The 128281-nt window shown below is 40.5% G+C and overlaps 5 protein-coding genes across 6 annotated transcripts; 3 read left to right on the forward strand and 2 right to left on the reverse strand.

The window, feature by feature from the left end:
• Positions 1-2309: 2309 nt before the first annotated feature.
• Positions 2310-51398, forward strand: fancl (FA complementation group L). Its single transcript, XM_033980190.2, has 14 exons — positions 2310-2572; positions 2906-2964; positions 3683-3743; positions 5362-5418; positions 8187-8284; positions 31456-31552; positions 34591-34659; positions 42649-42799; positions 43000-43083; positions 44915-44960; positions 45094-45175; positions 46997-47113; positions 48425-48496; positions 51315-51398. The coding sequence occupies exons 1-14, from the start codon at positions 2486-2488 to the stop codon at positions 51345-51347; spliced, it is 1113 nt and encodes a 370-aa protein (XP_033836081.1). The 5' UTR covers positions 2310-2485; the 3' UTR covers positions 51348-51398.
• Positions 49023-76114, reverse strand: vrk2 (VRK serine/threonine kinase 2). Of its 2 annotated transcripts, none has more exons than XM_055227342.1 (15): positions 75951-76114; positions 72247-72388; positions 71030-71085; positions 69549-69618; positions 68861-68948; positions 66630-66738; positions 66457-66549; positions 64856-64988; positions 58846-58966; positions 58001-58059; positions 55752-55927; positions 54955-55083; positions 54247-54363; positions 53505-53669; positions 49023-51589 (listed from the first exon to the last, which is right to left on the reverse strand). In XM_055227342.1, exons 2-15 carry the CDS (start codon positions 72374-72376, stop codon positions 51311-51313), a joined length of 1725 nt encoding a protein of 574 aa, XP_055083317.1. In that variant the 5' UTR covers positions 72377-72388; positions 75951-76114; the 3' UTR covers positions 49023-51310. The 2 variants fall into 2 exon arrangements, with proteins under 2 accessions (XP_055083317.1, XP_033836082.2); XM_033980191.2 differs by having other exon boundaries at positions 51530-51585; positions 75951-76091.
• A 367-nt stretch (positions 76115-76481) lies between these two features.
• On the reverse strand, positions 76482-79838 carry LOC129456850 (zinc finger protein OZF-like). The gene is made up of 3 exons (XM_055227339.1): positions 79591-79838; positions 78268-78489; positions 76482-78161 (listed from the first exon to the last, which is right to left on the reverse strand). The coding sequence occupies exons 2-3, from the start codon at positions 78474-78476 to the stop codon at positions 76904-76906; spliced, it is 1467 nt and encodes a 488-aa protein (XP_055083314.1). The 5' UTR covers positions 78477-78489; positions 79591-79838; the 3' UTR covers positions 76482-76903.
• On the forward strand, positions 79821-85714 carry LOC129456849 (uncharacterized). Its single transcript, XM_055227338.1, has 4 exons — positions 79821-80215; positions 80783-82480; positions 83601-83703; positions 84405-85714. The coding sequence occupies exons 1-4, from the start codon at positions 79908-79910 to the stop codon at positions 84930-84932; spliced, it is 2637 nt and encodes an 878-aa protein (XP_055083313.1). The 5' UTR covers positions 79821-79907; the 3' UTR covers positions 84933-85714.
• A 5807-nt stretch (positions 85715-91521) lies between these two features.
• LOC117382290 (zinc finger protein OZF-like) lies at positions 91522-93004 on the forward strand. The gene is made up of 2 exons (XM_033979393.2): positions 91522-91682; positions 91769-93004. Exons 1-2 carry the CDS (start codon positions 91522-91524, stop codon positions 92871-92873), a joined length of 1266 nt encoding a protein of 421 aa, XP_033835284.2. The 3' UTR covers positions 92874-93004.
• Positions 93005-128281: the final 35277 nt, after the last annotated feature.

Genomic DNA, 128281 nt, shown 5'->3' on the forward strand with positions numbered 1-128281 from the left:
TTTACCTCCTCCCTCCCCTCTTACTCCTTCTCAACCATTTTCTTTCATCCCCCCCTCTTCCCTATCTCTGCTTTCCCTTTATCCCCCCTCTCTCTTTCTCCCTGTCTTTCTCTCTAATCCTTCTCCCCGTTTGTCCCTCCCCATGTTTCCACCTCTCCCTCTTTTCTCCCTCTTCCTCTTTCTACCTGCCCCTTCTCTCTCTACATCCCTCTCCCATCCTCTCACCCTCTCTCTCTCTCTACTTTTCCTCTATGCACCCTTCTCTTTCTCCTTCCACCCTTCCTCCTCTCCCCCCATCTCTACTTTCCAGCTACCCCCCCTCCTCTCTCTGCATAGAGTAGACAGTAGACAGTAATCACACGTTAGTTGTTGGTTCACAATAGAAAGGGGAAACCCAAGGACGCATGAGTGTTTGTGAGGCGTTTGTACAAAGAGAATAGAGACTAAAATAAAAACTGTAAACAGGAGCAGATCAACGGCACATTCAATGGACTGAGAGAGAGAGAGAGACGTGTACAACTGCTAACATGTAACAGAATCACTTAAATATGCCTGTACTAATAGTAATAATAACACTATAGTAAATTACGATGTTTTATTAAAGTTTTAACATGTGAAAAACTGAAATTTCATTGTAAACGGGTTACAGAGGTCCAAGGTTATTGCTCACTTACCTTATGTATTCAAAGCAAGGAATGAATTTATAAGCACTTTTCACAACATTCAGAGACCAGAGCGTAGTTTTTTCGTCAACTTGCAGGCTGACATGCACTTCCTGATTCTCTGACAATAAAATGCTTTATAATTAGATGCAGACAGTAAACAGGTGACTTATTTTGACCTCAAGAGCTGCTTATACAATATATCTGTACTGAACTAGGGCAAGACACATTGTGCTCAAATACATGGAAAACAATCAGGTACAAAGCTTTACAAGTGCACTATGTAACTTTCCTGATATTATTATGTTTTGCCAGTTATATTCCATAATATGGCATCCAACTCATCTTTCTTGAATTTGTTTGATGGGATTTAAAAGCTAAAGTTCTTGACTGTTTGGCGTTTCCTTCCCATCTCCAAAGACATAGATCAATTTAATGCCATACCGTGTAATATTCTAGGCAAAGTAATAAAATCCCCATGTGACAAGGAGGTAGTGGATTGTCAACCAGGAAAGTTACATAGTGCAACTTTAATTTACATTTTTTATCGCATTCTGAGTGTGTGTGCAGTGCAGTGATTAGAAGTATTACCTCAGAAAGTCCTGGGTTCAGTTGAAGGTTGTTAGGTGGTCTGGATCCTGGATCAGGTCCTCTCTGGTCCTTACATTTCGCCCTTGATCAGATGCAGAAATCCAACTCTGTCAGGAACCTATAAAAAGACAATAAGAAGACTAAGCAAATATTATTTTAAAAGTAATACTAAAAAAGGAAAAAGTGAAGTCCACTTCAAGTACACTGTAACTATTCTGGAATATAGAATTGTCTATATTCTGCTTGTCTCCACTGAAGTGTGGGTCAGATCTGTGGAGAAGTGAGCCCACACATATCAGAGTGCATATAGCAAATAAGCAATAACACCCATAACTGAATACAGTACATGCGATCAACGATCAGACAGGATCTCATTCTGAAACCTGCACTTGAATTCCACATTACAAAATTACCCCACTACTAAGCATTAGTTAAAACATTTTACTGATTTATAGCCTACATTTTGTCAGTGTAGTTACCTTGTCCATTCTCCCTTCCATTCTCCCAAGAGGGACACTAGTCTACTTTGAATCAACATTGATGATTTAAATTTACATTTTTAAAGTAATATAAATTACTATGAATGGACAGAGACTACAGTGACTATATAAGGTTAAATAAAAGCATGATAAAATATAGTGTTGGTACAGTGTATGTCTGCTAATTTTTATTTTAACAAAAATTATATAGATCATTCCAAATACTGCTGTTATGATCTAGTCTAGGCTAGGAAAAAAGAAAGAAAAAAAAATCACAAATACAACTTCCTCCCCTTTTATACTCCAATGATAACCTCGTGTAGGAAAGATGGAGATTTGTAATTGTTTTTAGCAACCTCACTGCACTTTTATTTATCCCACCTTCTTAATTTTGACATGTTCATTCAAAAAAAATTAATCCATGCACGTATTTTATAGATCCGCACATTTTAGTGCATTTAAGCAGAGAAAACAAACTTTATAGAGTCTGTGCTTTTTACCTAATGTAGCGCTAAAATCTACGTCATTACGTTGGCTATGACGTAGCACGTTTTTTTGTTTTCGTGGCGCGACCAGGAAGCGATGTAAACACGCGAAAACTTCGCGAAAAAAGTCTCCAAAACTAGCTAAGCGCGATTATTTCTACTGCACAGCGCGTATTTTGCACATGGAGTAATATACAGCACCCGTGTGTGTGTAGATGTCATGTATTAAGACATTCTCGTCCACTTTTCCACACCTTATCTCAAAGTCATGGACAGTTTATTGGTGAAGGACAATCCGCTGCTTCTGCCTATGAACAAGGAGAGGACTGTGTACGATGGGTTTATCACTGTTCAGGTAAGGTAGCATAGACCTGGTTGGTAGCTACCAGTCGATTTCAAAGCACAGAGAAACAATTTCCGCATACTAAATCTATACATTTTACGATCAAGCCCCCCTCACTGATGTGCACCAAATTCATCTTGGAGCAGATTTGTAGTTGTGTAGAGTAATGTACTTGTAGCAGTGTATGTCTATGCTGCATCATTGGTGGTTATAAATATAGTTGTCTACTGACTAATGGCATTATGGCCACTTTACCCTTGATAATAAGTCTGCTTTTAACTGCTGCTTTGATTGACTGAGTGCTTAAGATTCAATTGTGTGTGGTTGTGTGTGTTTGTTTTTCAGGATCAGGACTTCAGATTGAGGATACTGCTGCCTCCAAACCGAGACATAAAACAGGCCAAGTACAACACTATGTATTTTAGGCTACTTATATCGGATAGGTTTGCCGATATATTGGGCCTATATTTGCACTTTTTAGTGTATGTCTTGGCCTTAAATTTGCAGCAAACACCAATTTTGGTCAACCTGCTGCCTGAAAGTTCACACAAAGCTTTATTTTAACACTTAACACTTTAATGCAAAGAAATTATTGCACTAAAGGTTTGTGGCAAGAAAGGGCTGTGGACGAGTTTGTAGTACATTTAAATTTCATAATCTGGGCCCTACTAGGGATGCACTGATCCGATACTGATATAGGATATTGGGGATTTGCTAGATCGGATATCAGCTTCGAAAAATATCAGTTCAGCCGATATCCTGGTTGGATGTATTCATTAATGTAATAAGACTATTTACTGGTAGTAGTTGGCCCAGAAAGTCTCATAATGTTTGAATATTTATTTATACAAATTTGTTCAGTTCTGTATTATTTAATTTTTATTTTAAGGAAATAAATGCTGTTAGTCTCTTTTTTATGGATTCTAAGTGGTTGGCGTTGGCAACAGTCATGAAAAAAACATATCAGTTGATCTACTTCTTTTAACTATATGCATTTGTTAGATACTTTAAAATATATGAAGTTGTACACCTAATTTATTTAATTGTAGTAGTAATTATATGCAATTTGTGGCTAGTGGTGAAACAGTAAAGTTAAATCTGTACTGTTAATCTCTTTTTCAGACTCCACTGCTGTTGGCAGCTGAAACACCTGTTACGAGGATATGAGGCCATTCTCAAACAGGTGAAGGCTATTTCTAACAACAAATTTGAGCAAAGAGCATAGGGTCTTTTGAGATGGGTTGTTCTTTGTAATAAACATAAGTAAATAATCACTTAACAATCAGAAGTATATTCCAGTATGATGAATATCAGCAGTTAAACTCAAGGATTTTTCAGCATTAGGTCAAAAATATGAACAGTTTTTAGTAAATTTAATTGCATGATTGTATGAGTTTTAATTAGTGTTTAAAACGGGATCTCATCCCCATGCACTATCAGGAGGAGGGTTGGACCAAAAATTCTAAATAAATCACTGATAATCCTGGTTAAGTCCCAGTTTAGTTCTGCCTTAGTTACATGTTTATTCTTAGTTTAGTCTCTGGTTTGGGCTTTGTTTAGTCCTGGTTTAGTCCTAGCTTAGTTCAAGGTTTAGTCTTGGTCTGGACCTGGTTTTGTTCAGATTTTTTCCCCTGCTTTTGTCTTGGCTTGGTTTATGAATCACTCCCGACAAACTAGTTAGTTGGATCTTCATGTCAGAAAGCCATATGTACAAATTTACTACAAATTTGAACAGAGATGCCATATATTAACCGAAGCCTCTGTAGCTTTCAGCTTTCTTATTTTTGCTTCATCACTCCTTTCTCATCTCTCTCCCTCCCTCCATTCTTCCCTCATCCCTTTTCCCCCTCTCTTTCTCTCTCTCTCTTTGACACTAATATTTGTCCCTGTTTAATTAACGCGCCGTGGTAAATGTGCGTATTTGTTGTACGGGTGCCCGGAGGGTGATTTGGTGGAGATTGATACTGCTCCTCAGGCTCCAAAGTTCATTATTTTCACAGCCTTTAAGCGATCGTTAATTATTTAGGCCAGTGGCAGCCTCCATTAATCAAAAGCATGTGTTTGATTTGAATGGCTGCGTGCACTTCATAATGGACTGTGACGAAGAGGAGAGATTCTCAAATGGTGGGACGCAGGCTTAATATGGGTTGTGTTTTGTTTAATTTGTTATCATTTAGTTATTTGGTCATATTTTTAAGCTCTAATGGGGTTAAGACTAGTGTTGTTACAATACTAAAATTTCACACTCATTTTCGATAGTAAGGAGTAGACTCGATACTCAATACTGATTCCGATACCACACTGATAATAAAAAAAACACCATTTAGATAATAGATGTGATTTTCAACATTAAATCTTAGTACTTTCTTTTATTTTACCATGCAGTCTTATATTTCTGTAATCTCTCCACCTTGGTCCGCCTTGGTCCACCTTTAATCTTCTGCATTTGAATAGTATATTTGAGTAGCTGGAAGATTAGCCTATTGTGTGTTTTTGGTTGATGAAAACTTAACATTATATTATTAAAGCATGTACTATGCATTTGCTAATGTTTTCATTTACTTTCCTTGACACAGAAAACCTTAAAGATTCTGACTATAATAGTGTCAAGTTCTCACACCTTAAGTTAAAATGCAGTTTTGTTATGTCTGTCAGTATAAATGTGTGAAGATGCATTGGTTTAATGCTGTAATGGCCAGGGGATCCTGTAAAGCTTGATATATTGTGTAATTCTCCTATTGAAGTAGAATCTGTCACCTCGATGAGTTAAATCACAGAGTTTTTTGTCTCTTGTGTTCCAGAGGCTGCAGCAGTCGTCAGATCTGGGCTCCTTCCTCCTAGAGCTGAAAACTGTTCTGGTGAGAATCAACAGGTCACAATGACACTGGGGCTGCATTCACACTGTTATACGAACCAGGACTGAACCAGGACTGAACCAGGACTGAACCAGGACTGAACCAGGACTGAACCAGGACTGAACCCAGACTAAACTGGCAGTAAACTGGCAGTAAACTGGACCTAAACTGGGACTGAACCGGGACTGAACCGGGGATAAGCCAGTACTAAGCCAGTACTAAGCCAGTACTAAGCCAGTACTAAGCCCGTACTAAGCTAGTACCATAACGGGTCTGCACCAGGACCAAGCCAGGACCAAGCCAGGACCAAACTAGAAGCGTGAATACAGACTAACACCTGACTGTGTAGCAGTGTAGCTAACACCAAATCTAACACTGTCAGTCTAACAGGGCAGAGGCAGAATACATCATTGTCCACTGTCACTAACAGCCTCTGTACTTCCACTGTGTTATCACAAATACACATCACTTGATTACACAGAGGGGACGAGAGTAGGCAAAGATTGTACTCAAGTAAGAGGACTATTTCTTAAAAATATTACTTAATTAGCAGTGCAAAGTAGTGGTAGTAGAGTAGTAGTGTTGTTAAACTACTACTCAAGTAAAAGTAAGTAAGTGACATTTGATTTATAATTTGAAGTTAATGTAACTGGCAGAACAAAATATTAAACAAGTCAAAATCTGGTGTTTTCAAAGGATAGATGGAAAAATTAGACAAACTAAATCATATCTGATGGAGCGGTGCATGAAACACACATGTTCAAATAATTTCATATTGCCTATCCTGTAAATCCTGATATATTGTGCAATTATCTTGTAATAGTTGATTCTCTTATTTTGATAAGTTCAATTACACTGTCAATTGTGCAGTGCCTGGGGACCCATCTCCAGATCTTGACCTATGACCTTATCTTATTTTGCTTTATTGTTAGTTTTTGCATGATTTTCAAGAGACTTACAATGATATTTAGGACAGCTTTATTGTGTCTCCAAGGGAATTGGCCTACACAGGCTGCCAAATAAAAAAATAACACAGAGCCCTCTTCATCCCTCACCCTCAGTCCTTCTCTGCACTTTCTTTTTTCACAGTTTTCACGTTTTTTTTAACACTATGTTCCAAATTATTATGCAAATGTCAGAATAGCCTCTCAAAGCTGCCGTTTGGATGTGAACTGCCTCCCGCCCTCATAGATCTTTCACTTGAGGATGCTCCAAAGGTTCTCAGTAGGGTTGAGATCAGGGGAGGATGGGGGCCACAACATGAGTTTCTTTTCTTTTATGCCCATAGCAGCCAATGAAGCCTTCCTTGCAGCATGAGATGGTGCATTGTCATGCATGAAGACAATTTTGGTACGAAAAGCACGGTTCTTCTTTTTGTACCATGGAAGAACGTGGTCAGTCAGAAAATCCGCAGAGGTCATTTTCGCACCTTCAGAGACCCTAAAGGGGCCGTTGAGCTCTCTCCCCATGATCCCGGCCCAAAACATGACTCTGCCACCTCCTTGCTGACAACGCAGCCTTGTTGGGACGTGATGGCCATCCACCAACCAACCATCACTCCATCAATCTGGACCATTCAGGGTTGCATGGCACTCATCAGTGAAATTGAAAATTATAAAAAAAAAACTGCATAACTGCAATCCTCTGGAGGATCATACACCTTGATGTTCGCGGGACTCCAGAGGCATTTCAGCTTCAAATACCTGTTTGCTGCTTTGTAATGGTATTTTAGCAGCTACTCTATTATTAATCTGATGTATTTGTCTGGCAGAAATCTTCCTCATTGTGCCGTTCTGTGCTCTAAATCAGCTACAAATCTCTTAATAGTACAATAATCACGCTTAAATTTTCTTGAAATAGCTAAGATTTTCATACCTTGTCCAAGGTATTCAACTATTTTACGCTTTTCGGCACTAGAGAGATCTTTTTTCTTTCCCGTATTGCTTGAAAACGGTGATCTGCTTAATAATGTGGAACGTCCTTTTTAAGGAGTTTATCCTTTAATTGGACTTGCCCGGCAAACTAATTGGCACAGGTGTCTGAGATTGATTTCACTGACCCAAAGAGCCCTGAGACACAATACTATCCCTGAGTTTCACTGTAAAACAAAAAAAAACAAAAAACCTTTATAACACTAAAACACAATTTGTATAATAATTTGGAACGCAGTGTATAGCCTGATGTCATATTTGGTCTTGTAGTGATCGCATACATCTCCTCTTAAACACATATTGTAGGAGGTTTGTGCCCTCACCGCTATCTATCCATTGCCCTCAGTTCTCCTCTGCATTATCTTTCCTCTCTGTTTTAGATTTAGTTCAGTTTTCACCTGATTCTGTATATAGTCTCATGTTAACCCCCCCCCTCTTGTTTTACAGGAGTTGCGTGTACAGAGTTGTCCACAGCACCTCCCCAGCCCCCTCCCTCAGTCCTCCTCTCCACTAATATATCTCTCAGTTTTAGTTTTGTTTTAGCCTTCTGTTGTAGTTTGCCTCATGTTGTTGTTTTACACTCCTCTGTAATGTTATGTTGTAGGAGTTCTTCTCTGCACCATCTCACTTCTCTATTTTAGTGAAGCCTGGTGTTGTATTTAGTCTCATGTTAAATTACCTCTTCTTGTGTCATAGGAGGTGTGTGTACAGAGCCGTCCCTAATCCCTTTTTGTCCCTCGCCCTCAGTCCTTCCCTACTCAGTCTCTCCCTTTCTCACAGTTATTTTTAGGCTGATGTTGTATTTGGTCTCATGTTAACCTCCCTCCTCTTGTGTTTCAGGAGGTATGTGTACAGAGCCGTCCTTCAGCCCTCTCCATCCCTCACCCTCAGTCGTACTCAGACCTCCTGTCTGAGCTGGAGACACTCGGATGGGACAAGTGAGTCAAACAGTACACAATAACATCACACTAGCTGTTATCGCCATTATCTTAACTTGTTATATATTAGCCAGGGTTGTAATCAGACTTCAAAACACTGCTTTTCATATTTAGAAATAAACTATCACATCATCATATCAATTATATATATATATGATAGTTTATTACTTTATAACTTTATAATTATATATGGTCCCAGTATCAAAATACATTTCATTATGTATATATATAAAAAAAAAAAAATGAATTTGTGATCTTTACTCCAATTTAAGATAAATGTGTGGGCTTTGCTATGGTTTTTAAAAAGTAAATATAGGCATCTGCAATTATCACTTATCGGCCACTGCAGCCGATATTGTTATCTGCTCAAAAAAATCTGTATTGACCGATTCCTATAATATTTTATTTATTGTGAACAATATTTATATTAAAATGACTTTATAGAAACAGGTCCATTAAAACTGTTTTTGTGCTGCTTTTCCCACCTGTGGCATTTCACTCTACCAAGCAGCAGATTTTCATTTATGTGTTTTCATTGTTGGAAAATGGCTATGCATTATTTTTGAGCCCTACAAGTGTGACCCAGTACCTAAACTTTTAAAATAATTACAAGTTCAGAGCAATGGCTGGAGGTAGGGGGTAAGTTAGCTAACTAAGCAAACGAGAGAGAACACAGTCATAACATGATCAAATCCTCATATAAATCTATTATGCATATTATATCTCCTTTTAAACTTTAAATAATTGTATACCATCACTTTTGCTCACTGCTTCATACAACACAATAAAATGCAGATCAGATTATTGCTTTTGTAGAAAATGGAAAATGCATCCCAAAAAATTTTTCACTTTCACTCCCATTGCGTTTATTTTATTTAGTCATTTATTCAAAGAAGATCTATTGTTCTTGTGTCGGCTATATACTTATAATCTGTGCTTATCACTGTGCTATAATTTGTACATTTTAAATTGCAATATTAATCTAAAACAACTTAATAAAAGAAACAAGTCTGCTGACTTCCGCATTAGAAAACTGCAGTGCCGAATGGGACCTGATATCGCCGTAAACATCATCACAAAAAGTCTGCAGCTCTGAAGGATAGCTGCAGATCATGCTGGTATTTTTTTCATTTGTACCAAGCAGTGGATGTGAACCGGTGACAGTGAAAATGGGGGCAGTTAAAAGGTCGGGTGAGTAATTGTTGAGGGTAAACAACTATCATGGTTAATCTCTGAAAGTCGAGCTTTCAGAATAGGTCTGCTTTCAAGGTTTGGTCACTTGCAGATACTTTCTGACCCAATTTTACCCCATTAAATTTCCACACCTTGAATAATAGTGTAATATAGTTAAAATAGCTTCCCTAAAATGTAGACCAGAGCAGTTATAACACATTTTGGAGCTTATCATCCTAACAGCACGACTCATTGATAACCCAGTGATAAGCACACTTTATCCCGGACCCTTCTTACCAGCTGTGCCCTGAAATGAGAGCCACGGCTTCACACGGGGGCGGCCATTTTGGCTCAGACACACTTGACCTCATTCCACCAATAATTAACACACACCTCCAACCAATTAGCTGACCGCAGAGAGGCTCGACCAATCAGAACTCGGGACCAAAGCTAAAATCCCGTAGGCTATTAACAGCGTCCTGGGTTAATTAAGGCTCGAAATGGGAGACGGGTACTTTGGATATACAGTGAGCTCTTTGTGCATTTTCACAATATTTTAATTATACAAAGGGTGGTTCATGGTATAAAGTTTTTGGTCAGTATGTAGGTCTTAGTTTAGAACAGTCTTAGTCCTTGTTATAGACCAGGTTGAGTTTTAAGTATTGGTAAGCTAAAAAAAGGTCTTAAATAAATGATTGAAGGTTTAAAGGCACTGTAATAGATTTTTACTGTCTTAAAACCTTGAACAACAGAACTACTTCAGTTTAAACAGTTTTCAGTGGTCCAAAGTTATTACTCACTTACCTTATGCTTTCAGAGCATCCTAATTGTCTGCTGTGATTTTATAAGCACTTACAACTCTTAGAGACCAGTGTGAAGTTTTGCCATCACTGTAAAGCTAATAACAACTAGCGTGCTAACACACACTTCCTGATTTTTGGACAATAAAATGCTTTATTTATTTTTGACCTCAAGAGCTGCTTATACAATGTCTGTACTGGGACAGACCTTGTATTACTGGTACAGTCCTGGTTTAGGTCTGAATTTGTCTCTTTTGATTCAGTTTACTTCTGTACATATTTCTTCATAGTTTTTTACCCAGTTTTAGTCCTACTCAAGTCCTGATTTAAGCCTCATGTTGGCCGAGTTTAGACCTGGTTTAGTCCTACTTTCATCTCGATTAAGATCTAGTTTTGAGCTGGTGTATTTTATTGATACTTCGCTATAGTAATTATTGTGACAGGCCTAGATGTAGTCAAGTATTTATGACCACAAATATTTACATTCACTAAACTGAGATAATTTCAAATATAGTTTTTCCTCTGCAGTGATGGTGGTCTGGTCTCCTTGTGTCTCCTTCTCTGGTTCTTATTCAACCCAAGAGTCTCCAATTAGCTCCATTAGCATTTAGCTAATATCATAATTGTGGCGCGGGTTGTTAATATGCACAAGTGGAACATGAGTGTAATATTAAGGACTTAATTTGAGCTCTGGGGAAAGAACCATCTTTTTCTTCTTTAGACTGGATATTAAATGTAAGAAGTCATTTTGTGAACAGGTGTGTGTGTTATGGTGATGGTTACGTTCTTCTGTGGTCACTAAGCCTGAATCATTCTTAATAAACTATGCTCATTATGAAGTAAGTGTTTATTTTTTTGCTTTATTAAGGCTAATTAAGGTGTAGTTCTTATAAAGTGTTACCCATGGGGCTGCCAATCTGTGCCACTGACCCTCCTATCGACAATCACTCATTCACCACATTCATACTTGTCAAGGCAGGTGAAGTGTCTTTCCCAAGGACACAATGCATTGGTTTGGTCGCACTTGAACTACTGACCTCAGACGAACTGAGCCACTGCCGTAACTGTCATAAAACATATAAACATTCTGTTCTGCAGAAATCGCAGATAGATCTGGAACTGGACCATAAAGGCCTAACTTGGGATGGTCAAACTACATCGGCCCCAATTCACTTTCTATTGAAAAAACATCACCCCTCTGTTTTTAACTGCTGCTGTCAGGCTCGTCATTTTGGTTTTAAAATGTTCATATTAACCTGCTCTACATGATTCTGGGTCTGTTATTTTGTTATTTTCTTCATAAATCAAGATATGAACATTAATAACAGACCAATGACCTGCCGTCTTTGGACAAAGTCGCTCCCGCACGTGTTGGTAACAGGTGTGATTGACAGTTGCTAAGTGCCCACTCCGGATAAACCAGTGGTGCAGGCAGGAAGGGGCACCCTCGCTTCTGATTGGCTCTTTCATATGATACGTGCTGTCAGAAGTCCAAATATGGAACTCTCCTCCAAATTTGCCCCCATAACTGCTAGCCTCAGTGGCTAACTTTGGTTGACTCAGGATACAATTCCAGACCCGCTAGTCTTTGTGAAGTTTTGTGAAAGCGTGTGGTTCTGGCTGGACAGGTAAGTAGACTATGGGTGTGTTCTCACTGGTCAGTGTTGTGTCCAGGTTTGAGCCCAGTTTAGTTCAGATGCAGACTTGGTTTTGTCCTGTTCTAGTCCTGGTTTAATCTTGTTCTAGTCCTGGTTTAGTCCTGGTCTAGTTCAGGTCCAATTTTGATGGCCCATGTGCACGTGAACAAGGACCATGAGAGCTAGTACTGATGTGTTTTGAGGTAAAAATGTTGTTGTTCTATTATCTTGGTTGATGCTGTCCACTGTCTCCCACTCTCCCCCACTGTCCCAACCTCTGGTGATGTGATCAGACACAGAGTCCTGCTGAGCAAAAATTCAATTAAATTTAAACTGAATTATGGACCAAACAGGAGCAGTTTGTCAACGTAATGAGGCATTGTTTCCAACAAGCTGTTTTTAATCATTTCTACAGTTTAGACTTTAGATCATAGATGCATATATTGACTTTAATGAAAATAATAATAATAAATGAATAAATAAAACAAACCTGCAGTGCCTGAAGTAATATTTGTGGACCTTTGTGGTTAATTTACTGTATGTAGCTTGCACTGTAGCTAACGCTGATTAATGATTGGCTGCAGGTGCTGGGCTTTAGGTAGTGACGATTCAGATCCAGATTCAGAGTCCTTTTAGGTTCAAACCGACTGGATTTCAGTATTGAAAACTGGGAACACAAAGAGGGAACACAAATGTAAGACTCAATTGAGGCTCATTCTGCTTTCTGATGTGTTAATTGTCTGTTTGAGACCTTGAACTTCAACCCTAAACATGTATAGGCAGGTTTTAGCATAATTTTATATATATATTGGAATACTGTAATTGTCAGTATTGTCTATACCGTGTGAAGAGAAAACCATTGTAATTTTTTCTTTGTTAAATGTAAAAACCTTTACAACAAAACACACAAATTGTCTTTACCATTATATATTTCTGTTGATAACATTCACTAATACCAGTCAATGTCAATGCATAAGTCAGTGCCTTTTCAATTAATTCTTCATCAAGCAGTGGTTTTCTGAAATGGTTTTACACCTCCTCCTTCCCACTCTCCCTCATTAGCATAATGACTAATAACTCTTTTTCTTGTGTGCGGCTGCGGTCTGTTCACATAATGAGCTCTCAGGGCTGAGTGCTGCTAAGGTTTAAAGTGGAACTCTTGAGATGGACGCGTTTCAAGGGGCTCCTTAAAGACGAAGCGCATGTCACTATAGCGCTAATACAACACTGATACTTAACAAGTAAATGAAGGCATGGTTTAGTTTGCTCCCATGTTCAGATGGGCGTGATTGACGAGGGAATTAGCCAATCAGGGACAGAGTCTGTTCATATCAAAACTTCTGCTTACAAGGAAAAAAGAACAAAACAAAAAAATATCACTGACTGAAAAAGATTTATGCATTGAAAATATTCCAGTATTCCATATTCTGTTTCTATGGAATCATGGAGGTGACGTGCCACCTCAGAACACCTGGCATTGTTGTTGTAATGAAACTAAAATGTACTAAGGAATAGACTGGATATTCAGTACCAATTCCAACACCATGATAATAATAAAACACTCTCTTTATTTAGACATTATAATGTATCCATACCTGCTCAAATGAGTATCTAGTTTTGATACTAGTTTTAATATCAATTAGTATCTGATTTTTGATACTTTTAACAACCCTACCTGGCATGTTTATTTACCTTCTTAGTCGATATAGTTGATATAATAATTTTACATGTTTTTAGAACAGTAATTTCATTTTTATTATTTCTTTTCTAAATACCTCCCACCTTCATTTGTTCTTTTTCACTATTGTTCATTGTTAATATGCCTTTATGTCTAGTTTTAATTGTTTCATTATTTCTTATGAATCAGCTCTTGTAAATTGCAGTTTAATTTGACTGAAATGATAAAGACATGATTGTGAATGGTTTGGTGATGTCCTCATTTGCTGTAGCACTCCCTGGACTCCACTGGGGACATAATTATCAGACGGACTGATCTAGATCTCAGACATGGCTGTTTTTAGAATAGATTATCTCATTTGTATTAATATGTGTTGAGTTGTGCCCCTGTCCCGAGAGGAAAGACGCGACTGCAGACATATGTACAAGAAAAATGGACTTTATGTGAAGTGAAGGCGCTTGTTTTCGTAAATGTAAACTGGACCAAAACCATGTTAACAAATGTCTCTTAATGGACTCCTTATTTTTAGTTGAGTAATAGGTAAATATGCAGTCATTTGTAATGGGGACAGGTCTAGGCTGGGTCAATATAAGATTTCCCTATGGATTTTAAAAAGAGGACGGTCGCTTGGGCAAAACACTTTTCATGGGCCTATATTCTGCAGAATATATTGTTTATAGCTATTAAACAAGTTATAATGTAAATTTCTCATTAAAACATCAGGTATTGTGCTTTTGTTTGCCAGATAGTTATAATCTATGACATCCGTGCATCATTATGTTATACTTGTATTATTTTAAATCACAATATTGGTCTAAAATTACAAGTCCGCTTACTTGTGGGTTAGAAAATAGCAGAATCCAATGGGAGCCATTGTTGTCATCACAACAAAAGACAGCTCTGCCGGACCATGCGGTTGGCTGTTTTTACAGATGGGTGCGCATGATGTTAGCTGCTTTTTTTTTTTTTTTTTGCCAAAATGGCATATGACTATAATGCAAGTATGAATTTATTTATTGCTTGTTCATCTTATTTTAGATTAGGAATGTACCGATTACGATAATAATCATTTACGATACTGTTGCTCTAAGTATCTGCTGATTCCCAATATTATCTGATACCAGTGCAGAGAATGATAACAGCATTTATTTCCTTAAAACAAAATTAGACATAAGCCAAAACTGATCCAAATGTGATCCAAACATTTGGTCCAAACCATAATGCAACATAACTACATAACAGCTTTGTATAAATGAAAGTTAAACCATTTTGAGTCTTTGAGACTCCAACCAATAAATACTCACATCAATCAGTCACCCCCAAATATATATATATATATATATATATATATATATATATATATATATATATATATATCAGATATTTGAAAGCCGATATTTGATCTAGCAAATTTTTCAATATTGACGCAGATACCATATGGGATCGATGCCTCCCTTTTTTAGGTGGAGGCAAAAGACTGTGGGGGCCACCGTCATCATAAAGTATTAATAATGGGGAAACACTGGAAGCCCATTTTGGGGTTTTTTTTTTTGGTATCCAGTTCCCCTCCCATGTGGATCACGTGTCTTAATAGCAACTAGATTATTATGGAGCTTATTACAAATTTGCTGAAAAAAGATACGGACAAGAAAGTAAATCAAAGTAGTGTGCATTTGTGTTACATTAATGTGATGTTAATAATTTTAAATGTGTTTTTCTTTTCATAAGTAAAAAAAAAAACATTTATGAAAAAGTAAAATAATCCTTTTACTTTTATAATTGATAATAAATCCCATTTTAGTGTTCCTCCACTGCTCTACTCCTATAGTTTCTCCTCCCTCTCTCTGTCCCTCCATCTCTCTCTCTCTTCCTTATCCCGCCTCCTCTCTCTTCTTTGCCCCTCCATTCCTCCCTCCCTCTAGATCATATCTCGTACCTCTCTCCTTCCTTCTCCTTCCCTTCCCCTCCCTCTCTCCCTCCCTCTTTCTCTCTCTCTCTCTCCCTCACCCTTTCTCTCGCCTCCTCTTCCCTCCTCCCCCTGTATCATCTCCGTGTATCTTCCCTCACATTTGGGAGAGGAGCAGTTCAAAATGGCTGCTCTCATCAGACTTCACAGTGGGAGGTCTCATGTCCCGCTGTTCCATCTCCATCCCATCTCAACGGCTTTGTTCATGTTTTGTGTTTAACTTTGAATATTGTTTTGTCATTTTAGTCTCTGTAAATTTATCTGACTTATCTGAGTTTCCTATGGATCCCAGAATTAAACGTCAAAAAGAAAACATTATTGACAAAACCCAGTTGTTTCAAACTGCATTGATTAGCATTTTTAAAAATTATTTTTTAAATAAACAAAAAAGCATTTTTTTTCCATTTGGTGATGAGATAGTCATTCAGTTTTTCTCTGTGCTACCGGCATGCATTCATTGATTATCTTAGCCTATTTTAACAACATCAAGAATGTAGAAGAGAAATTACAAACACAAAGGGCCTGTGTAAGCTGCTTATATAGCATAGAAGAGGAAGATTTCCAGCAATAGCCTAAAACCAAATTGACTTTCTGAAGTTATGACGGTGCCTATCACCACTTCCCTGAGGACAGCACTGGTTTTATTGGTTATAACTAACCACAGGACTGAGACTGTGTGTCCACATGGCTACATGGACCAAATAAAACAGACAGCAACAAGAGAAAGTTTAAATAAATGGGCGGACTGGGGAATGGCGTAATGGCACACATCTGGTGTCTGTGCATGATTGTTTCATAGTACACTAAGGGTGCACTCACACTAGCCCCAACCAAACTGTGCTCAAGCACAGATAGCCCCTAAAGTGTTTTGTTTGTCTAATGTGAGGGCAAACAAACTTTGGTGGGTTGTTAATCTTGAATTTGTCCTTCTGAAATGTCTCCTGGACATTGGACATTGTGGAACTATGATTTGTTGATATATCTGATGCGAGCTTTCGTCTTTACCGTTGCTGGAGGAGTCCCACAAGTTCACAGATATAGAGGAGGATGTCACATCTGGCCTCTCTGATAAAATAGAGGGTGTGGACACAGAAATCATAAATAATTTTTGCTTTTGTTTGTTTTGAATGCCTATGTGCAGCTAATAACTAAAATTTGTCCCAAAGCTGAGTAATTTTGTGGAGTCAAAAATGTCTCATTGTGATGAAGGGATAGCTTCATCTGGACTAATCTTTTTGTTTGGGTTCAAATCCAACATTTTCTGGACCAGATTTAGAAAAGCCTTCCTATCCTCCTGCTCATGTCCTAATTGAATTTCATAGTAATTTAGAAAGGCTTCTTTGAGGTCAGTCACAGCTTGTACAATGCTCTTCTCTACTTGTGTCTTTAGACTCAGGTGGAGTTTTAAGTCTCTACTCTCCGGATTCCTCCTGGACAAACAAATATGTCCCATGTTTAGCCTATTTTATGAGATTTAGAAGATCAGGGATACCCAGTAGATGTGTTGTCTGTCTGAGATGATCGTACGAAGAACAGAAGTTGAAAGGGTCATACGACAGATACTATCTCAGGAGGCAACACCCAAGACTCCACATATCCACTGCTTCAGTCAGTGGCAGGCTCAAGGTGACCTCCAGGGCAGAGTAAACTGGAGGCTCTATGTTCCTCCCCATTCTTACATTCTGCTTAAGGATCCCTACTCCAAAGTCTGTCAGTTTGAGCTTCTTTTTGTGATCCAAACACAGACACAAAGTCTACGCAGAGTATTTAAAGCCACAAGGAGCTGCTTGGCCATTGGGTTGATTTCGCTCAGAGACAATGTTGCATTTTTACACTTCTCCATTAAATTCCGCACATTTTGATCAAGCATCTCAAACTCCATGTAGTGGTGTCCTGCAATGGATTTAAAATACTTATTAAATTGAACAATGTTATTCTTGTTCAGGTCCAGACTGCTAATTTCCCAGAGCGTTTAAGGCTCTTTATTTATCACATAATCTGTGTCTCAGGTCATTTTAACTTTTTTCACAGCCACATTTCCTTATTGAGGCCTTTTGTAACTACAAATGAGGGGAGAGGGCATTTTGGTCATGTCCATCAGGTCTGATGTTTCGAATCATCAAATTGAATGGTGCGACATCCATAGATTCCCATTCATTTTGTTACAAAGTTGTCTTGTCTTGCATTATGTGTTATTGATTTATGATACCCAATAGTAATGATAATTCAGCATTTTATATTTAATAAAACAGTGTAACATTCCAGGCAAGGCAATAACATCTCCATGGAGACGAGCAGGTGCGAAGCCCCCACCAGAAAAGTGCACCTTTTAAGGCTCAATTTAGCAGAAAATGGTGCAACCTTTATGCTAATCCCATTTTAACTGTATAAACATAACAAATATATGCTGATATCACATGTCTTAGCAAGGACACCTGCAGTTCATTTTGACATTTCTCTGTGATTAGCTTTGGTGTCATCCAACTATTAGAGAATTTGTCCCTTTTTAACATTGCCAGTTTCCTTGGTCACTCGTCTGTTATGCACTTACCAGCTAGTCTCCTTGGGTGGAAGCATAGTCAGGCTTGATTGGACAATACTAACATGCAGTGTTGAGTGTTCAAGTCACCGGGTCTCAGACTGATGAGCCTCGCTTCCATAGGGCCAGTATGGTACGAACCCTGAGTGTTTCCACTGTATAAAGCGTACCACCCCCTTTTAGGGGTACAAAGCTGACCACTGGAGGTACTACCTCCAAAGGGGTCTGGACCGCTTGGGAGCTGGGACCAGCCCATGGGGGCCGGTTTTGTCTGTTTTTTTGACATCTTAATGATGATCGTTTTTCCAAGAAATGACATGGACGCCGTTACTGGCATATGGATCCATATCCAGTCCCAATCCCCACATCTTTGGGTGTGTTTTCTTAGACCTGTGTCACGCCCAAAGGCCATGGGGGTGCCCCCTCCGTAACTGTTCTGTGCCAAGGTGGCCTCAAGCTAACCATGCCAGTGGAAATAAGGCTATAGTAAATAAACCTCACCTGCCTCACACATCCAGAGTCTCCTGCCTCTCTGCACAACTCTAGGACTCATTAGGATAACACTTATTTTCCCCACTATCACCCACCCTTGGTGTGTGTACAGTCCTCAATATGTTGTAGGTTTCCTTTTATACAGCCAAAAGGAAGAAGGCTGAAATGGAAATGAAATTGCCCAATCTAGACTCCTATGCGCTCTACCTGATTTGTACTGTTTTAAAACTGTGAAAAACGAAACTAGTTTTTTATTCTTTTTACTTTTTTTTTCATGTTAAACGGTTTTCTGTAGTCCAAAGATTTTCCGCACTTACTTTATGCATTCCGAACATTCTAATTACTCACAGAGATTAGTTTGTAAGCGTTTTTCTGTCATGATGTCAGTTTTCCCTGTCCTCCCGTGCTCTCTCCCCCTCCCCTACCTGTGTGTCTGGAGCTGGGTGGAGTGCCTGACTCCTCCCGTGCACACCTGGGGTGCATCAGCCTAATCACCACCACCTGCTGCTGAGTACAAGAAGGCTTGGCAGTCTACACTCGGTGCCAGACCGTCCGCGTGTAAAACGTGAATGTTTCTAGCTAAGCTTTGTTATATGGTACTTTCCTGCAAATGCTCATTTGGATTTATGCACCCTCCAGATTCCTGCCTCTACTCGCCCAGCTCCTGCCGCCACGTTCCAGTCCCGGTATCGCCTCCAGCTCGTCTCGTCTCCGGCTCGTCTCGTCTCCGGCTCGTCTCGTCTCCTGCTCGTCTCGTCTCCTGCTCGTCTCGTCTCCTGCTCGTCTCGTCTCCTGCTCGTCTCGTCTCCTGCTCGTCTCGTCTCCTGTCCGGTCCTGGTCTCTGGTTTGTCACCCGCTCCCCGCTCTGGTCTTCGTCTGATCCGCCTGCCCTGGTACCGCACCTGCTTCTATCCCCGTCCTGGTCCTGTCCTGCCCGCCTCTACCTGCACCGCACCCGCCTGACCCGTCTCCCGCTCCCCGGTTCCTGTACCTGCTCTTGTGACCTGTTTAAAGACTGCATTTTCACCGCTGTAAATAAACACTGTTAAAACTGCTCTGGTCTGCATCTTTTGGTCCTATCCGCACCGTTACGACAGAACGGTCTGGCCACTATGGACCAAGCAGGCTCAGATCCGGACCAGACGCGCCGCCTCATGCACTCTCACCCCGAGGCGGTGCTGGGTCAGCATGAACAATCCATTCGAACTCTATTGGAGCTAAATCAGACATTGTCCCAGCAGGTGGCACAGCTTAACCACCAGGTGGCCGCGCTCCTCGTCACCCCGCCTGCTGCAGCTGGAGCGCCTCCACGCCTCCCGGAGCCGAGAGGCACGGATCCGGAGCCGTATGCTGGACAACCTCACCTCTGTCGCGGATTCCTGTTCCAGTGCGAGTTCATGTTCCAGCAATGCCCTTCTCGTTTCAGCTCGGGGGCCACCAAGATCCGATATATATGTGGATTACTCCGGGGCAGAGCTCTCCAGTGGGCAGAGGCGCGCCTAATGAAGACGTCTGTGGATAGCCTGGATTTTAATGAATTTGTGTCCACGTTTAAGCTGGTGTTTGACCACCCGCACTACCAGGACAATGCTGCCTCCCGGTTATTGACTCTCAGCCAGGGCTCCAGGACGGTAGCGGATTATTCCATTGAATTCTGGACACATGCGGTGGAGCTGGACTGGACGGACAGCGCGCTGCGGGCTGTGTTTGTGCGGGGCCTGAACGAGACTTTGAAAGATGAATTGGTTTCCCGGGACGAACCCCCCGACCTGCGGAGCCTCATCTCCCTCACTCACCGTATTGACAACCGGCTACGGGCTCGTCGCCGAGAGAGACGCCGGTCACCGGTCCCGCCGGAGCCACGCGCTGCCCCGCCCCCGCCAGATGAGCCCATGCAACTCGACAGGACCCTTGTGTCGGCCGAGGAGCGTCAACGGAGGCGTCGCCTGGCCGGGGCTTGCCTCTACTGCGGTGAGCGCGGACATTATGTGGTCACTTGCCCAGTTCGGCCAAAAGGGGGGGCCCACCAGTAGCGCTGGGAGTACTGGTGGGCGAGCAACACATCCTGGACTCTTCTAATAGACTGCGGCTCAGCGCCACCCTGTGCGTTCGCACAGAGACCTTATGCGTTTCCGCCCTTATCGACTCCGGGGCTGAGAGGGACTTTATTGATGCCCAAGTCGCGGAGCAGCTCGGGGTCTACCTGGAGCCCCTCGGACGCCCCTTAAATGCCCAGGGGCTCAATGGACGTTTTCTGGGGCACATCACTCACATCACAGAACCTGTCACCGTGATTCTGTCCGGCAACCACCAAGAGAACCGTCAGTTTCATGTCCTGTCCTCCTCCGCTTCTCCTCTGGTCCTTGGTTACCCCTGGCTACGCGCCCACAACCCTGTTTTCGATTGGGCCAGGGGCGGAGTTTCGGGCTGGAGTCCCGATTGCCACGCCAAGTGCCTTCGGTCCGCCCTCCCTCCGGCCGGGAGGTCCGTTCCTGTCGCAGATCCGTCCCCAGACACCCCCAATCTGTCCTCGGTGCCTGCTGAATATCACGACCTGGGGGAGGTTTTTAGCAAGAGCAAGGCCCTCTCTTTACCGCCCCACCGCCCATATGACTGCGCCATTGACCTCCTGCCGGGTGCCCCACTACCATCTAGCAGGCTATATAACCTGTCTAAACCTGAACGCGAGTCAATGGAGGACTATATCCGTGGGTCCCTGGCTGCCGGAATCATCCGCCCGTCCACTTCACCCGTGGGAGCGGGGTTCTTCTTTGTGGCTAAGAAGGACAAATCCCTGCGGCCTTGCATTGATTACCGGGGTCTGAACAATATAACTGTAAAGAATAAATACCCGCTTCCCTTACTGGACTCGGCATTTACGCCCCTCCACGGTGCGACCATCTTCTCCAAGTTGGATTTGCGGAATGCGTACCACCTGGTGCGCATCAGGGAGGGAGACGAATGGAAGACGGCCTTCAAGACACCCCTGGGACATTTCGAATACTTGGTTATGCCCTTCGGTCTCACCAACGCCCCTGCCGTATTCCAAGCCCTCATCAACGATGTGCTCCGTGATTTCCTTAACCGATTCGTCTTTGTTTACTTGGACGACATCTTGATTTTCTCGCGGTCCCCCCAGGAGCATCACCAGCACGTTCGCCAGGTTCTCCAGCGCCTCCTCGAGAATAAACTGTTCGTGAAAGCGGAGAAATGCGAGTTTCACGCAGAGGAGGTCAGCTTTTTGGGCTTCATTGTGGGGCGGGGCCAAGTAAGAGCTGATCCTGAAAAGATCCAGGCTGTCACTGAGTGGCCCGTTCCTACCAGCCGGAGACAGCTCCAGAGATTTATCGGCTTTGCCAATTTTTATAGACGTTTCATCCGGGATTTTAGTAGGGTTATCTCGCCCTTAACTAAACTCACCTCTCCTGCTTTGCAGTTTGCCTGGTCTCCTGAGGCGCAGACAGCCTTCGAGAAGCTTAAGAGACTATTTACCTCCGCTCCCATCCTGCACCAGCCCGACCCTTCACGGCAATTCATCGTGGAGGTCGACGCCTCCGACTCGGGAGTGGGGGCCGTGCTTTCGCAGAGGTTCGACCCCCACAACCGCCTCTGTCCCTGCGCCTTCTTTTCCCGGCGATTGTCCTCGGCCGAGGTCAATTATGACGTGGGGGATCGGGAGCTCCTTGCCGTAAAGCTGGCCTTGGAGGAGTGGCGCCACTGGCTCGAAGGGGCGGAGCAACCATTCATCGTCTGGACCGACCATAAAAACTTGGAGTACATCCAGTCCGCCAGGCGCCTCAATCCCCGTCAAGCTCGTTGGTCCCTCTTCTTCAGCCGCTTCAACTTTCTCCTCACCTACCGCCCCGGATCTCGGAACGTCAAACCAGATGCCCTCTCCCGCCAGTTCGCCCTGGAGGATAGCCCGGTCACCGCAGAAACAATTATCCCCTCCTCGTGTGTGGTGGCCGCGGTCCATTGGGATATCGAGGACACCGTCCGAGAGGCCCAGACCAACGACCCCGACCCAGGTAACGGCCCTCCAGATAAACTGTTTGTTCCCGATTCTGTCCGGTCTCAGGTGCTCCAGTGGGTCCATGCCTCCCGTTTCGCCTGCCATCCTGGTGCCGGTCGCTCTCTCTCCCTCCTCAGGAGACGCTTCTGGTGGCCCACGATGGACACAGACACCCGGGCTTATGTCGCCGCCTGCCAGGTATGTGCTCGGGCCAAGGCCTCCCACTCACCCCCTTCTGGTCTCTTGCATCCTCTCCCAGTTCCTCGTCGCCCTTGGTCCCACATCGCCTTGGACTTCGTGACGGGCCTTCCCCCTTCCCAGGGGAACACGGTGGTTCTCACCATTGTGGACCGCTTCTCCAAGGCCGCCCATTTCGTTGCCCTGCCTAAGCTCCCCACAGCCAAAGAAACTGCCGACCAGCTGACCAGTCATGTCTTCCGACTCCACGGCATCCCGGTGGACATCGTGTCCGACAGAGGGACCCAATTCACCTCTCAGGTATGGCGGTCTTTCTGCGACAGTTTGGGGGCCACGGTTAGCCTCACGTCCGGGTTCCATCCACAATCTAATGGGCAGACGGAGCGGGTCAACCAAGACCTGGAGTCGGCCCTACGGTGCACAGCCTCCGCCAACCCCGCGACCTGGAGTACTCACCTGCCCTGGATAGAGTACGCTCACAACTCCCTCGTGAGTTCCGCCACTGGTATGTCCCCCTTCGAGGCATCGCTGGGATATCAACCCCCTCTCTTTCCCACGGAGGAGAGGGACCTCGCCGTCCCGTCTGTTCAGCGCCATCTCCAGCGCTGTCGCCGGATCTGGAAGAAGGCCAGGGCGGCCCTTCTTCGGGCTGGAGCGCGCACTAAGGCGACGGCCGATCGCCACCGTGTCCCGGCGCCCGTATACCAACCTGGCCAGATGGTTTGGCTCTCCGCCAAGACGGTCCCGCTGAAGACGGACTCCCGTAAACTGTCCCCCCGATTCCTGGGACCGTTTAAGATCATGAGGATCATAAATCCATCGGCGGTGCGCCTCCAGTTACCCCCGTCTCTCCGGATTCATCCGACCTTTCACGTCTCCCAGGTTAAACCAGTCCGGACCAGCGACCTGTGCCCTCCGGCCGATCCCCCACCGCCCGCCCGAGTCATTGACGGCCACCCGGCGTTCACCGTCCGCCGCCTGATTGACGTTCGTCGCCGTGGTAGGGGTCTCCAGTACCTCGTCGATTGGGAGGGTTACGGTCCGGAGGAGCGATCCTGGGTGCCCAGGGCACGCATTCTGGACCCCGACATGGTGAGAGACTTCCACCGCGCTCATCCTGACAAGCCTGGGGGTCCACCAGGAGGTGGACCTTAGGGGGGGGGTACTGTCATGATGTCAGTTTTCCCTGTCCTCCCGTGCTCTCTCCCCCTCCCCTACCTGTGTGTCTGGAGCTGGGTGGAGTGCCTGACTCCTCCCGTGCACACCTGGGGTGCATCAGCCTAATCACCACCACCTGCTGCTGAGTACAAGAAGGCTTGGCAGTCTACACTCGGTGCCAGACCGTCCGCGTGTAAAACGTGAATGTTTCTAGCTAAGCTTTGTTATATGGTACTTTCCTGCAAATGCTCATTTGGATTTATGCACCCTCCAGATTCCTGCCTCTACTCGCCCAGCTCCTGCCGCCACGTTCCAGTCCCGGTATCGCCTCCAGCTCGTCTCGTCTCCGGCTCGTCTCGTCTCCGGCTCGTCTCGTCTCCTGCTCGTCTCGTCTCCTGCTCGTCTCGTCTCCTGCTCGTCTCGTCTCCTGCTCGTCTCGTCTCCTGCTCGTCTCGTCTCCTGTCCGGTCCTGGTCTCTGGTTTGTCACCCGCTCCCCGCTCTGGTCTTCGTCTGATCCGCCTGCCCTGGTACCGCACCTGCTTCTATCCCCGTCCTGGTCCTGTCCTGCCCGCCTCTACCTGCACCGCACCCGCCTGACCCGTCTCCCGCTCCCCGGTTCCTGTACCTGCTCTTGTGACCTGTTTAAAGACTGCATTTTCACCGCTGTAAATAAACACTGTTAAAACTGCTCTGGTCTGCATCTTTTGGTCCTATCCGCACCGTTACGACATTTTCACAACTTCCAGAGACCAGAGCAGAGTTCTGTCTTCACGTTAATGCTAAACTCAACTAGCATACAAACACATACTTCCTGATTATCAAACAATAAAACACTTTATAATTGGATGCAATTTGCAAACAGTACACAGCAAACTTATTTTGAATCTTTAAATGTTAAGATGATGCCTAACCAATCAAGCAACTAAAATAACTTGTTTTTAGACAATCTCTACAGATTCTAATAATCTTGATCTTGTGCTTTTTCAGGCCTTCTGTGTCCCCTGTCCCCTCGGCTGATATAATATCTCCTCCACTTCCATTGTCTAAAATTACCTGCAGCATATTCACAAAACCGTATCTCCCGGAAGCACGCTGCTCTGTGCCACATGTCAAAGCTGGTATCGGGGCTTCGCTTTTGGGATGACAACACACTCAAAATAAACTACCAAAACTGTCCAACTCCTCCAAACAGACAACATTTTACACCGGCACAAAATGGAGGGTACACCGAGGTCAAAACATACACTTTTCTGCCAGAACCATACATACTGTCATGTAGTGGTCGTATATCAAACCTTAAGCCATTGTTGTCATCTCTTAAAGACAGCAACACAATGTCAAGCACTAGCATATTCTACTCTAGATAAATAGTTTTAGGTTTCAAAGTTTTCAAGTTATACATTTTTGTTGAAGAAAAAATTCAGAAGTAGTTGCATCAGGAAGGGCAGCTGATGCAAAGCCTATAATAAAATAAATTATTATAATATATTAGTCTTATATTGCGCTTTTCCAGACGCTCAGAGCCGCTTTACAATTTAGTGTATTATGCATTCACTCCACACAATGGTGGTAAGGTACTATTGTAGCCACAGCTGCCCTGACGGAAGTGATGGTGTCAATTAGCACCATCGCTTCCACCAACTAACACTTACTCAAACACCACATTCAGAGTAGGCAATGTGGGTGAAGCGCCTTGACTAAGGATCCAACATGGTTTTCCACTGGCACCCGACAAGGTTTTGCCACAAACCACAATTTTTACCATAGAATAGCGACCCGTCCTCCAGCTCCAAAATGTCTTTAGAATAGGCAAAAGTCCTCAAAATGTCACCTATAATAAGAAGCTGAAACTCTGAATCCATAGTAGAATTGTACCTTTTGTGAATTTGACTACTCTACTCGCAGGCCTTTTGTGAATAATCCTTTAATGTTCTAAACCATATCCCCGGCTGTGCTCCCTCTCCTCAGCATTGTGGTTGTATTGTCCTGATCCGCAGCATATGCCCGTTCCTCTCCTGCCCTTTGCTTTGAATGCTCGAGTTTTCCGACATCTTTACGACACGCTCACTTCGTCACGTCTTTAAGTGTCTGTGTCATCCCCCGCTCCCTTCTCCCATCACTCGTCCCAAACGCACTCATAAATCCTGCTCAGAAATACAGCCGTGTCAGAGCTAGCCTCATAATGCTCCGTAAATCTGCACCAGGACGTCTACACTCTTTGTTTGGGTCCGTGAAGGGAGAATGCAAAAGGCTACATCTGCATTAGTTAAAGGGAAGGAGTGCAGCATGCTTACCTATTGGTTTAAAAAGGCACTATAACTTCATTTAAAACATGTTCTTGGTTTGAAATTATACAGTTTGCAAAGAACTTAAGAGCCAAAACAAAATGATTCACATGAGTTGTTATCATGAAAAATGGATAATACAAAACCACATGGGATAAAATTGGTTATTCAATTTCTAAGCTCTGGTGAATGCAGTAAGACCGAAACACGTTGGCGTTTTTTAAAGAAATCATTAGCCATGATTTAATAAAGGCTTTTTCATGTTTTCTAAATCCCACAAGTGCCTCTGTCCTGTTTTAAATGTGGCCTGATCTTTAACCAAAAGAGCACATAGGTAAAACTCTTACTATTGCAACTATTACATGCGCAGGATAAAATTAGATTTTTACTGAATGGTCCTGATTTATCTGAATTAGAGTAAGACCACATAGCAATATTAATATTAAGTACACTACACAATACATTATTATTTTTGTTGAAAATTTTTCTGGGCCAACAGTAGCTGAGTTGAGGTAGAGTGTTTGTCCACTGATCCGAATGTTGGTGGTTCAAATCCTACTCTTGAAATAAACATCACTGAGTAGAGAGGTCAGACCCACTGACCCACAGGTTGGCGGTGTGATTCCAGCTCCCACAGATGAATGCTTTTGTTGTGTCCTTGGGGAACACACTTAACCCACCTCGCCCCCAGTGTCTTGGTGTATGAATGTGTGTGTGAATGGGTGAGTGATTCTTTGACGTAAAGCGCTTTGAGTGACTGTTTACCCATTCACCATGTCCACTCTGTTGTTTTTTGTATGTTTTTTTTTTTTAGTATCGCGACAACACGAGGCCACCAGCTGAATAAAATCGAACTTTGTATAGGACATTAATTTTAAAGGGAAAAAGATTGATTAGTGCAGTATGCATTTCATAGTATTTATTCGAAATCGACCAATATGTTTTTTTCATGGCCAATAAGCTCAGAAGGAATGATTTTCCCCTAAATTCTGTAATTTAAATTTACTACAAAGTCACCCACAGCCTTTTTAAGAGAAGGGTGTAGTCATGCAAGTTTCATGCAGTTATCTTTGCACTAAAGTGTTGGCCAAAACAAAGTATCGGCATGTGCTGGAAGATTAGAACAGACGTATTCTACAAAGTCAACTTTTCAGAGATTTTAACCATGTTATAATTGTTTTTCCTCGCCATTTACTCACCCAAAGTTGTATTTGGAGTTATTTGTGCATGTTCGAGCATTTTTAATCGCTTATTTTCAAAACTCAACTTCTGGACTCTGATCAACTCCTGCTTTCATTGTCACCGGCATATCCTCACTGCTCTGTACTAACTTTGTAATGTGTGTAGGATTTGGCAGCATCATGTAATCGGTTTGGTGCAAATGACAAAAAATAAAAAATTGCAGCTTGCTAGAGGGATGTGCAGCTATCCATCAGAGGTGCTGGGAACTTCTTGGCTCTTTGTAGTGATGACGTGTACAGTGACGTCTCCTCCCATTGAGCATCGCGGTTTTCTAACATGGAAGTCAGTGGATTCGTTTCTTTTATTAAGTCATTTTAGGTGAATGTTGCAATTTAAAATGTCCAAACATAATGTTCCTCGTGCCCATAGATTATAACTATATAGAATACACAAGCACAATATGTCTTCTTTAAGGGCAAATTTTTGCACTTCTAAACATATCTGCTATCTCTAGTATTTATTGCCATTGTTTGTCTGGGCAAGTGGGATAAAATGGTCAAAAAAAGAAGATGGAGAGGAAAAAGAGAGGATAAGAGAGAAAAAAGAGGAGAAGGAGTAAGAGAAGGAGTGAGGACTTCATAGACCATTGTTGTAAATCCTTGTGGCGTTGCGCATTGAGATAAGTGCCTTGTCCCGACTTCAGTGTGTTATAATGAGACAGACAGATTTAGAGGCACACGAAGAACTGCACCTGAAGGACACATCACTGATCACTGCAGGACACAGGACTGCTGCTGTTTAAACACGAGAGAGACAGTATGCAGAATAGAGTGGACAAAAATGAACTTATAAGATATAAAAGGTAAACTCCTCCTTGGGAAATATCTAATTGTGCTTTTTTTTCTTTTGATTAAGATTAGATTTGCGATTTATATTTTAAAATAGGATTCTGTTCAAAGTTCACATTTTAAACATGACCAGAAGAATTGACAAAAGGGCTGAAATACTAACTAAATCACATTCCCAAACATGTTTGTACAGATCTGAACTGCAGGGTTAGCGTTTTTTATTCAGAATAAGACAGAAGATGTTGTTACTTCAGAAATTGCAGCCTTTGCGATTTGCTAATTACATCCATGCAAATTACGATTTTGATTTGATTACAATTTATCTTGTATCCTCAACCCTCCAGTTAAGGTAATCCTGACCAAAACTAGCTCAAGATTTAAAGGTACATTATGTAATTTTCTGGAGGTGGCACTTTGTCTGCATAATTCCATTGATTTGGAAAGTTAAAACTACACTTTGGAACATTTTTCATGGAGATAGATGAGCTTTATGCCATACTGTGGACTATTATAGCCAAAGTAACAAAATGTCCATGGAAACAAGCAGGAGGCAGGAGGTTTGTGGAGACGCAAGCCCACTCACAGCAAGGACACATGTTTACTACACAGTGCTATGCAAATGAAAAAAACACTTAAAAGATTATTTCAAGTAATTTTAAATCAAATTTTTGAATTGAAAACCGTATATTAAAGATAACAAATAAATGTGAAACTTGTTTAAAGCAGTCCTATTATGTAAAATCGACTTTTAACCATGTTGGTAAAAGGGGTATAGTTGTTTCCCCTTCTCATGTACCCTCTCAAAGATGTATTTGGAGGGATTCATGCATGTTTCCGCAATCTTTATTAATCACTTATTTTCAAGACCACCATGACATACGCCTACTGCTCTGTATTTACTTCGTTCTCCAATTTTATTTTCTTAATCGGTGATATAAGATTCAGCAGCATCACGTGGTCATTTTGGTACAAATGAAAAAAATCCACAGCTCATCAGCACGATGTGCAGCTATCCATAGGAAGTGCTGACAACTTCCCAGCTCTTTGTTGTGAAGACGATTACGGCGACGTCAGCTCCCGATGGGCACCGCAGTTTTCTAGAGTGGAAATCAACCGTGTTTTTGTTTTTTTTTCTTCTTAAGTCTTTTAAAATGAATATTGCGATTTAAAATGTGCAAATTCTAACAGAATGATCAGCGGGTGTCGTCTTCTTTAACACTTCTTGCTGCTTGAAATCACCCCATCTATCCGTGACTGATCTAATTCTTGTTAACATGTCCATATTGAGTTGGAGTGGTCTTAACTGCATCCACCTTAGAGTGTTATTGTTGCTTAATTAACCATGTGTGTTCAGTGTGTGTTTAGTGTTCAGTATCAGTGGGTCTCTTCACTGTGATGATCTCAGCCAGATCCACAGCGGTTTAATTCAACCATCTGAGCAAAAACAAAACACTGAAAATAGAGGGCGATCTGGGATGAATGGGGTGTAATGCCATAATAACAATTCACTGGCTTCTATCAGATGATTTTGTCCTGTAATAGGTCACATTTTTCGGACTTATGATCAGTTAAAGAAATTAGCAGTGATGTTTTTAATTGCTTTTGCTGTTATTGTGCCATTTATTGTTGCTATAGGAGGGAAAATGTGTCTTAAATGTGGGGGCTTGTATAGTACGTATAATTTCAATGAGCTCCTGGTATGTTGTACGAATGACACGTACTCATTTATTATGACAATATTCACTTCATGTAGAAAGAAGTTGAAATGCTACGTTTTCTCTAAAAGATCTCGAGCACCTTTTAATAACAATCCTTCACATTGGCTGCACTGAATCAAAACAAAAGATCATGGTCATTGTAGTTTTGTTAAATTAATGTTTGATGTGAATGGAGTTTTTCATGTTGTTGATATAGGTCGAGGTATTCTGTTTTAGAACTCACCCGTAATTAAAAAAAACATGAAAACCTGCCACATGCACTTTAATAAACTCCCAATAGGGCTGAACAATTTGGGAAAAAAAAACATCTAATTGCAATTTTTCCGGCAAGCTTTGTGATTAGATTTGCAATTTATATTTTAATAATAGGATTCTGCTTAAAGTTCACATTTAAACCTGTCCAGAAGAAAAGAAGTGACAAAGTAATACAAGAATTACATTTCTGAACATGTTTGTACAGATCTAAACTAGAGGGTTAGCAGTTTTTCTGCAGAATAAGACAGGAGATTTTGTTGTTTATGGCAGAAATGATGGTACTGGCTATGGTAAAATTGCACCCTTTGTGATTTGCTAATTGTTTCCTTTCAAATTGCCCATTTCAGTTCATCTTGTAGCCCTTCGCCTAACTTTCTTCATTGTTCTATAGCCCTCCATACTCTGAAGTCTTGACAGTCTTATCCTCTGAGCATGTTAAAGTCCCTGTCCTCGTATTATGTGCTGTCTGTTAAATATGTTCTGTGTTATTATGTGTGGATGTGATGACGTCATGTGACACTGTGATAAATGCCTCACTCAGGTCTTAATGTTATCTGTTTGATTAATGTGGAATATGGTCTGCTGTCACTTTACTCTCTCAATTTCTCTCCTGTGCTCCCCCTCACTCCCTGCCTCACTAACTCTCCTCTTTCTTTCTTTCTTTCTTTCTTTCTTTCTTACTTGCTTTCTCTCTTGCTTTCTTGCTTTCTTTCTTCCTCACTCTTCTTTTTCTACTCTGTCTCAGCTTATCTATCTCATCCATCGTGTTTCATGATTTCTCTCTCTCTCTTCTTTCTCCCATGTCACTCACTTTTACTCCTGTAGTTCTCTCTCTCTTCTCCTATTCTCTCTGTCTCCTTTCTTTTCTGCTGTCTATCTCCCCCCTCCTCCTTTTCTTTTTCACATCTGACTCCTTGGTCTACCTATTTCCCACTCTGTCTCTTCCCTCAGTCCCTGATTCTCTTGTTCTTTCTGTCTCCCTCCTCTTCTCCCTCCCCTATCTCTCTCTTCATATCTCCCTCTTGCTCTACTTTCCCCACTCTCTCCTGTATCTCCTCTCTCCCTTTACCTCCCTCTCTCTCCCCCTCTCCTCCTCCTTGCTGTTTCCATTACTTTCCTCTCACTCTCTTTTCTACTTCCCTGTCTCTCTCCCCTCTTTCTTCTCCCTCTCTCATTCACTCTCACACACACTTCAGATCCATTTATACGTCTCTTGTTGTTTCTTTCAGACTGGTGTTCATAGACACAGACTTTAGGACCCTGAGGCTGAGGGCGAACGACTCTTCAGGACGGGAGCATGTCCTCACTGTTAAACTAAAGACAAAGGTACCACTCTCTTATGCATTATAGACTAGGGATGTGACTTCTGACACTACAGTATCACAATAATATCAAGGGCTGGCACAGTATATCAAATTCAGCCAAAGATGTTTTGCTTAAAGAAAACAGATAGAAGAAGATAAGTGCTTGATATTGTGCTTGTGTGTCCTGTATAATCTGACACCCATGGATCATTATGTTATAATTTACACATTTTAAATTTGAAATTTTCATCGAAAACAACGTAATAAAAGAAACAATACTCTGACTTCTGTGCAAGGATACTGCTGTGCCCAATAGGAGCCATGTATCGGTGGAGGTGAAAACAGGAGTTAATCGGCAAAAATGCTGTCTTGAGAATAAGTGATTAAAGATTGCTCAAATGAGTACGAATCACTCCATAACTATAACAACTCTAATCCCTTTTATAACATAGTTCTTATAACAGTAATGATTCTCCCCAAAGTCCTTTTAAGGTCTTTTAAAAGGGAAAAGTTGCGTATCTATATCACAATAATTTGGATATCGTTAGATCCTTAGTACACATGGAGAGGCTGAAGAGGCTGAGGGTTCTGCTGGTGATGGAGGAGCCGTGAATTTTTAAAAATGTATGCACATTAGGCCTGTCACAATAATTGTCTCATGGCAATAATTGTCACGTCATGTGGCCAAGCCAGCTTGTCAAAGCCTGATCTCATCTGACCTCATCAGATCTCAGAAGCTAAGTCAGGCTGAACCTTAGTACTTGGATGAGAATCTCAGGAGCCACAGTGGGGCCCCTGTGGCAAAAACTGTAGTTGTGTGTGTGGCAAGACACTTCACCCACATTTCCTAGTATGAAACTGGTGAGTGCATGAGTTCTGGTGGTGGTCGAAAGGGCTGATGGCACAGCCTTGCTTCGATCGGTCTGCCCCAAGGCAGCTGGGGCAACAATAGTAGCTTACCACCACAGAGTGGATTGAATGAATAAAGCACTGCAAAGCATCTTGAGTTTCCAAAAAATATGTCATATAAATGGTTATTATTACTATATCAACCTATCATTCCATATTTGCTAAATGAATAATTTCAGGCTCACCTGTGCTCTCTAGGAGCACAGGTGAGCCTGAACAAAATGTGTACTTTTTCATAATTTTTCCACACACTCACAAACTAATGTAAAACTATGATAAGTATTTACCACAGGTACTACCTCACCAAAACAAGTAATAATGAAAAACATGAAAACCTGTCATATGCAGTTCCAATACCATGTGGTAGAGCTAATACTTTTCTTGCTTATCTGAATGAAATCTGCATCCAATTTGAAACTCATAATTGAACTTCAAACCGTCACAAATATCTGGCCCTCTTTTTGTAATGATCTCATGTAAAAGTGCTGCTTCTTGACCTGGATTCACATCAGAGCAGGACTCACGCTGTTTAAGTCGTGTGGAGTTTAATCTGCAGATAACACGTCACTCATTTACATCTCTGTGCTCCGTGTCATCTGGGGCAAATCATGATCAGGGGAAGAGAGGAAGAGAGGAGTGAGAGGAAGAGAGAGGGGAAGAAAGGCGATGGAGAGGAAAGAAGGAAGAGAGAAAGACAGAAGAAAGAGAAGGGGGTAAGAGAGAAAGATGGAGAGAGAGACAGAAAGAGAGAGAAGATTTGAGAGAGGAGATTCTGTAAAGATAAGAGTTATTCAGTTCTTTAGAGGCCTGTATTCACTATACAATTTTACAGATATTTAATAAAAAGATCTACCAATAATTCTCAACCATGACATGAACTAAACTGAAGCTAAACTAAAATGAAAATTACAATTTTAATTGATGCATGAGTGGTTGGCACTCATGTCTCATACCAAAAAGGTTCTGGGTTTGATTCCCAGGCCTTTCTGTGTGGAGTTTGCATGTTCTCCCTGTGCCCCAGCGGTACTGAAGGATGGGTCAAATGCAGAGGACACATTTCCATGCAAGGACAATAAAGGGACAAGAGTGGGCTCTGGCCCTACAGACTTGAACTCTATCTGTAAATGGATGAGCATTAGTCCTGGACACATATGCAGCTGCCCGTCCATGGGAGTGGATCTCTCCTTCACTGTAGTTCTCCTCATGGTTGATCATTTTCCCACTGAGTTTTTGTTTTTTTAGTTTTTCCTTGCCAAGAAGGAGGGTGTAACAACAGGGGATCTGGGACATTTATCCATTTGCTTGTTTCCTTTTGATTAATCTGCTTGGTTGTTATTGACCAATGTCTGTTTTATTGTTGATTTTCTAGCTTTCTGTAGGCTAAATCAATGATCATTTTCAGCCCCAAGAGGCAACTGCTGTTGTGGTTTTAGGCTTTACAAAAATTAATTGAATTGAATTAAAGTGTACCTTACCCTTAAACTTAATTTCCTATCTGTCTATTTACATACTGTAGTATGTAAATAGACAAATTTACCAAATTTTAGAGGGAAAAATCTGAAATTTTTTAGGCAAAATTGCCGAGCCCTAATCGGACCTTTTAAAGTTAGTTGTAACAATAAGCAAAACTCCAACTCTCTATCACCTCTCTCCCTTGAGTGTGTCCTTCTGCCCTCCACCCCTCCACTCCTCTCTCTCTTTCTCTCTCTCTCCTCCCCTTCTATCTCTCCTCTCCCCCTTTCTCCTCTCCTCTTTTTCTCCCTTCTCCTCTGGGTGTCTGGAGCTCAATGGTGGATACAGGGGGAGATGGTGCTGATTTAAGCCCAGCTGACAGGCCCCTCGGTCGGGGAGGGGGCTCTGGGTGGGACCCCTGAGTGCGCCCACCTGCCCACCTGGCCCTGCGCACCTCTGGCACCACAAAAATAGCTCGGATCCGTCCACCATCCAGCTGCTTCCCCGAGCTCAGCGCCAGGTTTACCCCAGAGAGGAGGCACTGGCACGGGCACAGGAGGAGCGGGCACGGGGGGGGGCTGAAGGTGATCCAGGAAGTACAACAACAAAAGTTTTACTGTCACAAAGAAAGTCAGAGTTTGGTGAAACATGGTTTTAATTAAGTCAACATTTTAAAGTTTTGTTTTTTTTTCTCAACAGCACCCCACAGAGGCTCCAGAGTGTGCTGCAGATGTGCCGGTCCCTTTGGTTTTCCACTGGACTCCACAGGTACAGCAATGCAATGAAGTTTATAAAACATTTATTGAGTGATTCTCAATAGGGATGATCTCATGCCACATGAACTTGTAAGATAAAACTGCCACAACACTGTGTAATAATGGGGAGCATTATTTCATAATATTAATGCATCTTTTTAGCCACAAAATATAATACACTTTTTTCATTTTGATTGTTTTTATTGTACTGAAAAACCTTATTACTAGAAATATATTGGTCGAATATATTGGTTGGTCAATATAGCAGTATAGTTGATATTTGCACTTTTTGGTTTATTGGCCTTAAATCTTCAGCACAAGATGATATTTTGTTTTAACTGACCTGCTGCCTTGAATACATACAAAGCTTTATTTTAACACTTAATTTTGGAGAGATAAATGCATAAAACATGACTACAAAAGGGCTTCTGGATTTCAATAAAATAATGATGCTATTTTTTGTTTTGTAAAATGTTTGTCACATTGGTCAAATTAAAAACAACAACATGAATAGCTATTTGGGCTGGGCAATACAACAAAAAAATGAATAACTATTTTTCCTTCCATTTCAAATTTGATTTTGTCTTCATTAAAAGTAATTTTAAAAAAAAACAACTGGATTTCAATATCAATTTCCTGAAAATAATCAATAGACTTTTAGTCTGCCAAATAGTGGAAAAAACATTTCTCAGACACCTTCACTGCCAAAGTTATTGTTCGCCTGTCCTTGCATACGCTCTACAGTAAACACTGGGTCTCATTCTGTTTAAAAGCTGCTTAGCCCGTAGAGAGGGCTGCAAGATTAATCACAGTTGAATCGAATTCGCAATTTGAATGGATGCAATTAGTACCGTAAATCACAGAAGCTGCAGTTTTGAAGTACCACAATTTCTTCCACAAATGACAAAATTTCCTGTCTGACTTTGCACAAAAAACTGCTAATCGTGTAGGTTAAATACAAAAGTCACATTTACGAACATTTTTGTACAGATCTAGTCAATTCATATTTCAATTCTCCTGGATGCATTTAAAATATGAACTTAGAACAGAATGCTAGTGTTAAACATAAATCACAAATCCTATTGCAATCACAATGTCAGAAAAATCATTGTTGGATATTTTTCCCAAATCATTCAGCCCTAGTTTAGTTATTTCAATTTTTACAACTACCTAAATATGAGAATAATCCTTAAGTGTCTGGTGTTTTTTATCGCTTCGTATAGTTTTATCCAGATGCCCTTCCATCCTGAAACTACCACTCCACTACCCTCTTTAGACTGTTTTTACTTCTTCACCACTCTCCACCTCCTTTATAATTCCTTTAGTTGTCCCCATAATGATTTTCTTCTTTAAAATTGGACCCGTGGCTGAGTGGCACTTGAGCTGTTTGAAACCGCTCCTCTGCCTCTGCTTTCTGTCATTATCGTGTTGTTTTTGACTGTCCCTGCTGCAGGCTCCCTCCTCTCCTCCACCCGCTCTATCGCGCTCTGTACCTGGATCCTGTAATTGGTTTGAAACACTTTGAAGCGGCAGCCATTTTGTTTGTTTATGTTGTCATCTTTGTTTCATCTCTGCCACGCTACGTCTTTAAAGGATCATTATTTACTCATAAACTGTGGCCAAACACATTGCTATAAATGAGACTTGGGATAATCTATTTGTTGACAGTTTCCATGCTTTCTTTTCAAGGTTGAGTCTGGAAGTGGGCAATACAAAGTATGATTGTGCTTTGACCCTTGCCAGTCTGCGTATGGTTAATTTGGGCTTAAAGGCACTGTTTTGTTTTTGGTTTGTTTTTATGTGAAACATAGTACTAGTTCATTTTAAATGGTTTGCCAAAGTCCAAATTTATTACTCACTTTCCTTACACAGTTAGAACATCCTAATTATTCACTGCGATGAGTTTATAAGCAACTTTCAGAGATGAGAGCAGAGTTTTGCTGTCACAGTAAACACGCAAAGTAGACACTTCCCGATTCTCAGAATAACATGCAGACAATACACAACATACTTATTTTGACCTCAAGAGCTGCTTATTCAATATGTCTGTTCTGGGTCAAGACACATTTAGCTCAAATACATGAAAAAAAAAAAAAAAAATCTTGGACAGGACCTTTTAATATGGTTAATTTGGTCTTTAACTTTAACTTTCACTGCTAATTTTTTAAAAACAGAAAATCAAAATTAGCAGTGAAAGAAATAGCAGGAGTACAGTACAACTGGAGGATAAGTGACCAAAAAGGTGCTTTATCATATTAAATGAAGCAATTATTATATTTTGGGCAAAATAGAGACACAAATTTGAACAATATTTTTTTTTTTACTTGATTTTAACGCATGGAAAATAATTGCATTATTGCAAGTATTAGGATATGTGGCAAATTGTTGAACTTGAGCCCTAACTCGTTTGAACCTTGCTCGAAGGGCTAAGCCAACTTTAACAGTGTACAACAATGAAATGACAAAGACAACATGAAAGATGCTGGTGCCAGGTTATATCAATTATGTAAATACTAGAAATATGGATTTAAAAAAAAAAAAAGATATGGATTAAATATATCTAGAAAACTTGATCACAAATAAGATGAAGATTTGTGGTCACACCACCCAAATATTATTCAAAACTCAACTTGCAACACCCACATAGTGCAGAGTTTTGCTCTATGCCAGCTGAAGTCTACAATCTAAAAAAGTTTTCGAAAGAAAAGTCTCTTCATGAGCTGCACAGTTGTAAACAAGAACGTGAACAGGACCTAAGTCTGTGTATACCAAACTTCCTCTGAGCTGAGTCCTCCCTGTGGCTCCTACACCAAAGTCTGCCTTCAAAATGACAGGAATTTTGGTCATTGCATCCACACAATTTACTATAGAGAACAAGGGAGAGGAAGAGGAACAGAGAGGGAGAGAAAGGGAGAGGAAGGGGGAGGAGCACGATGGAGCAAGAGAGAGAAATGTAAACTACGATCTGAAAGTGAAACTATGTAAGTGAAGCATGCGGCTGCCGCATGAGGATCATCTGAAAAAACAATATGTATCATTAGTGCACATATGACATGCACACAGGAGAAATATTAATTTTATAATTATAATTAATATCATTAATCGAATTACCCACAATAATCGTTACTAAAAAGTATTATATGGTGAAATCCCTAGGAGAGAGTGAGAGAAAGGGAGAGAGAGTGAGAGAAAGAGGGAGAGAAGGAGGGAGAGGAAAGGGGGAGGAACAAGATGGAGGGAGGGACTGGGAAAGTGTAGTTTCCAGAAGGTTCCCGTCTGCTCTGGTTTGAATCCTGACTGACACAGAGTAGGACAGAGCTGTGGATAGAGATGCACTGTTCTTGTGTGTGTTTGTGTGTATCTGTGTGTGTGAGAGACTCTAGTGTATTTCTGTGTGTGTGCATGTGTTATATATGGGTCTGTGTGTTATATGTGTGTGTGGGCAGAGGCAGTTCCAACATGGCAGCTGCACAGAGCAGCCGTATGGAGTCTGTCGTCCTGCTGCGTGGCTGATGGATCGCTCCCCAGCCCAAACATGAAGTCTCTCTCGTGTGTGAGTGAGCTGGTATTTAACACTTTATGGGGACTAAAATTTGTACACACTTACATCAAGTCTACCCCAGGGCAGCCGTGGCTACAATAGTAGTTTACCATCACCAAATGTGGAGTGAATGAATAATCCACAAAATTGTAAAGACTTTGAGCGTCTGGAAAAGCACTATATAAGATTAATGCATTATTATTAAATCCTTTATAACTAGATCGGCAACATTTAAATTTCATATGCGACTTAAAATTGGTTTGGGTTTAGGTAAAGTTTTTGGTTTAGGTTAAGGTTTGGGTTTAGGTTAGGTTGTAAGTAGGGCTGAATGATTTGGGAAAAATATTGCTTTTTTCCTAGCAAACATTGCAGTTGTGATTAGATTCATGATGTATGTTTTAATAATAGCTTTCTGTTCAAAGTTCACATTTTAAACGCATCCAGAAGAATTCACAAAAAGATTGAAATATGAACTGGCAAACTAAGACAGGAATCACATTTTAGAACAGATCTAAACTACATTTAGTTGTTTGTGGAGGAAATTATGATTACGGTATATCGAAAATTGCAGCCTTTGAGATTTGCCAGTTACATCCATTCAAACTGCGATTTTGATTAAATTGCGATAAATCTTGCAGCCCTAAATTCAATGTAATATCCCCAAGAAGCATGGAAACCAAACATGTGTGTGTGTCTGTGAGTAGGAAGAGAGAGAGAGAAGGGGGGAGTGAAGGATAGGGGAGTGTGCTGTCTGTCTGTCTGACGTGTCCATTTGAATGAGTAATTATTGCTTGTTCTGTGTCGAGGCCAAGACGTGCCACACTCTCCTCTCTCTCATTCTCTCGCTGTCTCACTCTCTCTTGCTCTCTCTCACTCTCTCCTCCTCTTTCTCTCTCGCTCTCTCCTCTGCAGTTTGTGTTGTCTCTTTGTGCTTTCAAAACACAGGCAAAACATGTATTCTGTGAAAAGCAACTCTATCAGAATTTGTGCCAATCTGATTAACTTTATCCCAAATCACCATTATGTCATCTTGCTCTTATAGTGCTTTTTTAATGTACATTTCCTTTGATTTAGACACAATGCATGGCTTTAAAATATATAAGAAATGTGTTGCTATAGCCCTGATGTAGACCTGGTTTAGTTCTAGTTTATTTAATTTAGAGGGAAGAGGAGGAGGAGAAGGAAGAAAATTTGTATTGTAGTCCTGGCTTAGTCCTGGTTTGGTTCTAGTTTATAGGCCTGATTTAAGCCTTCTTTAGATGTGACAGGTCTTACTTTAGCGACAGAGGGACTATTTTCTCTTAAAGTGACCCTGTAGGACACTGGAGGTTAATGATGGTAGATTTAAATGTGTCCCATTACACTTTATAATGCTGCTTATTTAAACACATGAGCTGCTCAGGCCTCCAAGGTTACAGTCTGTGTAAATAATATAGAGCCTCATTTAAAGGGCCTGTGCCCGATTATTGTTCATTTAAATCAAGTCAAATGTGTAAGTAAAATTTGTCTTGCCTTAGTACGGTTATATTGTTAAAACAAAATAATAATACTTTTAGAATAAAAGTGAGAAGTCTTCATCTAATTCTAGAGCATATCATTCTCAGTGAAACAGGAAGTGTAGTATTGGCATACTAGCATACCTCTCTGGTCTCTGAACCACTTATAAATTCATTGTGGTGAATAATTAGGATGGTTGGAATGCATAAGGTAAATGAGGAATAACTTTGGACCACTGCAAAACGTTTAAAAGGAGCTAGTTGTGTTTGTCACATTTTGCACATCCTCTTTTGTCTTGCCAGTAAAACCTTGCAACAAAAACTCCCCTAGGGTTAGTAATCTTTGTGGGGAATTACTGGTTAAAAAGTTGATTAAGCAATAATAAATACACAATCCTTGCTATATAACAATTTATATTCACTCTTAAATAACTTCTGCAGAAGAAAATACCTAGTGACTAGACACTAAAAGTCTGTATTACAACAAAATTTGTGTTTTAATAAATTTTAGCTGTCCCATCTGTATTGAATATTGTCCCTTCATCAAAATCCAGAGTATTTTGTTTTGTTCACAGTTGTTTCTTTAATCTATTAATCCAAAATCATCTTCTGCGAGCACTAAAAGTCCTATAAGTCCACTGACTTCTGCATTGGAAAACTGAGGTATCCAATGGGAGATGACAATACTGTAAACACCATCAGAACAAAGAGCCTTGTAGCTGTTGGGCCTTGGATAGCTACAGGTCACGCTAGTGAGTAGAGGATTTTTTTTTCTTTATACCAAAATGACAATGTGCTGTGGAATTCTACACATATCACTGATTAAGAAAATAAAATTGAAAAATGAAGCAGTGGACATGTACCGGTGGCGGTGGCGGTGGGATTGATTGACAATATGGCGTCTTGAAAATAAGCAATTACAGATCAAACATGCACGAATCACTCCAAAAACAACTTCAAGAGGGTAAATGAGAAGGGAAACAACTATAACATGGTTATAAGCTCTGAAAAGTTGATTTTGCATTATAGGTGCTTTAAAATGTTCGTATTTAATGTGAAATTGAATTACCACTGGTATTAACCCGCTCTTCATGATCCTGACGGTTTTATTTAGCTATTTTGTCAATAAATTAGGAAATGAACATTAATAACAGACCAGTGCCTTCGTTCCACGAGGTCGCTAACAACATCTTTGATTGACAGCATCACTAAGCACCAGCAGGGGGCAGGAGGAGGCATTACTTTCAACAGCCTTGGTCCTGATTAACAATAATAATGCGCAAGTCTTGTATAGCGCTTTTCCAGATGCATAAAGCCTCTTTACAATTGTACATTATTCATTCACTCCACACTCAGTGGTGGTAAGCTACTCTTGCAGCCACAGCTGTGCTGGGGCAGACTGACGGAAGCAAGGCTGCCAATCTGCGGAATCGGCTCCTCTGACCACCACCAACGCACACACCACATTAATACTAGGCAATGTGGGTGAAGTGCTTTGCTTATGGACTCAACAGTTTTGGTCACTTTTGCCCCACTGTGGCACTTGGAATTCAATTGGCTCTTTGGTTGCTATGATACTCATGGTCAGGATTCTAAATATGGAACTTGGCTCCAAATTCGCCCCTTTAACTACTGCCTTTGATTGGCTTCATTTGGCTTGAGCCGAATGCTATGGGTGATGTCACACACTTCTTTATGCAGTCTATGCTGTCCACTTGGTACTATTCCCAGTGACAGCACCTCCCCACACCTGCGCCGATTAAATACAGCCCTTAAATCTGTGCTTAGGTTCATGTCTCCTTCACACGTAGGCGGAGAGAGAGAGAAAGAGCATCTGATGGAAAAGATGTAAAAACACCAAAAATTAGGCGAAAAAATGAACCAAAAATTACGGGTCATTGTGCCAACACAGTGCACACAATTAGGCATCGCACAGGTGTGAGAGCGGCAATGATTATATGGGTAAATTAATGTGAAAGAGGAGAGGAGGAATGCAGGAGGAGGAGGAGGCGGAAGAAATGGGGAAGAGAGGAGGAAGAGGAGAGGAAAGGGGGAGGAGGAGAGAGAAGCAGTGGAGGAAGAGGGGGATAGGAGGAGGAGAAGAAAAAGATGTGGGGAGGATGGAAAGGAGGAGCAGCAGCATTTATTTGGCAAATGAATGTGAAAGAGGAGGAGAAGAGGAGGGGGACAAGAGGAGGCGAAAAGGCGAAGTGCAGAGGAAGAGAAGGAATGGAGGAAAAAGGGAAGGGAGGAGGAGGAGAGGAGTGGGACAAGAGCAGAGCGAGAAGAAAAAGGAATGGAGGAAAAGGGGAGGAGAGAGGCATAGAGGATGGAGATAATGAGGATGAGGAGAGAAGGTGAGGAGGAGAGCAGATAATTGAATCAGAGAAAAACACTTGAAAATAATGGTGAATGAGAAAGGATTATTTGGTTTGAAAGAAGTGACCATTTGAAGTGTAGTGCCCATGTCATTCAGAATTTAGGAAACTGATAGTAAATTATTATCTATGGTGCCACTGGAAAGCTGTCACCACTCCACAGATCTTACCTGTACCTTAGCCTGATGGTGTCACCTTCTTGTCTAAGGTGGAATGGATGGAATTGTAAAGTGACTTTGAGTGTCTGGAAAAGTAGAGCAAGTTAAGGTACAATTTATTGTTTCATTAGTTTCCTGTTCATTTGACCCATCCTTCAGTGACCCACTCCACATTTTGAGCTAGTCTTGGTCAGGAGTACCTAAGCTGGAGGGTTTGACCTATTGTGCATGTTTTGGGTTGATGGGGAAAACTGGTTGCTTGCTCTTTACAGTTAACAAAGGGAAGGTGATTGGTTTAATAAGGATAACTTTTGCAGTGCTTCATATTAGTGAAGACAAACATCTCACTGACTGAATGTATGTCTTCAGCAAATAGACTTTTTAGACTTGCAATGTCATTTATCACTGTTCTTTATTTGTTGTTCCTAGACGACCCTGGCTCAGCTCCACAGTCAGTTTCTTCAGCTGGTCGAGTCTCTCAGGGAATTCTGGGACGTTTTGGACGAAATCGACCAAAAGACATGGGTCCTAGAGCCAGAGAAGCCCTGTCGATCGGACGCTATGAGACGCATCGCCATCGGTACAACATGGGAGGGGAGGGCATCTGGCACACAGGAGTACTGGAGGAGGACATGTGGCACACTTGGATATAGGAGGATGGGAGGGCATCTGACACACAGGGCCATAAGAGGATGGGAGGGCATCTCACACACAGGGATACAGGAGGATGGTAGGGCATCTGACATTTTTATAATCTTATTTAAACCTGTGTGTTTTTAGGGAACAATGCATCGATCAAAGTGGAGGTTGACCCCAGACACCCAAAGATGCTCCCAGAGTGCTGCCTTCTTGGTGCAGAGCATGGTGGGTAACATGATTTGTGATTATTTAAAACAAAAGTGCTGAAAATACCAGTCAGTACTTTATTCTTTTAAATTCTCTCGTGGTGGAAATTAAATTGCTGGGTACCCATTTCTTATAAAATGCTGCAAAGCTATGTTAAAGGCCTTGTACCAAATGTTTCTATGTATTTGAACAAAATTTGTCTTGGCCAGTACAGACATATTGTATAAGCAGCTTTTGATGTCAAAATAAGTCTTCTGTGTACTGTCTGTGTGTAAATATAAAGCATTTTACTGTCACGGCAAAACTCAGCTCTGGTTTCTCAAAGTTGTGAAAAGTGCTTATAAGTACATCGTGATGAATAATTCGGATGCTCAGAATGCGTAAGTGAGGAGTAACTTTGGAACGTTTAAAGTGAACTAGTTCTGTTTTTCACATTTTTAAGATAGTAAAAATCAAGTACAGTTCATATTTTTCTTATGACTTGGGAGTACCGGTGCTAAATATTTATCATAGTTTTACATCACTTAAGTGTTAGTTTGTGAAGAAAAAGTTAAAAAAGGTTGAAAATTACAAGACGTAACAGAGTTCTGAAAAGGAATGTGTTTGTCTATGTCTTAAATACACAAAATAACATCCAAAATGTGGCATCTGCTGCCATGATTTGGGACAAATATCTAATTGCCATTTTGTTAATTCAAATTGCAATTTCAAATCGATTACGATTACTCTTGTAACCTTAAATTACAAACTTGTAAGCACCACAATTGTTCGACTAGATGAATGTTGCAAGATTTTTGTGGAAAAATCTGTGGAAAATTACAGCCAATGAGCAACATTTCCATGGAAGTGAGCAGGAGATGGCCCTCGTCCAGGCCAAATAAGCATCAGGTTTGTGGAGATGCAAGACCACTCACAGTAAAGACACAGTTTTGAATGAAATGAAAGCCTATATTTTGGCTAAAGGTTACATACTGTGGCTTTAATTATTTAAGTATAAGACCATCTCTATAAGCTACAATTGAGACATTCTTGTGCAGTGTTTTGCCTGTCTGTTTTTCTACATTGTGCTTTTGTCTTCTGTCACTTCACTCCAAACCGTGTCTCTGCCCCTCGTCAATCGGTCGCCATTGTTTCTGCTCACCAAGGTCACATGACTCTGAGCGCGTTTCCACGGCGACGCCACTCCGGAAGATATTAAACGCGACAGAGACGAGACCCCAAACACGGAGAGGGCGAGCGGGAAAAGTATTGGATTTTGCATTTAGGGAAAATAGGAAAGAGTGATGAGAGACAGGAGACAGGAGGAATACAGTTCACAAATAACATGGAAAACATGGAAAACACGGAAAACATGGTAAACATGGTCTGCTGGCTCTAATGGGTCTGTCCTTATGTATGTCCTTATGCTCATGGGCAAGACACTTTCAACAACTATGTATGAACATATTAGGCCAAAAACAGACAGTAGATGTATAGATGAGGAAATACAGAAACTATTTATATATGTATTTAACTACGAAGACAATACTAGTCTGGATGATTGACACAGATTTGAGTTGTGAATGGTCGCATTTAGCAAATTGCAAGTAACATAATTTTCTCTGTAAACAAGAAAACAAAAACAAAAGACTACAAACGCCATGCAACTTTTCAGAAGAGTGTCTGCCCCTGCTTGTGTCCATGGAGATGTTATCGCTTCTCCATGAGACCAGTAGGTGGCAGACCCTCACTAGAAACGTTGCATAGTGCACCTTTAATGCTCTTGGAAGCGTTTAATGCTGACTATAAATATTGAACATATGAATAATTATTTATTATTAATGTTACTGTGCTGTAATTTACTTTTCAGTGGTGACTCCTCTGAGGAACAAACTCAACGCCAACATGCACCTGTGGTAAGCAGAGTTTCAGTGTTTCTGTCATCTATACTCTCTCTACCTCCATCTCTCCCTCTCCTCCACCCCCTGAATCCTCTGTGTTGTTTTAGTTAGTGTTAGTTTTGTTTTTTTTTTTGGTTTTTTTGTGCAGGAACCCTGAGTGCAGCGTCCTATTGAACCTTCGGGATGTTTTGGAGATACAGTTCCCGTCACCAGCCACTCACGAAAAATCTGTGAGTCACAAAATGCACCCAAAATATAAAAAAAAAAAGTCACCAAAAGTTGTGTTTACATTTCTGATACTTAACTTTAGCGTTTGTTTCTAGGTTACAAGGAGAGTAAAGAGTGAATGCTTTTCTCTACTACAATTAATCAAATTTTCCACTGCAAAAAAATACTGTTAAGAGTTAATTGGCCTGAATCAAAATGGCAATCCTGTGTTTAGCAGATTTAAGAAAATAATTATTTATATTATTCATGTGTGTAATAGTATCTGAATGTATCTGCAATTTGAATTTGCAGTAGTAATGCTCTCCTCGCACATAATTTAGATTTTTTTAAAATGCATATATTGAAACAAAGCAAAGTCCATTGAACTGAACGGGATTCCAACTTAACCAGAAGTGCAGTTTAGCAGCATTTGGAGGCAAAAGTGGGCAGGGCGGAATAAGGTCAATACATTCTTAAATTATAGTAATAACAAGACTGCGTTTAATGTATAAAGCGCCTTTATGAACACTTGATACTCTTAACATTTTTAATTCATTTCATGTTAGTAAGCTCCTTCTTTAGCCACAGCTGTCTTGAGGCAGAACGATTCAGAAAGCAATGCAATTGATAAAATTATAATTGATATTCTGTCATTTGTAATGGTCATTGATGAGCTTGTGTCTTTTTAATGGAGAGGTCCACAGTCAATCCTCTGTCAGTAAAAGCATGTGGTTTAGAGTAGGCGGACTTTTTGTGTTAAATGACAACGCTTAAAGGCCTGCATTGTTTATGTTGTTAATAAGACGAAACTAAAGTGAAATTGAAAATTCAGAACGGTCAAAACAAGGAAAAAAAAAATTCTAATTAGTCCCCCAGCCCTAATTTTAATGCACTCATTTTTTACAGTGTATGTTTCAGTTTATTGTTGAGGCGGGCTCAGAGTCCCTTTAATTGGTTTCCTGTTTACAGATGATTTAAATAACAAAGATTTCAGAACGCGCGGCTCTATCTCTCCCCTTTAATCACACAAACGCTTGTATCGCTCGGCTCCGTCTCTGCGCGGGGGTCAGAGGTCACCTGTTTATTTCTCCAAAGCTGAAATGATTAATGCTCCACTTCATTAAGATTCACAGCAGCAGGAAAAGTTACATTCACCAGATGTATTTTTTTTTTTTTTTTGAAACCTACATCATGAGTCTCGCGGAGTGAAGAGGGGGGTAGATGCTAAAGAGAGCAGGTAGAAACAGAGTGCAAAATAAACTGAGATTAATTAATGGGTAGTTAAGGATGTACTGTCTTTTGCCATTGCGTCAGAAAAATGCGATCTTTTTCTGAAGATTCTACTCTCTGGTCATGGTGTTTTTTTTAATTTGTGGAATAAATTTTCACTTTTGTAAAAAATTACAAAATGTATTTATCTGGGATATAAAATGATTTGTCGCATGATAATGTATGTTTATTACAGACAGATTTTTAACCTAATTACAGAAGCTTGGAAAAATTATCAATATTGATAGTAGAACCGATATGTCACTCATTTCTACATTTCTTTATGATGTTCTGGGGTTCAGTTCCCTGCACAGCTTGGGTTTTGTCTGTGTGGACCTAATTTTCCTGGTTAGGCAAAACCTTATCATAAACTTGTAATAAACTTTATCCATTATTTCTGGTGTCATATTGGGCCTAAAAGGTTCAGTTTACTTGAAAATATTTAACAAATATATATTGCAGCTACAGCACAAGGCTCAATTATATTTTCTCTCCTGTGTAATACATGACTGTGGAATGTTCACTTCTTGTTTTAACCTGTTTTATTTCACTGTATATTATGACCTGTATTTTAGAGCCTAAGCGTGGAGTGTGGCATCTGTTACTCATTCCGTCTGGACTCAGGGATCCCGGATCAGGTCTGTAACGATCCTCGCTGTGGTCAGCCTTTCCACCAGGACTGTCTATACCAGGTACGCTTAAACATTTTGCTACTGCTACTGCTACTGCTACTATTCTAAAACTAGTAACTATCCTCAGAGGTGTCATCCTTTCGACCAGGACTGTCCAGACATTTAATGCTAAATTTACTTCCAAGAGCTATGAACCATATTATAAAGGTTACCTCTTTTAGATCTTATTCATTTAGATTGACTGATGCGTCTTTATTATGGTTTAAAATTAACAAAATGTAAAATAATGACACATGCATTAAAGACCAACTACGGTAGTTAATTGAATAAATCTATTTTACTATAACTATATACTAGATAAAGTGCATAAGAATGCATCTTTTTCAAGTTATTTTTGACCAATAGAAACACATTTTAGGCTGACAACAACATCTCCAGGGAGCCAAGCAACCTCCAACCAGAAAAGCTACATACTGCATCTTTAACACAGCTGCACAAAAATGTTGTTTGTGTCTGTATTATATTATCAATACCATTTCATCTTGTTCATTTTGTTCACTCTTATCTTTTTAAAATAAGTTACATAAAATGAGCTACACATTGCCATTTCTCCAGCTTAAATTCAAGTAATATTGGATAAAGAGAAATAAAGCCTTCAAGTGCACAGATTTAAGGTCGTTTTTACACTGCCACAAGTAAGATTGACATAAAAGAGCATTCGCTCCAAGCATAGACTTTATGAAGAATATACAGTCTATGGCTCTTAGAGCGGTGCTTGGGTCGGAGCGAACATTCTGATTTGCCTTAAAAGCCCGCTCTGAGAGAGCTTGAAACAGGTGATCTGATCTGCTCCTCTTGCATTCTGGAGCGGCTCCACACACACTAGAGTGGGGCGACTGTGGTGTGAATGCAGCTGACCTCAGGCCGACCTACACAGTCTGTGGTGAAATTGCTTGGAACTGAATTTTTAAAAAGACGCTTGGATCAGCTGCTGAGCTGTTGTTTGACACATGTAGGCTAGTCTTGGTCTGTGTTCAAAAAGGTTTTTCCCTGTTGTCACCAGTGCGTATGGTCCTCACGCTGTGTTCAGCCACAGGTGGAAGAAAAGACCATCGTGTATAGCACCAGGGAAGTGAGTGCATGCGTATTCACTGGGTCTGTCCATTTGAAGCACTTGGAAATAAGTTCTGTAATCGGCTGATGGCGTCTCATGTGGCTCATTCTGTGTGTTTGGGGGGAATGATGTGTGGTGTATGTGAACAAAGGCGACCCTAAATCATTGATCATGGTCAGCCCTAAGGGGCAACTGCTGTTGTGATTTTGGGGTTTCCAAAAAATATCTAATTGAATAAACATGCTTTGTGTTTTTAGTGGCTGCGTGCACTGCCGTCCACACGTCAAAGCTTTAACACTATTTTTGGAGAATGTCCCTACTGCAGCAAGGTAAGTTCATTTATTCAGTTATAATTCATATTCAAGGTGTTTTGTTTCATTCACATGTTTGAGTCCTTCACTCTGTTTATCTACTGCTCTATTCCATCTTGTGATATCATGAAACTGTAGTTTTCAAGTTAATAGCTACCTTTTACCTTTTATTTAGTAGAGATTAGCAGTTCCAGAGCTGGAATTATCCAAATGAGTTTAGTGAAAGTGTATGGAGTTTAAAAACACTGTGGCGCACTTTCTTTATTATCACATATGACATCATAAGGTTTTGTGTTAATGTGAGAATAAAATAAAATGGCCCTCATTTATTGTGGTGAAAATTACCGGTATGTATATTTGTGCATATGGTAAACAGCATGTGCTATTTGTGAACTTGTGCGCAGAGCTCCGATCCCGCCATACGCACAAGCATCTGATAATGAATGAAAACTAGTGTCATTTGAATGAAACTGCAAGATATAACGGACTAGACAGTGTTGTGGAAATGATCTGTAAAATAATAACAAAACGTACAAGACAAGAAGACTGTGTATATTGGTTTATTACATTTTCGCTGGTAAACAAATAGTCCCAGTACTGACAGAGTTTCTGCTGCGGTGGGGCCAGACCCATGGGGTAACAACACTTAAATACTGTCTGAGGTCCATCTGGCTGGCTATTTGGCCTTAGCTCAGAGACACCTTCACATTAGCATTTGAGTACGGGTAAAGATGATCAAACAATAGACAAGTGAAATAAAACAGCAGACATGCAAATGGAAAAACACAAAGTTCCCTATAGCCTTCCTGTGAAACTAAAGAGGAATAGTGTGGCTTTTAATACCTCTTGCAGTCTATCTTGGAAAACGGAAAAACAACAACACACAATACTCAAATTTCTACCACAACAGTTATATCTTTGGAGGTGTAGTAAAGTTTAAAAAGCATAGCCTCAACAGTAGTTCATAAGCAAACACGCTTAACACGCAAACTACAATATACTGCATTTGTTCCTAAAAGAAACAAGGGGCAATACATTACATGCAGTTAAAAGTAGTTTTCCAGTGCATTTTGCCATATGTTTGAAATTGGTGTATGTGGTACACCACCTCCAGTCAAGGCCACCTTCTCAAGTTTTGATGAATCCAGGAGAGTGGCTCATTTTGGTTGTACTCCAAATATATGCACAACTTTTGCCGTACAGAAGTTTTGTAAATGAGGGCCAATGTTTTTGGTGAGGAAACACCATAACACAGATCAAAAAATAGGGCAATATGGGTCCTTTAAAATAAAAAAAAACTTGTCTAATTTGTCATAAAAAGAGGAGAGGACAATAACCATTTTTGCATTTAAATGTTCAAGAGTCAGTGAAAGATGAGTTATGAATGAATGTCAAAGGTGTATTTTTATTTTTATTTTGTTTTATTTGAAGTGTCCTTGGTGTGACCATAAGTGGGTGATGGTTTTAGACAATTAAGAGTCTAGTATTTTATTGATACTTTGCAGCTGAGGAATGGTCATGTAAGGTACTTTTCACTGTTACCTTCACAAGATGGCAGCGTAAAGATGAACTAATTCTTTCTTGAATCTAGAGTGAGGTAACTATTACTTATCTGAACACATAAAGATGTTCATTGTATTTCCTCTTCAGTGAATCCCACAAAACAAAAATGAATACTGAGCATCAAAATACTAGATTATATTGTCTCAAGAAAACGGTTTATAAGCTGCAAAAAACTCAACTTAAAAAGCAGTGTTGTTCCAAACATGGGTGTAAGGTGATGTTACTGCATTTGTGTGGTTAATATTAAAGGTCCTCTGTTAGGCCAGATTGACTCCTTAAGCCATGTTATAATGCTGTTACCACATCAAAAACAGACCTGGAGTTTTTGTGTCATTCACACATTTGAGAGACCCTTTATTATTAGTTTGTCTACATCTGCAAAGCTCAAAATGCTCTGTTCCACCTTGCGATGTCATGAACCTGTAGTTTAAGTTAACAGCTATTTTTTACCTTTAGCTCAGTAGAGATTGGCAATTCCAGGGCTGAAATTATCCAGATGATTCTAAACACACAGTGGAGGACTCACAAGGTTAAGTGTTTTCCTTTTGACAGAAGAACTCTAAAATCTGTTATATTATTCTGTACTCTACACTATAGTGTTATCATTTGGACATTTGCAAATTCTGCATATTTAGATAGTCACACCAAATTCATAGAAAAATACACTGATGTAAAATAGTCCAAAACAAGCTGGACAGTACATTGGTGGAACAGTTGATTTTTGTGGAAATAGAAAATTAAAGCAATACATTCCATGGAATTCTTGGCATCTTGATGGAAAAACAAACACGAGGAGACGCTCCTCCAGGCCAAATAAGTATAACTTTTTGTGGAGATGCATGTCTGCTCATAGTAAGGACAGATGTTGATGAACATAGGTAACTATGTAACTTTTCTGATGTAGGATTGATCACCCTCTCATCCCTATTGAGAGTTTGTTTTAGTTGGAATGTTCCACAAGGCATTAAACACTATCTCCATGGACGCCTGAAGTGTAACAGTCATTTATTTCTATGGAGACAAGCAGGTGGTGCACAAAGGTTAAGTATTTTTGTAACAATAAAAACACCTGCAGTTGAATAAACACAAGAAAGATACATTTAATGCCAAACTGGAATATTCCAGGCAAAGCAATACTATCTCCATGGAAACAAGCAGGTGGCAAACCCTCCACTAGAAAGATTGCATAGTGCATCTTTAAGTTACATCACAAAAATTTACAAAGTAAAATTTGATCAAATTGAATTTTGAACACTGATGTGTTATTTTTCAGCCCATCACAGTGAAAATGGCAGTACAAAAGTGAATGTCAAAACTCAAAGAAACGAGAGCGACCAGGAAACAGAGTCCAGCGCACAGCCACCAGAAGAATACTCTGATCCGGTCAGAGCGGGTGGGAACTGCTGTGGGTGCATGGTCCTTTCCTATAAAGGAGATTTTGTAGTATTCCCTTTGGAAGTTTTTGTCTTTGTAAAAGTGATTCTCAGTGCCATTTTGAATTGCTGTGTCTTTTTGGCACTTTTGACTTCTTTCTGGAGTCCTCACTTTCTGTTGAAAAGTGACTGTTATTAATGTTCTTTAAAATAAACTACATATTTTTGTTATAATATTTTGCCTGTAGTTAATGATAATTAGACATATTAATCAAGCATAACATTATGACCACTGATTATATTGCAGCTGCGGTTTCAGATAAGCTTTGATCATAGACTGTATATTAAAGGTGGACTTAGTGAGAGAGATGTCACTCATAGCGTTAGTCTCAACTGGCTTCATTTGGCTGGAGCCAAGCAGTTATAGCGGCTAATCTGCAATCAGACCCCAGATTTGGAATTTCGAGTGCAAAACCAAAGAGCCAATCAGGAGCGACGCTGTTGAATGTACACGCCCCCTACCACATGCACCGCTGGGTAAGAAGGGGGTGGGCGCTTAGCAACACTCAATCGGTTGCTACCCTAGTGGGAGCGACCTCAGGGAAAGGAGGCACCAGACTGGTCTGTTATAAATGTTTATCTTGATTTAGGGACAAAATGGCAAAAGAAAAACACTGGGATCATGTAGAACGGGTTAATAAGAACATTTTAAGGTCAGAATGATGAGCCTCACAGCAGCACCGAGAGGAGCGATGTTTTTTTTTTTAGAAGAAGTCAATTGCAACCAGAACTCAAAGGAACCACTTCATGCCTGTGCACACTTCCTGTTTGGAACGTGCAGGTTACCTATATCCATTTATATACAGTCTATGCCTTGGGATATGACAGTATTTTATGCAGACCTGTGTCAAACAGGAAGATCCTAAATATATTGCAGTAAACCTCACATCCAAATTTACAATGCTTTTGCTGGTACAATTGTGTTTTTCTATAAGTTATTCAAAAACTCTATTGGCATTAAACAAAATGGCAACTAAGACTACAACTATAGCAACTTTAAATTCTTAATTTGCATTTTTGTGAACTTTCTGGGTCAAATTCTGATTACAATATTGCAACAAAGTGGCACCTACAAGATTTGTGCACTCCACACAACCTGTTTTTGTTTTTTTGTTTTTTACATGAAACTAAACACTAAATAAACTTTTTTTTGCTACTAAACTGTATGTGGTGTTTGAATAGCCACATGTACTGTTCCTATTCTTTTTGGGGCAATTTTAATGCAAACTAGGTACATTTGCAACTTCTGGTGAAAAATCAAACAAACACAAAAGTATATGTGTGTGTCCTCACTCCCGGACTACAATTTCAAGTAGTTGGTTACATCACACAGGACTGCCTTAATTACAGTCTTGGGTTTCTGATTAGAAACATCTGGCTACAGGAGCAGAGTTTAAAGTGTGGATACCCATTAGACCAATCACACTGTTCCTCATATGTCGAGACCCCGCCCATCCTCCCCTCACTCTCCTCTTTAGTCCTCCAGGTACAGCCCAGTTTAGCAGCTTTATTTCAAATGTGGTTGTGGGCAGAGTTTAGATGTTTAGTCTGACTTTAATATTGTATATTACCAATATTACTACTTTTCTGGCCATTAAAATAAGTTTAAATGTCCTGGTATTTTGTTCAAGTCACACTACAGACTCATTCATCAAGCATCACATCAACTTTGAGAACTAAACATTTTCTTGCTCTTAATAAAATAGTCAGTGGTCAAAATGTATTGGCTTATACACAATAGTAGGGCTGCACAATATGAGAAAAAGATGCGATATTAGATAAGTTTTTCTATTGTGATAATGATGTTATTGCAATATTTATACTTTTTGGCACTATACGTTCAGTTAATTTAACACAAAAACTGCACATGCCTTCATTTACTAGTCAAACTGGGTCGAAATTTTTTTTTGCTTTTGTGCTACATTTATTTTCCATTATTGCGTCATCCAATATTGATATTTCAGTATTCTGTGATATATTATGCAGCCCTGATAGTAGTATGTGTCATTTTAGTTCCTGGGTCTCACTACCTGTGTGTTGAGGTCTCTGTCTCTGATCAGTGCCCCTCGGAGGTGACACACAGCGATGGGCTCCAGTCTCTGCTCCTCCTCTTCCTCATCTTCATCAGAATCATCTATGGGGTATGGTTTGGATTTTAGCCGTGCCGCTCGGACCGGTAAAGACCGTCCTTCAGTCTAAGAGCAGAAACACAGGCAAGGACTCAAACCCACGTCTAGGTTAACAAAAGTAGGGCTCCAAATATACTCTATACTTTCACTCAAGTTACTGTTACTTGAGTAACATATTGTACAGTGTAAGAGTCAAAGTTGGTTACGCTTCACATTGTGAGAAAATCTAAAAGTGACAAAAGCTTTATGTTGACAATATGAAATGATATGAACCAGGACTGTCTGTAATCGCCCGGATAGCAACCTAAGCGGTTTAATGAGGAACAGAGCAGAGCTGAGACAATTTGTCCAGTGCAGACCCAAATGCATTTATTTTCTGAGACCAAAAAAATATTTACAAAATCAAGGAAAATTTTAAAAGAATCAGCATGGCAGTAACCTCTTGTACACGCAGCATCCTCACTCGAGCTCTTACTAATAACTACTTTTAATTATGTAGAAGTACAAAGTGGTCATTTAAAAAAATATTACTCGAGTACAATTTTATGCCACACTGCCACCACTCTGTATGGACTTTAAAAACACAAAGGAGTCTTAACAGTGTGATCCTAGGCCTTAGAAAACAAAGCTATAAACATTTTACCTTTTGTGGCTTGGAGATGGGGGGTCCTCTTAAATATTTGGAGTCGATCTGTTTGGGCTTCCTCTGCTCTTCCTCCTCCTCTTCATCCACCTCCTCTGGACATCCTTCAGCTCTGGACTGAAGAGTAAAAACAAAAGTTCAGTGTTGCAACAGAAACGTAGAAGAGCAGTAGTATAATAAGAATTTAAAATAGATGAAAGTTATTCATGATAAATAAGGGTTCTAGAAGGTAACAAATAAATAGCTCTAACTAAAATATTAAGGATAAATGTATAATGTATTCACAGTCTCAACCATTTCTATAAAAACATTGCCATAAGTATCTAATCCAATGTTTCCCACAGGTCTGTCTGAGACTATGATGGACTATGCAATCATTATATTAATAATTTTATTCAACAATGTGTTCGGAGTAAAAAAAAAGTGTCTCTTCAGGCAAATAAGGGCTGATTACAGATGGATGTGCAGTTCCCTCTGTGTGTCTAATAATGGTGAACAGGAGCAGGATCAAATAAGTTTTAATTCTTACATCTCGCTTTCCAATTTGTGTAATTTATTTTGTTGACTTTTGTATTATACATGTCGACTACTTTATGACTAGACTAAATGTGCAAAATACAAAATAAACAAAACAAAAAGAATAATGTGTCATATCACATTCTTGTTTAGTTCTTTAGACTATGATGTAGTACAAACCCAGCTCCTGACCTGTTGTGGTTTGTAGATGGGAGGCCCTCTTAAATATTTGGGGTCAATCTGTTTGGGCTTCCTCCTCGGCTCCTCTTCATCGACCTCCATCGGCTCAGCTCTGGACTGACCTCGGCCTCGTCCTGTTTTCTACCCAACAAAAAAAAAAACTATAATTAAAAAAATCTAGGTTAAGCAATAACATCTTCTCTTTGGAAACAAGCAGGTAGCAGACCATCAGAAAAGTTACACAAAAGTTACAGCAGACCTTTTAGAGTAAGAATGGTCCACTGTAAAGCATTAAACTTCTCTATCTCCATAGAGACAACCATATGGCACTAACAGGCCAAGTTACAGGTCAGATCTGTGGAGAGACAACCCCCTCATAGTAAAAACATCAAGTGGATTTAAATGCTAATTATAGTCCACTCTAACTCTTTTAAAACTTTGTTTTTTTAAAGCTAATTGGTGGCATAGTGACTAAGCTTGGGCTTCAAACTTCTGGGTTGATACCCATGTGCTTCTGTCAAGTTCAGCATCTTACAGTAAGATGTACCTAAGCAAACAATTGATTTGAGAGTTAAAGTGAACAAAGTCACAGTAGACCTATGTATTTGTGGGGTTCAGGTGATATGACAACATTCTCTTGGCCAATAATATTTAATACAGATGGGGGCAGCTAGAAAGAATCCTGCTAAAATGCAGGTTGTCATTGTAATATCGTAACTTCTGGGGTCAAGTCTAGGTAAAAATGGCTCTTGGTGTATGACATTATACTACTTTACCCATAATAGATAAATAAAAATGGGTATCTTCACCGTGTTTCTTGATGATGGCTTCTCAGGTCTGGACTTAGGGAGTGGCTCAGGTCTGCGGGGAGGGTCTAGGTCCAGTTGAGATCTGGAGCAGTTGAGGATCCCTCTGAGGAGCTGATAATCTGGTTTGTCCTGATAGTTTAAAGACTGCACATAGAGGAGGAAGGACGCCACTTCATCTGAAAGTCAAAAGTAGAAGTCAACTTCAGAAATTCTTGTGGCAAAAACTCACAAAACTAATTCGTATCTCTATGTATCTGACCCAAACTGCACTCACAAGACTGCACCTGCACAGGAATTCATGCAAAAACAACTATTTATGCAGAGAAAAGCACTAGGAAATAATGCATTTATATAAAGCCAGATTAAATTTGTGAATCATGAGTTTAATCTGCCTTTTTACATAAAAATACCAACTCACTCCCTTCTCCTTTCAGCAGTTGTCCCATATAAATCCTTATCATCTAAATAAAATGATTAGTCGATTAATACACACTTTACACTCGACTAAAGGACTTATTAAAGGAATTGGTCACTATTTAATTACATTTTTAAAGGTGCACTATGTAACTTTTCAGAAACAAGGGTCGTCACCTACTTGTCTCCATAGAGATGGTACCATTTCACCTGAAATGTTCCACAGTATAGCATTAGGGCCATCTGTTTTGCATTGATACATTGCAGTGACATCATGCTCTGGGTGTTCTACATGTATTGCTAATGGAGGAATGTTTAGGAGTGACAGATGGTGGTGACATATAGACACATTAGCAAAATGACAAAAAGTTTTAAAACTGTTTGAAAACTCAAACATTTAAGGAATCTGTGATCAATATCAGCATTCATGGTCCTGGTCCTGTTTAGGAGTTAGACTTTCAACAAACGGTGAGTGACTAACTGAAAAACGGTTGGTCACGGTTGATGACTAATTGTCTGTGTGTCTGTGTGTGAGAGACTAGCACAAATCAGATCACATGTTGTAGTTCCAGCTAAGTCAGTTCTTTAATCTGAGTTTTATTTTAACACAGTTTGACCATGAAGTCTAATAAAACAGAGCAAGCCTACAGTTAGCATCACAAGCCCAGGGAATGTTGAGGACATCAGTTTTATACTGTTTAACTATTAATTTATTCAATTACATATTTATTGCTCAAAAATGCCTAAAATTCTTACTCTGAGCCGGCCTGCCTCTCCATAGATCTGACCTATGGTTGACATCTGCTTGTCTACATGGAAAAGTTTTAACGCCACACTGTGGAACATTCAAGGCAAAACAATAACATCTTCCTGGAGGTCGAACCTCCTCCTGAACAGTTACATTGTGCAACTTTAAGGTAAATTTGTATTAGATATTAGTGATCTTGGCTGTTGATGCTGTATTGGCATTGACAGATGGGTCAAATGCAGAAGACAAAATTCTATAGATCTTTATGTGAAGGAAAATGTAATTGTCATTAATTTGTTTAGAACGGTCACAATAATTGTTATATTGAAGTCATTCAATACATGAGATAGAATGATACAGTTTTGGGGTCAATATTTATCATGGGTACTTTTTTCTTTTCTTTAACTTTTTTCTGTACTACAATAAAATTTGAACTGTTGGGGGTTGAATAAATAACTTCTATGACTCATTATAATAAAAACTAGCTACTAAAGTGCTATTTCCTTATTTAAGGTCATGTTTTATTGGCAATACTGCACATATAAAATCCTTTTGTGATAATCCCGCTTTAGGGTTATTGTGTCTGTGGCATAAATTAGTTTAAATGTTATTGTTTAGTGTCTATTTTATTTAGCAATACATGATACTTGAAAATATGTTATTGTGACAGGTCTATGTATGTTCATGGTAATTCCTATTGCTGTCAGCAGAGGGAGCTCTAACACAAATCTGATTTTTGGTCATAAGCCTCTTTCTTAAAAAAAAAAAAAAATCAGATATACTATAAGCATTGTTTTTATTTAAGTTCTAAAACATTAAATACAAATGGCAAGGTGACACAAGGCATGTTTAGAAGCAAATAAAGACAAAAATAAAACCGGATAAGTCTTTTTGTTGGATGTCCATAGATCATCTTTGTCTATACAGAGCCTTGTTATCAGAGGCTGCAGCTCCGCCCACTCGCCCATACCTCACCCATTCATCACCCATTCATCATCCATAGATCACCCATTCATCACCTCACAGCACACTGACCTCCCCCTTTCCTCAGAGGACAGATAACATCATTATTATTAAAACACCAAACCTGTCCCGACTCGACTGGATGAAAACTCCTTCACAGACTGAGGGAGATTCTGCAGAAACCTGGAAAACACAGGCACTTTCTGAGGACTGTGGATTAAATGAGACATATTAAGCTTTTTCAGGCACGTAGTAATAAACTATAACACTTTATTCACTATAAACTCCAATATTTATCTATAACAGCTTAATGATAGAAATGAATTGTTCAAAACTGCAGAACTGAGAAGCCGCACAGCATTTCAGTGTAGCAAACAGCAGATTTTCATTCATGTGTTTTTATTTTCGAAAAGAAAATTAAAACTGTAAAAGTTGTGTAAAAATCAAGTAAGTACAGAGCAGTGGGCAGAGATAGGTGAAACCTGGAACCTTCTGACCACTCAAGCCTCAACTGCAGGACTTTAGATTACTTGAATGAAATGAAAATACAACTTTGGTCCTCTGTGTCTTTTATGTGCTTTTAACCCTCATTATCTTTAGCTAAACCATTTTGCATGATGTCTCCTTTAAAGTCATCCCAATTTACACATCAGCACGCACACACAAACACACATCCCAACAGCCCCCACAGTGAAGAGTTTTAAGTCTCATCTTATGACCCACTTTTATTCTAGTTATTAGTCGTGTGTTCCTCTGTGTCTTAGAATAAAAATATAATATTACAATCATTTTATGCTTTATATATTTGAATGGTTTCTATTTATTGTTTCAGTTACTATTTACTGTCTTTTATTGTCTTTCTTTATCAGTGCAACACTTTGTTATGTGCTATATAAATAAAATCGATAGGAATAAAAGTGAGAGGTTTTGTGTAGGTCTAGAGCAGTACTCATGGTCCTGGTCTGGTACCTGGTCTTGGCCTCCTGGACTTGCCCTGGGGTCTGGAGGAGACTGCCCCAGGGCAGCTCTCCACAGAGCCAGTGCAGCAGACAGAAGCCCAGGATCTGGAGGTCACTGCGCCGCGACGGGGCTGCAACAACGACAACAATAATATTGTAAATTATATGCAACGTGTTAAAGCATAAGCAGTTTATTTTACAAAATTGCAAAATTGTTATTTAAAACAGGTGAAATGACAAACTACTCCCACCAATATTACCATAGGTTGATGTGTTAGCAGCAGCACTATATAACATAATTGTGCTTGCTCCTGTCTACTTCACTCAAAATCATTTCTTGATCAGCCAGATTTGGAGATTGTCCTGCATTTACATTTCAGATGGACCATTGCTTAGTCCTGGCTCAGCCCATACTCAGTCCTAGTTTAGTTCAGCTTTATTCTGGATTCTTCTGATTAACTTCTAGTAAGGTAGTTTTGGTTGAGTTTAGACATGGCATGGCTCCATTTTTTCTAAATACAGTTGCTTCACAGTCCCAGTACAGATATATTATACAAGCAGCTCTGCACACTGCGTGCATCTAATTAGAAAGCTTTTCATCTTCCCAGAATCGGGAAGTGTACATTAGCATGCTAGTTGTTGTTAGTTTTACTGTGACTGCAAAACTCATGGTCTCTGAAATCTGTGAAAAGCACTTATAAACTGATCATGGTGAATAATTAGGATGCTCTGAATGCATAAGGTAAGTGAGGAATAAAAACATGAAAAACCGAAGTAGTTAATTTGTTTAAGACAGTAATAATCAGCTACAGCGCCTTTAAGCCCATAATGATGAATAATTGATTAACAAGGAAATCATAAAAATGTATTTGTAAGGCATAACTCCCTTTGATGTATTTGATAACTTGTTTATTCCACACTTGAGTAGTGGTGCGTATGTCCCTGCCTCATTGGTCTCTCCAGGTTTGTGTGGCCCGTCAATACCGAGTCCAGCCCAGATCGGGAGCAGGACCTGGGGGACTGGAGGCTCAATAGTCCCTGGTCTGCTCTGGTTCTACGGAGCTCTGGAGAAATTACCTATTGACTGTCTGCAGCAGAGTGAGAAATGTCCCCGAGCCACAGACGCATTGATTCAAATGTAAACAGCACTGACCAGCCACTACAAAACACCTTACAATATGATTACAGCTGGACATAAGGCTGAAAAACAGATGAGATATCAAACGAGTAAACTAAAGTGAATTATACAAAGTACAGGTAAATACCCTACTGCAATAACAAAACACAATATCTGGATTAGAAGTGGACGATGCGAGATACTTCAGAAATTGTTGATTTGAAGCCACAGTACATTTGCTGGGACCCAGAATACACACTTCCTTAATACTTTGCAAAGATGTGTCTGGTCATGGTGAATCTCCCAGTTTTCAGTGGTGGTAAGGTAGTATTGAAGCCACAGGTGCCCTGGGACAGCTTCACAGAAATGAGGCTGCCAATCTGCACCATCGGCCCCTCCGAACTCCACCAACATTCACACACCACATTCTTACTGCTCTATGTGGCATACAATAAAAAGACAGACATTTCTGACACAAACTTAGCGAGATTTAGGCTACTTGTAAATAAAGGTCTTTACATTTATTTTATTTATTTACTCCAATAATACCACAATCTTCAACATAGATTCAATTAGATATTAATTTTACTTTTATCTTAAATTGTGCTCCTTTGTTACTCTTCTGTCAGCTCTATAGCTCCACACTGACAAAGACAGAGCTTGGTGGGCATTGACCCTCTGACCTTCTGGTTGGTGTGTGGTGTGATGCATTAGGGGTCGGCAATATTGACAAAAATATACTTTATGTATTTATTTATTTATTACATAATCTTGATAATAATATTGAGATGTTATTTCAAAAATATATGAATGTAACTTTTTTAACAGGTCAGTTAGATCAAAATAAAAAAAAAGTAATTTGAAGAAAAGACTAAATATTTGGAATAATATGTTGTGGTTGAGGTTCAAGTATCACTCAAAATATGAATGAACCCTAAAATTAAAAGTACAGAAATAGCACTTATATAACCTTGCTTTGGAGATTGCAGTAGATGTTTCAGTCTCTTTTTGAGATAATTTGTAATAGTTTCGATAATCGCAATTGTTGTTTAGGAGATATGCAACATTAGAATATCAAGTATATTGTCTACATTATCCATTTTTCAATATATGTTCCATCCCTTGACGCATTACCGTTATTATTATAATTTTGAGTTTAATTGCATTTATGTATTTGGCTTTTTTCAATATTATGTTTCAGCAGAGTCCACTTTTCCATAGAGTCATTTACACCTGATTCTCTCAGAGGGCAGTGGCTTAAATACAGCTGTTGATGCCTGTTATTGTAACTAATGTGTTTTTCACTCTCCTCCTCCAGCATTTATAGCTCTATGTAATTACTCACAACAATAAGCAGAGCAGGTTCAGTGGCTCTCATAAACACAGGGTCAATGGACTCAGAGGCTGGAAGGCAGTTTGAAGCAGCGTCCAGAGGAACAATACAGAGATCATTCAGGTCATGGACTGTATATCGTGACAAGTGTGGAGCTATGGAGCTGACAAAAGAGTAGCGATGACTAACCAAGTAACATAATTTGAGAAAAAGGTGAGATCCCTAATTTGTGCATATTGTGGTATTATTGGAATAAATGTAAAGACAGATTACAGGTGTCTAAACATATCACTAGGCTTATTGCTTGTTGGATAATGAGATCCCCATTATAATCTGGAACAGGTGTAAGACAAATACTCCAAGCTGATTGGTTGAAGCGTGACAACAGTGTAACAAGCCAGAAAATGTAAACGTCCAGTTCAGTCCTGTTAAAAAGCACAAACATCTTTCCCATCCAAAAATGCACATTTGAAAAAACAAAATGGTCTATAATTCCTCTAAAATAGGCTGAAATATATGATTGGCCTAGGCTCCGGGTTAATCAACTCTCTTTTACTAAGCCGTTTTAGATCAAATGTATGGTTTATAATGAAGAAAATACAAAATAATGATCTACGTATTGCATTATAGTAAAAAAAAAATAAAAAAAATCATAATGTGTCTTCAAGTCCATTGTTTGTGGAGGAATGTTTTCTGCAATAAATCAATTAACTGTCTCAGTGGCTTGCTGGAATATCAGTTACCAAGGTGAATGAAGGAACTACTGTTCAGAGTTCAGAGGTCAATTTAGGCTCCTCAATAATAATCATAATCATAATATAGTAAGCAATGTGGGTTAAGTGTCTTGCCAAAAGACACAATGACAGTGTCTGCCACTGGTAAACTGTGGCACCTTATATTCCCAGTGGTCTCCCAGTATTAACCAGGCCCCGCCCGCTTAGCTTCTGAGATTAGATGAGATCAGGCTCACATGCACGTTTTCTTCAGGTGAGAACTTATCTTTCAGAACTCAACAGCTTTTTAGAGAAGCACTCCTTACAAATATTAAATAACTTAGAACTCTGCTATTTTATTTTAGTTAGTGATCTACTTTTATCTAAGTGATGAGTTTTTTTAAGTTTCACTCTCCCAGACCGTCTCTCTCTTTACAGAGACACACAGAGGAGCGTGTTGTTGTGTTAATTATCTTGTATTGTCCCAAAGCGCTTCTGCCGTCTTTCCCCTCTTAACCTCTTGCTCCCTCGCCTCCTTTCCTCCGGACGCCCACCCGATGGGGCTAATTACACCATTTAGCTTAACGGGGTCAAGGGTTATCGCTCGAACATCGCCATGGAAACCTAACAACATCTTAGACTCAAACACTGAACAGGAGCGGACACAGCATGAACTTAAAGCTGTACACAAAGAAGAGAAGTTTGAATGATGAGTGATGAATTGCATATGCCTCTTTACATTTTAATTAGCAGATACATTGTGAATAAATATAATACATATAACATTCTTCCCAGACACAGCTTTCCCCCCATCAACCAATATCATGCAATATGTCAAAAACTCCAACTAAGGAAGTCCTGACCAAGACTGACTCAAGATTTGGAAATAGGACAAATGCAGAGGACAAATTTCCCTACAGAGACAATAAAGTGAACCTTACCTTTCCCAAGCATTTTAGTACATTTGAAATGTGTATTGACCAACCACTTACATTACATATCTCTATGTATCTGACGTAAACTGCACTCACAAGTCTATCCGTGCATGAACTCCTGAGCAGGTGTATTAATACAGAAAAAAGTACTAGGAAACTGCATTTATATGTAAAAATTCACTCTCTTCTGCCATTGTTCATATAACTCCTTATAATGTAAATAAAATAATTAGCTGGCTAATAGAAGTGTCCCAGGGCAGATGTGGCGCACAGACTCACTGCCTGAGTCACGTTTTTTCCTGTTTAACTTCAGGTTTATCAGCACATGTAAAGCAGCTCTCCTCTGGCTCTGATATCAGGAACGCATTAGCAACTTAACTGGAGACATGCTCCTTCCCTTAACCGCCAATCGATCTAGAGTCCAGGGTCTACCTTTTATTCCTTCCCTCACTCTAATCTCTCTTTCCCCTCTTCCCTCTTCATCTTTCCACACTCTCACTCACTCTTCTTTCTCCTTTCTTTGCCATCTTTACCTTTATAGTTCTCTCACTCCGATCTTCTCTTTCCTCTTTCTGTATAATCTCTACCCTCCTTCGCTTTTTTCCTTTCCTCCTCTTCCTCTTCCCCCTTTATCATTCTATCACTCATCTCCTCTCCTTTATCTCCCCTCATCCCTCACCTCTCTTCACTTTCACCGCTTGCAATCTCTTCCTTCCCATCTTCTCCTCCCACTTTTTCCCTTGTCTGACCCTCTCCCTTCCCTCTCTCTCTCTCATTCCTTTCCCATCCCTCTCCCCACTTTCCCAGTCATTTTCCTCCCTTCTCTCCCATCTCATTTTCTGTCTTCCCTCTCTTTTTCTCTTCCTCATCCCTCCTTCTCTTTCCCCTCCTCTGACAATTTTTTTTCTCTCTCCTTTCCCCTTTCCTCCTTCCTTCTTTCTATCATCCCTTGTCATCTCTCCCCTCACCTTTCTCTATCTGCCCTCTCTCCCTTCTCTCTTTCCATTTCTCTGTTTCTTCTCTCTCCGGCCTCCCCCCTCCCTTCTTCCCCTCTCCTCTCCTCTCTCTAATTAGCTTCTCCTTCCACCCCTCTGTTGTCCTATCCTGTTTTAATTAAGGTCTTTTGATACTTGGTCCAGCAGATAAGAGACGGGCTCGATACGGAGACCTGGGCTAATCGCCGCTCTGTTTATTTCCATTCAGATCGATACGGAGCCAAGGCGCAAAATGGCTGCTCAGCAAAAACTCTACATGAAGCAAAGTTTAACATGATCACAGAGACACAGGTGAGGGAGCTGTGCAAAATTAACTCACTTTTACATCTGAAAAACACAACGCATCATTTGGCCCAGTTCAGTTCACTCACTAACAGTTTGGACTGGTGCAAAAGCAGAACAGTGATGATTTTGGTCTGGACTAGAGAACTGTACAGAGTCTAACTTCTAGATAAAGTGCAATACTGTATTATAATGTGAATCACCACCTGTACTGCTATACCTGATATTCCCAAACTTTACCTGCTATTACCTGCTATACTGTCTTGTACACATGCTGCGCTGTATAAACTCTGTCATAGCCACAGTTATTTTGTACAACCCCAATTCCAATGAAGTTGGGACACTGTAAAATAAAAAAAAATAAAAAACAGGATGCCCCTGTCCCAGGTTTATTGGAACATGTTGCAGACATCAAATTGAAAATTGTATTCTGTATTTTTTTTTTAAGTTTTACACAGCATCCCAACTTCAGTGGAATTGGGGTTGTACATTCTAATATTCCTTTGGGAGGTTTAGATTCAATTCTACTTTAATACCTTTATTTTGATTGGATATTCTTATTCTCCTGCTGTTGTTGCAACATTAGAATTTATGCACAGTGGGACAAATAAAGGTTCTCTAATGTTACGTAAGGAAGAGCCTTACCCACTCCTCTGTGTGCGTCCAGACTGGTGTACTCTATGGTCCCGTCATGGCCTTTTTTGGGGTTCTCTTTGTACTCTTTATGTACTCCCTCTGGACAGTATCTGTAACACAGGCCGTAGTCTGCCAGGTAAACCTACAACACAGAACAGTAACAACTAATTATAATATTAAGACAATGAAAACGCTTAAGAGAGCATTTTATGGTGTTTAAAGCTCATGTTGATAAAAATGTTTTGTCTTCTTTTACCTTCTACAGTGTGTTTATTATAATTTATGGCAGGGGTTCCCAAACTTTTCAGACTGCAACCCCCAATATTAAGATGCTAACGACCCACAAGCCCCTTATACTCCAGGCCATTACAGTGTCTCAAAGTCCACATCCAGTCACAGTCTGCAGTATCTGTGTAAAGCTGAAGCCAAATAGATGAATCAAACTGCGTCACAATCTTTCTTCTCTTCATTCCAAGTAAAAGCATATTTCTCAAATAAACTTGTTCATTTCTATTGTGGAGCACGTGTGTAAAGATGCAGCTAAATGAGTCCGCATTTAGCATCCACATCCCCTGTCCAGGTAACCACAGAGTATAACCACAGAGTATAACCACAGAGTGTAACCACAGAGTATATCCACAGAGCATAAACTATGAAAGCTATGAAATTATTAAAATAAAAATCATGTGCCCGCAGCGCTGCCTTTGATACAAAGTGCCATATATTGACAAAAGAGAAATGAAACTTGAGCACAAGCGCATGTCAGTTCACGTGAGGATCAGCTGTGTTGTTCTGGTTCATTTGTTTGCGTATTTGTTTTAAGCTATAATTGAACAGACATCATTTAGGTTAGTACAAACTATGTTTTAAAATAGGAATTAACAGAGTTATGCGAGAGTGTATGTGACAGCGGAGGAGCACATGAGCTCTGTGTGGCTCTGTACCACAGTAGGGAAATCTACTACTACTACTTTTTTTCACTTTATTTCAATAATCATTCTACATTTTCTCACATTATCATTACAATGATATTTTATTACATATGAACTAAAGTAAAAATATAGATGATTGAATAAAATAATGTATATTATAATTTCTGAAATCAGCGCCCTTCACCCCACACTTTGGGAACCACTGAATTACGGAGTAGTCACTGTTTTCCATTACATATAGATGTATTGTGTGCCAATGACATCTGCAGATGTTGTGGTATGGGTGGATAAATATAGCTGGAGAATGGACCTTGTCACTAACATAATTTTCACACTGCCACTAGTTATGGTAAAAGAGCATTTGCATTATGATTCACATTTTAACTCTGCAAGTGTGATAGGAATGCGGCTGACCTCGGGCCGACGTACTTCCACAAGTAACAACACTTGGATCATAAGTATAATGTATGAATGAGCTTTTGCAACCCGCATCTGCCGAGGCAAACTGGATCAACTTGATATCAGCAACACGTCTCCTCCTCCTAAGCCTGGGTCTATCTGAACGTCTTTCTGAACGTCTTTTTTCTGCACACAGCTGAAAGAGAAGGCCACTGCGTACAGCACCAGGGAAGTGACTAGTGCGTGACTATTCCTTGTGCCTCTGGGCTTAGATCTTACCTGGTGTGGATCTCTGTGCCCCTGCAGTAGATTGGCAGCTTTAATGTCGCTGTGGACATACTCGTTTTCATGGATAAACTCCAGCACATCCACCTGCACAAACACAGAGGGCTCAGCAAGGAGACCATACACCTCTGAATGAGAAACCCTAAAACACAAAGTTTAGTGCTCACCAGTCTGGTCCCAAGCTGCAGCACTGTGTTGGGTTTGAACTGACCTCCATTTTGATCACAAATCTTCTGCAAATCACACCCCAGGCGATCCAAGACCATGAAGCGGTACCTGTCATCACAAAGGGTTAAATAGGTTGGATTTACGTTATGGCTGGGCAAGTTGGGAAAATATTTCAATGCAATTTTTGTCAGAAGTATTGCAGTTGCGATTAGTTTTTGCTTAGTTTGTTTAAATATAAGGATTCTGTTCAAAGTTTACATTTTAAACACATCCAGAAGAATAGACAAAAAGACTGAAATATGATCTGACAAACTAATACAAGAATCACATTTCAGAACATGTTTGTACAGATTTAAACTACAGGGTTAGCAGTTTTTTCTGCAAAATAGGAATAAAATAAGTACACTTGTTTGTAGAGGAAAGTAATGGTACTTGGAAAATTGCAGCCTTTGCTGATGATTAATGTTGCAGCTCTAATTTATGTAACAGAACATTGGACATGGTTTAATCCCATAGGCACAATTGTTGGCAGTAGAAAAGATTTCAGGACATAAGAATATAATTTTAAGACTCGAATAAAGAATAGGAGCTAGTCTCCATGTCCGGAGATCCGGTCGTCGAGGTCCCCGCCTTCGACTGCTGCCCGGATCTCTCCGCACCCGCCCCTCATGGCTCCTCCCGCAGGTGGTGGGTCCACGGGAGGACGGCCCCACGTCGTTTCTTCGGGCTGGGCCCGACCGGACCCCGTGGGGAAAGGCCCGGCCACCAGGCGCTCGCTGCCGAGCACCCACCCCAGGCCTGGCTCCAGGGTGGGGCCCCGGTAACGCCAGTCCGGGCGACGTAACTGGCCTCGTTGTTTCTCTATTCATGATGGGCTTCTGAACCGCTCTTAGTCAGACCCGTCTCCCAGGACCTGTTTGCCATGGGTGACCCTACCAGGGGCATGAAGCCCCCGACAACATAGCTCCCAGGATCATTCGGGTACTCAAACCCCTCCACCACGTTAAGGTGGCGGTTCGGGGAGGGGCAAAGAAGGAGCTGAGCCGGAAGGCGAAGCTCTCGATTTACCGGTCAATCTACGTTCCTACCCTCACCTATGGTCATGAGCTTTGGGTAATGACCGAAAGGACAAGATCGCGGATACAAGCGGCTGAAATGGGCTTCCTCCGCAGAGTGGCCGGGCGCACCCTTAGGGATAGGGTGAGGAGCTCGGTCACACAGGAGGAGCTCGGAGTAGAGCCGCTGCTCCTACACGTTGAGAGGAACCAGCTGAGGTGGCTCGGGCATCTGCTCAGGATGCCTCCTGGACGCCTCCCTAGGGAGGTGTTCTGGGCATGTCCCACCGGGAGGAGGCCCCGGGGAAGACCCAGGACACGCTGGAGGGACTATGTCTCTCGGCTGGCCTGGGAACGCCTTGGGGTCCCACCGGAGGAGCTGGAGGACGTGTCCGGGGTGAGGGAAGTCTGGGAGTCCCTGCTTAGACTGCTGCCCCCGCGACCCGGCCCCGGATAAGCGGAAGAAAATGGATGGATGGATGGATGGAATAAAGAATAGGGTTCAAAATTTGCAGATTATTACTTTCAAATACCGTGCATTGTTATATAGGCCCCTGCCCTCCGTGTGAAATTATCACATCGATTTCTAGAACCCTGTGAACACAACCTGTTTACACTCATGCTACAGTCGACAAACTAGGTTTACTATCTAATAAATAAATGGACAACAGAAGCTCAGTTGGCAGAGTGTGGGTCCTCTGATCCCACAGGTTGGTAGTTAGATTTCAGCTCCTGTATGTAAATACTATGACTGTGTCCTTGGGCAAGACACTTAACCCACCTCACCTCCGGTGTCTGCGTACACTGGTGTATGCATGTCTGTGTGAACCAGGGAGTCATTCCTTGATGTTAAACACTTTTAGTGCCTTTAAGGTAGAAAAGGCTCTGTAGAAAAATCTGATAATTGACCATTTTACCAAACTTGTAGGAAAAGAGCAAAAAATCTTAATATTATAGATGAATAGCTAGTTTGTATGCCCATTGTTTTACATACATTTTATTCTCCTGCCGTCCTTGAACATTGTGTAGCAACTTGCAACAACTTCTTTTATCTATAATGGTCAGGTATTCATACCCAGATACTACAACTGGTATCAATTGTAGTAATGTAGTAAGTATGTAGTATCCAAAATCTGTGTGTAGGAAGGTTCAAAGTCTTAAAGTGAGTGAAATACCTGAGGTCTTTGTACTGGGCCTGTCCTGAGCCCCAGTAAGTTGGAATCCCCAGGAAGTCCAGCTGCTTGGTCCTCATCCATTTCTCAACTAAAAATCACAAACGAGAAATTACTCTCCATCCTGTTGGCTGAAAGTAAAAAGGCAGTAATGACAAATTGGCTTAAACCCGAATGACCGACAACTGGATTGACAGTGTATAGATTTATATGATGGAAAAGGCATCATATAAATCTCCTAGATTTTATTCTGTATATTGGAATGTGTATTCTGCTTTCTCAATAAAAAGAATATTTGTGAAAAAAAAAAAAAAAAGACATTACATGAAATAATTAGACCGTACATACAAAACTATTACAATTATTTATGCCACAATTTAACAGCTCTGGTCCAAATCCAGAGCAGAGTTTGGGTGATATGCCAAAAAAAAAATCTAATTTTTTTGGAGCCAGATAACAATTTCGTCGCAGTTGTATTGAATGTGATCTGATGGCACAATTGCTTAGAGTGAGTATGGGGTTTCTACCTTTGACATCACAATCCTGAGAAAATTCAAAACTTGTATTATCTGCGGCTCGGAGACAAAGGACTTTTTACATATTGTGAAATGGATGAAATCACAGTTTGTTTTATCCCCATCTCGCCCAGCCCTACAGTGTAGATATGAACCATCTTTTGTCTGGTACTCACTCATGTCCTTCTTGGCCGCTCTCTGGTAAAACTTCAGCTCACAAAACAAAGGCCCATTCTCCAGATACTCCTGAACAGAACAACGACACGCTTAGAAATAAAAGTAAGGAAATTTCAATTCAATTCAATTCATTTATTTTTGTAACGCCCAAAATCACAACAACAGTTGTCTCGAAGGGCGTTCATGTTTTGGTTGATGGGGGAAACCGGAGTACCCGGAGGAAACCCATCCAGACACGGGGAGAAACATGAAAAACTCCACACAGAAAGGCCTGGTGACCCGGGGATCGAACCAACCTTCTTGCTGTGAGACATGAGTGATGGCACTCAGTCACCGTGCCGCCAAGACACAAAAAACAAAACAACAGGAAGAATCAGACACAACAGGAAAAATCAGACACATCAGAAAGAGCCGTGTTTTTTGTTGCAACACAAAGTACAAGAACAGCAGGAGAATAAAAATAATATTCTGCTGTATACAGAGTCAATATTATTAAAGATAAATAAGGATTAAAAATGGGCATACAATAAGTCATTCAACTAGAATATTAAGAAATAACTTTGAATAAAATTAGATACTAAATAATAGAGACTGACCAATATGTTTTTTTCATAGACAATACCAATACCTATTGTTTAGAATCTAGAGAAATGGATGGCCTAGAAGCTCTGCCAATATTTTTGAGCTGATATGCAAGACCAATTTAGATTATTTCCCCCAATTATGTAATGTAAATTTACTAGAAACTCACCCACAGTCCTTTCTTACCACAAACCTTTAAGAAAGCTATTTTTTGGAGTTATCTCTTTGCACTAAAGTGTTCAAATAAAGCAAATATTGGCCTGATATAATGGCCAAACGATAAATCAGTCTGTCTAGATCTAGATAGTATAGAATAATAAGTAGGCCTGTTACGATAATTTCTATATTGAATTATTGTCCAATATATTATAGAAAGAACAATCATTTTCTGTACTACGATAACATTTGAGCTGTAGAGGGTTGAAAAACAACAGTACACAATAATTATAAAGATTGCCAAAATGCATCCACATAGACACACTGTACAGTAACGGTCGACATATGAAAACAATGAAAACATCAACAACAACAACAACTTCCGCAACAGAGAAGGAGCAGGTAAAGGAGGGAATAAATAACTTCTATGATTCACTGTATACACAAATTAACTACGTAAGTCTTTCATTCTGCTGTATATTTATAATTCTGGTTTAGGACCATTGTGTCCGTCGCATAAATTAGTTTCAATATTATTGTTTATTGTCCATCTATATTTTCTTCAGAAATATATTGCAAAGTGTCTTATATTAACAGGCCTAGATGCAAATCGAGGGCATAACCTGAAAATCACTGCTTAATAATTCTTGTGATTTCAGTTTCAGATCGGCTCGTCGAGGGGGTTCCCTGATCATTTCCTGAGTACAATCACAGTTCTCCTTTATAGTCTAATTAAACTCACCACTTTGACAACAAACTGTGAGTCAGAAGGAACTGGTCTGTCCACATCCGGAGAAGCTACAGGGGGAAAGAGACATGCAGTTGTTGGTAATTAAAATTGGCATAAGAATAATAAACAATTGTGATTCTGATGAAAAACAATGTGCATTTTAAAATAATATCTATCATGAATTCTAAGCAAGTTAATGTTTTACTCATCCAGGTATGAAAATACTCAAAACAACATAATTAAATCCAGCTGACATAATAATGTTGTTTTGTGCATATAAAAGGGAAAATCAGTGGGAAAGTGCCAACCTTGATCTGGACAAAAAGCAAACTCATATAATCATTAGTTGTAGCTCTAATATTTAAAATAATAGTAGGTTTAAAAATGATGCAAAACGTAAAGAAATCATTTTCAAAAACTGCAGTAGTAGTGCATTCATAGTTTAGTGTGTGGAATAAAGTTGAGGATTTCTAATGTCTGAATAATGTTAAATGTGCACTACAAACCACACTGACAGGTTGTTTGCTCACGTACATTAACCTGGAACTAATGATGTGACGTTCGTGAACAAGTCGGGTCTTTTGAACAGTTGCTTAACATTTTTTTAAAAGAACCAAATATTTCTTCTTTCAAATGTTTATGAATTTGGATACTGATTTACGGTGAACCAAAACAAGAATCAGCACAGAAGTAGAGGAAGCAACATGAGAGAGAACTTTTTGCACAAAAAACATTTAGCATCACAAAAACATCTATTTGTTATTGTAGTGCAATGTTTTATTTAAAGTAGGGTAGACCCATCCCCACTCTCAGTTTGAACAATTTTAAAGAAATCTGAGCTTTGGCCATTGCTGTCTGTGATTACTTTGACCAATGTGAAAATTAATTTTTATCTACAGAGTATTTTGAATAGTTCTTTGAAATGAACAGATCCAAAAGATTAAAATTCCATAAAAGAGTCTCATCACCATCTGGAACATGTGGTCACACAATTTCATTAGGGTTTAAAATTATTTATTAAGACTTAAATAATTAAAATTTTCTTTGAGAAGGTTCAAAAATGCTTCAAAATATAAAGTTTAATTTATGACATTAATCCGATTCATTTTTTTAACACCATTGACAGCACCATTTTTAACATAGTGTTTTTAGTGAGCAAATCATGTTATAACATAGTTAAAAGCTCAGAAAAGTCTACATTTTGCATATGCATCCTTTAAATGTGTTACCGAGGTAGATGAGTCCGAACCCTCCCTCTCCAATGATCCGGCCCAGCCTCCAGCTCTTCTTCTCTGTATCTGTGAGAATGAAGCTGTCGGGTAAAGGTTTGGGCAGCGTGCGCTTCTTTGGGGGTGCCATGGAAACAACAAACTGAAAAAATAAAATAAAATAATAATAATACAATAAAATACTACCGGTACTTGATTTTTTAAACATGAAAGGAGAAGGTAGGTATTTAAAAACTACTACGTTTCTAGCTCTCACAGACCCTTTGGCACATCAAAAATATTCACTAGAGCTCAAAGAGTAATTGAATCAAAATCACACTATGAATGGACGCAATTAGCAAATCACAAAGCTGCATTTTTTTAAGTACCAGAATTTCCACACACAAAAAAAATCTCCTGTCTTCTTCTGCATAAAAACTGCTAACCCTGTAGTTTAAATCTGTACAAACATGTTCTGAAATATGATTCTTGTATTAGCTTGTCAGTTCATATTTTTGTCAATTCATCTCACAAAATTTGACCTACTAAAAAGTATACCATGATCAGAGAGAATTCTAATGCCAACTGTTCTGCATTATTTTTGCATTGATACTTTGCAGCTGATGCCATCAACATTCCCTGGGGGTGTGATGCTAATTGTAGGAACTGCTCTGTCTGAATCTCTGCACTTTGTTTTAACTAATCTAACCATAAAGAACTGACTTAGCTGGAACTACAACAGGTGAGCGGATATGTGCTCTTAAACAAGTCTTACACATAAAATTACAGTCACAAGCTAGCTAGCATTAGCCAACTGTTTTTCAGTCAGTCACGCTCACCTTTGTTGTTAAAACAGCAATACCATAAACATAAGATAAGATATGCCTTTATTAGTCTCACAGTGGGGAAATTCCAGTATTGCACCGCACAGTTAAAGAACAGACGGAAAATGGTACATGCAGTAAAACAAGATAATAGATAAATAGCTTAAATAATTTAAAAAATAGACTTAAAAATAATCTAAAAATAGACTGTAATGTAACATCTCCGTAAAGTGACTTGACTCTCTGTGATGCTGCTGCTCCAGCAGACCACACCGTACAGGATGGCTGATGCCACCAGAGTCATAGAAGGTCTTCAGGAGTGGCCCTCTCACTCTGAAAGACCTGAGTCTCCTCAGGAGATAGAGCCTCTGGCTCGGGCCCTTCCTGTACAGTGCGTCTGTGTTGTGAGTCCAGTCCAGTTTGTTGTTCAGGTGAACACCCAGGTACTTGTACAAGTCCACTCTCTCAATGTCCCTTCCCTGGATGTTCACTGAGGGGGCAGTAGAGTGGCGTCTGCGGAAGTCCACCACCATCTCCTTCGTCTTCTCTGCACTGACGATGAGGTGGTTCTGCTGACACCAGTTCACAAAGTCCTGTGTTAGTCCTCTGTACTCCACATCGTCATCTTCCTTGATGAGGCCAATGATGGCAGAGTCATCAGAGAACTTCTGCAGGACACAGCTGTCCGTGTTGTGTCTGAAGTCTGCAGTGTAAAGGGTGAAAAGAAAGGGCGCGAGGACAGTGCCCTGGGGCGCCCCCACACTACAGGTCATGAGATTAGACACGCAGTTCTTGGCTCTCACAAACTGGGGCCGGTTTGTGAGATAGTCCAGGATCCAGTCTGCCAGGTCACAGCACACCCCGGCGGTCTCCAGCTTGTCCCTCAGGAGCAGTGGCTGGATGGTGTTGAAAGCACTGGAGAAGTCAAAGAAGAGAATCCTCACAGTGCTGCCGGGGTTCTCCAGGTGAGACAGTGAGCGGTGCAGCAGGTAGAAATCACATTCGTACTCGATCCCAGGCTCCTGAAAATGTGTTGGCTAAATCCATTTTCTGTTTTTTCTTTAGTTTTATCTTAAAACTTTTTTGGCTGTGTTTACTAACTGCTGAACATTCCACCATAGAGATAAATGCAGAACGCCCCCAGCATGATATCACTGCAAAGTATTAACATACCTCTATGGGAGATTTGCTATTTTTGAAAAACCTTATTATTTCTTTGGGATTGGCTCTACAAACTTGTCATATTAATCTCATGGCATTAAGTCCTTTCAATTCACAACAATCACATCTTTAAAGTTGAATAAATGCATCACTTTCTGGAGCTATTGTGAAACTTTATTTATGCTGACAAAGTTGCTGACGACTTTTTTCTTTTATGAGAATTGTTCAAGTAGAGAGATATTAACCATAAACCAGATTAACATATCTGCAATTTGACAGTTAAACGGAAAATTCCACCATAGACTTCTGATCCGTCTCGAGCTCAGTTTAAATTATAGGGATTCTACAATGTGTTGATGTCACGATGTGTCACTGAATGTTTTAATCTGCATTGACAAACAGAAAAGGCACAACAGGAAAGCTGGGGGATTTTCCATTAAACACTCATGGTCCATCCCATCAACGGCTCAAGTCAATGCGACACTTTCACTATGAAGACACTTGATACCAGGGATGTCAGGATTATTATTAATATTTCTGAAGCAAAATTAAGTAATTTCTATTCAATTGATTCTGTACAAAAGTACAATTCATCTGTTAAGTGTTTTTCTATCTGTCTGTTTATGTTGCATTAACTTTATTATAGCATTCAAAAAGTCTGATTTCATAAACCAGATCATACACTAACAATTTAGATCACAGAAATTAAAGTGAAGGATTTCACTGTTGTTTGGTTGTGGTGTCAATAATGGTAAATAACGGTACTTCTACTTGTTAAATCACGGTACTTCTTCTCACAATATCATTATTAATGTTATTAATAGACACTAAAGGTGTTACTAATGATTATTTTAGTAGTCAACAAGTCAAATGATTACTTCTATTATACACTGAGACTTTTTGAACACATTTTTACCTAATACATGTTGAAATATGGAAGGATTTTTTTAACACTGTCACTGTCTTTGTTATAAAATGTCTTTTCGTATGTGTTTTAGTCTGCAGTCCAGATAACAATGATGATTACCAAAATACAATTAGTTGTTATAGTCGACTAGTCACAAGTCACTCTTAGTCAATTAATTGTTACAGCCATAATCGATACTAAACCATATCTGAATGAGCGGTGCAAGAAACACACTGTTCAAATCATTTCATATTGTCAACATAAAGCTTTTGTCACTTGTAGAGTTACTCACAGTGGGAAGAGGAACCACAGCTTTTACTTAAATAGGGGTACTGTTGTACTGTCAAACTAATTAGTTTCTTCAAGTAACACTGCAGATGAACCTGAGAATGACCCACTTCTGGCAGCAGGATCACCACAAGTTATGCATTCAGAAACATCAAAAAACTGATTTACAAAAACTGTCTTCACAAGATTCTGCTAGTCGTGATAAAGAACTCAACTGTCATAACAGGATATTTTAGTAAAAGATATAAAGTTACTCACTGTCATGTTGTTTGTCATGTTGCTCCCCTGATTAACATTGTGGTTTGTGATATTGATCAGTTTATATTGTTTATCTCATTTGATTATTCCAGACTTTTGAAAACAAAAACAACAATTAACAGATAAATGTGGCACCTCTTTCTTTAAACTGCTATTTACGATATTTGGAAATATTTCCTCGTGACCGTAACAATAAAGTGCATTAGTGGAGTAGCATCAAAGAGAAGCTAATTGCTAACTCCACTCGACTTTATGTGAAACATTTTATGAAAAACACAAACACCGACCTGCGAAACAAGCCCGCACCGTCCTCAGCTTGTCTCTCGGCGTGAAATTAAATGTATAAAGCTCAGATTTTCCTTTTATAAGAAAAGAAAACTGAGACTAACTCGCTATATAAACAGAATCACAACACATTCAGAAACTTCCGGAAGTACGCCCCGCCCACTCCAGTCTCAGCCAATAGAAGCACAGAGAAGTTTCTGAGCGGTGTCCAATCAGAGCAGTTCAAATCCGGTTTTTTTCCAGATTGGATATTCACTTTCCGAGATCTCATGAAAGCAGCAACAGTTGTGCAGATCGGACCCAGATTGGTGAAGACCAAAGCCTGATATTATCGAGTTTATCAGGGCAAAGGCATTATGGGGGCCTACTGTATCATTTAATATTAATTTAGAACCGTAAGCTACTGTGAGACCAAAATGACAAACAGCTCATTTTGAGTTTTCACATGTATTTATTTATTTATTGTCACAGAGCTGGTCACTTTTACAAACCGTTTTTTTTTTTTTTAATATAACTCATTAATAGTCACACAAAGAAGGCACCTGTGCATTGGCTTAGATAACCACAATGGTTCGTTCTTTGACCATGTGACTCCACTTAAAATACAACTGCATGTGAGTTCATGCAAAAACAATTTATACAAAAAATTACTAGAAAAAAGTAGATTTATGGAAAAAGGCAGGTTAATCACAGGATTTGCTCCCAAGTCTTCAGTCCTCACTTCTTCTTTCTGCTGTTTTGCATATCATTTTTTATACTGTAAATAAAATAATCGACTAATGCACATTTTGGTCGATTAAGACAGCATAGGGCTACTAAAACAAGTCATATTTGAATGATAGAATGATCTGTACAATCAGTAGAGCTACTTGGAATGTGTTAACATGAATACAGTAAAGCTTCAGTCATGCTCTATACAGCTGAATGGTTTCTGTTTGTGTCAGTTCAAGTGTCTTCAGAGATTAGTCTTATGGATTTTTATATGTGTATTTAGGTTACTCTTGTGGGAAAATGCTTTATTGCAGATGGAACAACCGAATGGTTTCTCCCCTGTGTGCTGTCTCATATGGTATTTCAGTCCGTCGGCTTTGGCAAATTCTTTATTACAGATAGAACAGCTGAATGGTTTTTCGCCTGTATGCGTTCTCCTGTGAGCATTTAGATTACCTATCTGAGAAAATGTCTTATTGCAGATGGAACAGCTGAAAGGTTTCTCCCCTGTGTGCTGCCTCATATGACGATTCAATCCAGACAAATGGGCAAATTCTTTGTTACAGATGGAACAGCTGAATGTTTTCTCACCTGTGTGTGTCCTTCTGTGAGCATTTAGAGCACCCACCTGGGTAAATGTTTTGTTACAGGTTAAACAGCTGTAAGGCTTCTCTCCTGTGTGCGTTCTTATATGTAAACTAAGACTAGATTCAGTGGGAAATGTCTTATTGCAGGTTGAACAACTAAATGTGTTCTCCCCTGTGTGCAGACTCATATGGCGCTTCAGTCCGATGAGTTGGGTGTATTCTTTCTCACAGATGGGACAGCTGAATTTCTCACCAGTGTGCAGTCTCATATGGCGATTCAGTCCACCGACTTGGTTAAACTCTCTCTTACAGAAAGAACAGCTGAATGGTTTTTCGCCTGTGTGTGTTCTTCTGTGAGCATTTAGAGAACCAATGGTGGTAAATGTTTTGTTACAGGTTGAACAACCGTAAGGCTTCTCCCCTGTGTGTGATCTTATATGTACATTTAAATCATATTTTGTGGAAAATGTCTTATTACAAATAGAACAACTAAAAGGTCTCTCTCCTGTGTGAATTCTAATGTGTCGTTCTAAACTCTGTTTAGTCCCTTTTATTGTCTTTGTACAAAAAGGGCACTGCTGCGTCTTGCCTTCAGCTCCTTCGGCTGTTCTAGACTTGTTTCCATTGTTCACAGTAGTACTGGTCTCTGGTGTAGACTTGTATTCAGGGGACAGCCCGGAGTTTTGCGCAGCTCGGTCTTGGTTGTCATGGTCGTCATCATCTGAATAACTAAATGGAGCTCCACAGTCTTCATCCTTGTCAGGATCAGAAGAGTGCTCCGTGTCTCCCTCAGGCTCTGAGTGCAACAGTCGCTCTGCGCTGATATCCTCTCCCTGTGTCTCCTCTTTGGGCTGAGCTTGTTGAAGTGAGAACTCTTCTGTTTTTACACAAACAGCAAAAGATTCTGGGACACAACTGAAAAAACATGAAAATAGAATCATGTAAATCTAATATTAAGTTTTTAATATTTAATTTGGGTTAAGTAAACATCAGTTTAATGCATTTAAATGGCGGATCTTACACTGGTAACGGCTCTTCCTCCTGTTTGACGCTCGGTTCCTCTGGCTCCTCTTTAATCTGTAAAATCTCTGGGATTTCCTGCTTCAGATCCTGGTCCAGACCAAGCTCAGGACTCGATAAGGATTCCACTTTCAGCTTCTTCTCTGCATCTGTGAGAATGAAGCCGTCGAGAAAAGGTTTGGGCAATGGCCGCTTCTTTGGGGTTGCCATGGGCACCAATAGACTGAAAAATAAAACAAATAATAAGGATCCAAGCATTAACAATAAATGTAATAATAAATGCAACATTTCTTCTTGAAACGTAAAGAAGGAAATAGGATTTTAAATTTAACTTGTCGTCCCTCGTATGGCTATACCATATCATTTCATAAAGTTGTATTTCATCCCTATGGGTTTTTGTCACTTGTAGACTTACTCAAAGTAAGATGAGCTAGAGTATTGTTACACTGTAAAATACAAAAGATTGTAATTGGTTTAACAGGTATACACATTTCAAAATTTGCCCTCCCCCATTTTTAAGTCAATGGGCCCAGCTCAATGGCACATGTCTCTAGTTTAGCCTTTAGGGCAGTCCTGAGTGAAGTCGTGTAGTACTTGAACTGGCAGGGGCCACTGAAGGTAGCACACCAGACCAGAAAAAAGATTTACACAGTTTACATAAGACATGACTAGGAACAGTAGATAATGAGAGTTGTTTAGAAGCAAGAGTTGTTTTCGTATTTAGTTCCGCTTTAAGTCATGTCGTCGTGCTTGGTACCACATAAAGCCTATGTCTGTGTTTATAATTGTTTAAGAGTGGAGACAGAGCAGCTCTACCACAGTAAAATGCCTTTTTATCCCTCGCGTCACTACTTCCTGTCCAACTGTAGGCCCCATCCCTATGAGCTTTTTGCTGAGTCGAGCTAAAATGAATGAAAACATATTTAAGACAGCGAATAGCGAGCTGGAGGATTTCACAGACAACATGTCAGAGACTAAACAAATGAGATGACTACATCACCGGAGGACAATTGCGTGTTTGGAAAGAGAAGGTGTTTGACTTAATGCTAACGCTAATGCTAATTTTAAGACGCAAAAACATTAAAACAACGCCACCAACTAAGCAATCTACAAGTAATCTACATATAAAAACCGGATAATCATCATTTTATCATCAATCATTCTAATAGTCCCATTTTTGTAATGCTTTTAATAACAATTTGCATTAGCTTTGAAACACAGTGAGCTAGCCATTTGTTAGAGTCCAAGGAGAGAACTGCTAATCCCACTCGACTTTATGTTAAAAAAAGAAAAACTTAACAAGATGAAAACCACAGGCACCGACCTCCAAAACAAGCCCGCGCACGTCCTCGGGTTGCCTCTCGGTGTGAAATTAAATCTATGAAGCTTCGATTGTCCTTTTATAAACGGAGAAAAGTAAGACCAACTCGTGATATGAACAGAACCACAACACAAGCCGAAACTTCCGGGATCATATCCCGCCCACTCTAGTCTCAGCCAATAGGAACACGGAGAAGTTTCTGACTAACCAATCAGAGCAGAGAAACTGTGGGTCTTGGACTGGCTCCGTGCAGCGCGCTTCTGTTTCGGGACAGTCTCTTTGAGGTTAGCTCAGAGCTAAAGCTAAAAAGGTTTGTAAAAATGTCTAAAGGCAAAGCGCTGAGAGCGGTGACAGAGAAGCGGCTGACTGCAGCGGGATATGAGGAGGACCAGAGGAAACGGGGGCTTCTGGAGTCGGTGCTGAGCCCCAGAGTCGTGCTACTCCGGGCTGGTGTTCAGACGAGTCCCTTATCGAGTCCTGGGCCCGGTCTTAATCATAGTCTGAAGCAGGAAATCCCAGAGATTTCAGTGATTAAAGAGGAGCCAGAGGAACATAGCGTCAAACAGGAGGAACTGAGCATCAAACAGGAGGAGGACACCGTCAAACAAGAGGAAGAGCAGCTCCCAGTGTAAGCGCCATCATTAAACCCATAGAACTGATGTTTACTAACACTGAAATTAGGGGGTCATCTCTATGTCCCCACAGTTGCTTGAAAGTTTTGAAAAAAGGCCCTGGGGCTTAGTTTAGACATTTTTGGTCAACTAACGACATGTCCTGATCATTTTGTTCACAAAAAGAGGGGCGTGCTAACAGTCCTTAACTATTGTGTATCTCTGTATCTGACCAAAACTGCACTTACAAGACTACACCTGCACGGGAGTTCATGCAAAAGCAACTATTTATGCAGAAAAAAACATTAGGAATCGGTGTATTTATATAAAGACAGATTAAACTTGAGAATCTACCTTTTAAAATGTATACATACAAAAAATACCATATCTTTAGCTAACTAATTTACCCACTTCTCCCCTCTGCCATTGTCCCATATAAATCTTTATAATCTAAATAAAATGATTAGTTGACTAATACAAATTTTGGTAGACTAAGTCACCATCAACTGATTAATCAATTTAAACAACTAAAGGTCTACAGCACTAGAAATTATATTAACATAATCCTGTTTGATCATTTTCAGGTGTGTCCTGGAGTCCAGTGTTGTGAGTTTGAAGACAGAGGAGCCCTCACTGTTTCAACAAACTGAGCCCAGAGAGAAAACACAGGAAGAGGACATTGGCATTTGCACTGTTGCCGTCTCTCCATTAGCATTGACACTTTGCTCCTATAGTGACAGGATAACGACAGTGCGAGTCATCATTCCTACTTCAGCTCCAAGTCAAAGCACATCTGAGAAACAGGTTTTAAGGGAGAATTCTGTGTCTTCTCTCCAACAAAACCCTTTTGCAAAACGTTCAATTGAAGAACAGAAGAGAGTGATAGAGCTTGGACCGGACCAGCCAGATTTGTGTCTGCAGCAGAGGAGTGGAGATCGCGGGCGCACATATGTGAGAGGATTCTCCCGTAGCTCTTATGAGAAGAGGAACTGGCTAACAGGATGCAATGTAAAGAACGCATTTTTTTGTTTTCCATGTTTGCTTTTTAATTGTACAGGAACCGAAACAACGTGGACTTCTACAGGCGTTAGCGACTTGAGACATCTGTCAGAAAAGTGTAAACGCCACGACAATTGCCGTAGCCATGTAGATAACTGTTTTCGGCTAAGTGTTTTTGGTCGTACTAACATAGCGGCGCAATCGGGCGAAGGATACAGAGCTAGTGTACAAAAACATAATGAAGAGGTCACCAAAAACAGGCATATACTTTCACGAATCATTGACCGTGTTAAGTTTTGTGGAGCATTTGAAGTAGCCTCACATGGTCAAGACAAATCGGAATCTTCTAATATTCATAATATATTCCATCATAGCCTTGTGGATTTTGTTTCTTCTCCTGATGCAGTTTTGAAAGAGCACATTGACAATTCCACTGTGTTTAATGGTATGTCCAAAACCATTGAAAATGAACTGTTGGACTGCATGCTTTCAGTAACAAGGGATGAGATTGTAAGACAAATAAAAGACAGTGATTTTGTTTCTATACAGGTAAATGAGACCACAGATATGTCTATGCAGTCTCACCTTGTTCTTCTGCTACGCTACCTGGACAAAATGCACCAGGTCCATGAACGTTTTTTTACTTTTATCAAATTGCAATCTGCCACAGCTGAATCTATCACTGCTGCACTGGAGGAACAGCTAGCAACTGTCCTCCCAGATCAGAAAGACAAGCTCATCTCCCAGTCTTACAATGGAGTCAGTCTGATGGGGATTCAGAGGAGAATACAGGAGCAATACCCGAATGCACACAACATCCACTGCTACGCTCACCAACTCGATTCAATCACGAGACAGGCCACTGCACACATTCCACAAGCCTGTGTATTCTTTTCTGACCTCGATGGATTTGAACGTTTTTTTTCCAAATCTCCAAAGCGCACCTGTGTCCTTATTGAAGCGTTGGTCCATAGGTTGCACACTTCTGACCACATCCGATGGAATACTCGGGCTGTGAATACTGTGTTTGAGAACAAGGAGGAGCTCATTCGATGCTTTGAGAAGATCAGAGACTGTGGGGACTTTGACGCAGACACGGAGCAGGAGGCAGAAGCTTTGGGAATGCTGCTGGAAAGTACAGATTTTACCTTTTTTCTGCAACTGTTTTATCAAATCTTGCCTCATGTGGATGTCCTGTATTCTAAGCTTCAGAAGAAGGACATGGACTGCTTCCACATCAAACAGAGCATCCAGCAATTTGAAGAGGGCATACAAAAAATAAGGTAATTAATAAATTGCAGGGACATCATGCCGGCCGGTTAAGCAAATAGGCCTATGTCTATGGACTTGTTCAACAGCACAAATCAGCTCACCTGTTGTAGTTCCAGCTAAGTTTGTTCTTTATAGTCAGATAATGTTAAAACAAAGCTCAGAGGAAAGACTAACTTAAGTAACAGAGCTTCAGACAGAGCAGTCCATCTACTTAGCTCCACCTTCCCAGGGAGTGTTGAAGACATTAACTGCAAAGTATCAATAGGTTGTGTTCAGGTGATATCAGCACATTGTTAAATCTCTATGGTTAAGACAGAGCTGGAGGACAGGTCAAAATTTTAAAGTGGAATTTGATGTTTGACTGTCAGATTACAGATTTGTTGACCCGGTTTAGGATTAATATCTGTGTAAGTACTGGACCTATCTATATGAAACAAAAACAGGCACAAAGTTCAGTTTCCTCTCTATCAGCACAAATAAACAAAACATCTTTTTTGCCAATAGCTTCAGAAATTGGTGCCAAACTGTCCTGTCACGATAACACATTTTTAAGTACGATAAATTGCTAAAGAAAAATATCCAGATAAAGAAAGATAATCCCAGTAAACTTGTTTCGAAGTGAACCATATTGTAAACAAACATGCCAGCAATACCTAAATAGCTCAATTAATCGCATTGTAGATATTTATTATTTGGCAATGTTCAGCTCAAATGTTACCAAAAAGATTAATACTACAAAACATCTCTGTTAGTGTAAAGAAAAGTTCACATGGTATTTTTGAGCAAAAATGTATTGTTCTTTCTATCATATCTTGAACGATAAGTCGATATCGTGATGGACCTAACGCCAAATAGTCAACAGCAAAGATGTGATTGTTGTCAGTTGAAAGGAGAGCCATGAGATCAATATGACAAGTTTGTGGACCCAATCCCAAATTAATAATATTAAGCTTCAGTGTTTGAGGATTTCTATTTTTTATATATCTTTCAAAAACAGTGAATCTCCCATAGTGTTACATAGGTCTCCATCCATACCTCCATCTGAAATTTTAGAACGTGAACAAAACCTATTCTGTCTTGTTATTATTCACGTTGAATGCTTATTTACACTACAACAATTGACCTTCTCAGAGACTCCGTTCATTCAGTTGCTGAGGAGCAGAGCAGTGGAGCTCAGCCAGAGAAGAGGCCTCGAATGATTGATCCAGAGGAGCATGGCAAAACTGCAGAAGAGGTGAGTCAATGCTTAGAACAATGGCTCTCAAACGTAGTACCACCAGATCTCAACCAGGTCGATAATTGTACTATTCGAGATTCAAATTGACCAAGGGAGGACCAAAAAGAGGAAAAAATTGCCTATAAATTAAGCAACTGTGGAGGATCTTGCATACTCCCAGTAATAGCTCTACACGTACCACAGTTTGAGAAACATTGGGTTAGATATGTTAACCCAATGTTAACATATGTTCAATATATTATTGTGTATTGTGAATTTGCTTAGTTAAAAAAAAAACTTCTCGAGAAACACTACATTACTTACCTGGCCAGCCAAGAATACGCACTTCCCCACTACTTTAACTAAGTTACATTTATTTTTGTATAGCCCAAAAGCACAAAAACAGAACAGAGTGCAGATGTGTCCAGGATTAAACAAGGACTGAACCTTTTCTACATAAAAAAAATCTGCTAACCCTGCAGTTTAGATCTGTAGAAACATGTCTCTGCAATGTGATTCTTGTATTAGTTTGTCAGTTCATATTTTGGTCTTTTTGTTAATTCTTCTGGATTTGTTTATATGCTTGTCAGAAATATCCACTATTATAATTCCCCAAATATTTTTCACTCCGTTTCTAATTCAGAAATGTATTATATTATTCACAATGTCTCTGTGTATACATGTTTGTTTAATAGAGTATTTTCTGGTTTTTTTTTTAGATTTGTGACGCCGTTTTGAGGCACATCACAGAGCGCTTTTCCTTCACAGACCATCTCATTGCTGCGACCCTGCTTAGATCTGACAGGTTTGAGGAGTATAACAGGACCCTCCCTGAGCAGGCTCTATGTGTCACCTTAAAGGCCTACCCCTGCCTCACTGCAAACAGACTGAAGACCGAGCTAAGTGTCATCTACAGCAAAGAGGACCTAAGAGTCTGTCCGGGAGCCATAGATTTGATTCACGTCTTTGCTGAGAATAACCTATTGGACGTTTTTCAGGAAACTGTAAAATTGTTAAAAATCGTGATCACTACACCCATGACCACTGCAGAAGCTGAGAGATGCTGCTCCACTTTGAAAAGGGTCAAAACATTCCTCACAAACTCCATGAACCAGGACAGACTGAACGCACTGGCGATGCTGTTCATGGAAAACCAACTGATAACCCACATGTGGGACTTTAATCAAAGGGTCATTGAGAAATTTGCTTGCCAGAAGGACAGAAGTGCAAAATTCTTGTACAAGTAGAGTGGAGAATGTGAAAATGGTTAAGCATTAAAGAAACAATACCTGATTTTTATTTATTCTAGTCAAGATAAATGTTCTTTACATCATGCATTGTGTGGTAAAAGCTGCTAAATAAGAAAACAATAGGCCCTTTTCACGCTGGTGCCTGGATAGTTCCGGTTCCCTAAAAATGGCAGATCCAGATTTCCTGCTTCATTCATTCTCTGAGGATTCAGCCAAATGGACAGCGAGCTACAGATGGATAATCACAGACATCTGATGTTAAAATAGCTATAAAATACTATCTGCATTATCTGCTTGTCGTTAGGTGTATTTTTAAGTTTTTATGCTCTATTTCAGATTGAATTAGCATTAGCTTCAAGATACAAATACCCACTTTTATAAACATATAAGTTTGTTCCAGTCAAGTATTTACCTCAAAGTAAAGGTCTTAATACGCTGTCTGTGATCATTCGTCCTTCTGCATCTTGATATTTAAATGCTTTATTTTAGCAATACTTGGCTAAAACCTCAGAGAATGAATGGAGGGGTGAGTGAGGATCCGCATTTCTGAGAGTTGTGCATATTCAAGAGTGACAAAGCAAATAGTAGGTGAGAACTATAAGGAAACAACTGCATGACACGATCCCAGACACTTCTCTGTCATGGTGCAAGGTGGAGTACAGCAACAAAACTGACATGAAACCACAGCATTTTGACAATTAAACATGTGCAAATGTGTAAAAAAAAAACTGTCCCTTCTCAGTCACCACTTTTTAAAAGCTTAATATTGGCATCAGCAAATATTGGGTATTGGACACAACAGCAACACAGATATTGGATATCTGTATCGGCTCAAAATATTCATATCGGAACATCCCTGTTACCAAAATAGATCATTTCTGCTAATATCTATTTGATGGAGCCTTGATGGGGTGTAATAAAACATATTAAGAGTTTTGTATTTAATAGACGTACTCAAGACTTCTCTGACAAACCCCCATGTGTCCTCTTCATAGGTACGACTGAAATGTGTCTCCCATATAGTTTTAAAAGAACTCTATGTAACATCTTGATTTTAAATTTCATAAGCATGGCCTATGTGTCCTCAGATACAAGGTACACATGCTCAAATATACCTTTTACTGATAACAACTGTAATATTGATTTAATCTTAATTACAAAAACACTGGGCATAGCACCAGAGAGCAGAATGAGCTTCACATGAGTCTCATTTGGGTTGCAAGTTTCAATGCTGAAAACCAGTTGGATTAAAACTTATCAGATATGAATGGTCACAACCTAAACCCCAGCACCTGCAACCAATCATTAATCAGTGCTAGTGCAGCCTCTGCAGCTCAGTGAGTGAATTCTGGAGGTTCTGAGCTTTCGCATGAGGCCTGTCCATAAACTGAGAATGACAAAAAGGCTTTGCTGAGTGATGGGGGAAGAAATGATCTCTTCCATCAACAACTTTAGATGTCCCTTCAAACTGTCTCATTTGAAGAGATTTCCAAAAGTGAAGACTATGTCCCTCTACACAGAATATTTCCTTGACGGTTTTGGAGGAGGGTTTCAGACGACATCATAACATTCTATAGGCCAATAATGGAGCTCAACTGTGACCACCCACTCCGATTCCGTAAGTAAATTTTCATTTTTCCCATAGACAAAAAAATCAAATATGAAGAGTTCAAAGCATCATGGAGGCTAACCAGCTATGTGGTAACTAATATCCATAATGTGGTTGTTTTAAGTCCAAAAAGCACATGTGCAAAATGCAAAATTCAGCTAAATGCTTTAATAACTTTGCTGCTTCTTAAATTAAAAAAAAAAAGGTAATGTGATTACGTAGCTGATTCTGCGTGAGCAATCATATATATATATGTATATATAATTTGTTGTTGTATTATTGTCCCTTTCGTTCTACAATTTGAGGTGGTCAGCCTAGCTTTGTCTGAGATTAGATTTATTTGTGGATTCTTCTGTGACGATTTAGATTACACTTCCGAGCAAATGTTTTATTACAGATGGAACAGCTGAATGGTTTCTCCCCTGTGTGCAGTACCATATGGCGTTTCAGTGCAAATGGTTGTGGGAACTCTTTCTTACAGATGGAACAGCTGAAGGGTTTTTCACCTGTATGCGTTCTGCTGTGAGCATTTAGAGTACCCAGGTGAGAAAATGTTTTGTTACAGGTTGAACAGCTGTAAGGTTTCTCTCCTGTATGCTTTCTTGTATGTGAAAGTAGATTAGATTTACAGGAAAACGTCTTATTGCAGGTTGAACAGCTGAATGGTTTTTCACCTGTATGTGTTTTTCTGTGAGTATTCAAAGACCCAATATAAGAAAATGTTTTGTTACAGGCTGTGCAGCTGTAAGGTCTCTCGCCTGTGTGCGATCGGGCATGTGCACATAAATCGGATTTTGTGGAAAATGCATTATTGCAGGTTGAACAGCTGTAAGGTTTCTCTCCTGTGTGCGTTCTTAAGTGAACATGTAGATTAAACTTGGTGGAAAATGTTTTATCACAGGTTGAACAGCTAAATGGTTTCTCCCCTGTGTGCTGATTCATGTGGCGTTTCAATCCAGTGACTTCACTAAATTCTTTGTTACAGATGGAACAGCTGAATGGTTTTTCACCTGTGTGTGTTCTTTTGTGTGCTTTCAGAGCACCCACCTGGGAAAATGTTTTGTTACAGTCTGAACAGCTGTAAGGTTTCTCTCCTGTGTGTGTTCTTATATGTACACGTAGCTGAGACTTTGTGGTAAATGTCTTATTGCAGGTTGAACAGCTGAAAGGTTTCTCTCCTGTGTGAATTCTAATGTGTCTTAGTAAACTCTGTTTACTCCCTTTTATTCCCTTTTTACAAAAAGGGCACTGGTGTGTCTTGGTTTCAGCTCCTTCAGTTGTCCTTGACTTGTCTCCATTGTTCACAGTGGCACTGGTCTCTGGTGCAGACTTGTATTTGGGGGATAGCCCTGACTTTTGTTTTGCCTGGTCTTTGTTGTTGCAGTCTTCATCATCTGAACAGCTGAATGGAGCTCTCCAGTCTTCATCATTGTCAGTGTCAGAAGAGTGCTCTGTGTCTCCTTCAGTCTCTGAGTTAAACTGTGGCTGTGCGCTGATGTCCTCTCCATGTGTCTCCTCTTTAGGCTCAGTTTGTTCTTCTGTCTTCACAGCAACAGCAAAAGATTCTGGGACACATCTGAAAAACATTAAAACAGGATGATGTAAATCTAATCCAGAGGTGGGACAAATTCTTAAGTCTCTGGCTTTTTTTTTTTTTGTATAAAAAGAAATAGATCTCATGATCTCATGTCAATGTCTCAAATCTGGCTGCACTAGAACTGAAATGGGAAAGAAAATGTGTTATTTTGCTTCTAACAAATGGAATACACATCAAGGACATGCAAAACTGGATATACTGGTGCCACAAATGCATTTTAATAACCTGGTGATAAACATTTATAATCACATCTGCACCGGTTTTAAAATGTTTTCAATGTTTTGTTTGTACTAAATTGTAACAGGTCCCCCATGAAAAAAAAGATTCTGGTACGCTCATTGGGCTCTCACTATATAAAAAAAGATAAATGAAATGAAAAAACACTAAGTCCTGTACCTATATATGGTGACTCGCAAGGACTTAAATATTGAATACAACTTATATTCACATTATATGATTCTTCTAATCTGCCACATTCAAAACATCCTGGTCTGAAATTTTTTATCCACTGTAGAAGAGAGATTTCTAAACACATTTATTTTTTGAGGAGAAACATCACGTTGACTCAAGTCACAGGACTCAGGTCCAAGTCGCATCCCAAGTCTGAGTCCATTCTATGAAGTCTTGTCTCAAAATAGTGACTCAGGTCTGATCTGATCAGTGTCTGTAAACATCACTTGTTTAAATTAGGGCTGTCCAAACATTTTTCACATAGGGCGACACACTGAAACAAAGAGACACAGATTGATGGTCAATAAGTAATTTAGATAAATGCATATTACACAGCTTTGACAGAGGCACTGTGCCTTTAATAAGACTTAAACTGTTACTATTGGGTCTGACTCATAATGCAATGTCGTGGTATTAAGGCACTGATGTATTAGATTTATTCAAATGTGTAGCAAAAATGACCGCCTATGACTATTTGGGCCAGTTCAGTAGGAGGTCTGAGGGCCAACAATAATTGGTCTGAGGGCCCCTGGGTCATAGTTTGGACAGCCCTGGTTTAAATGGCGGAGCTTACACTGGTAACGGCTCTTCCTCCTGTTTGACGCTCTGTTCCTCTGGCTCCTCTTTAATCTGTGAAATTTCTGGGGTTTCCTGCTTCAGACCATCGTTCAGACCATCGTTCAGACCGGGCCCAGGACTCGATAAGGGACTCGTCTGAACACCCGCCCGGAGCAGCGCGACTTTTGGGCTCAGCACCGACTCCAGGAACCCCTGTTTCCTCTGGTTCTCCTCTTTAGAGCGGCTCAGATCCTCTTCATACTGCGCTGAAGACAGACGCTCCTTTATTAGAGTTCTCGGCGCTTGGCCTTTAGACATTTTACAAACCTTTTTAGCTTTAGCTCCGAGCTAATCACAAAGAGACTGTCCTGAAACAGGAGCGCGCTGCACGGAGCCTGTCCAAGACCCTCGGTTTCTCTGCTCTGATTGGTTGTTCAGAAACTTCTCCGTGTTCCTATTGGCTGGGACTGGAGGGGGCGGGACATGTTCCCGGAAGTTTGTGCGTGTGTTGTGATTGTGTTCATATATCACAGGCTCAATCGTCTCCTCTGATAAAAGGACAATCTCAGCTGTGTAGATTTCACTTCACACCGAGAGACAAACTGAGGACGTGCGTGGGCGTGTTTGTAGGTCTGTATTTGAGGTTTTCAGTTTGTTTATTAAGTCAAGTCGAGTGTAGTTAGCAGTTAGCTTCACTTTGATGCTAACAAAGAAAAGTGAATAGTTTAAAGAAAAGTGCGCCACATTTAATTGTTAATTGTTGATTTTTTTCCAAAGGTCTAGAATAAGAAAATAAGAGAATATGTCATTATCATTTTGTGCATATCTTATTAATAATTTAACAGCTTGTACATTTATTGTCTGATTTGACAGAGACAGTATTTAGCCGTTATAAACTTTTTTGTCAGTTTGTTTATGTAAAATAACATCACTCCTGCTGCAGAAGGAGGATGTACTCAGTCACATATACAAACTTTTACTGTGGCTTGAGTGATACAGTGTACAATATAACACTGCTCTTGAGTAAAATTCTCATCATCCCATTATGAGTAAGTTTACAAGTGATAAAAAGTTAAGTTACGGGTGAACTACGTTTCTCTGAATCAGGATGATTCAGATGGAGCTTTATCAGTGGATATGCCACAGGCCTCGGATGGGCCACTTGAAGGGGAAATAATTGAAGAGATTTTCCAGTTTAAACATGCACATTTAAAATGCACACACTTGCCAGATTACCTTGAATGATGGATTGATCAAAATTGGGTCATTTTGTTCATTGCAGTGACATTACACTGGCAGCATTTACCATGGCCACACAATGCACACATTAGTAAACACAGCCTGATAAGGTTTAAGATCTAAGACTTAAAACTAAATACTAAATTAATGTACCGGTAAACAACAAATATCCAGGAGCCTGTAATCAGTGTCTGTGGTCATGTTTAAGTGTTTCATTTTCAGTGACTAACTGAAAAACTGTTTGATAATGCTAGCCAGCCTGTGACTAATGTAATGTGAGAGAGACTTGTTTACAAAATCAACTCACTTATTGTATGGTCAGATTATATTTAACAGAGCTTCAGACAGAACAATGCCTCCAGTTAGCTTCACCAGTATGTATTGCCACCCAACATTGTAACCCAACACAGCCCACACTCTCTGTCTCTCCCTCTTAACAATCTAGACCTAATTTACCTATTGTATGGCTAATACAACAGTTCCATAATAATGTGATTGTCCAGTTTGAAGAACTGGCGAGAACTGTGTCCTGTAGGCAGCTCCTGCACTGCAGTAGTGTGGGATCGCTAGAAAAGCAGCAAATAGGCTGTATGAGGAAAATATGCCACTGTTTCCTTTCAGATTTGCTTGTTTCGATTCTCATAAATGTGGCAATTTTGCTAGAAAAAACAAGCACTTTTTCCTCACAGATTTCTGAGTTTAAAGTGGAGTAAACACCAAAACTCTTCCCACAACTACATTGCAAATAGACTGGGCAGTACCTGGAGGACTGAAGAAGAGAGTGAGAGGGGTGGAGGGGCAGGGTCTGGAGGTATAAGGAACAGCGTGATTGGTCTAACAGGTGTCCACTTCAAACTCTGCCCCTCAGCCAGGTGTTTGTAATTAGAAATACCTGGCTGTAATCAGTGCAGTCCTGTGTGATGTCACCAGATCCTCAAAATTGCTTTGGCCACTGAAGGCAACACAAACGTTTGCACAAAATGTACCTAGTTTGTAGTAAAACTGTCAAAAATGACTAGAAACAGTAGATAATGTTTTTAAAACATCATATACAAAAAGCAGATTCACTGTTGTACAGCAAGTTTAATATATTTATGTATTATATATTTTTTTTTCCCATTCTGTAGGTGTCCATGGCAACCTCGAAGAGTACGATACAGCGTGAAGAGGAGTCCTTCTCAAGTTCTGGGCCCTGTCTGAACCAGGGTCTGAAGAAGGAAATCCCAGAGACTCCACAAATTAAAGAGGAGCCAGAGGAACCAAGTATCAAACAGGAGGAAGAGCAGCTGCCAGTGTAAGCTCCGCCATTTAAGCACATAGAACTGATGTGTACTGACTGATAATATTATACTTACATGATCCTGTTTTAATTGTTTTCAGGTGTGTCTCAGAGTACTTTACTGTAGTTGTGAAAACCGAAGAGTCCTCACTGCTGGAACAAACTGAGCCCAAAGAGGAGACTCATGGAGAGGACATCAGCGCACAGCCACAGTTGCACTCGGAGACTGAGGGAGACACAGAGCACTCTTCTGACACTGACAATGATGAAGACTGGAAAGCTCCATTCAGCTGTTCAGATGATGAAGACTGCAACAACAAAGACCAGGCAAAACAAAAGTCAGGGCTTTCCCCCAAATACAAGTCTGCACTAGAGACTAGTGCCACTATGAACAATGGAGACAAGTTAGGAACAGCTAAAGGAACAAAAGGGACACACCAGTGCCCTTTTTGCGCAAAGACAATAAAAGGGACTAAACAGAATTTACAAAGACACATTAGAATTCACACCGGTGAGAGACCTTTCAGCTGTTCAATATGTAATAAGACATTTTGCCATCAGGGTAATCTAATTTCTCACAAAAGAACGCATTCAGGTGAAAAACCATTCAGCTGTCCAACCTGTAACAAAACTTTTTTAAAGAAATCTGATTTAAATGTACATATAAGAACGCACACAGGAGAGAGACCTTACAGCTGTTCAGACTGTAATAAATCATTTTCCCATGTTGGTTCTTTAATTGCTCACAGAAGAACACATACAGGTGAAAAACCATTCAGCTGTTCAATCTGTCAGAAAGATTTCCCCAACCTTACTGGACTGAACTGCCATGTGAGACTGCACACTGGTGAAAAACCATTCAGCTGTTCAACCTGTAATAAGACATTTACCACCAACTCCCAGCTACGGGCGCATACAAGAATGCACACAGGAGAGAAACCTTACAGCTGTTCAATTTGTAACAAAACATTTTCCCAGACAAGTTCTCTAAACGTTCACAAAAGAACACATTCTGGTGAAAAAACATTCAGTTGTTCTATCTGTGAGAGAGAATTTACCCAATCCTCTTCACTTAAACGCCATATGATACTGCACACGGGAGAGAAACCATTCAGCTGTTCAATCTGTAATAAGACTTTTTCCCAGAAGAGTAATCTAAATCAGCATAGAGAAATCCACAAGTCTCTTATCTCAGAGGACACATGAATAGGGATGGAACAATAAACAAAATATTGTGATGTAGTATCAAGTTTTGTGAAACGTGGAGGGCTGACACAATATATCAAATTATTGGGCCAGACAAAGATCTTTTGCTTAAAGAATAATAATAAATATTGTGCTTATATAGTTATAACCGACGACAGTTGTTGATCATTATTATAATTTGCACATTTTAAATTGTAATGTTTATCTAAAAACATCTTGATATCGCACCGTGAGATGTAGATATCATTACATCTCTACATATGAACTCACAAAGAGAAACCATTCAGCTGTTTAAATGACCAAAATGTGTATTCTTCTTTTTTTTTTTTTTTTTTTTTTTTTTTAGAATGTAAGGAAGTATATCCATCAGCAGAAAGGAGGAATGGGTTAGCTGAAGACTTGGGAGTGAATATTGTGTTTAATCTGCCCTTTTTCAGATACATTTTCCTAGTCAAGGTTTAAATAAATTGTTTGTTTGTTTGTTTGTTTTTTGCATGAACTCACATGCCATTCTGTTTTAAGTGCAGTTACATGGTCTGTTTAAGATGAGAGATCTTGAGAGCCTTTGCCACACCTGCTTTTTGTTGACATGTCTTTAATTAACCAAGAACTTCTTTAGTCAATGACACCACAAGTAAACCAAGCATTGTGGCGTTTCTAAACCAGGTGCCTTCTTTGTGTAATTCTTGAGTTATAAAAATAACTAGTTTGTAAAAGTGACCAGCTCTGTGACAATAAATGCATGTTAAACTCCAATGAGCTTTTTCTCATTTTGTTTCCATTGATACTTAAAATTTCAAACTTTAGTGATGCCGATACCACAATGATAAAAAGCAGCCTTTATTTAGACAATAGAATGTGATTTTCATTAAATATTACTTTCTTTTATATTCCCATGTGGTCTTATATCTGTGTAATCCCTCAGTCGTCCAGATAGTTCCATAGTGGTCTGTGGCTGTATACTAGTCTGTGTCTTATATTTATTCTGAAACAGCTTCAGGAAAGTTTTATTTCTGTCCTGTAAATGTGACTTTTATTTTCAATATCTGCTCAAATGAAAATGTGATTGGTATCTGATTTTTGATGCTTTTGACATCCTTAGTTCTCACAGTAGCTCAGTGTTATAAATGAATAATGAAATGATACAGTACGCTCCCATACGCCGTTGCCCTTATAAACCTCATAATATCAGGGTTTGGTCTTTACCAGTCTGGGCCCGAGCTGCAGCACTGACCTGAGCACCACGGGCCCGTTGGTAAAAACTGGTTTAATTAAAGTTTGGGGTAAGTTCAGGTTTAGTTTAACACTAAATCCACATTTTTGCTCTTAAACTGTCATTGTCACTGTCGTTTTTTGTCAACTTATGCAAAGTAGATGAATTAGCATTTTTCTGGTCAAAAACACCTACTGTAAATTTAAGTTTGTGCTGCCTCAGTGACATCACTAAAGACTGCCCTCATTACAGACAGTTTTTTTATTACAAACACCTGGTTGCAGCTGCGGAGTTTGAAGAGCGGATATCTGTTAGACCAGACATGCCCAAACTGTGGCCCGAGGGCCGAATGCGGCCTTTAGACCAATTTTTATTGGCCCTCAGCCCTTCAGTTGAACTGGCCCAATTGATCATAATCAGTACTTTTTATGGGAAATTTGAGTAATCCTACCAATATAACCTAAATAACATCACATTACATTTTCATACAGACCTAATATTATATATGAAGTGTTATTTAAAGTATAAAGTCAAAACTATGTTAAATGCACCGTGTCGAATGTTTTTTGAGATATGGTCCTCGGTGAAGAGTTTGGGCACCTCTGCTTTTGTAAGATCTCAAAATCTTAAAACAGCTGAACACTTTTACTTTTTACTCTTTAAATACACTTTTAAACAGGTATTTTAATACTTTGCTTGAGTATTTTTTTTAATTTTACTTTTACTTCAGAATTCACCAATATCCTTCAGAATGTATGTCAGGTATCCATGTATGTCAGGTTTGGACTGTAAAACAATAAAACACAAATAACAGATATTTGAAATTGTGAATTTTATTTTTGTTTTAATGCAGGGGTCAAAGGTCATGCTCAGAGCTGCCTTATTGTTGGTAACGCCCGGGCCGCCTCCTCTGCTCCTCCACTCGTCTTTTCAGTTGAGCGGAGTGGCCCTGGTTTTGCCGCTCATCCTCTGGACTGTCCCGTCTCGGCTGCAGGCCTCTGGATCAGACCAGTCTTTGCGTTTCAGGGCAGCGATTGCAGTGTCCTGTTCTTTAAGCGTCCTGCTCATTGCCTCTACGTTCCTCTTGGCAAAGGTCAGTTCTTGTGTGAGCTGTGTTTTGTCCCTCAGTGCACTGTGAAAATGCTGTCTGATGTTGTTATAGACACTGGTGACTCTATCCAGCTCTTTCTCTTTCATCAGTAGTGTTATTGACATTGTGAAGCTCCTGTTTCAGACGCACGTTCTCATGCCCTGCGCTGATGTACAGGTTACTCAGCTGTTTATGGGCACTGACGTGGGAAACCATCTCCTTCTCTTTCTCTTGGAGCAAAGCAGTGACTTTTTGCAGCTCCAAGTCTGCCTCGTTTGTTTTTGGTGTGACCTTTTTGATCTTATGAAGCTCCTTTTTCACCTCCATCATCTCCTGCAATGACCTGAGATGGAGGATTCTTCTCTGCCGATGGGCCTCAGTCTCAAGTTGCAGCTCTTCGTCCTTCTTTTGGAGGGCATCAGTGAGATTTTGGATCTCCAGGTCTTTCTCTTGGTCAATCCTAGCCTGAGGTCCAGTGATTTGTTCATTTGGATCTGCTCTGCGAGCTCGGCCCTTGTTCGCTCCAACTCTTGGCGGAGCACCCTGGCCAGAGCGTTCTCATCCAGGGGTACCTTGTCCAGCGCTACCTCGTCCATGGGACGAGGTACACTTGGACACTTGTTACTTTATAACAAAACCTCTGATTCCAGAGTCTGACTGTTACCATGGCAATCACATAAGACACACACATATATACATACATACATATCCTGGCCCGGCCCCTCTGTCAAATTTTTGAACCCACTGTGGCCCGTGTGTCAAAAAGTTTGCCCACCCCTGTGTGAGCCCAATCACACTGTTCCTCATATGTCCAGACTCTGTCCCTCCTCCCCCCTCACTCTTTTCTTTAGTCCTCCAGGTACTGCAGGGTTGAGTAGCTTTATTTGAAATGTGGGTGGGGTTTCGGTGTTTAGTCCCACACTTTAAGCAAACTGACTGAAAAACTGACTGGTGTGGTTAAGTGTGAATCACCATGGTAACAGACTCCACACAGCTGCCCTGCTCTTTTCTGGAGAGCCTGAAAAGCTTCTATTTAAGCCTCCTTGTGTGGAAGCATAGTTAGCCTTGAATAGCCAATACTCTCGCTCAGTGCTGAGTATTCAAGTCATCATGTTACAAGTTTTTCTTAGTGTATGTAAGCGGCGTCATAACCGGGATACTCGAGTGCATGTAAACGCACTCTTATGTGAGACTCAATAAACCCGTTTGACTTTTCATTGCAGTATCATGGTCCTCTTTGACACTTACACCAAAAACGAATATCTGGTGTGCGTTGGCCTTAAGTCTGATGTTTTTCTGTTAACTGGTCTGTTAGAATTTGATGTATGAGTGTATTTTAACTTTGTGATAATATAACTGTAATGTTACTACTTGTAGGTTGACCCTTAACATCTGGAAACAAAGCTCATCATTTTTTACAAACAATTTATTTTTAGAACTCATTAACACATAGAAGGCACCTGTGCATTGATTTGGAGTCTTAGATAAATATGGGTTGGTGTACTAAAAGAGTCATATTTGAATGATAGTACAATCTGTAAAGCATTTGGGGAGCTACATGGAAAGTGCTGGAGACCCCAAGTGCTAAAGAATATAATTAAAATATATTGTATGCTTTTGTTTAGAATTGTATTTTGGGTGTATCAACATAAGGAAAAGTAACAGAAGCTAATATTCTCACACTTAAATACATAACTGTTTGAACGTGGGGACAGTAACACTGGAATTAGTCTCTGTTGAGCACACAGCCAAAAATTGCCAAACTTCAAAAGTTTTGCAATTTTTAAAACGTGGCACTAGATACTGACAATAAACATTTGCATTTCCATCTGCATCATATTCTACATAGTTCTGAGTGTCCTTCATTTCCATTTTAAACTATAGGCTCTTTAAAATGTTTCAGCATGATTAAGGCTGACTAATCAGCTTGTGATCTTGCCTTTTTTTTCCTGCACAAAACTCAGGTCTATCCTTTAAATACAAGTCTGCACCAGAGACCAGTCCCACTGTGAACAGCGGAGACAAGTCAAGAACAGCTGAAGGAGCTGAATGCAAGACACAACAGTGCTCTGTTTGTAAAAGGAGAATAAAATAGTTTACAATGATACATGAGAATCCACAAAGGAGAGAGACCTTTCAGCTGTTCAATCTGTAAGAAAACATTTTCCCGACAGGGTCATCTAATTTCTCACGGAAGATCACACAACCTGCTAAGACATTGTCAACCAAATTTGATTTAGATATAAATACAAGAACACAGACAGGAGAGAGACCTTACAGCTGCTCTGTCTCTAAGAAAACATTTTCCCAACAGGATAATCTAAACACTCACAGCAGAACACACAAAGGAGAGAGACCATTCAGCTGTTGCATCTGTAGTAAAGAATTTGCCCATTTATCTGCACTTAAGCACCATACGAGACTGCACACAGGTGAGAAACCATACAGTTATTCAATCTGTAATAAGACATGTTATCGGATGGGCAGTTTAATTGGTCACAGAAGAACACATACAGGCCAAAAAACATTCAGCTGTTCTATCTGTGATAAAGAATTTTCCCTATCTGATGGACTGCAAAACCATTCAGCTGTTCAACCTGCAACTGTCACAAGATTTATTTAAGTTGACAGAAGAATTCACAAGACTCTAATCTCTGAAAACACATAAACAGAAATCATTCAGCTGTACAGACCATGAATGTGTCTGTTAGAATATAAAGAACTTATAGTTTAAAACGGAGATGAATACTCCCGACCAAGCACAAGATTTGGAGATGGGTCCCACTGATCCTGACAGGTTTAACCCAGAGACACAGAAAGATGGGCCAAATGCAGAGGACACATTTCTCTACATTTCCCTTAACCTTACTGAGACAAAAATGTGGGTATAAAAGAGGACTAACCTTTTTTTTTAACCCAATAGGTCAAACTAAATCGAACTATAAGACTAACACAGGACTAAAATAAAAACAGCAATTGAGCCAGTCCTAGTTTTCAAATGACACCACAACATTCTATAGGCCAACAATCATACTGTTAAAATGCAGACTTTTGTTATAATACAGTGAGCATATGGGTCTAGTCACTAGTAGAAATTATTAGATCCAACGTGTGTGAATTTACCTTTAGGATATTTCAACATAAAGTACAATGTAAACAATTAGCTGGCTGTTTGTGACTGTAATTTTATGTGTGAGAGACTTGTTTAAGAGCACAAATCCACTCACCTGCCACGGTTCCTGCTAAGTCAGTTCTTTATGGTCAGATTGTGTTAAATAAAGCACAGACTAAAGTGTAATAAAACATCAGACCGAGCAGTGCCTACAGGTAGCATCACACCCCCAGGGAATGTTGATGACAAGAGCTGCAAAACACCAATAGGAAAAACTGTCTCTTGGATATAGGATTTACCAAAAAAAAAATTCTGCAAAAGTTTTATGTCCCTCGCAAAAAAAATATTGTGTTCTTGCACAAAAGTATCACATTCCTCACAAATAAGAATGTCTTTTCATTCCCTCTACGTCCCCTGGAGGGTGGCGTAGCTGTAGCACCTTTAATATCAGTGCTGTTATATCAAATGCCCGTTTCATAGGGCTTCTTGAGTGCTCCTGTTGTTAACTTTATTGGAAAATGAACCTAAATTAACATTACATCTCTCTCTCACTCTCTCTTTTCTGTCTCTCTAACTCTCTATCCCTCTCCCTTTGTCCCGCTATGTCTCTCTTTCTATCTCAGTGTCTCTATCCCTCTCTGTTCTCATGTCTGTCTCTCTCCCTCTTTCTCTGTCCCTCTCTCTTCATCTTTCTCTGTCCCCCTCTCTCTCTCTCTCTCTCTCTGTCCCTCTCTCTTCCTCTCTCTCTGTTCCTCTCTCTCTCTCTCTGTCCCTCTCTTTCTCTCCCTCTCTCTGTCCCTCTCTCTCTCTCTGTCCCTCTCTCTCTCTGTCCCTCTCTCTCTCTGTCCCTTTCTCTTCCTCTCTCTCTGTCCCTCTCTCTCTCTGTCCCTCTCTCTCTCTGTCTCTCTTGCTCTCTCTCTCTGTCCCTCTCTTTCTCTCCCTCTCTCTCTGTCTCTCTCTCTTCCTCTCTCTCTGTCCCTCTCTCTTCCTCTCTCTCTCTGTCCCTCTCTCTTCCTCTCTCTCTGTCCCTCTCTCTCTCTGTCCTTCTCTCTCTGTCCCTCTCTCTCTCTGTCCCTCTCTCTCTCTTCCTCTCTCTCTGTCCCTCTCTCTCTCTCTCTCTTCCTCTCTCTCTGTCCCTCTCTCTCTCTGTCCCTCTCTCTCTGTCCCTCTCTCTCTCTTCCTCTCTCTCTGTCCCTCTCTCTCTTCCTCTCTCTCTGTCCCTCTCTCTCTCTCCCTCTCTCTCTGTCCCTCTCTCTTCCTCTCTCTCTGTCCCTCTCTCTCTGTCCCTCTCTCTCTCTTCCTCTCTCTCTGTCCCTCTCTCTCTCTTCCTCTCTCTCTGTCCCTCTCTCTCTCTTCCTCTCTCTCTGTCCCTCTCTCTCTCTCTCTCTCTCTCTTCCTCTCTCTCTGTCCCTCTATCTCTCTCTCTCTTCCTCTCTCTCTGTCCCTCTCTCTCTCTGTCCCTCTCTCTCTGTCCCTCTCTCTCTCTTCCTCTCTCTCTGTCCCTCTCTCTCTCTCCCTCTCTCTCTGTCCCTCTCTCTTCCTCTCTCTCTGTCCCTCTCTCTCTGTCCCTCTCTCTCTCTTCCTCTCTCTCTGTCCCTCTCTCTCTCTTCCTCTCTCTCTGTCCCTCTCTCTCTCTCTCTTCCTCTCTCTCTGTCCCTCTCTCTTCCTCTCTCTCTCTGTCCCTCTCTCTCTCTCTCTCTGTCCCTCTCTCTCTGTCCCTCTCTGTCCCTCTCTCTCTCTGTCCCTCTCTGTCCCTCTCTCTCTCTGTCCCTCTCTCTCTCTGTCCCTCTCTCTCTCTTCCTCTCTCTCTCCCTCTCTCTCTGTCCCTCTCTCTCCCTCTCTCTCTGTCCCTCTTTCTCTCTCTCTGTCCCTCTCTCTCTCTCTCTGTCCCTCTCTCTCTCTCTCTGTCCCTCTCTCTCTCTCTCTCCCTCTCTCTTCCTCTCTCTGTCCTTTTCTCTCTCTGTCCCTCTCTCTCTCTCCCTCTCTTCCTGTCCCTCTCTCTTCCTCTCTCTCTCTGTCCCTCTTTCTCTCTCTGCCCCCCTCCTCTCTTCCACCCCTCTCATGGAGCTGTACAAATTACAGTTAACCAGCACTGCATCTCCGGTTTCCAACAAAATGCTATTTGCTTTCACGTTTTGCATTTCAATTTTAGCCCAGGGCAGTGAAACCATTACGTCTTAATCTGTCGTCCTGGTCAGCGCTCGCTCCCTCGGGCAAAAATGGGGAAAAAAGTGGTTTTATTAGAATCCAATCACAGACAAAGGGAAAACTGATTACTCCTCATTAGTTTTGTGTTACTTTCATTTGAACTGGCGATACATCTCATATTCATAATCGCTGTACAGGAGGCAGGGGGCCACAGCTGCGAGAGAAGAAGGAGCAGCGAGGAAAACGACACACAAATGACTGTGAAAATGGAAAAGCGGAGGTGAAGAAATGTCTTTTGTGACATGAGGAAAGTGTACGCCCCCTACAGGTTAGATTACAATGGTTAAATGTGGCAGATTTGAACCAGGTTTGGGAGAATTTTGTGTGGAAATCTGAGCAGATTAGACAAATGACTGTAGAGTCTCTGGTCTGATACTGGGACTCTTTGACATTTGACATTTACTCTAATAACTACATTTGTACTTCTCAGAGTACTTGTGGCTGTCTCATCAGATCTCAGAAGCTAAGCAAGGCTGGGCCTGGTTAGTACGTGGATGGGAGACCAGTGGGAACGCCAAAGAGAGTTGGAGGTGCTTAGAGTAGCTCACCACTCAGTAAAATAAAAACACACAGTAAAGCATCTTTGAGGAACTTTTGGGTAATTAACTTCCCAGAACCCATACTTTTACTTCTATAAGAGTACAGTGTAACAGAACTCTTACTACAGTGTAACAGAACTCTTACTTGGGTAAATGTTTTGGTTACAAGTGAGCTTTATATTGACAATGTGAAATGATTTGAAAGTTTGTGTTTCTTACCCCGCTCTTTCAGATATTATTTACAGTAGTTTGTCTCATTTTTGTGTCTGTTCTTTAAAAATCTCACATTTTGTGTCTTATGTAATGGTTTTTCCTTCCAATTACATGAACTTTAAATTATAAATCCAACATTATGTCCCAACAGTTATTCTAACAATGATCTCCCTGAATACTTTTGAGTCATTTCTTGCCCTAAAACTTTGTAATTTGAGCAATATTATTATGAAGTAACAGTACGTTCACTTGAATACAGTTTTTTTTGGCTGCTCACCTCTAGTCACCAAACTGATCCTCTACATTTGACCCATCCTCTAGTGCAGGGGCTTCAAACACATTTTCACTGAGGGCCACGTCAACAAAATGGCTGCCTTCAAAAGGCCAGATGTAAAATAAATATAACAACTTTTTAAACTTGTTAATTAACTGTTTCTGTATTTATTACTTATTCAAGTTACAAATATTACATATGCATTTGCCGAGATGTAAAAACATGGCTGAGTAACTGCGTATCTCCTGATAAAATGACATTTTAAGACCATCATACCTTTTAATTTACCCTGTGGAGGGCCACATAAAATGATGTGGAGGGCCAAATTTGACACATGGGCCTTGAGTTTGACACATGTGCTCTAGTGTCTCTGGGTTAAACTTGTGAGGAGCAGATTATTGTATTAGTTTTCCAGTTCATATTTCAGTCTTTTTGTCAGTTCTCCTGCGTTTAAAATTTGTAGAGAAACATAAACCGCAAATCACACTCACAATGCTCGTTTGAAAACCGCAATTCGATATTTTTCCCAAAACAAGTTAGAGAGGAGGGGTAGAGAGAGGACACAGGGATGAAGGAGAGCAAGAGAGACAGAAAGAGTTAAAAAAAATAAGAGAGGTTAGAGGGGGACAGAGTGAGAGAGGAAGAAGAGAGGGAGAAGTAGAGATGTCAAAAGAGGGAAAGAGTAGAGAAGAGAGAAAGGGAAGGAGGAGGGAGAGCAAGAAAGCAGAGATGGAGACATAAAAAGCAGGAGAGATGGGGGTTGAGAAAGAAGATAGAGAATATAGCAAGGGGGAAGAAGGAGTAAGAGGCAGAGAGATCAAGAGAGAGTGAGAAAGGGGAGAGAGGGAAGGGGGAAGAAGAAAGAGGGATAGAGGGAGTATAGAGGGGGGAGAGAGAAAGAGAGAGAGAGGAAAGGGGAAGAAGCAGAGAGGACAAAAAAGAAAGAAGAGAGAGGGGGCAGAGTGAGAGAGAGGGGGTGAGAGGGGGGAAAGAGGAGGCAGAGGGAGGGATGAAAAAGGCATAGAAGGGGCAAAGAACGAGAGAGAGTGGAGAGAAAGGGAGGAGAGGGGGAGAAGCAGGGATGCTGAGGGAGGAGGAAAGAGTAGAGAGGAGAGCAAATGAAAGAGGAGAGAGAGCAAGAAAGGAGATGGGAAGGGAGGAGAGGTGAAGAAGCAGGAAGAGAGAGAGAGTGAGAAGGGAGGAGAGAGGGAAGGAGAAGAAGAAAGAAGAATAGACACAGAGGATAGAGGGGAGAGAGCGTGAGAGAAAGACAGAGAGAGAGAAAGAGAGAGGGGGAAGAGAAGCGAGAGACAGAAAGAGTAAAAAAGGAAGAGAGGAGAGAAGGGGACAGAGTGGGAGAAGGGGGAGAAAGGAAGAGAGGGGGTGAGAGATAGAGAGATGTGAGAGGGAAGGAGGAGAACAAGATAGAGGGGGAAGAGACGCAAGAGACAGAGAGAGTAGAGAGATGGAAGGAAGGTAGGAGAGAGGAGGACAGCGAAAGAGAGGGAGAATGAGATAAAGAGATTATAAGAGAGAGGGACGGGAGAAAGTTCGAGAGGAAGCAATAGAAAAATAGTTTAGAGAGACAGACAAGACGAAGATAAGGAGCTATAGATAGAGGGGAGAGAGAAAGATAAGGGAGAGACAGAGATAGGAAAGACAGGAAGAGGAGGAGGAGGGAGAGAGGAGAGAAGGTCGAGCCCTGGTCTGCGGCCCATAATTAGGGCGATTACGGCTGCTCCATCACAGGGACACTCAGGAAAAATGGGGTCACGACTTCAAAAGAGTCTGAGGTAAAGAGGTAAACGACATCAGGAAAACATGAGCTATTAGAGAGAGAGCGAAAGAGAGGAGGAAAGGGAGGGGTAGGAGAGAGAGAAAGTAGATGAGAGGAGAGAGAGAGGGAGAGGAGAGAGAGAGGGAAAGGGAGGAGGAAAGAGAGGGGTAGGAGAGAGAAGGTAGAGGAGAGGAGAGAGAGGGGGAGAGGAGAGAGGAGGGAGAGGAGAGAGCAAGGGGAGGAGAGAGAGAAGATAGAGGAGAGGAGAGAGAGAAGGGAGAGGGGAGGAGAGAGAGGGGGAGAGAAGAGACGAGAGAGATAGCAGGGGAGGAGAGAGAGGGTAAGAGAGCGAGAGCATGGGGAGGACAGAGAGAGGGTGGGGTGAGGAAAGGGAGGGGCAGAGAGGAAGAGAGAAGTGAGAAGGCAGGGGAAGGAGAGCGATGAGCGAAAGGGCAAGAGGGAGGAATGGGAGGTGAGATGAGAGAGCGGAAAGAGAGAGGAAAGGAGAAGGAGAGGTTGATGGATAGATGGAAGGGAGGAAGAGCAAAGAGAGAGAGAAGAGGGAGGGACAAGCTGAAGAGATGGAGGTCAAAGTCAGGGGTGAAGAAGGAAAAGGCAACAGGAACAAATGAGCTTTTAGAGAGTGAAGGGGAGGGAGAGGAGAGAAAAGAGAGGACAGGGAGAGGGAGAGAGAGAGGGAGGAGGAGAAGGAGGTAAGAATGGAGAGAAGAGGGGTAGAGGGAGGGCACGGGGGAGGAAAGAGAGGAAAGTCTTTAAATCTTTCACTTCTAGCTTCTTGTTTAAACATACACTGCAGATACAAGGATTTTTGTTGCCGTTTCCAGTAACTAACTTAAATATTTAATTGAGTTACAGCAATTTAATTAGTATTTTTATGTTGATGCATTACCATACTATACATTTTGTGTGCAGTTTGCATGTTCTCCCTGTGTCTGGATGAGATCTTTTGTGTGAGATCTTTGAAAATGTTGCTCAACTTTCTCAGGAACAGAAAGTCATATATATCTATATCAGTATTTACATTATTTCCCCATAAATACACAGTGTAATTTCCACAACCAAAGAGCATGAGCACGAAACTTGAACTCATCACAGTCAACCTTCACAGACTTTACTGTTATTTAAAATCAGCATTATATAGGCCCAGCGTTTCTCATATCTTCATTGTATTCACTCAAGCTTTGCCGTCAACGATTCCTTTGTCCTGCGATCAATACAACATGGGTACCTCTCTCCATTCAAGTCCATTGTCTTTAACTAGCGCATTGTACGACCGATTCTGCTTTTGTCGCTTCTGAACGCATCACACTTAACATTGACCTCGACGTATTCAGCTATTGTGACCTTAGCCAAGTCCGGTGCAGCGTGGACAATGCGAGAGCTCGGCAGAACTGCGATGAAAGTGGTCGTGAAAATATGCAAGAGACTTAAACAGACTGGTCACAAAGCTCGCTCACCTTGGCTGCGTTAAACTTGACCGTGCCTTCAAGTTACCGTCTTTGTGCTAAGAGTTCACGGACACGCAACCTCCATCTCTACTGACAAAGAGTTAGCACGGAGCGTTGTATCTGTCGAAGCTTTTGTAGCTTTTGTAGCTGCGCGGTCTTAAAAATCAAACGTGGAGGTCAAAATGTCTTTAGCCAAATGTATTCAAATGGCGCGTTCGTTTTAATGTGTCGTTTTGATGTGGTATTTTGAATTTTACTATTAATCTGAATGTATCAAAAGGTTGCAAGTTTAGAGACCAAGTTGATTAAAAGGGCGGGAAGCGAATGGAGATTTACTAAGGTGCAAAGTTGTGTTTTTGTGACTTAAAAATCCATAGTGCAGTGTCCTTGAAAAGTGTTTGAGAAGGAAGGAAGTTTGACAGGCAATAGCAACAATCCAGGTAAAAGCAAGAAAAAACGAGGACGGGAGCTTAGTTTGAATAAGTTTAACAAAAGAAAATAAGTTATTGTTCAGTAGCGTCGGTAGTATCTCCAAGTTTTTGCCTTTGTCTTCCTTATCCTGACTTGGTATCATAGTTGTACGTCTTAAGCGTCAGTATGTGTAAAATAATCTTGAAAAGCAGTTTACAAAAATACACGAGTTTTATTTATGGATTCTGAGCATTGAAATTATTCACTGCAAAGAATTTTAAGCACTTTTAACAATTATTTTACAAAACCAGACCAGAATTTTGCTGTAACAGTAAGCTAACAACAACTAGCATGGTAACGGTGCACGTCCTGATTACAATTACAATTACAATTAGATGCAGACAGTACACAGCAGACTTATTTTGACTTCAGGAGCTACATCTGTACTGGGGAAAGATAAATTTTGCTCACATACATGGGAAAAAACTGGGCACAGGGGCTTTAATGCCATACTGTGTAACATTCCAGGCAAAGTGATATCATCTCCATGGAGACAAGCTGGTGGCCGTCTCTCGGCCAGAAAGTTACATTGTGTAGCTTTAATCTAAAAGGCAGTCCAGTTGGTAACCCCAGTTCTAACATCAGATACTCATCTTCAGAGGAGGATAGTACTCAGTTACAATACTTTTCTAGCAGAATACTTTTACTTCTCGATTCAATTCAATTTGATTTATATAGCACATTTAAAATACAACTTAAGCTGCCCAAAATGCTTCACACAAAGTCAACAAAAAAGATATGCATAAAGTATGACACATAGGCACACATAACAATAAAACAATAAAACACCAAGATATCCTGCCTCGCTAGAACCAAACGCCAAGGAGAAGTCGGTAGGTTTTTAATCGAGGCTTAAACTGCACTACAGACTGTGAGGATCTGACAGGCAGAGGGAGTTTGTTCCATAGTGTCAGCGCTGCCACAGAAGAGGATCTGCACTTCTGGTTTTGAGCCTGGCTTTGGACACACCAGCGAGTATAGATCTGCAGTAACTCCCTCCAGTATAGAGGACCCATAGAGTGCAGACGTTTAAACACAGTCAGTAACATTATGATTGCACCCGATATGAAATAGTTTTGCTGAAACGTTCTGGACATTCTGTACGCGCTGGTCCAGCCCTACATACAAAGAATTACAATTACTTCTACTTGAGTTACTTTTATTGAGGTAACAGTACTCTTAAAGTTATGATTATCCTGCTCACTGTGAGTAGGTCTACAAGTGAAAAAACTTTATGTCAAGAAAATGAAATGTTTTAAAAGGTTGAGTTTCTTGTATTGCTCTTTCAGATATGACTTAGTTTGTCTTATTTATGTGTTTGACCTTTAAAAAGACCAGATTTTACAATTACTCTTTAACATAATCTTAATTGAGCAATGTCTTGGGCCACTGCTTTGTACTTCTACTTGAGTAAAATTATTCTGATGTAACGTTGGTCTTACTTAAGCACAATTTTTGGCTACTCTACCCACCTCTGCTCATCTTCATGTAATTTTTATCCTAATTATGTTTCATAGTTTGATGTCTTTGCCTTTATTGAAGAAAATATAGTTGGGAATTCTTATGAACCTTTGAATTCACCTTTTTGAATATTTGCCATTCGTCTAAACATTATCCGAAGCTTTAAAATCAATTAAGCGCATACACAGGCAGAATCCAGATGAGCTGTGTATCCACCGCTCTTAAGGTCACAGCGGTGCTCGGTAATTTGAATGAGAGATACGATAAAAATGCGAGTGACATCTCCGTATGCTAAGTACGCTAAGACTCAACGCTCGCGCCACATGAACAAATAGGAAAGTTCAACAAGTCAAGAGCGTGCCTCGTACTCCAGTGTCTCAGAGAAGATCTTCGTTTAAAGAAGAGGTGATTTCAAACATTTCAAACCAGGTGAATGAATGAACAGAGATCATGAGGAATCAGGATGAATTAAACATGAATATAAAGGTAAACAAAGACTGAATTGGACACAAGGTCACACAGGAGTTGCACATTTCTAAGGTATTTCAAATAGTACGCAACTATCAGAAAAGTTAATAGCAGAAATACATAGTTTAAAAGATATAATAAAGTTAATATGGAGCTGTAAACTTGAATATAGCTGGTCTTAAAAGAGCTGTATGTGGCCCGCGCGCTTACTGTTTTAAAAATGGCACTCATCACAACTGAACCTGGGTTGCCAGTGCCTTAACCTGCAGATAGAGGACACATTCTCAGTATATGGGCCTTCTGAATTCACATAGTGGCCGTGTCCCAATTCACCAAATGCACCTTTTGAAGGGACCCTTCGAATTAACTCTTCAAAGTGTAGTTTGAAGGTTTCAGACAAGAATGTGCCCTCCTCAGTGTATCCGCCATCTTGCTGGGACAGGTGGACAGGTCCACACCACGGACCGCACTTCCACCGCTGTCTTTGAGCGTACGATACGTACATTACGTACGTTATTTTTAATTATTTATGATTTAATAGAAGAAAAGTCAAGCCGTTTCTTTCTGTTTAGATTGAATATCAATAGGCAAATATAAGTTTCAAGGTGATTTTTTTCTCAATTGTAGCTACTTCATAACTTTAACAAAATATACCTTGTGAAAACATAATAACAGAGACAGAGGAAACAATATCATTTTTACATTCATAGTCTATAAACCAGAGAACACTGATTAGTTGTACATAGTGGGATATTGCAGTTTAACGATTTAACAGTTTAACTCCCCTCCTTTTTAATCATCAAACACACGGCCTGTACTTATCTTTATTCAGATTTAACAGTTTCATGTCGCACTGATGAGGTAAACCAGTACGAACATTTGAACATTTTCTTCTCTTTTTTGAGTAGTCGCGGTGCATGATGGGATATAGCAGTGTGTGAAGTGTGCATGGATGCACGCTTCGGTTACGTCCGATCTCCATGGAAACGGTGGAAAGGGGAGGGCAGGTTTGTCGGGCGCATTCAGTCGGGTGCATTGAAATGGGACAGCCCTTGTCACGCCGGAAATTTCGTAACTGCCCTTCAACGCACACTTCAAATGGTGATTCTAAGGCCATTTTGGCGAATTGGGACACGGCTACTGAGCTGCAGAGGATGCACAAGCACTGACTAATGATTGTCTGCAGGTGCTGGGGTGCATGGTAGTGACCATGCAAATCAGAGACAGTCCTTTTAGGTTTAACCCAACTGGATTTCAGCATTTAAACTGGCAACACAAATAAGAGACTCATTGTGCATTGTCTTGAGGACCAAAACCACTAAATTATAACATAAATAAATGGGCCATTATGTTTTTGTAATTAAGAATATACCAGTATTACAATGGTTATCAGTAAAAGCTCTGTGTGATTTAAACATGTGAGATGGGCCAATCAAAAGTACAGTTCCTTTAAATGGATAATCTTAAGCTAACAGTATGTGACCTGTAGTATGATTTGTATTATTTACATCCTTTAAAAACATTGTCCAACAACAATACACAGATGCTTTGAATGTGCTCTAATGTGAGACTGATGTAAGAATTCATTTGCACAGGGTTATATATGGTTGATATAGAAATAAGTCCAGTGCAGACATGAAAGACATCATTTTGGGCCTATAAGTTGACCTCTGAACTTTAATATTAAACATAAATCATGTTACATCCAAACTGTCCCTCAGTAATTAGTATCAAATTATCAAAATTGCCCAAACTCAAGATTTTTGTTTACAGAATTTAGTCAACACGGTGTAGGAGTTCAGCTAAAAAATTAACCTAACGGCATTTTTTCTTAGAGGTGTTTTATTGCACCAGAAATCCCATCATACTTGGGCTTGCTTCTCTTCAGATCTGACTCGTAGTTGGCCACCAGCTTGTCTCCGAGATACTGTACAAACTGGCACTGATCTATTTCCACGGAGAATATTTCAAAGTTTGGCTTTAACTTTCTAATTCCATAAATATTACAGAAAATAAGTGTTCTCAACAAGTCTTAGAGCTGTGCAGAAAGGCTGAGACTCCTGATGTCTGAGGCAGAAAAACTTTATTTACCATCGGGACTATACTTGTACACAAGGAGGTTTAAATAGGAGCTAAGAAGGACCAACTGACCAAAGAAACTGATAATGTTAAAGTCGAACACGATGCCATGATGCCAAAGTAAACCACAGAGAAAAGCCAACACTGACAATAGAATCATGCAAGAAATCCAGTGTTCCATGTTTTTGCTTTAATAAAAAAAACCTGTAGATATCACATCTCAACAAAAGTATCGCACAAAACAATAAGAAACATTTTAATAATAATTTTCCCTCAAGCCCTGAAGACTCTCCATTCAGAATCAACAAAGAGCTGCGGCTGGCTCGGGCTCATATTGATTGAGTTTGTTGTAACCAGGGACCAGACCAGTGCACGATTCCAAAACTATTCTCTGTGTCTGATCCAAACTCCGCCTCTGGACTCTGCTCTCACCTGCGTAAACAATATACTTTTGGAGAGACGGATAATATATTTTGTTATTTGTTTATTTTTTGTGTGTGATGTGGGGCCAAAGTTGGATCCAGGTGTTTTTATAACGAGATGTGAGAATTTGTCCTGGAGGAGACGAGAAGCAGCTTTTGAAGGTGATGAAAGAAAAACAATACGATCAGATCCCCAAAGAAGAACTGTTTGGTGATTACTGCGATGATTAAAACCTACGGGCTTCTCCTCTGCATCCTCTGCTCCGTCTGACCCTCTCCTCTGCCCCATTTGCTCCATCTGACCTTTTCCTCTGCTCCATCTGCCCCTGTCATCTGCATCCTCTCCTCCATTTGACCCTCTCCTCTCCATCCTCTGCTCCATCTGACCTCCTCCTCTGCATCCTCTGCTCCATCTGACCCCCTCCTCTGCATCCTCTGCTCCATCTGACCCTCTCCGCTGCATCCTCTGCTCCATCTGACCGTCTCCTCTGCATCCTCTGCTCCATCTGACCCTCTCCTCTGCTCCATCTGACCATCTCCTCTGCATCTTCTGCTCCATCTGACCCTCTCCTCTGCATCTTCTGCTCCATCTGACCCTTCCCTCTGCATCTTCTGCTCCATCTGACCTTCTCTGCTCCATCTGACCCTCTCCTCTGCTCCATCTGACCCTCTCCTCTTCTCCATCTGACCCTCTCCTCTTCTCCATCTGACCCTCTCCTCTGCATCCTCTGCTCTATCTGACCCCCTCCTCTGCATCCTCTGCTCCATCTGACCCTCTCCTCTGCATCCTCTGCTCCATCTGACCCTCTCCTCTGCATCCTCTGCTCCATCTGACCCTCTCCTCTGCATCCTCTGCTCCATCTGACCCTCTCCTCTGCTCCATCTGACCCTCTCCTCTGCATCCTCTGCTCCATCTGACCCTCTCCTCTGCATCCTCTGCTCCATCTGACCCTCTCCTCTGCATCCTCTGCTCCATCTGACCCTCTCCTCTGCATCCTCTGCTCCATCTGACCCTCTCCTCTGCATCCTCTGCTCCATCTGACCCTCGCCTCTGCATCCTCTGTTCCATCTTGTTTTTCTGTTTACAGAGGAGATATTATGCAAAATTGACCTTTGTAGCATTATTTTTCTCAAAGTTGTATTTTGATTGATCCGTGCTTGTTTGACTAATTCTGTATTGTCCAGCATTTGAGTCTTAAGCGCTCGGAAAATATCTGTTTTCACCTACCCCTATCCCTGTCCACATCATCATTCTTTGTTGCCATTATTTTAAAAACAAAGACTCAATGAAAAAAAAAATGATAAAAATAAATTCAACGCGTAAATGAAAATACGCTTCTTGTTACAGTGAAATGCCATTATGAAGATTCAGGGCTCCTCAAACTCTACCTTTTTCAACAGGAAGTCAATGGTCCCATTTCTATTATTAAATCGTTTTGGATCAATATGGTAGTTTACAATGAACAAATGTAAATCGGTGATCCATGCATGTTTCAGTAATTTAAACAATCTCTTCCAGGCCCTATTCAAACCCTCCTTACGATTAGCTGTAAGATTCTGTCCAACGCTCCGCCCTCAAGATTATGTCACCAATGCTCCAACATGACAATTCTCCATAAATATGCAAAAATATGATACAAAACAATACACTCCAATTTGACAAACCTGATGCGATGTGCAGTTTCATTAGCCGGATGCAGGTTTATTGTGTCGTGACAGCGCTCTGAAGGTGAAGTGACTTAGCATGGGGAGTAAAGAGAAGGGAAGGTCGAAAACAAAAGTGGAACTTACATTTTAATACATTGTTTTGGGTAAATATAGTATTTTCAAAACAATAAAAGGTAACACAGTAATCTAAATATGTTATGTATTAGTAGTTAATACCCCGTCGAAATGTAATGCCCCCTCTTTAATAATAAAATGAATGGAAGTAAAATTTTATCTTGTCAGTCAAAATTGAGACTAAACTTGTGAATCCAGATATCACATGACTCTGAGCCCGGCGAGTCGTTCTGATGAAGCCCTTCTAATTTGGTTATACTTTATTAATGTCACCGCGCCTCCGCATTAATCGCGTTAGGCCACCCCTGACAGCTAGCATACGCCGTTAGCCGTCTGCACGAGACAATCAGATGGGACACATTTTAAACATGCATCATTATCGCGGTGGGTCGCTCCGGTTTGCCCCCGCGCTCCTCTCTGCTCCCAATCCAAACTTATTAATATGCAAACGTATTCAAATCAGATTGTAATTAAGCAGCGACTGAGTGGGAAGCCTTTTCATGTTAATTTATGATAAACTGTATTTTTGATTGAGACGGATACTAGCGAGCCTGACCTGCATGCAGACAGAACCCCATCTGAGAGGCGCTATAGAAAAACCCGACCAAAAAACCACACAAGTTATTTCACGGCTGATTGTCGTCATGGAGGAGTAATAAAGATCTATTTGAATAATGTTTTCCTGCTGGGGCCATGATGAGAAACATTTGTGGTGTCTTTTCTTAAAGAGCCCATATTACGCTATTTTCTGATAATGTTGTTATAATGTGTCCTCATCACAAACATATCTGGAGTTGTGTTTTTTTTTCATTCGCACACGTTTAACGCACAAATCCTGCATATTTAGGCTGAATTCTTCTCTCAAACAGAAAACACTGTTCCACTTTGTGATGTCATGTGGTAATACGGGAAGTGCTCCACTGTGTTTTTAAACTTCGTACACCTTCAATGGAATCATTTGGGTGATTTCAGCTCTGGAATTGCTGATCTCTACTGGACAAAAGTAGATGTTAACTAAGTGCATTTTGAGATGCAGACTAAGGATTGTGAAACAAAACACCACTTTGGGTATGTTTTTGAGGAGGTAAAAGCATTATAACATGTCTAAAAGCTTTCGAGAGAGATTTAGGACCTTTATGTGTTTACTATAATAGAAGATGAAGCAGACAATTGTAAAGTTTAAACTCAAGAAAAATGGAAAAAAATTATGTTGATCTTAAAATTAATTCAGTAGGAATTTTTGAGCATAAAAAGTCACATTCTGCAAAGAAAAACAGTGTAAGCTAAGCTAAAAACAACAGCTTCTTTTGGAGATGCTGGGGTCAATTTAAAGAAGCACTTTTCTTGTGGTGGGTCTGCTACTTGCTGCCTGCATGGAGATGTTATTGCATCGCTTAGAATGTTTAGCAGTATGGCTTTAACCCTATCTAGGCCTATCACCATGGAAACAAGCAGATGACAGCACCAAACCAAGTTACACGTCAGATCGGCTTATCAAGGTAAGACTGAGTAATAAAAACAACTGTAATTAACTAGATACAGCGACTCAAAACACAAAACGTACTTTAGAACATTTAGAGTAATAAGAAATCCTCTCCTCTTCCTCTCCTCCCTCCTTCATCTTTCCTCTTATTAGAGCTACACTTATTACACATTACAGAGACAGAATTATCTTCCTCTCTCTCCTCCTCCTCTTTCTGTCTTTTCTTCCTCCACTATGCATCCCTCTCTGCCTTCTTCCCTCCCTCTCTTTATCTCTTCTTCCTCCTCTCTCTCTCCCTCCCTTCTTCTTTCTCTCTCTCCCCCTCCTTCCCCGTTCACCTTTCGTCTTATTAGAGCTACACTTATTACACATTACAGAGACAGAATTATCTTCCTCTCTCTCCTTCTCCTCTTTCTGTCTTTTCTTCCTCCACTATGCATCCCTCTCTGCCTTCTTCCCTCCCTCTCTTTATCTCTTCTTCCTCCTCTCTCTCTCCCTCCCTTCTTCTTTCTCGCTCTCCCCCTCCTTCCCCGTTCACCTTTCGTCTTATTAGAGCTACACTTATTACACATTACACAGAGGAGGAGGAGAAGGAGGAGGAGGAGAGTAAGGAGGATTATTGGCTCAGAACAATGAAGTCGTCTCATATGGTCCAAAGGGCAGCACCTCTAAATAGACTTTGAATACACAGTTAGTCTAAGACACGGGACATATTTTATTATTAGTGTCAACAGTGAGAAATATGAAGTATAAAGCGAGGATCATGTGTGAGTGTGCATGTGTGTGTAGGCATTTGAAAGTAAAAGCCTACATTTTGGTTGTTTTCAATTTAACTTAAAACAACTTAAACAGGTTTTTTTTATTTTTTATTTTTTTGGTAATAGTAGGATTTGGTTAGAAGATATTAAAACTAGTATTTAAACTAGATACTCATTTGACCAGGTATTGATACTAAAAAAGTCACATTCACAGGACAGAAATTAACCTTTCCTGAATAGATTTAGAATGATCTTGAGCTGTATCAGAACAAGTATAAGACACATAGACTAGTATACATACATGGACCACTATGGGACCTATCTGGACTATTGAGGGATTACACAGATATACGGCCACATAGTAATATATAAGAAAGTACTATGGTTTAGTCACATTCTATTGTCTTATTTTTTTATTTATTTTTTATTTATTTATTTATTTATTTATTTTATTATTATCATTGTGGGATCATAATCAACATTGAGTATCAAGTCTATTCCTTAGTATCATGACAACATTATATAGTAGTAATAATGGCTGCCTTGTAGTAGCAAATCAATGCATCTTTGTAATTACTGAGGAGATTTACTAGCACAGAGACCTGAGGCCTATTAGCTAAATGGTGCACTGTTTCTTAAGGATGGGGATTATGCAAAATCTTTCTTTTTTAAATTTATTTTTATTTTTTTAATTTTGTTTTAGCTTTCTATCATGTTATAACATTATTTCCTCATCGAAAACATGCCTGAAGAGGTTTTAGATGTCATCCATTGACCCATAATGGTCTCTCTCAGGCCCCATTCCAACCCCCTTACTCCTGTACAAGGCTCGACGCATAAGCCTACATCATCCATGCTCCCTCACGGCAATTCTCCATAAATATACACAAAACATGATACAAATCTGTACACAACAACTTCACAATCCTGATGTGATGTGCAATAGTTTCATTAGCTGTATGCACACTGTTTGTGTTGTCATGTCACTCTGAAGGGGGAGTGGGGAGGGAAGGAGGGGGCTTATTAACTTATTAAACACAGTAATACATTGTTAAATTAGTTACTCAAATTGGAGTAGCCTATTCTTTTACTGAATTTGTTGATCAAATGTTGGTTTCAAGGTAGTATTGTGTTGCAGAACTAGTGTTTGGTAATGATAACTGCCTCTGCAATATGATATTAAATTTATTCCATATTTGGAGAGGAAGAGACAACAATAGAAAAAGCAGGAAGTGAAACTGAGAAGAGGTCATGTGACTCATATGAGGCGTAAGAGACATGTGACAAACAGATGTGAAAAATAACAAGTTCAAAACAATGACGTACAGAGAGAAAGGGAGAGACAGAGAGAGGGAGAAGAGATAAAGAGGAGGGGAAGAGAGTTGAGGCGGGAGAGAGGAGGGAAAATTAGGAAAAGTGAGAAAGAAAGTGAGAGATGGAGAGGAGAGGAAGGCAAAGTGGCAGAAAGGGGGCAGAGAGAAAAGTGAAAAAGTAAAGCAAGAGAGAGGACGAGAGAAGAAGAGGATAGGGGAATAGAGAAAACAGAGAAATGAAAGGGGGAGAGAAGAGGGGAGGAGAAGAGAAGAGGACAGAGAGAAGAGAAGAATGAAAGAGGAGGAAATGGAATAGAGAGTGAAAGAGAGAGCTGAGGAAAAGAGAAGGCAAGAGAGAGAAGTGGAGAAGAGTGGAGGAATGGGAGATGATGCAAAGTTATAGCATGTAGAGAAGTGAAGAGAATGAGGGGCAGAGAGGGAAGAGAGAGAAAAGGAGAGATCAGAGGGGAGTGAGGAAGAGAGAGAGAAAAATAGAGAGAAGAGATGAGAGAGCAGACGATGGGCTTATAGATAGAGTAACAGTGCCCCCTAGAGAGACGCGAGAGAAAGGGTGCGAGGAGAGAGAGATGAGACAGAGGTGTGGAGAGGAGAGCAGAGAGAAAGGAGAGAGAGAGTAGTAGATGATACTTTTGACATGTGGTTTTATAGATGGAGCAGCACTGCCCCCTGTCTGTCACAATCAGTGGTGTATCAGTTACATCAGTTATAGTTTGGGGAATTTAAAGGAGACAGGATGGAGAACAGAAGAGCTGATCAGAGGTGCTGTCCATGGTTCTGAAAGGGAAAACCAGCACATCTAGAGAAAATATTGGAAAATTATCATGCATTATAGAGGCCGTCTGCACTGCTAATGTTAGAAAAATTGTTAAACGTTTACATTGTTAAATGTTCATACTGTAAAAACTTTCTGTGTGGAGTTTGCATGCTCTCCCTGCGTCTCGGTGGACACCCAGTTTCCCCCACCAACCCAAAACATGCACAATAGGTCAAATCCTCCAGCTAAGGTAGTACTGACCAGGATCTGGAGATGGATCCCACTGCTCCTGACAAGCTCAACCCAGAGAAATTGATAGAGGGGTCAAATGCAGAGGACATGTTGTAGGGACTGTGTGTCTCGGCTGGCCTGGGAACGCCTTGGGGTCTCACTGGAGGAGCTGGAGGACGTGTCTGGTGTGAGGGAAGGCTCCCCTTAGACTGCTGCCCCGTGACCTGATTCTGGATAAGTGGAAGAAGATGGATGGATAGATGGATGTTTAATTATTATTTTAAATGTATTTTATTGGTTTTAACTTTACGCTTTTGTTTGATTAGATTATAAGGGATTTGAGTCTATGTCTATTTATTCCAAATGTTTCACTGAGTAGTCTACAGCTGGCAGGGAGACATAACCAATGTCCATCCAAACAACAAAATAATTAGAACTATTTGATCATAAACGTAGACTTTTTTTTTTTTCTAACCTGTTTAGCCTTACCTCATTTATGTGTTGATCTTTGTCCACAAAAGATCAAGGTTTGAGAAGCCCTGGTCTAGCCTTTACCTACAAAATGTGCCATATAGATTTAGTTGATTTGATTTTCCCCATGAGAGTACAGCATATTCTGCTAAGTAAATGTAACTCCTCACACTAATACCATATGTGACACAGCCTTCCTCCTCCTCATCCCGCTCTTCCTCCTCCTCTGCCCCTCCAGCTCAAATCCTTTCTCCCTTTTCCCCCCTCTCTCTCTCCCGCTGTGAGACCAGAGCCCTGTCCGAGTCTCTCTCTCTCTCCATCTCATTACTTCCTGATTTGTTTTCTCTTGTATCCAATAAACTTCCAATTCAGCGCCCAATCAGTCACCTCCGCAGCCAATCACAGCGCAGGAAACCAAATCTAAAGAATGCGATACCAAAATGAGGTTTAAGACAGAAAACCAGCTCATGTGACGGATCTGTGCAGGTAATACAGCAGGACCACGCTGTTTCGGTCGATGAATGGAGAATTTGAAAGAATTTGTGGAGATGGGAGTCGTTTAGGCAAAGCTGATGAAAATGCCCCTTGCTGGTGAAGTCTGGGCACATATTCAGTTGGTCTGGTTAGTGTTGATCAGTGGAATTTTAAAGCCAGATGAGATAGAAAGGTGGGATCAAATCGCTGTTGGCTTTGTTCAGGGTTTAGTAAAAGGAATCATGTTTAGTCCACCTAGCCTGAGATTAGAAAGACATACAAAACCCCCAGGTAGAACTCTACCAGTTAAAGCTAACCAACTTAGACCACACTTTTTGCTAATCTTTGTATTTCCATTTCTCCCTCCTCTCCTCTTCTCCTCTCCCACTCCTCTCCCTCTATCCTCTCCCTATCTTTCATTGGTTGTAATTATCCCGAGCAGTTGCTGGGCTCTCCCCTCTTTCTCTCTCCCTCTCCATCTCTTTCTCCCTCCTGTCCTTCACTCTTCCCTTTCTCCTCTCATTCGTTGTAATTAGCCCGAGCATTGGTTGGGTGCTGAGTGTGCCTCTCTATCCCCCTCTCCCCTCTCTTCCTCATTTCGTCCCTCCTCTCCTCTGCTCTCCTCCTCTCTCCCCCTCTCTCTCTTCCCTCGCTCCTCTCGTTGGTTGTAATTAGCCCGAGCATTGGCTGGGTGGTGGGGGTGCCTCATTTGCATGGCTGGAGTTAATTGCGGGAGCGGAGCAGGTGTATGGCAATAATGATCATCACACATGACACTCACCTGTGACCCGCAGTCGTGCATGAGGGGCGCGCACGAGGATCAGAGTGCACGAGGATCAGAGTGCATGAGGAGGAGCGTGAAAATGTATAAAGTGACCACACACCTGACACATACGACCTGTGGAGCTAGTTTTGCAATTTGATACAATGGAAGAAAAGCTATTTTTGACTGTACTGGGTTGTTTCTGGCCAAAAGATGGAGAGTAAATAAAGGTGCTATGAAACTTTTGTGAGGGACAGGAACCTGCCTGTGGAGAATGTTGTTGCTTTGCTTAGAATTTTCACAGTATATATCATTTAACTTATGTATCTTTATGTAAAAGTCAGGTGATGTCGCCAGGCCAAGTTACAGGTCAGATTTATAGAGGAGGAGAGTGCACGAGGAGGAGAGTGCACGAGGACGAGAGTGCATGAGGAGGAGAGTGCAAGAGGAGGGGAGTGCACGAGGAAGAGAGTGCACGAGGAGTGATTGTTTAATATTCGATTCTTGATCTGAGGTCTACCATATTTGATTTGTTATTATTCACAAAGTCAATGGTGCATAATGTAACTTTTTTGGTCAGCTACTTGTCTATAATGTTCCACAGTATGGCATTAAAGATAAGATAAGAGAATCTTTATTAATTCGACATTGGGAAAATTTCCATGTACAAGAACAGCAGAAGAATCGGAATATGCAGTCAGAAAAAAATAAACCTTAACTACAATATAAAAAAATACTTTGCACAGAATAAAGATATACAATTGACGTAAAAATAGTGTTAATAAACATATATACAACGCTGCGCCACATGTCCATCTCCATAGAAACAAGATGATGCCACCAGGTCAAGTTACAGGTCAGATCTGTGGAGAGGCGACCCCGGTCACAGAAATAATGCATCTTTTTTAAGCAATATAAACACCTGTGACTGAATCAATGCGTGATACATTTAATGCCATAGTATGAAACATTCCAGGAAAAGCAATAACATCTCCATGGAGACAAGCAGGAGACTGATCCTCCACCAGAAAGATTACATGGTGCAACTTTAAATATAGGTATAGTAGACCTTGTCCTAGTCCGCTTTCAATTGTGATTGTACAGTTGTATTTAAACCAATAAGAGCCCATGTTAGTACTATTGCTCTTCATCTAATGTTATAAATTCCAGATGGTGGTTTTCCCGCTTCACATCAAGGGAACGCTGGGATTGTTTCATGTGAGGTCACTAAAGGTCACGTTCCCTCATCATCAAAATCATTCTACCTGCGATTCTCTGTCTCTGCTTCAGTCAAACATGTTTCATCATCTCCGTTTTTTCAAAGGACTTTTAAAAAACGTTTTCAGCGTAGCATCTGCTGTGTCTGTGGACAAAAAGGCCGCACGACTGATCGCAAACGAAGTCGCAATTAGAATGGACGCAATTAGCGAATCATAAAGGCTGAAGTTTTTGAAGTGCCATAATGTCCTCCACAAACAACCAAATCTCCTGTGTTATTCTGCGTAAAAACTGCTAACCCTGTAGTTTAGATCTGTACAAACATGTTCTGAAATGTGATTCCTGTGAACTTTGAACCGAATCCCATTATTAAAACATAAATCACAAATCTAATTCCAATGCTTGTCACAAAAATCACATCTTTCCCAAATAGATCATCCCACTGGGAATTTACCTGCTGAGCTAGTTTTCAAATGGAAATAAAATGGAAAGTAAATAAAGCTGCGTTCTGTAACTTTTCTGGTGGATGGTCTGATACCTGCCTGTATCCCTGCAGAAAAGCACAAGTTACAGGTCAGATCTGTTGAGATGTGTGCTTTTCAAGTTGGTTTTGTAGCAATAAAAACGTGACACTTTTTAGGCCCAACTGTCAACCACTCCAGGCATATGGACACAAACACATGCCAAACCCTCCACTTCAAAAGTTACATAGTACACATTTAAATATACTCTCTATATAATAAAATACAATAGTTCAATGCACTTTATTTTTTAAGCTTTTTGAGTAAATTATTTGCAAACTGTTTATTTTAAAAATGTAGTTTATCTCCACAAAACTCCTCTGTCTAAAAGTTTGTGGCTTTTAAAAAAATTAACCTTACATAAAAATCTACATATTTGAATATATAATTCTTTTGTCAGTCTGTTGTAGTGTCCTCTTGCTAGTTTCATCATCACTGGCAGCTTTTATTGTCAAAGATCCTCTCTTGATATGATGCTTTGGCATCCTTTACTGAAACATATGTCCTTTCTCCTCCAATCACCTCGTTTTTCATCAGATCTGTCACTGCTCTAACCACATCTGAAAGCTCTCCCCCGGGACCCGCCCAGTGTCGCCCGCCTCCTGCCCCCAAAACAGGCCTCTATCCTGGGCCGACTTTCTCTGGCAGATCCCTGAAGCTCTCGTGCTTCTCTGGCTCGGCTCCAGTCAGCTTAAACATTTCCTATTTGATTTAGAGGCCAACTGTTGTCCCCTCTGTCTCTAATGGACTGAAATGGGTGCACCTGTCTGTGCCTGTCGTTGCTCCTGTCAGTCGAATGGGTTTTGGCGTTTTGGGTGAGTTGGCAGGAGGTCAGCTGTTTGCGTTTCAACACGTTGTGATTTATGATGCTTTCAGTCATTAAAGAGATTAGCCCTGGGCAGAGGATGAGACTGGAACTGAGGATCGAACAGTCACAGGGCGTTTGCAGATTAAGGGGACTGCAAGAAGATGTAAAAGGTATTATTTTTGAGTTTCAGTCACAGTCAGTAAAGAGCTGCGGGCGGAGATATGAGGTAGGTGAAAACAGGAAGTTTATCATTCCAGCCTCTAATTCAGGACAATACAGGTTTACTCAAACATGCATGAATCAACTGAAATACAAGTTTGAATAAGATAATGATAATGGAGAAGCATTATAACATGGATAGAACCTCATAAAAGTTGCTTTTACATTTGTCTCCTTTAAGAATACAGCCAAGTCGGAATGTCTAGTGGGTGAAAAATTGGTGCACTCAAAATGTCCCACAATGCAATGAAACCAGTCATTGACCAGCCATTGACCACAATGCATTGTGAGAGTTGAGAAAATGTCCTGGGCAGCGACAGATCATTAATGCGACTAAAGGAAAACAGATTTTTTTTTTTTTTTTTATCGCCCAGCCACTAAGAGTCACCTGACCCACAGTGAAGACAAAGCAGCAGAGATCTGGATCCAGGTGTTGTCTGTATCTGGCTGCAGGACAGTCCTGTGTGATGTCACCAACTACTGGAAATTGCAATGGCCACTGGAAGCAGCACAAATGTAGAGCTAGGCTTTTCGACCACTAAGATGCAAATTTACCAAGTTTGCACTAAAGCTGCCAAAAAATACTATGAACAGTAGCTAATGCTATCAAAACATCATATACACAGTTTAGTAGCAAAAATTTTAATGAATCAAAATACAGCCCATATGTTTGATAATAAATATGGTTATTGGTATAGTTAAAAATTGTATTAATACACTTTGGAGGAGTTACACATTTTACCGGCATTCCTGAAAGTCTTTAATATATTTCCAATGTATATATTTAATCTTATTTTAGGTTGTCTAAAGGAGGCGGCAGCGCTGGACAGATTCCTCTGCATAATTTAAATTTAATTGGACCAGGCCCGACTGTCTGGGGTCAAAACGCGCTGAAAATCACTCACATTAATCAAGATAAAATTATCAGCTGATGAATCTGTGTTCTAATTACCGTGCCTTTCTTTCCAAGCTTTTAATTACTGGCCTTCATTGTCTTTTCCATATGGTCCCCTCCGACAGTACGACGTGAGCGCGGAAATAATGAGACACATAGATACAGCTCAGAAGGACGCTTTAAAGGAGCCATAATACCCTATTTTTTTAAATGTATGTTATAATGTTGTTTCCCCATCAAAACATACCTGGAATTTTGTTTTGTTTCATTCAGATATGTTTAAGACACAAACCTGAATATTTAGGCTGGGTTCTTCTCTCGGTTCCACCTGATGATGTCATGTCGGTGTACAGGAAGTGCTCCACTGTGTTTCAGATACAGGTACTGGTAAATCAGGCACAGCACCATTAACAAGGATGTTAACCAAAAAAGTTAGTATTGGTGTTTTGAACCAAGAAGACACAGGAAGAACATGCAAATATGACATCCCACATGAAACAAAGCCTGGTACAAAGTTCAATGCCTTCTCTGTCAGTGGAATATTTTGAATTATTTACTACAAGTGACTCCACTAGGCCCGATGTGCAGAGAGGCAACCATTCCCATAATAATAATAATAATAATAATAATAATAATAATAATAATAATAATAATAATAATAATAATAATAATAATAATAATAATAATAATGCATGCTTAAAGACACTGTACCTTTAGTTTAGTATGAAAAACTGTTCATTTTAAACATTTTGCAGTGGTCTAATTCCTCACTTACCTTATGCATCCAGAGAATCCTAATCATTCAATGTGATGAGTTTATAAGTGCTTTTCACAACTTTCAAAGACCACAGCAGAGCTAACAACAACTAGCATGCTAACACGCACTTGATTAACTGACAATAAAACACATTTTTATTGTCCTATTGAGTATGACCTCAGGAGCTGCTTATTCCAGATATCTGTACTGAAGCCAGACTAATTCTCCTCAAATACATGTGGAAAGATTGAGTACAGGGCCTTTAAAAGTATTTCTGAACCATAAAAACACCTGCAGTTAAATAAATAAATAAGATTAATGCTGTACTGCGGAACATTCCAGGCAAAGAATTACATCTACATAGAGATATTTTAGGAGAAAGACCCACAAGGCCAGTCGCGTTGTACTGAATTACAGAAGTCTCTGCGGAGAGATTAGACCAAAGCATTTAAGCAAATACACAAACCCAGAGGACAAGAGCTGTGAGAGAGAAGGTTAGAGGGAAGGACAGAGGGAGGAGAGAGAAGGAGAGAGGAGAAAGAGAGGGGGGCGTAAAGGAGAGGAGAGCGAGAGGGAAGATGACAGAGACTGAGAGTGAGAGAAGGGTGAAAGAGAGAGGGAGAGAGAAGTGGGGGGGGGGAAGACAGGGAAGGAAAATGGGGTACAAAGATTAGGAAGAGGGAGTGACGGAGAGAAGAGGAGAAAGAGGGTGAGAGGGGGCAGAGAGAAAGGAGTGATAGAGGGGCAAGAGAGGAGAGGGGAGAGAGAGGAGAGAGAGGGTGTAAAGGAGAGGAGGGGAGACCAAAAGGGGAGAGGAGAGAGAGTGAGAGGAGGGTGAAAGAGAGAGGGAGAGAGAAGCAGGGGAGGAAGAAAGACAGGGAAGGAAAAAGGGGATACAGAGAGTAGGGAGAGGGAGGGAGAGAAGGGGAGAAAGAGGGTGAGAGGGGGTAGAAAGAAAGGAGTGATAGAGGGGCAAGAGAGGAGAGGGGAGAGAAGAGAGGAGAGGGGTGTAAAGGAAAGCAGGGGAGAGCGAGAGGGGAGAGAGCGAGAGAGAAGAGGAAGAAAGAGAGAGGGAGAGAGAAGCTGAGAGAGACAGGGATAAGAGAGATAGAGAAAAGAAAGGGGGTAGAGAAAGGAGAAAAGAGAGAGAGATGGTGGGGAGGAAAGGAAAAGGGGCATAGAGGGGGGATGGAGAAAGAAGGGGAGGGGAGGGAAAAAATAAGGGTAAGATGGGGAGAGTGGGGAGGGGTGAAAAGAGGGAGTAAATAGGGAGAGTAGAAGGAGAGGAGGGGGAAAGGAAGGAGCAGGAGAAAAGAGAAGGAAAAGAACAGGGAAATAAAAAGTGAGAGAGGGGGGGCAGAGACAAGAAGACAAAGAAGAGAGACAGAAAAGAGGGAGTAGATAATGAAGAGAGGAGAAGAGTGGAGAAGAACAGAGAAATGGAGGAAAGGAGAGAGGGGGACAAGAAAGTACAAGAGAGAGAGAGAGAGAGAGAGAGACAAGGAGGAGAGAAGAGAGGAGAGATGAGACACAGAGAGAGAGGAGAGAAAAGGAAAAGTAGAGTATTAGTGAGTGTATTCCAGTGCTGTGTGATGGGGCTAATCACTGCTGTGCCCTGCTAATGCTCGGCCCCTCCGGCTCCACAACATGTTTTATTCACCGCACATCACAAAGCTAACGTTAGCGCTTAGCATCAGAGCCGTGCACATGAAGAAGACACAACCAGGAAGTAAGAAGTGTCCATGTTTACTCAGGTCACTTTTGTAATAGATGTTTTACAGTGGCTGGTATTTGGAAAACTACTCAAGTAAGAAAGAGTAACTGTCCTAAAGTAACATCTGGTTTATAATGTGAAGTTAATGTAATTTGAAGGACAAAACTTTAAATAATGCATGAAATCAAAGGATAGACACAAAAATTAGAAAAACAAAATTATAAATAAAGAAGCGATGCAAGAAACAAATCAAATCTTTTCATATTGTCAACATGAAGTTTTTTGGTTTTTTTAATCACTTGTAGACTTATTCACAGTGGGAAGAGTAACCAAAGAGTAGCCAAAACTAAGAGTACTGTTACAGTGAAGAGGAAGAGATGGAGGTGCTGGGGAGGCTAGTTGTTTTGCTGCTGTGGGGGGATAAAGAGAGAAGGAGTGAGGCAGGTTCATTGCGATACATCTCATCTTTGTTTTACTTCCACCATGAAAAAAAAAAAACATAGTCAGACATAATCACCATACACACCCACATCTCTTGTGCACTCTTCTCATGTGCACGCTCTCTTTCTTACGTGCACACTCCCCTCCTCACATGCACACTCCCTCCTCACCTGCACACTCCCCTCCTCACATACACACTCCCCTACTCACATGCACACTCCCCTCCTCACATACACACTCCCCTACTCACATGCACACTCCTTTTCTAAATAAGGTAAGATCTACTTTATTGATCACTTATGGAAACTAGGAAAATCCATTCTCTGCATCTCCAGATCTTGAGTTAGTCTTGGTCAGGACTGCCTTAGATGGAGCATTTGACCTGTTGTGCATGTTTTGGGTTGACGGGGGAAACCGGAGTGACCAGAGGAAACCCATCCAGACACAGGGAGAACATGCAAACTCCACACAAAAAGTTCTGGCTGAGCTGGGAATGGAACCACGAACCTTCTTGCTGTGAAGCGTGAGTGCTATCTACTCAGACACCACACTTCTCTCCTCACGTGCACGCTCCTCTCCTCACGTGCACACTTCTGTTTCACGTGCACGCCCCTTTGATGGTGAGGAGGTGAGTTGGTGGCTGTCGCTGTGAGGAGAGCGGCCTAATTAAAAAGTGGATGAATATTCATGAGACACTTGTACCGCTGCTGCTAATTACACATTCAGAGAGAGGCCAGTGATCAGGGCTGACAACTCAATCCTCCTCCACGCAACGCAGATGTGCCTCAGACAGACCAAACAAAGACTAAACCGGGACTAAACCGGGACTAAACCAGGTCTAAACCAGGTATAAACCAGAAATAAAACAGGACTAAACCACATCTAAACCAGGTTTAAACCAGATGTAAACCGGGAATCTAGTAGGTCTAAACCAGGTCTAAAAGAGGACTAAACCATGACTAAACCAGGTCTAAACCAAGTGTAAACCAGAACTAAACCATAACTAAATCAGGACTAAGGTAGGTGTAAACCAGGGGTAACCCAAAACTAAACCAGGACTAAACTGGGACTAAACCAAGACTAAACCTAGTCTAAATCCAGTGGAAACCGGGACTAAACCAGGACTAAACAAGGTCTAAACCAGGATTAAACCAGGATTAAACCAGGGCTAAACCAGGACTAAACCAGTAGTAAACCAGAACTATAGTAGGTTTAAACCCAGTAGACTCAAAACCAAGAATCAACCAGGACTATATAGCAGAACATAGGTGAACTCTGAAAGATTGTAATAGACAAAGAACCTAAACATAGACAGTAAACACAGAAAGTCCATAAACACACATAGTTTGAGTACTCGTGTATATTGGTATTTCTCGTCATCTTAGTTAATACTGAAGATGTTTAAAGGAGGAAGTAGGTATTGTTCCAACTTGTCCCCAGCTCTCGCAGATTCTTTGGCACGTCCTGCATGAGTTTTCAGACACATGCACAGCCTTACAACTACTTTTTCTAACAGAGAAGTGAAGCAGGTGGACCACCCTCACAGCCAATCAGCAGCCAACATAGTGACTTATCAGGTTTAGATCAAATGTTTTGTAATTAGACACAGAGAGCTCACTGTGGTCTGATTTGACAAGTTTTCCTCTGATTCTATTGTTTATTGTAAAAGCCAAAAGTAAAACTTAATATGGATCAGACCTGGACGGCTGAGGGATTACACAGACATCTATTGTTTATTGTTGTTTATTGTTTATTTTGATCCTCATTAGCATCTGCGGCACACTACGTCAGCTACTCTTCCTGGGGTCATTTTATATTTTACTCACTGTTTACGGTAATATTCACAATCATTCAACTAAAAACTTTTTACACCAATACAGACTGATTTTCCACTTGCTATGAGATGAAACAGTTTCTGGAAATGGAATAACAATAATGATTCCAGGTACAACTAGACACGATATCAGTACAATATAATAATAATGTTTTTTGAGTTGTTTTTTGAAACTATAACCAGCACTTATTCCTCTTATATTCAGTGGTGAATGATTCCATGACTTCATGAGGGCAAAATCAATATACGTTGGCTCTAGTTGTACATTTTGCCAGCGTGAAACACTGCACTACAGAATGCCTTGTTGAATAAAAAAAGATTTGTTTTACTGAAAGAAAGTTTTTGGTACAATGTAGAAGGTATCTGAGTTGTAATAATATTTCTTAAAAAGTTAGTTTTTTGCATACAAGCATCTATCTTTTTCCTAAAGCCAAGAAAGCAGCTTATGCATTTTAGCAACACTAGTCCTAAAAGCACACTGCAGAGCCACACGTGTAGCTTTGTTTTGCACCAGCTGTCATTTTCTCACATTATTCAATGTTTGACCAAACCACTGCACAATAATCCAAATGAGGCAAAACTAGGCTCTGAATGACACATGGGATTACCGGTATTTGTTTTGTTAAGTATTTTGAGCATCTTTTTTTATCAGTGTGAGACTGCATAAACATTAAATATTTGCTCTTTTCTGTGTTACTAGAGTTGTTATTGTACTTTCAAGCTCACTGTGACCGACTCATTTGTGGATCAATAAGGTTTAAAAGTGTAAAATACTGAAGTCATCTCTCAGTGAGTGATATACACACCTACACTGTATTATAGTGAAATACTATTGTCCACAGTTTGAATTAAGTGCAACTCAATCTGACAACCTTTTAACTACAGACTTTCGGGACTTCACTTTCCCATTAACGAATCCAGCAGCAGTGCCAGAGTTCGACCGTGTAAAATATTTGAGACACTGTAAAAATGTGACGGCCATTTCCTAAAGTAGCCATTTGAAAACATGAGCAGGAAGAAGTCGGCCATGTTTGAAGTACTTGATGGTTTAATGCCAGTTTTACGACTATCAGACGAAGGCGTTCATTTTGATAAGTGATCGGAGACTGGGGTTTATGGGACCAGTGGTTGAGGTGTAAAAACCATTGAGTGACACAGAAGTGGGAGTGTATTAAGCAAAGAACGTGTCTGCATTTGAACAAAGAGAGACACGTTTACGTGACATTTAAGAGAAAAGGGGAGGTACGAAAAGGAGGAAGGAGGGAGGTGGGGGAGTGCTTTTCAAGAACAAAGGCAAAAGTGTTATTAAAGAGGAACTAAACACTAAATCCACTTTAGTTTTGCCACTAAACTGTGTATATGGTGTTTTAATAACATTATCTACTGTTCCTCGTCATGTTTGGTCATTTTAAGGGCAAGCTGGGTACATTTGCAGATTTGTGTTAAAAATGTATAAATCAGTGTGATCAGTGTGTAATCAGAGCATGTGCTGCCTCCAGTGGCTTCTGCAATTTCAAGTAGTTGGTGACATCACTAAAGACTGCCCTGAATACAGTCAGGTTTTTCTAATTACAAACACCTGGCTGCAGGGGTGGAATTTGAAACATGGATACCTGTTAGACCAATGACACTGTTGCTTATACCTCCAGACCCCGCCCGTCCCCTCCGCTCACTCTCCCCTTTAGTCCTTCAGGTATTGCCAAGTTGCAGCTCCCATGTGGTTTTGGAAGGAGTTTAAGTGTTTAGTTCCACTTTACAGGTGGATAGTTCTCAGGTAAATACAGTTACTTGAGCAACTTTTAGTACAATTCAATAGCTTTTGATTATCCCAAAATTTTAATACATTTCAAGGACTTGCGAAACTGGATAGACTGTCGCCATTAATGCATTTTCATGATCTAGTGACAAAAATTTGCAATCACACCAGCTCCCTTTTTTAATGTTTTAAATGGACCTATACAACTGTTACAATTGTTTTGTTTATATTGTCTAAACGGGGCACTTACAGAAAAGTGAGTCAGGTACTATCATTATCTACCTATCATATCACCCTGTATAAATACAGATAAATCAGATTTTAAAAATAAAAAAGTAAAAGGGATCCAATGCATATCTCTCATTGGTAGGCTAAAGTTATTGATAGACTAGATTTTGT

Source organism: Periophthalmus magnuspinnatus, chromosome 15, assembly GCF_009829125.3.
Source record: "Periophthalmus magnuspinnatus isolate fPerMag1 chromosome 15, fPerMag1.2.pri, whole genome shotgun sequence".
In the NCBI taxonomy this organism is placed as follows: domain Eukaryota; kingdom Metazoa; phylum Chordata; class Actinopteri; order Gobiiformes; family Gobiidae; genus Periophthalmus; species Periophthalmus magnuspinnatus.

Bases quoted from the DNA above. Each gene is read 5' to 3' on its own strand.
- LOC129456849 (XM_055227338.1), top strand. From the start codon at position 79,908: ATGTCTAAAGGCAAAGCGCTGAGAGCGGTGACAGAGAAGCGGCTGACT. The intron at 80,216-80,782 runs GTAAGCGCCATC...GATCATTTTCAG, and splicing joins GAGGAAGAGCAGCTCCCAGT to GTGTGTCCTGGAGTCCAGTG. The intron at 82,481-83,600 runs GTAATTAATAAA...TGACCTTCTCAG, and splicing joins GAGGGCATACAAAAAATAAG to AGACTCCGTTCATTCAGTTG.
- vrk2 (XM_055227342.1), bottom strand. From the start codon at position 72,376: ATGGCACCCCCAAAGAAGCGCACGCTGCCCAAACCTTTACCCGACAGC. The intron at 64,989-66,456 runs GTAAGATCTAAG...TCTGTGTTGTAG, and splicing joins GGCACAGAGATCCACACCAG to GTTTACCTGGCAGACTACGG. The intron at 54,364-54,954 runs GTCAGGAGCTGG...TTTACTCTTCAG, and splicing joins CCATCTACAAACCACAACAG to TCCAGAGCTGAAGGATGTCC.
- LOC117382290 (XM_033979393.2), top strand. From the start codon at position 91,522: ATGGCAACCTCGAAGAGTACGATACAGCGTGAAGAGGAGTCCTTCTCA. The intron at 91,683-91,768 runs GTAAGCTCCGCC...AATTGTTTTCAG, and splicing joins GAGGAAGAGCAGCTGCCAGT to GTGTGTCTCAGAGTACTTTA.
- LOC129456850 (XM_055227339.1), bottom strand. From the start codon at position 78,476: ATGGCAACCCCAAAGAAGCGGCCATTGCCCAAACCTTTTCTCGACGGC. The intron at 78,162-78,267 runs GTAAGATCCGCC...ATGTTTTTTCAG, and splicing joins GAGGAAGAGCCGTTACCAGT to TTGTGTCCCAGAATCTTTTG.
- fancl (XM_033980190.2), top strand. From the start codon at position 2,486: ATGGACAGTTTATTGGTGAAGGACAATCCGCTGCTTCTGCCTATGAAC. The intron at 3,744-5,361 runs GTGAAGGCTATT...CTTGTGTTCCAG, and splicing joins ATGAGGCCATTCTCAAACAG to AGGCTGCAGCAGTCGTCAGA. The intron at 45,176-46,996 runs GTGAGTCACAAA...CCTGTATTTTAG, and splicing joins CAGCCACTCACGAAAAATCT to AGCCTAAGCGTGGAGTGTGG.